Source organism: Corythoichthys intestinalis, chromosome 12 (genome assembly GCF_030265065.1).
Source record: "Corythoichthys intestinalis isolate RoL2023-P3 chromosome 12, ASM3026506v1, whole genome shotgun sequence".
NCBI classification, from domain to species: Eukaryota; Metazoa; Chordata; class Actinopteri; order Syngnathiformes; family Syngnathidae; genus Corythoichthys; species Corythoichthys intestinalis.
This window is the reverse complement of record NC_080406.1, coordinates 25,311,363-25,423,347: the sequence shown is the minus strand read 5'-3', so window position 1 is coordinate 25,423,347 and position 111,985 is coordinate 25,311,363. Positions and strand designations below refer to the sequence as shown.

Here is a 111,985-nt window from a genome sequence, read left to right as displayed (position 1 = left end):
TTCATTTTGAATCCTACGTCTTATTTGTTGATTTATTAGGATAATAGGTAAGACTTTATTTGACATCGTCGTCATAAGACCGTCATAATGATGACATGACAGTATCATGGGTAGGGGTGTGACAAAATATTGAAATGGTGATATATCATGATACTTTGTATCCCAAAAGGTTATCGATATGTTCCTGTCAAGAATCGAGATTTCGTTTTAAAAGGTGTCAATAAAAAAATTTTTTTTTTTTAAATTTAAGGCTGCCAGTGACAGTGCTGGACGCCCAATCCATTTAAACTGGGAACGTTCGATCATTCAAAACCAGAGCATTCATAGTCATTCGGTTCGATTTTCGGGGCATTTACAGGTCACTTGCTTTTCATTTTAGGGCATTTACAGGTCATTTCCTGTTGAGTTTGAGTCACTGCCTATTCATATGGGTGATTCCCAGGTCACTTCCTGTTCTGTCACGCAAAATAAACAGCAAGTGACCCATAAAATATCCCAAAATCAACAGGAAGTAACTGAAAATCAACAGGTAAATGACCTTAAATGACTCAAAATTACTCATTGCGTGGCATTGGCTGCCACTGACAGCCATAGACGTTCAATCCGTTTGAAGTGGGAGGGACGTCTACTAGTGATAAACTCGTTCCAATTCACAGCAGAAACTTGTTTTTCTGTTTATTAGTTTTTTGTACAATATCCTAGAATGATTTCCTGACCAATGTATCGAAAATCGTTGTATCGCTATGTCGTCAGATCATCCAAATCGTATCGTATCGTGAGGTACCAAGAGGTTCCCACTCCTAATCATGGGCATTACTGAATGCCCATGACAGATATCATCACGTGTCATCTGGCAAATTATGTCACTAACTCCATTTATGTCCAGCTCGGATATTTTACATCCATTCAAAAGTGAGATAATTTGCCAGATAACACTAAATGACATCTGTTATAAGCATTCATTAATGCTCATGACAGTGTCATGTCATAATTATGATTGTCTAATTACAGTCTTATGGCGCCAATGTCAAATAAAGTGTTACCAAATGCCATAACTTGCAATTAATGAAACAACTGGAGCAGAAACTGTCAAGTTAAAAACAGACCCTTAGGTAGACATTCGTAAAATTACCCAAAAATAAGGAGAGAAGACACTCAGTTTTCTTGGCCAAGGAGAGCAAGGAGGGACTAGACAGTGAAATGCTAGATTATGCTGTCTAGTCACCAAAATTGATCTGAAACTAAACTCCTTGCTCTTTCTTTTATTAGGGGCTTGTCCTAACACAGACAGGTGCCACCCTAAAGGGAGGGGGGAAGCAAGCTGGAGACACCAATGTGATTTTGATTGGCTATGTGTGAGCATGTAGGCGGAACTAACTAAATACACGTGTGTAAGCAAAGGCACTTAGATAATGTGGTCAGAATGACCCAGACACTTCAGTTATGCAATGCTGCGGCCATGGAAGACGTCCTCGAATGGAAGATGTCCTCGAGAGTCTAGACGAAAGTCTAGACGTCAGATGCTGAAGATGTCCCAGAAGGTCTAGTTACGCAATGTTGCAGCCATGAAGTAAGGCAGTTGTCATCCCGACCCTCTTCACTCTTTATAACACTTAAACATTATACTACAACCTAGTATAGCAAGCAATAATCATTTGCTGGTTATATCAATAAGAAAAAATATGGCAATATGTATTATGTATGTATTAGGTATGTATGAGCACAAGCAAATATTCAGTCAATCAAGCAAATATTCAATCAACCCCCGATAATTAACTCAACAGAAACTAAAGAAATGATTAGCAAAGAACATGAATTTTGATTGTTATTTACATCTGTAGCGCTGAAATGCATGCTAGGAAGCATGTTGGATGAGAATAGTGTTGACAGCAGGTGGCAGCAGAGGTTGACTGTCTCCCCCAAGAGAAAAGTGGTGGTCAAATTGAAGCTTCTTGAAGCAATGAAGCTTTGCAGCCAATAGCGTACCGCACGCAGGCTTTTTTTAGACCGTGACGTCGCATTGTAAAGCGGAAGTAGGACATTATATACACGCCCTCGCATGCAAACCATTATATTTCGGCCTTCTTTCTCCGGTAATCTTTCAAAAAATGACATGCCGATTATTCACTGCTACTATGGAACTTGAAGAAAAGACTAGACATTACGACGTATAAAGGATGTTTTCTTCATACTCTCCCGGACTCGGAGGAAAAAATGTGAAAAATAGAGCTACTATGCTACTATGGCGCAGACGTCTAAAAGACCAGTTTAACGCCAGCAAAAAGAAGCCGTTCACATTTCATATGCAGTAAACATTTTGTTTGGGCCAAGAGGTAAGCCATTTGGATATTTTGACTTATTGGTTTAGCGTGGCGTTTTGCTGTGCTGCTTCTGTCTGACAATGAATGACCTGGAAAAAAAACAAAGTGGTATCTGACTGCCACCGTTGTTACCTTTTTTGTTGTAAAGAAAAAACTTTAGTAAGGGGGAAGTGTAAATAAATTAATAGAATTAAGATTATTTATTAATGAAAAAATGAAGTGTTCTTTGGCTGTCAACGAGTAGCATTTGCAATCACTACACAAAAACGGCAATGTCCCCCAAAAGAACGGTCAGAGACATAAGACAACCAGAGGATATAATATATAAGAAAGATGGGGCTTATGGTGGTAAAGGATAGATGGTTGAAACAGGAGAATGTCACTGACAGTGGCGTAAGAAAAAGGTGTCGATAAAAAAGCTAAGGGTAAGCTTAGGTCGGCTCGTTTTTTTCCGCATTTTTCAGCCGTCGACACTCAAGCCATCTCTTTTTTAACTGAACATTTGTATGTTCTTCCACATCATTACCAGTGAATTTGGCATCAGGGACATCATTTTTGGACAGAATTGGTTGGTTTAGCGTTGTAAACATCTGCTTCGTACACTATTCCCATTCATTTCCTATTGGGGACAAACAAGAGCTTGTCCCCCCTTAGCTAACAGCAGAGCCACAGAAGCTAACGTCATAAATATTAATGAGCGGAAGACCCATTGGTTCAAAGCTTCATGGTGGTTCATTTAGTCTTATGACAGTCATATGCAGGGCCGTCACAGGCCATTTGGGGGCCCTAAGCAAAATAATGCAAAGGGGCCCATATTTTTGGCCCACCATTTCGTCACAGTGTACTGTGAAACCCATACATGCAATCCAAGCCATACGTCCATATTTTGCATATTAATCAGATTGTGTTGCACTGCATACTTCAAACTTCTCACCCCAAATGATTGTCAGTACTTACAGTAGATAGCGCCAAACCTTTTTCTAAAAGAGGAAAGAAAGAAGTTAAGGACAAACTTATATTTTTTAAGCTTGTAATCAAGTATCAAAACTCACAACAGTCAAATAAAGCAAACTGTAGTAAACAAAATAGAATATAAATTAAACAATTGCCAGATTGGGGGCCCCCTAGTGGTCAGGGGCCCTAAGCAGCTGCACAGTCTGCGTATAGGCTGGGCTGGCCCTGGTCATATGATGCCGCTGTCAAACCAAGTGTTACCGAATAATATCTTTTGGTGTAAATATCCCATAATACAGTGAGGACAGCTATGGCTTATAGTCCAGCGAAGATTATCTATAAAAAATGTCTTTTTCAAGTCAAATTTGGTGGGTGGCGACTTTTAGTCAGGTGTGCCTTATAGTCCAAAAATTACAGTAATCAATTATTCTACTAGCCGGAAACATCTTATTTCCCTACATTCTAATTGAAATAAGCCAAATCATATGTATGATGTGGTTCGTGTGTGTCGCTATTGGTGGCAGGGTGACCTTGAGAAAAGCGCTGTTGGTCCTTAGTTATGCATAATTATTGCCAATGACAGGTTGTCCCTAAAAGCATGACATCACGTGACTGCCTACACTCCCCCATCAACACATCACTTACAGTAATTCAGTGTGAGAGTAAAACCAACCAACATCACTAGAATGCACGCAAGCAGTTTAAACAAGGAGTAATGCTGCTAATCAAGCGTTAATTGTCACATACATATTACTATTTAAATACCAGGTTTAGAAATAATATGTTTGTATCCATGTTTTACTTTATTAATCCCATTAATACACATTGTGTTCAAATAGTCACCTGTCAAAAATCGTTTCGATACTTGCATGAAACAAAGAATTACAATATTTATATATTTTTTTTAAAAAATCACTTAGCTTTGAGTTAACTAATAGTGGAATGCTTACATTAACTAATACCAGAGTAGAAACTAATTAATCGTAACGCTTACTGAGGGTGATGTACGTTTTCAAAAATATGTTTTTGAAATTTTAAATGATTTATTTATTAATAATCACATCAGAACTTGACTTTAAAGGTGTGCATACTTAAGTTGTGTTTCAGCTTACCTTTGTATCGATACCAATCACAAGCACTGAGAAAACAGCTTAGTACCCCAAAGTTGTGGCTTTCCCCGTGTTTACAGATATCAGCTAATAGCTGCAATACTCTGGTTGGCAGGGTGTGTGGTGCCAATTTTCCCTAATGGTCAAAGTGAGGAACAGATGCCTTTTTATTTGAATAAAGGACGGTTGCTAAGGACTAATGATAGGCAAGCATGCCTTGTGGCTTTTTTGGCCATTTTCTCATATTTTATGATGTTGCATTACCTCAAATTTGAAGGAGGAAAATTATCAGATTACTTGGCCAATTCTAATCAGATTTCAAATATCCTGGCCGCTTTGGAAAGCTGGTTAAAAGCACAATAAGGACAGTCAAACATAATATTTTTCAATTTTTTCACCCAAACATCTGATGCCAGTGGAATAGGTCAAATTTGTCAAGGCACCACAATAGACATCTACAGCAGTGAAAATAGAATACACCAAGGGAATATGTACAAATTGGGCCGATTTAGCTGTTTTCCGATCCATGTTCATGTATTCTGTTGTTATGACCCTCACATTCTAATTTGTGGCAACTTTAAAGGTGCCCTTAACTTATACACACTTACATACCTGTACATGTGTTTCACATAATACTGGGTACCACACCTCACATTGCTGATTTGTGTAAGCTCCACCCTTCATAATCACGTCTCCTTTTGACTCACCTCATGTCCTCTTTCTCCTCGGTTATCAGGGCCCCTATATGGTGTCCACGGGTAAGTATAATTAGCTAACGATAGTACTACTATGTTCGTAGGCATGTAATGTATTTCTTGTTCTTCTCTTCTGTCTGCCTCCTTCCTTTCTGTTCCCCCATAACTCCTTCTTGCTTACTGCCTTCTCCTAATAAATAAAATACAATAAACAGCCACAATGGAAGTATATCAAACTCCCATGTGACACAATAAAACTGTTCAGACCGTAAGGACACTCCACTTCCTATTCTCCGTGTCCAAGCAGCTGAACAGAACAGGTTAAAAAAAAAGGGAAAAAAAGTGCCATTAACTTTAATTTTTTGACATTTTTATGACCTTGGAGGCCGTTTTACCAGGTTTGCATGACAATTTGCAATGAAAGTGCCTTAAGCCAATTTTAGTTGGTCCGTTTTGGATTTATTAATATGCAGTTGACTGGAGCGAATTTGCACACTCTTTGCTCTGATTGGCCATTGGTGGAGAAGGTGTGTCGGTCGGAAGCTCATGGGTGTTGTCAGGCTGAGATAACGAGGCGGACTCAGCTGCGGAATTCTGGCAACAAAAACTTTATTAAGAAAACCAAGGTTCTTCCACTGGCATGCGGGAATGAGGAAAAGTACAAACATAAAACGCTCCAAACGGAGGAATAAGTCAGGACAACTATGATCAAAAATTCAAACACAAAGCTCTCCAAAAAGGAGGAAAAGTACAACATAAAACGCTCCAAACGGAGGAAAAAGCCAAGATCACTAGGATCAAAAGTTCAAACACAAAGCACTCCAAATAGAGGATAATATCTAGACAACTAGGATTGCTATGAAACAAGGCTGACATGAACAACATGGGTAGTAAGACACTTCTGCGCAAGACAAGGGACACTCAGGCAATATATACACACGAGGTAATGGGGAACAGATTGAAACAAGAGGCGATTAGGTGACAAGAGGCAGGGCAAGTAAACAGACACGAGGAGGGTGCAGCCTTCAAAATAAAACAGGAAACGACATGACATGACAGGTGTTGGCAATGTGTGACTACTTGACACATCACAGAGACGTGGACTACAGTCTTCTTAAAAGCCAAGCTTCGCTATTTCACAATTATACAAAATTAAAATAGTTATACACTCTCGAATTCAACGAGGTTCTGAACACGCATGTGTGCAGAGTGGTGTTTCAGTCTGGAGGCAAGCTTTCACCTATGGCTTCCTGGTTACAAAATTCTCATTTCTACTTAAAGGGAACCTCAGACTTAAAGACTTGTAAGCTCTAATAAGCCACAATTGTTCTTTTGCTAAAATATGTTATTAGAAAAGCAAAATAGTGCCATTGATTTAAAAATCTATAATATTTAGTACATGTTTAAACCTACGGAGGGCGACATGTTTTAAGCGCGCAATGGACGCTCGGGGTGATAACGTAGATTGTCACTGTCACTCGACGAATACAACCGGGTTACTGCAATTCCTTCTACGCGGCGAGACGTCCAACACATGCGCTCATCGGTTAAAAGTGGCAAGTACTTAGTATTTGTGTTTTTATTGAGTCTTTTATTACCTTTTCATTGCCTAAAAATGCTTTTTGCATGTGTTTCCCCTCTCATACTTTTAAGCATTGTGTTTTCTTGTGGTAGCTTTAAAGCAGATTATTGATCTGTTGACCACATTTGTTAAGTAGCATATTTAAACCACCTTTATTTGATATGACTACGTTTAAGTATTTTCTTTAGGCATCTTTAGTATGTTCTGTCTGTATGCATCTAAACAAAACAAGCTGAAAGCACATGGTAGTACTTTGTGTGCCAAATTCACCTCTTGTAGGACATTTCACCGGTGTAACACATTTTGGCAGAACACCGTTTTTTCCCCCCTACTCTCGTCTCGTCTCATCACGTCTTTCCTGTTCATTTTGCCTTTGCTGCTCATTTTGTTAAATATCAACAGCACTGTCATACTCTGGAAGCCCGGCAGCGTAACCATGTGACGTCACCGTCCTTCGACGTCACCAACAATGGCGACCTACTAGTTAAACTAATCTTACAAATTGTATAAAAATGAAAACATCGAGAGGGGTTTCAATATCAAATTATTGTAACTCATAATGCCATTTATCTTTTAAGAACTACAAGTCTTTCTATCCTTAGATCCCTTTAAATAAAAGATTCACTAATTTTACGCCAACACACTCAAACAGCGTGTACTTCACCGTTGTCTTGCAAGTGTCAGAAGGTGATTCACAGGAGATGGGGTGGGTTCAAGTCGATCACGGACCATACGAGGAGGCCGACTTTTGGCGGTGAGCAAGCCAGCAGAAGTGCCTCTCAGCCAGGTAAAAGTAGGTGTGGAGCTCGCGGGGAAACAAATTCCACAAAGACAAAAAAAACGGTTGTGTGACAAAAATAATGTACTCAACCACAGCTAATGCCCATGTACTGTATATATTCAAGTAATGCTTTGTTTATATACCATATGCTTAACACGGCACATTTCAGATCCAGGAAGTGGCAACCTCCAGGTGTTTTTTTCTCAGTGTTTAGCACTCCCGATAATAGTGGGTGTGAAGTAAGAACAAAGAGGGCATGTACAGTGTATCACAAAACTGAGTACACCCCTCGCATTTCTGCAGATATTTAAGTATATCTTATCATGGGACAACACTGACAAAATGACAAGAAAGTCCGCCCGTCTCATCAGACCATAGGACATGGTTCCAGTAATCTATGTGCTTTGTTGAGGGGTGTACTCACTTTTGTGTCCAGGGGTTTAGATATTAATAACTATATTTTGAGGGGGAAAATAAATGAAGTCTTATACAAGCTGCACACAGACTACTTTTCATTGTGTCATAGTGTGATTATGTCAGTGTTGTCCCATGAAAAGATATACTTAAATATCAGCAGAAATGCGAGGGGTGTACTTACTTTTGTGTTACACTGTACTTGCATATTTGTGCATGGTGTAAGGTCACACCGTGCACAATTTCAAATCCTATCATCTGCAGGAGGATTTAACTTCAACGATAGCAATCAAAATTTAAAAAAAAAACTACTTGGATAACACACTTTAACCAGGGCACACTCACATTTCAACCTACAGTATCATATGCATGAAACAGTTCAAAATACAGTGAGCCCTTGTTTTTCGCGGTTAATAGAGACCAAAGTAAGTAAAAAAGTGCAAATTAGCGCCCCCCCCCCCCAAAAAAAAATTGTGTGTGTGTTCAATATACTTATTCAGGTTTAGCATTGGAGAGAGTATTTATTTTAAAAAATGGTTTTTAAGCACTTCAAATGTTATAACTATGATAAGTTTTAAACATGTTACGGTCCCAGTAGAAAAATATTGTCTTTATTGTATGTCTTCATTTAATGCTTCATTGAGCTCCAGCTGCCCACACACAATGAGTTGCCACAGCAACTGTTTAACAAGTTAAAGGATGATTGACACCTGCAGCGCTTTGACATTTTGGCTTCAAGGCATCTGTGGCAAGATCAAACCTTAACGTCTGTCAATCATTGATAACTTTAATAAGCAACTCCATGCACTGCCTGACCAACAAGAGCAGCCCACAGCAAAAGTGAGACTATGTGATCGGCTCGGGACAGCTGTTTTGTATTTATTTATTTATTCATTTATGTTATTGAAAAAAACATCCGCGATATACTGAGAGCGTGAAGTTTGAAGCACGAAGTAGCGAGGGATCATTATATTGGAAAATGAGTAGAGGGAGAAGTGCTAAATAAATTAGCCGCTTGCCCTATTCAGGGATTTAATTGTTGTCTTCCCTTCACCTCTTACAAACACCATCTTCTGATATTTGATCTCACAAAGCAACGCAATCAGTGCTCAACATCCAATCAGTCTTCTGTCGGGTCCAGACGTCACATTCGGTTAATGTGAGCTGAAACCACGCTTGGCGATTGTGTGGCGGATAAATTGGATTTTCATCCAAGCGTTTAGCGACATCTACGCCCCGCCATCAAGCTTGTAGATGCTGGGATAAGCTGGCGCTAGGCTGCTGCGTTGTCTACGCAGGATGTGCCCCATTGTCATTAATGAGAGTTCGTTTCAAGAGCTGTGATCCATGAGATAAGTGACCTTTGTCAGTTGTGTCGCCCCACTGCACGAGGCTGTACTGAATATATTTATATATGCTGTTTATTCTGTTTCTGTGTTGCTCACATTTGCATTGCTCGTACACATAATCCTGTTGTTGCTCACTGAGGCAAATATGTTTAGTAGTCTTATGTTGTCCTCTTGTATTGTACAGATGACACCTCACATTCAGTCAAATTCAGTGAGTCGCTGCAGATGTTTAAACAGAAAATCCTCATGTTTATCCTTGGATTTAGTAAACCCGTTTCCATTTTGGCCCCACACCCCTAGATTTTTAGTTCTGGGTGTGTAATTTTGTCAGAATTTTTCATTCTCAACCTCATCTCTTCACTTCACTTTTTTTTTTTTTTTCTTTACATCACACTGCCTTTTCTATCGTCACTTCTTTTACCCAGTTCAACCATTAAATGTTTTTTTTAATTGTTTGTTTGCTAGATTGTATCATACAGATTGGGTCTAATGAGTTTATTTGCAAACTCAACATTTTAAAATGTTAATAATCAGTGATGAGTATATGGACACTGTTGCAGTTTCCTCCATCATTCTTTGTTTCTGAAAAGGGAATTTATTTATTTTAATTTATTTTTTCTTTTAACCCAGAAAATGTACCCAGAAAATGGGTACATGCAGGTTATGCTGTTACATCGTCTTTACCAATATTGAGACTTAACCTACGGCCTTGGTTTTGGGAGACTAAAATATAAAGAGACGCATACTTGTTTTCATCTGACTAGATGAGAACAAGACGAAATGTGCAGTAGTTTCTGTCACATATTCACAATGTGTGACATTTTATGTGCAGTTAGCCTGCATCGCAGCAGTGTCTGCTTGAGACGTGCTACACCCATGGAACCTCAAAAGGGTCAATATTAAATGAATAAAAACAACATTTTTAAAATAAATACCCTTTGATAAATAACAGACAAATTGTGTTATATGGCCCTTGAATTTTAAAACGTAATATTATTATAAAAAAAGATTTTACAAGATAAAAAGCCTTTTTCACAAAGTGTTTTTTTTTTTTTAATTTCATAATGCCTTTTTCCACAATAGCCTTTTTATTTCATAATGTTGTTTTTCGGCACAATGAGATTTCACAAGATAAAAAGCGCTTTTCACAAAGTATTTTTTAAATAATGTCTTTTTCCACAATGGCCTTTTTATTTCATGTCATTTTCCAGCACAGTAAGGCATGCGCTGTCATTCAGATAAATAAGGCGGAGTCCATTAAGTGATTAACTGGATGGAACGTGGAGTCTGTCTAGCTGCGCTAGCAATTTGTAGCGTCACTTTCAGCGTAACTCAGATGTTGCGAACCGACTGGATAATAATGAACGGCTTTTACCTCAGCCTGAGTGAGGATTTCAGCAGCAGTGTGTTTTTGATTAGATGCTTTCTGAAAGTTTACGTAACACTTCATAGTCGCTACCAAATGCTAGCGCAGCTAGCCAGACACCACTTAAAGCAGAAATTCAGAATTTTAGCATTAGGCTTAATCTTCGAGTGAGCAGGGGCTAGCTAGCATAGCCACTCCGGAATCCTGAAACTAACAAATAATTTGCAAACGAAATGGAATTTGTTGAAATCAACTCCACCATCTAACTAAACCCCTGCTAACTCGAAGATTGAGCCTAATGTAAAAAATCCTTAACTTCCGCTTTAACGATCCAGCCAATCACGTAAATGACTCCGCCTTATGTATTTGATTGACAGCACATGCTTCATTGTGCTAAAAAACGACATTATGAAATCAAAAAGTTATTGTGGGAAAATACATTATGAAAAAAAATTCTTTGTGAAAAACGCTTTTTATCTTGTAAAATCTCATTGTGGTGAAAAATGCTATTTTGAAATAAAAAGGCTATTGTGGAAAAAAAAGTTTTATGAAAAAAAATTCTTTGTGAAAAATGCTTTTTATCTTGTAACATCTTTTCCATTGTTTTCATTTATTCAATTTCAACCCTTTTGGGGTTCCATAGTGAGCTGATTCAATGGTGGCTTGTCAGTGTCACATGGAAGACTTGGAAATGATGGTGAAAATTTGGCAAGAATGAGGGAAGGGGTGTGTGGTTGCAGCAAATCGCTCTTAATTCAGATGTTGCCAAAATGGTGATTTGACCCTAAGTGAGATGAATGAGGCGAGTTGTTGAGCGAGCAGCTGATTGAATGCATGGTGGTTTGAAGGATATTGAGTTGACTGACCCGTCACAGGGGCGCCAAGCACAGGAGACGTGACTCCAACAATCAAAAGGGTCAATTTTGTATTGCTTTGCTCTCAAAATAACAAAGCTTAAAAGGAGTCATGAATTTGGAGAAAATATTTTTTATATTTGAGAGCTATTTCACCTAAACTAGCTGATTCTTGCACGTTGTCAAAACTGAATATCTAGATATCTAGATTCAATGTACCAGTACGTAATGTGTCCAAAAAAATCTAAATTATTATTAAATAATGCTCACCTAGAAACTTTCACTTCAAGGTTTGCATCTTCAGCTTGTACTTTTACATCCATTTAAAAGGAGACCCATCATATGCCATAGACTTCATAATGATATTGACGGGACACGGGGCGCAGGACCGATTAACAAGGGGCTTGCATTGTTGCCGTGGCCGTCAAAGCTGACTGAGTGGAATACCAGAGAAAGAGCTTTTTTCATTGAAAATTCTTGTGAATAAATGCTTAAATCCCTGAATTCTTTACAGATGTGTACGTAAAACAGTCTCGATTCTTGGTTGAAAGCAAAAAAACGGGCAGTCAGCTTTTTTTCTACGTAAATACGTCGAATGTGCTACTAGTCTTTAAGCCACTGTGATCGCCACCTTATAACCACAAAGAGTTTTTACGTTGAAATCTCTTGTAAATAAATGCTTAAATCCCTGAATTCTTTATAGATATGGACGTAAAACAGTCTTGATTCTTGGTTAAAAGCAAAAAAAAAAAAAAAAAAACTGGGCAGTTAGCATTTATTTTACGTAAATATGCCGAATGTGCTGCTAGTCTTTAAGCCACTGTGGCGCCGCCTTATCCAGAAAGAGCTTTTTACATTGAAAATTCTTGTGAATAAATGCTTAAATCCCTGAATTCTTTATAGATATGGACGTAAAACAGTCTTCTTGGTTAAAAGCGGAAAAAAACTGGGCCGTTAGCATTTATTTTACGTAAATATGTCGAAGTACGATGCTAGTCTGTCAGTCAATGTGGCGGCAGCCATATGTAAACTGAGCTTTTCAGGTGAAAATTCTTGTAAATAAATGCTTAAATCCCTTATTTTTTATAGATATGGACATAAAACAGTCTCGATTCTTGATTAAAAGCAAAAAATAAAAAATAAAAAAAAAATAAAGTGCAGTTAGTATTTATACATCGTAAATATGTCGAAGTACGATGCTAGTCTGTAAGTCAATGTGGCAATCCCCATACGTAAACAGAGCTTTTCCAGTGAATTTTTTTGTGAATAAATGCTTAAATTCCTGATTTTTTTAAACAGATATGGCTGTAAAACAGTCTCGATTCTTGGTTAAAAGCAAAAAAAAACAAAAAAACTGTGGTTTGTATTTATTTTTTGTAAATACTGTATGTTGAAGTACGATGCTAGTCTGTTAGTGAATGTACGTAGCTAACGGCCACCTTACGTAAACAGAGCTTTTTGGGTGAAAATTGTGAATAAATGCTTAAAAGCCTGAATTCTTTATAGATTTGGACGTAAAAACAGTCTCAATTCTTGGTTAAAAGCAAAAAAAAAAAAAGTGCAGTTAGCATTTATTTTACGTAAATATGTGGTAGAATGATGCTGTCTGTTAAACAATGTGGTGGCAGCCTTACAACAAAGAGCTTTTTACTTTGGAAATTCATGTGAAAAAATGAAAATATAATAATTACGTTGAATCCTCTAATAAATCACTTCTGAGACAATCCTTCCTGTTTGTATCGCTGTATGTGTCGCTGCGACCGACTGCGAATAACTGAAGCGGATTTTGAGTTGGCTCCCTACTTGAAGGCGTGGCGCAGTGAAGGTCGAATCTGACCTGTCAATATCATTATGAAGACTATGCATAAGCATAGAGAAATAGCCCCCCCAAAAAATCCCCCGAAAGCCCTAATTCACTTTTCACCTTGTTTAGAAATGTCAACTGCTAGATTTAATAAATTATAAAAATGAGGGTCATAAGTCATTTATTTAATAAAGAAACATGCTTCATGGCTTTTATTTTTGTTATTGTCTCACATTTTAGGTTATTGAATTTCTTTAAATTGTATGGATGTGTTGCTTGAAACAGTTTTTTTCCCCCCATATTGATGGTTTCTGCAATGGAAACATGATATGGTAATATTAAAAGGTGAGTTAGCACTCGAATATCAAATCAAAGATTAAAAAATATATATATTAAAAAAAGTCTCAAAACTGTCCCATAACAAAAAACTATTTGTGTTTCAGTGGCCTGAGTCTTTTCATTATGGTCATTTACCATCTCATTGAGGTTGTACGCCGGCCGTCAAGATCACCGTGGTGTATTTTGGTGACGGATTAGCTTGGCATGTTGATCTCACAAGGCGCGACGCAGAATGCGTCCCTCTCGAGTAACGTGGGGTTGGCAGTCATTCACTCAGCCATCAGCTGTGGGACAATAACAACACGACTACTGCCAAGAGGGAGCCAGCAGGAGGACTAAGTCATTTGCCGGTGGTGAAAGAATGTTTTAGGGACTCCAGAGAGGTCAAACCTTGGCAATTTTCAGGTGTTGGAGAGGCGACTTGCTGAAGTTGGAGAAGACTTTTGGAAGACTGGATCAGTTGACGATGAATGTGCAGTCCTACATTTTTCATCTAATCATCCTGACAGGTAAGAGCCCCTTGAAAAGTGAATGGGATGCATATTTTGTTTTTTATACTCATTTCAAAAACACATCACATTTTAAATACATATTCAAGAGACTGCCAGGAGATTGCAACCTGATCCAAATCAAACTTAATGAGTGATGTTGATATTTGAGTGACAAGGGCACGTGTGCTCGTCCTCATTTGGCTTTTCCATCTTTTTTCCCCATCTGTCAGCACGCCTCGGTCCCTGCGTGATTACCAGGACCAGACCGTTCTGTAATAGTTTTTCCAATTGAACCATTCAACCGTTCACACGTCTTTGGAAAATGACCTTGGAGCCAAGGTCAAATGAGAAGAAGAAATTGGTCCTTCTTTTGACATGGGCATTGAGGAGTGTATTTGGAATATAGTACATTCATGTTTTTTTTTTCATTATTTGATGCCGAACACAGATTCCAATTATTCCAACCTCGAAATTTCCACCTTGTTCAGAGGTTACCACAATACTTGGCTACATTTTCAACATTTGCTAAATATGAGTAATTTGCCTGTAATTCCATATTTTCAATGACAAAATCATTGAAGACATGTTCAATTTCTTTTGTCCCAGTGACCTGTTACTTTTTAACACAGAATAACACCTTATTCTTAATTGAAATTTTAGTTTTTCAGTGGTTCGCGTGATTTCACAACAAATGCCACCTAGTAAGACACACTTTGTCTCCGACTGGTTGTTTTTCTTTGAATCATGGGCATCGTGTCGAGCTCTTGTTTTTTCTCTCTATCAACCATATTTTGCAGTTGAATCACACCAATGGTACTAACTCATTCGCTGCTATTAAAGTGCCTATGACAGCAAAAAGCAGGTTTATTTCATATTTCACGCTGTATTTTATACTTCTGAATGAAATGTGTGGAAGGATATGTGTGGAAGCGATCGTTTTATTTATTTAATTTTTTTAATCCCGTGCCGTGAAAATGAGTGTCTTCTCGCTCCAGTTCCGGGTTGAGGAAGAATGCGAATGTGATTTCACCCGAGTCAGCATCTCACAAGACAGCCATTGCTTTATAGCATGCAGATGGACTGCGGATTCAGCTGATTTTGCGGATTAATTTGTTTATTTTTCGCATCATGCCAGCCCAATGTGCTGCAGGCTTTGTTGCTGCACCAGGGAGAGTGTGAGGCTTTTTGGTATTTCCAAAAGATTCTTGCTCACCGCGATGGGCAAAATAAGTCTGACAATCAAGAGACTAGTGGACAGATGACTAAGTGAGTAAGCTTCGTATTTTATATTATGTCAAATACTGGGATCATGGCAAACATTTTAATAAGGAGGTGGCTTGCATTTTGTGGGTGATATAATACTACTCCTGTATTGTTTACATTTTGGGCGTTTCCCGTTCTCTCCCCAGTGACGAGCACTGCCTGCCCGCTGCCGTGGGCTGGCCGATCAATAAAAACAATCACCCACCGCCGTGTGTGACATGAGTTGAGGTAGTTTTGTGTGATTTGTCATTTCCGGCGTTTCCCTTTCTCTCCCCGGCGACGAGCACTGCCTGCCCACCGCAGAAAAAATTTGGAAACGCCGCCTGTTTCGGGTTAGCATGTCGGCTAGCTGTCACGCCTCCTGCTTTGTTTACACTCTTTCCTCTGTCTCTGAAGCAGTGAAATGACAAAAGCCTAACTCCAGTGGCATAAAATACCGTTCGGGTGATGCAAGAAGTCGACAGTTTTGACCATTATGCAGTAATTTTGCCCTATCGTACTGAATAAATGCATTTTTTAATATTTCATATTCCACTTAGCACAATACTGTTATTTGTCATGACCATACCATTTATTTAGCAATTGGGGAAAAATACTTAGATAACAATAATATCCTGTTAAAATATTGCAGTAGAGAGATTGAAACAATGAAATTTTGCTGCTCTCTGTCGCAATTTTCCTCGTTCTTAATCGTCCCCCTCAATGGGCTAAATTCTAAATCAGCTGAAATCGTGACCCTGCCGACGTTATCATCCAGCTGGGGACGCTAGAATGTTATAATGACAGGTGGGGCTAAACGGCAGATTTAAAGATTAATTTCTTGTCATCTACACTTTTCCAAATTGTTGTATATACTAGTAATTAAATCGACTCAAAATATGATTCTAATTCACATAATAAAGATTTTTTTTATGCTGTCACAGGCGCCTTAATGTCCTGGGGAATGAGTAATTAAATAAAAAAGATGACTAATTCTACATTTTTGACTAAATAAACCTTTCCTACTTCTCCTGCTTATATTTCAACAATTCATTCCACAGTATTTCAGTTAAGTGTCAGATTTACAGCATTCATGCACAATTTCTACAAAAATACAATTTCTATTTACTAATTTTACTGACTTTATTGTCACAATGTCAATGTGATTTAATATAACATTTCCTTCTTATTTTTTTAAATTTCTTTTTACTATAGGCACATGTAGTAAAAGTGCCTGCCTGACACGTCACGTCTATTTTTATCACGTTCGTAAGACAACATAATCGCTTCCCAACACAAATACAAGCAACCACCACACAAGAGTCATTACTCTGTTAAACATGATTGGTGCAAATCTCTTTGTAAACAAGCCGGTTTGAGCTTCCAGTTTTTTTTTTTTTTTTTTGCTTCTTCTGGAGCTGCCACCTGGGCTTCTGAAGATGAAACTCGACTTGTCAAAACCCTATTCACCGGTTACAACAAGGTGGTCAGGCCCGTCAGTCACTTCAAGGACCCTGTGGTTGTCACTGTCGGCCTGCAGCTGATCCAGCTCATCAGCGTGGTATGATTTCAGATCACAAAAAAAGAGTGTTTGCTGAGATTTAACATCTTATCATCCGTCTAACTATATTTGCTCTATCCATAGGATGAAGTCAACCAGATTGTCAGCAGCAACGTGCGACTCAAACAGGTTACAGAAAACTCAACTCGTTGGCTGCCATTGATGAAGCAAAACTGACAACATGCTCAAGCTTCCATTCTCTATTTGTGCTTTTCCAGCAATGGAAAGATGTCAACTTGCAGTGGAACCCAGAGGATTATGGCGGCATCAGAAAGATCAGAATTCCCTCCACTGACATTTGGCGGCCGGATCTGGTGCTCTACAACAAGTATGTCATGATGCCTCTTTGATTCTTGCTATTTGGGATCTACAGTGAGCTGAAAACAAGCAAAACACCTGTCAGTAGTGTTATCATTTCTACAGTACACTTGTGAAAGCTCGGCTAAGGTTTCATCAGGCTAAATATAGCCTTCCATATGTTACATGTGACACGTAGCACTGTTTCTGCCCCATGGATAACCCGCCGGGCTGCCACAACAGCGAACGCTGAGCCCAGGGTCGTCCTCGGGCACCGGTGTCGCCTTGTGTTATCATTTAAATAACAATGTGTGTTTTTTGTCTACCCACAGCGCCGATGGTGACTTTGCCATTGTGCACGAGACCAAAGTGCTGCTGGAGTACACAGGGTTGATCACGTGGAACCCTCCCGCCATTTTCAAAAGCTACTGTGAGATCATTGTGCTTCATTTTCCCTTTGACCTGCAGAATTGCAGCATGAAACTGGGTACCTGGACCTATGACGGAAACTTGGTCGTCGTCAATCCTGTAATTATGCTCAGTACTTTGTCTTTAACTCATTCGTTGTGTGTGATGGTGTTAGAAATTCCAACTAATGAGTTAGAGCAGGGGTCTCCAACGTATTCCACAACGGCTCGCTGTGGGTGCAAGATTTCATCCCAACCAAACAAGATGACACCTTTTCACTAATCTGTGGCCTATACCATGAAGCCGGTTTTCTGGCTTAGCAGGGTAACTTTGAGAGTAACTTCATCACGTGCGACCTAAGTTCGCAGCTAAGCGAGACTACGAAAGGTGGATATGTTGGAACCGAGAAGTGTTGCCATGGCAACACACGCCACACGACAAACCTGGTTGTCTCAGAGTTAGATCTTGCTTTACCCCAAGATTCCAATTAACCACGCTCTATTTAAACAGCACTCCTCCGTGGCCGTGTCCTCCTGACAATGACAGCATACCTGGACGACCCATGCGACATTGGCGCGCGGATTGTGTGGGGCTCTCTTTGGAGGGCACGGGTTTTTGGAGACCGCCAGAATCCGCTGGCGTACCCGGAAGATGTTCTCCATGAAAGATAGATTTTCAGCTGAGGGAATTCATTACCTGTGCCAGGTGATCGAGGCGGACGTCACTAATGTAACCCGCCGAAGTCAGGCCCTCACAACCGCGCAGATTGTGTGCCTGTCCGTGCGGTCTTTCGCCAGGGACAATATATGCATTCCATCGGTGATGCTGAGTATCTGCATAAGAACACTGTATGCCGTGATATTCGGCGTGGGGTATGGAAACGCTTCAAATTGAATGTTGAAATCCCTGAATGTAAACGAATGCGTAGCTTTGCTCTCATACAAGAAATTTATTTAACAAACTTTTCCAGCGTTATTTCGTTGTGTAAATGCATTTATAGTAATCATAGAAATATGTAGACTATTTAAACATTGAAAACTCGAAGGGATCAAAATAAATGTCAAATCCACTGATAGGACAGACGCACAAATGTAAAAGATATCAGTGATTATAGAATATGCATCTTACAGTCTTGTTTAACTGTGAAAATTCGTTACAAAAGACGGGCTTTAATTTACCCACAAAGAATGGCATCCCCGCATTTCCTTCTTCTCCTGAGTCCACACAAATATAACATCAAATTTTGGGGGAAGGGGTTCGGGTTTGGGCCTGCAAATCAAGTTAATTGATCGGGCTTGGGCTGGTTCGGGCTGGATTTTTTAGGCCCAAACTAAAAAGAAAGGACATACGTATTCATACAGTCAGTGGGACTAAACATACAATCATCCTGCTTCATGTGGTGATGCGCGATAAAGTATTTCTTACAGTTAACGTACCAAATCTAATTTTATTGTCCTAACAGCAGGCTTTATTTCTTTTCATGGACATAAGTAAACTGGCATATTGACGCATTCACAAATCACACGATCTGTAAATTCGCTGCCAACAGACCCGTCGTGCTCTACTCGCCGAAGCGGTGTTGGATTTCGCTGTGAGGGTGGATTTTAATTCCTCATAACTCCACATGATTATCGCGCATTCCTCCTCCGTGAAGTAAGGTGCCCGTGCCATCGTCACAAGTAGTGTTTGACTCTGGTCTCCACCCCCTTTTATGTGAACGCGCAGTAACTCTGACTGGGTTGACAAAGGTTCGACTAATCAACCTCATAATCAGCGCCGTAGCACTGATTGACCACAAACTAGACAACCAGGTTTTGTCAACTCCGCTTACCCACTGGTAAACTGGATTACTTCTGGTGAGGTTGAACTCCGTTCGTAGTATAGGCCACTGGTTTTTTACAAGTGCAATCAGTTGATGGCAGTCAGGTGCTGCTTGTTTTGGCAAACACCTTAATGATTCAACTGTCTGTGCTGGATCGGTTGGGAAAAAAACCAGGACCCACAGTGGGCCTTGAGGACCGGTTTGGAGACCCCTGGGTTAGAGAACAATGGGTTATTTTGGGGGTCTCAACATATTCTTGGAATTTTTAAAAAATTATTTTAATTTTGATCTTTTTTGGGGTTAACCAACTTGTGTAAACTTTGTAGTCCTACTCCTCCATCATTTGTAAACTGAAGGTCTTAAAGGGATACACGGATAGAAAGGCTTATAGTACTTGAAAGATAGACATTATTATGAGTTAAAAAATAATTTGATATTGAAACCCCTAATCATGTTTTTGTTTTTATACAATTTGTAAAATTAGTTTAACTAGTAGGTCGCCGTTGTTGGTGACGTCGAAGGGCGGTGACGTCACATGGTTACACTGCCAGGCTCCCACAGTTTGACTCTAGCGACATAAACATGTCATTTGTTCAACGCTTTCAATTTGAAGAAGAACATTAATGAAGAACATTCATGAACATGACAGCACTGTCGATAATTCACAAAACGAGCAGCAAAGCAAAATGAAAAGGAAAGACGGGATGAGACGAGACAAGAGTAGGAAAAAAAACGGTGTTCTGCCAAAATGTGCTACACCGGCGAAACGTCTACAAGAGGCAAATTTGACAACCAAAGTACTACCGTGCATTTTCAGCTTCTTTGTTTAGATGCATACAGACAGAACACACTAAAGATGACTTAAGAAAATGTACCGTATTGGCCTGAATATAAGACGGTGTTTTTTTGCATTGAAATAAGACTGAGAAAGTGGGGGTCTTCATATATTCACGGTCTAGAAGTTATACCCACTCACGACGCTAGATGGCGCCAGATATCATTGAAGCAATGTTCTGTCATGACAGATCTCAGCTACTCTCAAGTTTAACCAGTTTGCATGATTATATTCCAATGTTTTTCCTTATTCAGATTTGTTTCAAGACTACAGTTACAGTTAGACTTCACTTTGATGGTTATTGCAGTTATTGCAATGTTGTTGTTTTATCACAATAGATTGGTTTATTTACATTTCAAAAACCAGAAGCCATTCATTTACGAATGTGATTGCACTTTAGTTTATATATTTAAATTTTCAGATCTTAAGATTTGAATGAGGCAAAATTACATGCTTTTTCTCTCAAACATATTGTTATATTCATTTGTTTCAGATGTACTGTAATTATTTTCTGCATAAAAATTAGTTTGGTGTTCAAAAAGTCTTTTTTCAAACTTGAGTCTTGAAAAAGAGTGGGTCGTCTTATAATCAGGCCCGTCTTATATTCGGGCCAGTACGGTAATATCAAATAAGGGTGGTTTAAATATGCTACGTGACTCTGTGGTCAACAGATCAACAATCTGCTTTAAAGTTACGAAAGAAATCACAAGTATTTTGAGGCAATGAAAAGGTAATAAAAGACTCAACAAAAACACAAATAGTAAGTAGTCGCCGCTTTTAACTGATGTGCACATGTGTTCGACGTCTCGCAGCGTAGAAGGAATTGGAGGTATTTCATCTAGTGACAGTGACAATCTACGTCATCACCCCGAGCCTCTATTGCGCGCATAAAACATGGCGCCCTCCGTAGGTCAAAACATGTACAAAATATTATAGATTTTTAAATCAATCACAACATTGTATTTGTTTCTAATAACACATTTTAGTAAAAGATTATGGCTTATTAGAGCCTATAAGCCTTTCAGTCCAAGGTTCCCTTAAGACACTCTTTCCGAATGATTGTTTTCCCCATAAAATGAATGAATAATACAGTATATACTAGTAATATAAATATATCTATAATGCAGCCATAACAATAGACATGAAGACAGGAGAAACACACGTACTCAGTAGGCACAATAATACAATATATATACACTTGTGCCTAAATATAGCTTGTTTAGATTGTTTAAATGTGGGTGGAAGAATTGTTTGCTATCTGCTAAATACAGCTTGCTATGAGATGAGATTAGTTCACTGGAACCATACAGTGCTCATATTTCAATTTTTGCGTGAAAATCAAAGCAAAAAATAAAAAACAAAAAATCTGTCCCACACATCATATATCTAAAAAACAAACACACGCCCAAGTCTTGTAATGTGTATCTCTAGCACTGCTGTTGATAGCTTTTTCCACATTTACTTGGCTTTGGCTATCAAAAATTACCTTTGTCTGTCTTTGGAGATCACTGGTTAAACCTATACAGTGATGAGCAGAAGTATTTGCACGCCTTGTGATTTTGCCATTTTTCACCCACTTAGAAAATAGGTGGAGGTCTGAAATTTCAATCATAGATGCATTTCCACTTATAGAGACATAATTTTTTTTAAAAATCCAGAAATAACGTTGTATGATTTTTCATATAATTTATATGAATTTACAGGGGTTATTAAGTATTTTGACCCCTGAGAAAATCTGCTAATATTCAATACAGAAGCCTTTGTTTGCAATTACAGTGGTCAGACGCTTTATGTAATTCTTCACCAGGTTTTCACATATTAAAACCAGTATTTTGGCCCATTCCGCCACACAAATCTTCTCTAGATCTGTCAGGTTTCAGGCCTGTCATTAAGAAACAGTAAGTTTCAGCTCCATCCAAAGATTTTCTATTGGCTTGAGATCTGGAGACTGGCTAGGCCACTCCAGAACCTTGATATGCTTTTTACACAGTGCAACGCGTCGCAGGGCAGGATGAGTGCATATAAGTAAAAAAGGGAGCAGACTTCCACTCATGCACTTTTAATACACAAAAAATAAATAAATCCAGCTCAACTACTCGTCACTCGGGAATGCAACGGACCACGTACACATGATCACACTTTACTCCCCAAAAAGTATGTAGCAACTGAAGAAGAAAGTGAACATACAACATAAAGAGGCACCACCGTGTGGTGGATGTCCTAAGGAACAAAGAGGATCACAGAAGTGACCGTTACATAGTCCCCCCTGATGAGAAAAATGGGTGGTTACTCATGAGGTAAAGGTGGACTTTTTTTTTTAAAGGTAGATTGACAACTATTTAAGAGTCATAATTATTGCTGATTCTCAAGCATACAAGTACTTAAGTTAGTAAATTACAAAGAAATTATTTTAAAGAATCATTTTTTTTCATTATTATGTCTCTATGAGTGGAAATGCATCTATGATTGAAATTTCAGACCTCTATTTTCTAACCCCTTAGGTATAAAAAAGAATCTGAAGCATTGACATGTCAGATGTCCACATCTAAGTTAGAATAGCAGCTGAATAAACCAAAGCCTACCGTAATTGAAATGCTACAGCTGTTGACAGAGGAACACATTTGTAGTATGAATCCACTAATAGTAGTCATCAGTCATTTGCGTGCTTTACAAAGCATGTGAAAGATTTTGAGGCTGATGTTCAAACATAGTACTCTATATAGTTGGAGCTTTTATTATGTTATCTCATTTCTCAAGTCACCACTAAGTACTGTAAAACTCCAGATATAATCTTGCTTTGTTGCTTTGCTTCCCCAGGATAGCGATCGTCCCGACTTGAGTAACTTCATGGAAAGCGGCGAGTGGGTGATGAAAGACTTCCGCAGCTGGAAGCACTGGGTGTACTACGCCTGCTGCCCAGAAACTCCCTACCTAGACATCACCTACCACTTCCTCATGCTGCGTCTCCCCCTCTACTTCATCGTCAATGTCATCATCCCGTGCATGCTCTTCTCCTTCCTGACCGGACTTGTCTTCTATCTGCCTACAGATTCTGGTAAACTGCTTTGTTCCAACAGCATTTTAAAGTCATCTAAATATGTGCAACATGTACCAAAGGTTGGGTATCTGTTGAGTTTTATCTGATACCAGTTTTACTCTGTATAACCGCAGCCAAAGGTTTTGAGACACTTTGTCATCATACTGAAGGGTCTCAAAACTTTTGACCGAGGGCTTGATGTTGAACCGTTCCTGTGCTTGAACGGTTCTTTTAGTAGTTATTATAAAAAATAAAAAATTAAAAATTAAAAAAAAGAAAGAAAGAAAGAAAGAAAGAAAGAAAGGAAGAAAGAAAGAAAGAAAGAAAGAAAGAAAGAAAGAAAGAAAGAAAGAAAGAAAGAAAGAAAGAAAGAAAGAAAGAAAGAAAGAAAGAAAGAAAGAAAGAAAGAAAGAAAGAAAGAAAGAAAGAAAGAAAGAAAAAGAGCCAACTATACAGTGGGGCAAATAACTATTTAGTCAATCACTAATTGTGCAAGTTCTCCCACTTGAAAATATTAGAGAGGCCTGTAATTGTCAACATGGATAGACCTCAACCATGAGAGACAGAATGTGGGAAAAAACAAACAAACAGAAAATCACATTGTTTGATTTTTATTTTTTTTTTAATTGCAAATCATGGTGAAAAATAAGCATTTGGTCGATACCAAAAGTTCAACTCAATACTTTGTTATGTACCCTTTGTTGGCAATAACGGAGGCCAAATGTTTTCTGTAACTCTTCACAAGCTTTTCACACACTGTTGCTGGTAGTTTGGCCCATTCCTCCATGCAGATCTCCTCTAGAGCAGTGATGTTTTGGGGCTGTCGTTGGGCAACACGGACTTTCAACTCTCTACACAGATTTTCTATGGGGTTGAGATCTGGCTAGGCCACTCCAGGACCTTGAAATGATTCTTACGAAGCCACTCCTTTGTCGTCCTGGCTGTGTGTTTGGGATCATTGTCATGCTGAAAGACCCAGCCATGTCTCATCTTCAATGCCCTTGCTGATGGAAGGCGATTTTCACTCGAAATCTCTCAATAAATGGCCCCATTCATTCCTTCCTTTATACAGATCAGTCGTCCTGGTCCCTTTGCAGAAAAACAGCCCCAAAGCATGATGTTTCCACCCCCATGCTTCACAGTGGGTATGGTGTTCTTCGGATGTAATTCAGTATTCTTTCTCCTCCAAACACGAGAACCTGTGTTTCTACCAAAAAGTTCTATTTTGGATTCATCTGACCATAACACATTCTCCCAGTCCTCTTCTGGATCATCCAAATGCTTTCTAGCGAACCGCAGACGGGCCTGGACCTGTACTGGCTTCAGCAGGGGGACACGTCTGGCAGTGCAGGATTTGAGTCCCTGGCGGTGCATTGTGTTACTGATAGTAGCCTTTGTTACTGTGATCCCAGCTCTCTGTAGGTCATTCACTAGGTCCCCCCGTGTGGTTCTGGGATTTTTGCTCACCGTTCTTGTTATCATTTTGACTCCAAGGGGTGAGATATTGCATGGAGCCCCAGATCGAGGGAGATTATCAGTAGTCTTGTATGTCTTCCATTTTCTAATAATTGCTCCCACAGTTGATTTCTTTACACCAAGCGAAGAGTGAAGAGTTACAGAAAACGGTTGGCCTCCGTTATTGCCAACAAAGGGTACATAACAAAGTATTAAGATGAACTTTTGGTAATGACCGAATACTTATTTTCCACCATGATTTGCAAATAAATTCTTTAAAATTCAAACAATGTAATTTTCGGGGGGGGGGTGACATATGTTGACAATCACAGGCCTCTCTAATCTTTTCAAGTAGAAGAACTTGCACAATTGGTGGTTGACTAAATACTTATTTGCCCCACTGTATATAAATTGTTTAGGACAAACCCTTAACTCATCAGGTTGTTATTAGTATCTTATTCTGTTCAATGTTAAGTCTTCGCATATCATGACTTTTAAGTGAAGCACAGAAATTTCTGACACTGAGAAAAAACATTTAGCACACAGTAGCCCATAGGTTAATCCCAATTTTAACCATGCTACAGGTTGCAAGTCGATGTAATTTGGTTTGACTCGAAATGTTTCTAGTTTAAGTGTCTTAGTATGCAAGATTTGTGGTTGGCACTAGGTTATTTACCTAAAGAGGAAAGACTAATGTCATTGTCCTCATCAGTAAACCTAACTTTTAATCACCTCGCCTTGTGCAGCTAGTGGGTAGCGTCACTGACGTCATGCTTGTTTCTATCGGAACAAGAAAAAAAGCACAGAAAAGAGGTGCTAAATGTTTGTTTTTAATTGCTAATTGGTGTGTAGTGATACCTTGTTGGTAAAATCTCAGTTGTGTATGAGAATGCATCAGCCTGAGGTCTTCCTGACTCCTTCACAAACAGCTCTTCTCCTGTGCACATCTGGCCCTCTTCCCACTGTGTGCGTTTGCCTCATTACACAGCGTCCCCCTGTGCTGTCATGTCTGAAAGCAAGCCCCCTCTTTCATGTATAATACATCACTTGAGCCCTGTTTCTAACACCGCTGCTGCCAAAATACACTCTGTCATAACTGCCAAGCAATGGGAAATGGCATGCTTTGCATTTTATCAGTAATACATTTGATTAAATCTAACAATGTTTGATTTTTGCAGGCCATAATTGATGAGAGGATCAGCTGGAGGCCTCACATATATTGAGCATGTTTAATTTAGAGTTGCGGAACACATAGTTAACGTAGGCAAATATGAAAGTATTTTAGATGGACCAGTGACTGCGATGTATTCGAACTTCCATCGCTGTCAATGGCAGCCACCGAGCTACATACAGTACATCCCATGTTTTGCCACCTGCTGCACTTTTCCTTGTGGTTCAGGTGAGAAGATGACTCTGAGCATCTCCGTCCTACTATCTCTAACTGTCTTCCTGCTGGTCATCGTGGAGCTGATCCCGTCCACCTCCAGCGCCGTGCCGCTCATCGGGAAGTACATGCTCTTCACCATGGTCTTCGTCATTGCCTCCATCATTATCACCGTCATCGTCATCAATACTCACCACCGCTCCCCGAGCACCCACACCATGCCCGAATGGGTGAGAAAGGTTAGTAGATGACTCAATGTTATATCCAAAAAGTAATGTGCCAAAATCATCACGCATTTATTCATTTTAAAATAATTGAAATAGACTGACTTATTAATTACGAATTAATTAATTAATTAGTTAGTTAAAATTGATTAATTATTAATTTAACAAGAATCAAAATAAGACTTAAAAGTCTTTTTAACAAGTAAGTAATTTTAACAAATTAAAAGTCATATCGGCTTGATGTTGTCTGTGCCGCTGGTGGTGGTCACATTAAGCAATTGTAAAGAATGAAATAAAAGCTTGAAGTTATATACAATATTTGTATCCAGCTAATTATTAATTTTTTGTGTGTGTGTGTTTTTTTGTTTGTTTGTTTGTTTTTTTTTTTTTTAAGATACCGCAATGGTTTTGACACATTCTTTTTTAATCACCCTGTATACTAGCAATAAGTACTACAGTATTATGTATGAGCCGATTGCTACAGGGATAAACTTGTCTTTTTGTTATATTGCCATCTAGTGGACATTGTTGAATTTTACTAGGGAACAGAATATTATTTGAGTTATTTACATCTGACAGCTGTTTTTAAATGATTTTGGAGGGCAGAATCTAAAACTGATCTCAGTTTTTCTCCATCACGTACAGTTTTTAAACAATAGGATCGCTATTTTCTTAAGAATAAAATAAAATATTGTACTTGACTTGACAACCGTTTGCTTAATAGAGATTTTCAAATATTGACATACAATGAAGTATGAAAGACTATTAAACATTATTACCGGTTTATTTCCACAAGGAATATAGCTCCTTTAATTATAATTGCAAGTAGTCTCAACAAAGTAAGTACACGTAGGTACACTGCCGGCCAAAAGTATTGGCACCCCTACAATTCTGTCAGATAATGCTCACTTTCTCCCAGAAAATGATTGCAATTACAATGCTTTGGTAGTAATATCTTCATTTATTTTGCTTGCAATGAAAAAACACAAAAGAGAATGAAAAAAAAAAAAAAAAATCATTATCATTTTACACAAAACTCCTAATACGCCTAACACTTGGTAGCACAACCTTTAGACGAAATAAGCTTCCGGTATCCATCTATGAATTCCTTACAATGCTCTGCTGGAATTTTAAAACATTCTTCTTTGGTCAGCTGCTCCAGGTCTGTGAGATTTGCAGAGTGCCTTCTCCAAACTGCCATTTTCAGATCTCTCCACAAGTGTTCTATGGGATTCAGGGCTGGACTCATTGCTGGCCACTTTAGAAGTCTCCAGTGCTTTCTCTCAAACCATTTTCTAGTGCTTTTTAATGTGTGTTTTGGGTCATTGTTGTGTTGGAAGACCCATGACCTCTGAGGGAGACCCAGCTTTCTCACACTGGGCCCTACATTATGCTGCAAAATTTGTTGGTTGTCTTTAGACTTCATAATGCCATGCACACGGTCAAGCAGTCCAAAGCCAGAGACAGCAAAGCAACCACAAAACGTCAGTGTACCTCTGCCATGTTTGACTGTGGGGACCGCGTTCTTTTCTTTGAAGGCCTCGTTTTTTTCCCCCTGTAAACTCTGTGTTGCCTTTTCCCAAAAAGCTCTACTTTTGTCTCATCTGACCAGAGAACATTCTTCAAAAACGTTTTTGGCTTTCTTAGGTACGTTTTGGCAAACTCCAGCCTGGATTTTTTATGTTTCTGGGTCAGAAGTGGGGTCTTCCTAGGTATCCTACCATAGAGTCCCTTTTAATTCAGACGCCGACAGAGAGTATGGGTTGACACTGTTGTACCCTCGGATTGCAGGACGGCTTGAATTTGTTTGGATATTAGTCGAGGTTCTTTATCCACCATCCACACAATCTTTTGTTGAAATCTCTCGTCAATTTTTCTTTTCGGTCCACATCTTGCGAGGTTAGCAACAGTGCCGTAAACTGCGCACGGTAGACACAGGAACATTCAGGTCTTTGGAGATGGACTTGTAGCTTTGAGATTGCCCATCTCAAGTCCTTAGAGAGTTCTTTGGTCTTCTTTCTTTTCTCCATGCTCAATGTGGTACACACAAGGACACCTAACAAAAGTTGAGTCAACTTAAATCCATTTTAACTAGCTGCAAGTGTGATTTAGTTATTGCCACCGCCTGTTATCTGCCACAGGTAAGTAACAGGTGCTGTTAATTACACAAATTAGAGAAGCATCACATGATTTTTCAAAGGATGCCAATACTTTTGTCCGGTGCATTTTTGGAGTTTTGTGTAAAAAGATAATGATTTTTTTTGTTTTTCCCTTTTTTTTTTTGTGTTTTATCATTGAAGGCAAAATAAATGAAGATATTACTACCAAAACATTTGTAATTGCAATCATTTTTTGGGAGAAGTTGAGCATTATTTACCATAATTGGAGGGGTACCATACTTTTGGCCAGCAGTGTATGCTTTGTGGAGAAAAAAAACTTGATGTGCCAGGAAAAAAATGACAGCAATTTTGGAATCAACATGCTTAGTTTGGATCAACATAAAACATTTACTCACCCGATTTAAAAAAAAAAGTATTCCCCTGTGTAGTAGTTGAGATAAAAGATGAAAAAGCAAGACATTCATTATTTTTTTAAAAATTTTGTGCCTGTGTTCTTTTTCTGGTGGAGAGCAGCTTTTCATTGAAACCATCCCAAACATCATGTTCTTCTCAACGATGAAGCGTCCTGGAAAGGAAAAGCCGGTGAAGAACATCTACGGGGGCGACTTTGACATCTCAGACATTTCAGGCAACCAGGCTTCTACCGTGCCCTACCAGTCACCGATAACCAAAAACCCTGATGTTCGCAGTGCCATTGAAGGAGTCAAGTACATTGCGGAGACCATGAAATCAGACGAAGAATCCAATAATGTAATTAAAAACTGCGCTGTTTTAACTCTTTGGCTGCCACTGACGGTGATAAAAGTCCAATCCATTTTGCCTTTGGTCATGGTCAAGTGGCAGTAAATGAGTTAACATCAATCTTCACTGTGGCTTATTTTGTGTATCTTGCACTTTTTTCAGGCTGCTGAGGAGTGGAAATTTGTGGCTATGGTACTGGATCACATCCTGCTATGCGTCTTCATGGCTGTGTGTCTTATTGGCACATTGGGAGTGTTTGCTGGACGTCTCATTGAGCTGAGCATGCTCTAGATTAGTCATTTGCAAACTTTTTTTTAACACCTAAAAATGAAAAAAAAAAAAGTAGAATTTGCTGCCATTGACGGCAATAGATGTCCAACATATTTTAACTGGGAGTGTTGACAGTAATCATTTTTACTGCTATCAAATTCTGAGTCTTTATGCTCTTTGTGAAATTTAACAATGTGACATGTTGATTTCTTTATTTGTTTTTACCCTTATGGATTGTGGCGAATCCATATTTGCTCTTTTGGTGCTCTCAAATGACTTTTTTATGCTTTACATAATCATTTCCGATGCCTGTATCATATGCAGTATAATGATGGAGTAGTTTCATATTTTTGGTACTTTTTGAAACTGATGTAATGTAATACATGTTAATGTAACTACTGTAATACATCCTGTGAGAATTATGATGTTAGTTTTTTTGCAGTTTATATGTGTGACTTGAATGTTATATATTGTTTTAAATCTATTGGCTCTAAAAAAAAAAAAAAAAAAAAAAAAAAAAAAAAAAAAAAGGCTTGTTGTGAGAAGTATGTCGGGAATTCATCATAAGAATGATCATAACACAATGATTAACCCTGGTAATTAAAAAAAAAAACAATAAAAAAGATAACAATGTTTAAGTTTTTAAAATGGCCAAAAATAGTCACTCGCCCTATAAAGAGTCCAGGTCGTGTCAAAGAAAAAAAATAAGTTTTTATTATTATTATTATTATTTTTAATTTCTATAAATAGTAACTTGCTCTATAAAAGGGTGAATGTCAACTTTTTAAAAGCTGTCCAATGTGACCACTGTCCCTGAAATTATTAATATTGTGTATTACCCAACATGTGGGCGTTAAGTTCTTTTTAAGTTTGCAAAAATAGTCACTTGCCCAATGAACTTTTTCGGACAAGTAACATAAAGGCTTACGAGTGTTCATTGTGTTGTGGATAGCGTGTGTTCACTTTTGTGTTCACTCAACTGATGCAGGCCACATTAAGTCCCGCCCTTTCCGTCCTACTTCGCTTGTGATTGGTCGAATCTGTGCAGGCGCTTCTTATATTACGAAAGTAAACTGTGAGGGAAGTATAGCACATTCGTCTTTTTTGGTTCAACCTCTACAGTCACACAGTCGTTGGCATCGTTGCGTAAGTGTGTCGCCATCGCTAATTCGCCGTTTGTCATCATTTTGCATTTTGTTGAGGAGTCGGTGTCATTTGTTTCTCAAGCTAACAGGAGCTAGCGGGTTTAAAAACATGGCTACTCCCACCGGGACATTGGCTGACACATGAGGGCACACAGAGGAGTGGTGAGTTTAATATTATTCCCCGGACATTTTTAAAACAGAGCGACTAAATGTTGTAACCACCAATGTGCATGAAACACAGTGTTTCCTCACCTTACTGAGCCATGTCATAGCACTTGGTCTGCCTGTCGCTACACGTCGCTGGCATAGATAGTTGAAAACTTACTCATAATGTTCTGCTGCGCAATGGTTGCTAATCACTGCTATAAAATAATGAATGAATACATACTCAGTACATATGTAAACATACTGATTGTTTAGAGTGTTTCTTGATGTTATCAGTCACCTTTGCTCATTAACAGTTGAGATTCAACGCAAACAAGATGAGGACATCACCTTATACCTACAAAAATAATCTATACCTAAATGTGTTCTATTTTCAAGCAAGGCTGTTTAATGATTCTGTAAGAAATAAAAAAAAAAAAAAGTTCGCTACGGGTAATATTTTTCAAATTTGGCGCATTTGCTATTTGCCTAGGAAGAAAATAATATAAAATGTAACAAAAGTAGGCCTATGTTCACCAGTGTTGTTAATCTTACTGAAAAAAAGTAATTAATTATAGTTACAAATTACTTCTCCCAAAAAGTAATTGCATTAGTAACTCAATTACCCGAATGTAAGAGTAATTAGTTACTTGGCAAAGTAATTGGTGATAATTACTTTTTTTTTTCCTCAAAAAAAAAAAAAACATTGGCCACACTATGTGAAGTTTTTTTGTGAAGGTTTTTGGTACAATTGGCCCGAGCCCAATTCTTTACCCTAATTTACCCTTCACCCTGAATCAACTGTTAAAAATTGCTCCCATTATTGCATTAGTTCCCTTCTCTCTACTTTCGACAAATGAAAGTTATAAAACTATTTCATCATTTAAAGATAGATTCAAGTCAAGATTTTGCCGATTTAGAAGTATTTTAGATAAAAAGTTACTTAGGTTCGTTAGGAAGGTTCTCTACAAAAGAACCGTAATAAAAGGTCTACTGCTTTAAGATGGCGGCTGTTTACTAATGCATCTAGTGCCGTGTCTGTCATTTTGCATCTAGTTATATCTATATACAGTATATGCAGTGTTATTTTTACTTTAAAATAGTAATTAATTACAGTTACAAATTACTTCTCCCAAAAAGTAATTGCGTTAGTAACTCAGTTACCTGAATGTAAGAGTAATTAGTTACTTGGCAAAGTAACTAGTGATAATTTTTTTTTTTTTCCTCAAAAAAAAAAAACAAGAAACCAAAAAAAAAACAGGTCACACAATGTGAAGTTTAAAGGATTTGGGGGACAATTGGCCCTAGCCCAATTCTTTACCCTCCACTTAACTAGACACAAGGGTATTGCGATAACTAGCTAGTAACCTTTGCTATGTGTGGAAGTCATTTAAAGTTGTGAATCAACCGTTAAAGTTGTTAAAATTGCTCCCGTTATTGCATTAGTTCCCTTCTGTCTACTTTAAACATGTGTAAGTTTTAAAACTGTTTCATCATTTAAAGATAGATTTAAGTTAAGATTTTGCCGATTTAGAAGCATTTTAGATTTAAAAAAAAAAAAAAAAGTTACTTAGGTTCGCTAGGAAGGATCTCTACATCAGGGCCTTCCTGAGAGGTCTACTGCTTTAAGATGGCGGCTGTTTACTAACGCATGTAGTCCTTAAAACATGTTGGCAATGCAGCTGTGTCAGTTTTTGCATCTAGTTCTATAATATGATATCTACCGTGTCATGTGGGCGTAGTTTGTCGATTATGGCTACAGTCAGGTATTATTGGAGCCACCTAGCATCGCGGTTGCAACGGCGTCTTCCCCACTGCTGCTCTGCTCTCGTCCCCGTGAGTCCGTTTCTCTCAGACTTTTTTTATTCAACCAACTTAGTAACGCATAGTAACGCACGCCTTTCCCGCCTCAGTAACGGTAACGGCGTTGCCAAGATGAGAAAAGTAATTAATTAGATTACTCATTGCTGAAAAAAATAACGCCGTTAGTAACGCCGTTATATTGTAACGCCGTTATTAACAACACTGATGTTCACTAAAGCTGTTTTGTTACGTTACATTTAACTAGGGCTGCAGCTATCGATTATTTTAATCGTCGGTTAATTGATGAACTACTTAGTCCGACTTATCGAGTAATCGGATAAGGTACATGAAAAATTAAAATACCTGAGCTCAGCCTCAAGCGGTATAAAAAAATAAATAAATGAAGATCTATGAACAACAAAAGAATAATTGACTAACTTACATAGCTAAAGTCCGCTAGCTTAAATGCTATATAATGCTAACTTTTTTTTTTTTAACAATGCTCTTAACAAATGGTTCATACACATATTCCCGGCTAAATATACCTATAAACTAAATTACAAATACATTAAAAAATATTAGCTCAAACAAAAACTTAAGTTGGTCTTAACGGGTAGCAGCTGGATTCAGCCATGTTAAATGAGTTATGTCATATTCACTGTTGCCATTAGACAGCAGTTTATCCATACAAATCAATTGAGCTAAATGCAAACACTTCCAAAGCCAACCATTACAATGCTACTCTAATCAACGAATACCCGAAGCAAGAAAATTTGATTCGAAGCTTTTTTCTAATCAAATTACTCGAGGTGATTAATCATTGCTGTACTAGTTACTACCCACCTCTGATGGTAACTGAGAGATGGCAGGATTCAAGTAAAATACAGTATAAACTGTACTACCATGTGAAATGGGTTATATATTCACTGCTGCCACTAGAGGGCAGTGTATCCACCCAAATCAATAAAAGTAAATGCAAACACTTTCAAAATAAACCATTACCAAGCCACTTAAATTAAACGAATACTCGAAGCAGCAAAATTTAATTCAAATCTTTTTTTGTAAGCGAATTCTCGAGTCAATCGATTAATCGTTGCAGCACTTCACCAAATAAAATTGATGGTCCAAATTTTATTCTGAACCATCTTCAAAAGGTTAAAATAAAATAAAATACTCATCGACACGTTTGACAATTGGATTTTTTTTTTTTAACTTTGTGTGAATAAGCTGCAATATTATATAAAACAACTCAAATTAAATGTCATGCCTTTTTCCCAGTCCAATAAAATTCTCTTGGCAGATATTATTTTTTATCTTGTTCTGTCTGTGTTGCAAGTGTTTTATTTATTACAAATCCCGTCTGTGTTACCTGACAGGCATGACATCAGTAGTACGACCTTAACCCATGCGGGACTCCTGACACTGGTGGGAAAATAACATCGGCATAATGGAGATCAACACCACCAATGCCAGCCTCTTTCCACATGGTGATGGAAACCCTTTGGATCCCACCGCTCCATCATCTCGAATATCCATCGACAAGTTACTCCCGGCTCTCTTGAAGTGCTTTGGCATCATCCTGTGTGGCTACGTAGCCGGCCGAGCCCGCATCATCACATCTAGTCAGGCCAAAGGGTTAGGCAACTTTGTGTCCAAGTTTGCTCTACCAGCTCTCCTGTTTAAAAATATGGTGGTGCTAGACTTTAGTAACGTCATCTGGCCCTTCATTTGGAGCATCCTCATAGCCAAAGCATCGGTGTTTGCCATCGTTTGTCTCCTGACACTGATTGTTTCCAGTCCTGAAAGTCGCTACAGCAAAGCTGGACTCTACTCTATATTTGCCACCCAAAGCAATGACTTTGCTCTGGGCTATCCAATTGGTATGTATGTTACTTTTAAGTATGACAGTAGCTATTATTTAGAATACAATAGAAACCTTTATTGTCATTGTAAAGAGTGCAAAAAGATTTAAAGCTTCGCCATAACGTGCGCCACATTAAATACAAGTACAATAAGTCTAATAGAAAAACACAGGTTACCGTGTACACAGATTGGGAGTAAAGTGAATAAATGACTAGCAGTAAATGGTGATGTAGTGGTAACATAACAGTGCATATATGACTGTTTACAATACTCATACTAGGAGGCAGATGGCTGACTTGAAATGCTGTAATCTAACTGCGCAAATATTGGATATGCAGGATCATAGACTTCATAATGATATTGATGGGACACAGGGCCCTGGGCCTATTAATAGGGGGCCTAACTCCGTCAAAGCTGACCGAGTGGAAACACGACAAAGAGCTTTTAATGTTGAAAATTCTTGTGAATAAAAGCTTAAATCCCTGATTTCTTTATCCATATGGACATAAAACTGTCTCGATTCTTGGTTAAAAGCAAAAAAAATGGGCAGTTAGCATTTATTTTACGTAAATATGTTGAATGTACTGCTAGTCTTTAAGCCACTGTGGCGCCGCCTTATCACCACAAAAAGCTTTTTACGTTGAAAATTCTTGTGAATAAATGCCTAAAAACCTGAATTATTTATAGATATGAACACAAAACAGTCTTGATTCTTGGTTAGAAGCAAAAAAAAAAAAAAACCCAAAAAACGGGCAGTTAACATTTATTTTACGTAAGTATTGCGAATTATGACGCCAATGCCATAGCAGTTAATTTTTCCCATTGATTTTTTTCACAACGCTTCAAAATGCATGCATGCCTGCATGGTACTAAAAATATAATACTTACCTTGAATCCTCGAGCAAATCACTCCTGAGACAATCCTTCCTGCTTGTATGCGGTATAGCTTTCAGACTTTTTCAACCTAAATGAGGCGTTGGATTGCTGCATGTGTTGAATAACTGCGACCGACTGCGAATAAACGATGCAGACTGTGGGACGGCCCCCTACTTGAAGGCGTGGCGCAGTGTCTGTGGAATGTGTCCCGTCAATATCATTATGAAGTTTATGGCAGGACCCAGACAAATGTTTGAGAACATATTACATATGCGATGAATGCATTAGCACTGCAATGACTGTGACATTTCAGTGCAAACCTGAGTAAGATGACAGCTCTGGGAATGAAACTTTCTTTCAGTCTGTTTGTATACATGCATACATGTAAACATTTAGATGTGTTATGTAGTATTCCACCACTGAATGAGTATTTTGGATGAAAATTGATTTTGAAAGTGTTTCTTGTTTCCATGACTTTTTCCCCAGTGGTAATAACTGTCTGTCAGTCAGCCTGCATGTTTGCCCAGTCGTGACCGATAAAAGGAAAAGAAAAGTTGACCGAATGTTTTTAACGTTTGACCTCTTATGTCTTTCTCTAGTGAAAGCCCTATATGAACGCACGCATCCAGAGTATCTCCAATACATCTACCTGGTGGCACCTGTGTCGCTGATGCTGCTCAATCCAATTGGCTTTGCCCTTTGTGAGGTCCAGAAATGGAAGGATCAGAGAGACCACCAGCAGGGCAAATTTCTTGTTGCGTTACACGTGGTCCTCCACGTCTTCAAGAATCCTATTGTTTTCATGGTCATCATTGGCATCACAGCCAATTTCATCCTGTGTCAGAAGATACCTTCTTTCATGGAAGACTTTGTGGATGGTTTGGCCAACTCTTTTGGAGGAGCCGCTTTGTTTTATTTGGGTCTTTCCATGGTGGGACAACTGAATAAATTAACCAGGGCCACAGTTGTGACACTGATAATACTCTTGACTGCAAAATTGTAAGTAACAAACACAATGAGATGTGAGCCATGTATTTTTGTGTTAATCTTTTAAATGATTTAGACTTCTCTGCTCACATTTGACTTCAATAATGAAGCACAATTGCATTCTCAGGTTTCTAATGCCTCTGATTTGTAAAGACATGGTGGATGTTTTGGACAAGGCCAGCTTTTCGAACCACTCGAGCCTCTCCAACTATGCCTTTCTATATGGAGTTTTCCCAACGGCACCCAGTGTCGCTATTTACGCCGCATTTTACAACGCACAGCTGGAAGTGGTGAGTCATAACTATTGTTAAGCTGTGAATAATTGAACAAAAAGTACCATGTTTTAGATTGTCTTTGCAAATAATGTACTTGATTTATTCTTCTTTAATGTTGAGCAAGTTGGTATAGACCAGTGCTTCTCAATTATTTTCTGTTACGCCCCCCCAAGGAAGACGTAAATGTTTCGCGCCCCCCCCAAACTCTCTGCCACCACTGTAAATAGTATCATTTGTCTATAAAATTACTATTATAAATACGCATCTGCCTAACATTGTGTCCTTTTTTTTCCTAATAACGAAAAAAAGTAACAGATCAACTTATAATAAAGTAGAACTTTATTAACATTGTTTTGTTTGTAACAGAGAAGACGACGCGCATCAATTTGCCTGAATTTAAAAAAAAAGTCCCATCCAAACTAAAAAATACACTCAAGTTACATTTTTGACCATTTGATAAAGAAAAATAAAATGTAATAAAATCAGTAAATAATAACAAATTAAAATTGATTAGAAACATTCACTCATGAGGACAATATGCCAAAAAATTTGATCGGAAAAACAAAACTGAATAAAAGAAAAAGAAAAAAAAAAAGTGTCCTTGGACAGAAGGACAGTTTTTATTTTTGTACCTCCTTTGCAATGGTGTGGAGTTATCTTGCAATGAGCATGCTAACAATGCTAATTGGTTTACTGATATTACACTGACAAAACAGGACGATTGTTGGAAATATTCGGCCGTTTTTGCTGAAAAACAATCAAGCTTATCAATGAGATTGGGGTCTAATGTCTTTAAGTGGCGTCTTAATTGTTTTGGCTTCTGGCTGTCCGCTATAATTATTTTTAGACACAGTAAACAGTGGTCTTTCCTCATTACCCACTGTATTAAAAGTCAAAGCTAAAAGGCAAACGGCACGAAAAAAGCGCATTCCCGGCGGCCGAGGTAGAACCGTAGGTGAGGGCGGTCGTCGTGACGATCCCAAGCCAAAAATGGCACTTCTCGGGCGGCGACGTGAGAACCGGCCGGACAAGACAGTGGGTCGCTGCGTGAGTCCGGTCGGAAAACGGCGGCGGCGCACTGCTCTTCATATCTGTTTTCTGTGTGTTCTGAGTGCTCTTCCTTAGTTCAAAAATACTGCGCGCACTCTGAAAATGAGAGCGCCACTGCCACCCACTGAGTGGATGTGCAAGTACACTTTATTCCAGTACGGCAAAAAAAAAAAAAAAAATAAAGCATGTTCCCCGAGGTCACATGCGCCCCCCCTGGCATCGCTCTGCGCCCCCCCAGGGGGGCGCGCCCCACTATTTGAGAAGTACTGGTATAGACTAATCTGAGATAAACGACCGGAAGTACCCCGTCTGCCATTGCTGGGGTGTACCGCCTGCAGCACACACAGCTAGCAGATGCCAGAGTTGCCAACCGTCCATTGAAAAATGAGATCGTACCTTGTCCAGAAACAAAAGTACGCGTCCCGTATTAAGCTTTAAGGGACACGCTCTGTCCTGTATTGTCATACGAATCAAAAATAGTGTTTTATTTGTAGAACGAACGAATACTATGATGCAAGAATATGCAGGGAAATGCATTCCCCCGCCTCTCCAGTTTTCTGACCAATGAGCTGATAGAACAATGACAATCCCGCTCATTTCATTGGTGGAACTACTGTGGGTTGTCATTATAGTACTAGAAGACAACATAGAGTGTGGGAGGTTTGAGTGAAGCTTGAGTGAAAAGCATGTTCAAAATGATGATCATTTCTTTTCTTGTTTTTCTCTGTGTACTTTATTTTCATTATTTGTATTATATTTTTGTGTTTTGTCAATGTCGCTTGCATTTTCACATCATATTTGGAGTGATCATTTGCAAAAATGTTATTGTGAGGGGACTTTGAACACACCTCAGTTCATATTTGCAGTTTTAAAAAAGCATTAAAAATACATTGCCAGTAATTATTGTTTTATGATGTGATTATATCACTCACATATGTACCTAATTCAGGTTTAAGTAAAATCATTATATTACAATTACTGTATTAATAATAATTGGGAAAAAAAAAAAAAACTTTTCACATACAAAAAAAAAAAAAAAAAAAATCAAAAGGTGACAGTTATCAGGCCGGCCAATTCTACCAATGAAGTGTCTCTGTTTTTTATATTCAGGGAGTTGGCAACCATACCAGTTTACGTTACTGTTTACATTGACTGACACTGGGCTGCTACTGAACTGTGCTAACACCCCAGTAATGGCAGCCACCACGAGAGAGTGACGTCCACAAATCTCTACTCAGAATAGTCTATAGCATGTTTTGCATAACCTCATGTTATGTCTCTCACACAACATAATTACCTATGTACATTTAAAAAAAAAATTTTTTTTTTAATGCCATGGGCTAGTGTTGCGATCTACTGGTCAATTGGGCACCCCTGCTATATAGTGTAATCATGTTTTAACCAGTTCGAATGGTGCAAAAGTTCCTTTTCTTCCACCTGTCAGTGTTACCATTGCAGAATGATTTTTGTATGTACATTTCGCTTTTTTTCCCAGGTTATTTCTGGAATGGTGATCAGCACTTTGCTCTCAGCTCCAATCATGTTCACCTCCGCTTGGCTGCTCACCCTGCGCCGGATGGATCCTCGGCTTCTGATGAACGCGTTGCAGGGTGTCAGCTTTGATATAAGCATTGTCAGTTTAGTAGCAGTGGTGAGTTGTTAGCAAGACACCTGTGTAATCCCACTTTCACTACTTTTGAATAACTCTTCATAGCTGATGTGGCCATGAGTTAACATGTTAAAGTGGCTTAGTTCTACATTAGCAAGTTATTTGCAGCATGTTTGAGGTAACAACTGGCTTACATGATAAAAAGCTCATTTCCTCATTTAGTGTCACTTTTAGCCTCATTACAAGTGGGTGTGCATTCATGATTGCCTCATTTTTCTTGCACAACTACAAGGTAGTTCAAAGAGGTTGATTAACCCTTGAGGGCATTAAAGCGATGATAATTTAGCATTTTAGGAATAATTACACTAATCATGCTGGTAAAAAAATAAAATTTCAACTAGGATACGAATGTGCAAGTAATCAAAGGAAATAGTTTCGTATTGATTTGAGATCTGCAGTCCTCATACTAACCTCAACGGGAAATCACTTCAATTTATAAAACTTAATACTGTATTTTCCTGACAGTTGTGGACCATTGCAGTCATGTTTTTTAGTAAAAAGTTCAAGAGGCTGCCTCACATGTTTTCAACCAACCTTTTCTTTGCACAGGTGAGCACAGCGTCTGCAAATACACTTCAAAGGTTTTAACCGTATCAGAAAAGTTTTCTACTTCCCTATCAAACAATGTCACTGTCAATATTTGTTTTAGCTCCTTACTTGTTTTGGAATGATCCTGTGGAAATTTGTGGCTAGAAGGGACAACTTTATTGTTCAGATCTTGTGTTTTGCAATACTTTGCACATCACTCTACTGCACTTACATCTGGCCAGGTATGTTGTAGATTCACATGGCAACCACTTCATGACCATGTTGTGTTTCTAAACACTTAAGTTTCTCATTGCAGGCTTAATTGCACTCGCTCTTGTTCTACTGAGAAGGTTTGACCATCTGATGGCATCTTCTGGCATGTTTGTCATTGCAGGCTGGGGGTAAGTCCCCAACAGGAGGTGCCTGTAAAGTAATTGTTTAATAGGAATCTGTTAGTAGTCGTAATAGTGGTTGGGTTTTTCTCTATGAACAGGATCCCAGCATTCATAACTGCAGTGTTGCTTATATGTGGGGAAAAACTACCTGACACCATAGACTCGTCACTATTTTACAGCAAACCGCAGGTACCTAGTACAAATCCATTTGGCTGTTTAGTTCTCCGTTATGTTAAATTTCCTCTGTATGTTTGCTTTGACAGATCATCTGCAGCACATTTGTGTTGGGCTTAAGTGTATTACTATTAGGGGGTTCCCTGGTGATTCTCAGTCGAGGAAGCTGGACCCAAAAAGAAAGAAGTAGGGGGGGAAACACCTCTGTGGAAGACCTTGAAACTGAACAAGATGATGACCCTTTGTTGGTACCGGAAGTGCATTTGCCAGATGTCAAAAGAGGTACCGTATTTTCTGTAATAAAAGGCACACCTGATATAGATCAGTATTTGCTAATCATTGCTTGACATTCTTTTTGGCGCAGCTCCATCTAGTGGATGCATAACGCAACCCCACCCACTACTACTACTGCCCCTTAATAATGCGGTGCACCCTTTACAGGGGTTGGACAAAATAATGGAAACACCTAACATTTTGGCATCATAATCATTGAACATAGTTGTTAAAGAATGGCATGAGGAACATTCTAATGAAGTTGAGCATCTCGTATGGCCGGCACAAACTCCAGACCTCAACATAATAGAGCATTCATGGCAAGTTTTAGATATTCAATTAAGATGTTGATTTCCACCACCGTCTTTAAAAGAGTATTCCTACCAAGGAATGGTTTAAAATTCCTTTGGAAACAATTCACAAGTTGTATGAATCAATACCTCGGAGAATTGAGGCTGTAACTGCCACAAAAGGCGGACCTACACCATAATAAATTGGTTTTTATTGAATTTTTTTTAAGGTGTTTCCATTTTTTGTCCAACCCCTGTATATGAAAACTGTTTTAAAATAGGCCATTAATTGAAGGTGCACCTTATAATATGGAAAATACAGTATTTATAGAAGTTACAAATATGGGATTCGTTTTCCAACACTTGTGTTGTTATAGAATTCAAAGATATGTGGTTATTTCATTCTTTAGCGTGTGATTACTCCTAAATGAATTTCCCTATGATTTATCCTTTCCAGCCAAGTCTGTTTTTGCTACTGGGATACCCTACACTAGTTAACTGACAAAGAATTGTCCCTTTTCCTTCTTGTTATCAGGGTGTCTCAGGTCTGATTGTGCACCAACCCAGTCCATGCCTGACATGATCATCAGCACTAATATGGTCCACACAGCAACCACACCGACAGGTATGGCGATAAGCTAGGGCATACAAGATTTTCTGCTAAAGAATTCTAAAGCTGAAGAAAGTGCCTACACAGAAAGAGGAGCGCTTATTTATTCAAGAACCTTGTTGTTGTTATTTTTCTTCTGCCCTCTTTAGGTCAAAATGAGAATGTCAGTGATTCGACAATTTGCCTTGTGTTCAGAGTTGAGGAGCTCCATCAGGATGAAGATAGACACGTGGCCCGTCATGTGCTCTTTTGTCTGCTTCTGACTGTCTGCTTGCTGGCCGTGAGTAAAAACCATCATCTTGTCATTCACTTGGCGTTCTCACAAGAACTGCACTATTATAGATAGTGCATTGAAGCCATATCTTTGGCTGCGCCCATACACACACAGGCTGTTTCAACTGTATTTTAGATAATTGAAAACTGACTTTGTGTCTCCTGTCCTTGTGATAGAATTTGTCCAGCTGCCTGTGGCTGCTCTTTTACCGAGATCCGGGTACACTTTACGTGGAGCTGCAGTTCTTTTGTGCAGTTGCCAACTATGGACAGGTTGGTGTTCTAATCAGACTGTAAAAACACACTGTCACAAAGTGCATAATGGTGTTTCATGATGTGATTGCAGGGTCTTATCTCCTTTGTGCTGTTTGGCCTGGACAAACATTCGGTTATATTACCGATTTGGAAGAGGTATAAAAGATACTATAATGAAGATTCAGTGTCAATGTAAGAATTTGTGACACGATTACATAGTTTAAAATGGGGAACCCAACACTCCCCCCTAAAAATAAATTAATTACAGTCAAATGTGAGAAAACCAGTAAAGGTGCCCAGTCTTTGGGGGAATATTTTTCACAACACGAGCTTTGATTGAGTTTAATCATAGTGCAATTGATCCAGTCAGCTTTAAGTTTTTGGTCAGTTCTCTATTGTCTGCTGAAGTTGTGACTTTGAATTAGGCTACACAGACTGTGGTATGGAAAGAAGGAAGAAGAGCAACCGCAAAGTAATATCACTGAGGACATCAGAATGACCTGCGCAAACTTCATCGAACACCATAGAGATCAGTGTTTCAACGACATTGTCAAGAAGAGAAGGTGAGAGAAAATTTTATGCTCACTGCTACACCTGTAAATGGATATATGCAAATATTTGTAAGACACTTTAGTTCTAGTGTTTCGTTTTTTCGCCCCACCCTCCTTATAAAAAGGGACATTGTTCTAAAAAGAAATAAGTAAATGTGCGTTTAAGTTAATAACATTCCATGGAAATGGTTATTAACAATTTTGAGAAATATATTTGGAATTTATTGAATTAAAGGTCAAGTTTAATGGCGTACCACACGCTGGCTATTTTTAGACCGTGACGTCGCATCGTAAAGCGGAAGTAAAGCGGAAGTGGGACATTATAGACCCGCCCTCGCATAGACCCAACGTAAAAAGTGCTACTTGTCGCCGGTAATCTTTCAAAAACGAACATGCCGATCACGCATTGCTTTTTTGGAACTTGTAGAATAGACTCTAGACATTACGAGCATGAAGGATGTTTTCTTCATACGTTCCCGGAAACCAAAAACTTGGGAGGAAAAAATGTGAAAACCGAATCAACTTGCGCGGACTTTAACACCAGCTCGGCGAATCCATTCACGTTTCATATGCAGTAAACTAGGGCTGTCCCAAACGACTAATTTTCTCCCGATTAGTCAGCCGACTATTTTTACGATTAGTCGACTAATCTAATAATAATAAAAAACATTTATATATATATATATATATATAGAAGATCTACTTTGACTTACTGACTTATTGCATTTCTAGTTTATTAAGTTTGTTTTCAGAGCATGCGTCATTGTGTGGTCGCTTATTGAAGAAAAAAAATTGTTTTTGTTTTATGTTGTTCCCTGTGACTGGCTGGCAACCAGTTCATATTGTACCCTGCCTCCTTCCCGTTGTTAGTTGAGATAGGCTTCAGCACACCCACGAGGCCATGACCCTCGCAAGAATAAGCGGTTCAAAAGATGAATGAATATTGTAAACCATAATTTCAGTTCCAGGCAAGTTTTGGATATCATGTTGCTTGACTGAACCCTTAATTCCCATTAAAAAAAAATCCAATTTCCAATATTCCCTAGCCTAAGTTCCCATGAAAATTGGAAACTTCCCACCTCTACATGCAACATCATGACTTCTTTTTTTATTTAAAGTGTGTGGGAGGGATGAAATTACAAATGAGTTTTTTAATTGCATAATTTCTGTGTGACTGGCAGATGTGGAATGAGAACAATGGTCGACTGCTTCCTTGGCTGTGAACTTGTGGAGTGGCTGCAGCAGGTGGGCTTGGCTGAAGATCAATGTGCGGCCATACACTATGGCACGTGCCTGCAGCGGGGCGGCGTACTTCAGCACATTGAGCAGGAATGTGTCTTTCAAGATGCAATGATTTATTACTCCTTTGTAACCTAAGCCATCACCCAGTGAGCACTTTAACTTAAGGAATATATGACGATGGTTAATGCCAATGCTTCATATCATGCATGAAACTGCTTAACCAAAGGCTCATTTTCAAGGTTTCAACAGAGCTACATTAACTATAGTTGTTTAGCACTGGGAGGGGCTAAATCTGACTCCATTTGTGGGACAATGCAACATTAAAGCTGTGTCACATGTGAATGTAGCCACAACAACTGTTTTTACACAAAGAATTCCGCCCGAAAGGCCCAACATCACAACAGTCTAGAGAAGCACCTTCCTCAAATTAGATGTGAGTTGTCATCGGCTTGTCTCTGTTTTTGTCAATGATGCAATCGAGCTAAAAGCCATTGGTTAAGGTAGTCATGTCGGAGACAGTTATGTGATTGCAGTTTAAGATTTGACTACTAATTGGTTGGAAGAAAGGTCACAGACAAGGTATTTTATTTCCTACCATATGTATTGAAAATGAACCAGCCATCTAACGCCAATTGAAGCAATGTTCAAAATCAAAAAATGAACCTACAAGTATTTTTATAGATTGTACTTTCACCCTTTTCACTTTAATGCAAGTCAGTACAAGTGTTTCATATCTGTATTGTTTGCTGCCAGTATTTGAGAAAATATGCAAATAGAGGTTTTCTATTTCTATACCTCGCCACCAAAGGGAAGATGGAGTTGTTAAACTTGTTTGTAGCGCAAATGCTATTGCCATTGTGGAGAATATTCTTAATAATACTTAAAATAAAAAGGACAGGGAAATAAAAAGGACAGGGAAATGTATATGTGAAATGTATTTTCGCTCAGGTAAATCTGCAAGCTTAGTATTGTTTGGACTTTAAATGTTAACTGAAGGGTTTATGAATATTATGTACATTTTGTTTATGAAATGTGTTGAATAAAGCTCCAAAGACTTCATATTTTGTATCCTGTTTCCAATGTATTTATTCAATGTTTTGTTAGCCGTTGATGATCCAGTGAGGCGCTTTCCACTGTTGCTACATGAAAAACCTCTTCTTCATGTTGAATGATTACTTGACTTTGCTGTACAACTGCAACTCATCTTGAACAGAGCCGGAGAACAGATCAAGCAAAGTATCAGGCTGCTTGACTCCATGACCAAGAATCTCCTCCATCTGTCTCATTCTCTCGTTTTCTAACTTCCTCATGGAGAGAATGATCTGCTCTCCTCGCTCCTACAGAGAATAAAATCGCATTGTTAAAAGTATTCCATATGCTGATGTGATTAAGAAGGAAAAATGACTCCACATGGATTTGTGTTACCTTGTTCATCTCAATAATAGCAGCCACCACCTCGTGTTTGGTGAACAGGCAGTGCTTTCTGTCAGGCTTGGTCTGGAAGCGAGGCTTCTTTTTTACTGGGTCATCTCGGCCGTAACTTGGAGAAGTGGTGTCCTTCAGTTCCACTATCATGGTTTCCAAAAAGACAAAGGGTTTGAACACTGACCTGTTGTACAAAAAAAGGATTTGGTTACAATGGGTCACACCAATGTCGACTTGAAAATGATAAATTACTATATGCTACACCTTTCAGGATATGGCGTAGCGGTAAAATAGTGAACCCCGGGCAGAGCTGGATCCACGGGTACCACTGAAACCATACTGCCCGTTGTCATGAACATGCCCTCCATATTGATGCCACTGTCTTTATCCCTTAGGATGTCCATCATCGTCTGAGCAGTGATGTGCCCTGTAAAATATTAAAATAATCCATAAACTGCTTTTGTTACCATGCTTGAAACACATTACTATTCACAAAAAGTGAGTTGAACCTTAAATGCACTAAAACCTTTAGATTTAAACTTAAGTTTGACATTTGAACTTTGGAAAGTGTTTCAGTACTTTTTACACAACTATCCTTTCCTTAAAAAAATGTATATGAACTAACCATCGTGCTTTCGCAACATCATCTTGCCTTCACAGTATCTACTCCCAGATGCTTCAATTCTGGCGGTGTTCATGTAGGAGTAGACTGCAGCAAAGTTAAACTGAGCCCTTCCATCCCACCAGCCTTTACTTTGAGCATATTTGTGCAGGTCAGGGTGTTCTTTGTCAACCTTAGTTGTGATGCTGTACTCGTTTGAGATATTGCGAAATCCACCTAGGAAATAAGACATTTCAAAATGCCCTAGGCTATAAACATACAATAGATAAATCATATTCCTGAGTTTTTCTTTCTTTCTGAAAGCACCCTCTAGTGGACAAAAAAGTACAATAAATAGTGACGGCGTGTTTTCAAGGTAAGGCAATAAACACCCTGTTTATTTTATGAGAAATGGCAAATAGGCTATAGTATTAGTAAATTGTTTCTCATTACCTTCCACTTTTTCTGCAGCCCAATACTTCCCGGCGGTCTCCATCACCCAAGCCTCCTTCCGGTCAGAGATCAAGAAGCTGTTGTGGTATGTAAAGTCGCATTGTTCTTCTAAGCAAGCTCCTCCTTGGCCGTGTTTCTGCAAGAGCTCGGCTATGATGCTTACACATTTCTCAGCAGTGTCTGCCCTCTCAAGTGCAAGCCTGGAAAACAGTTTTGGTTCCTGGTCCATGTGATATAATATGTATGTAATATATGCATGTGTTATGTTTTATTATGATAAAAAAAATGCTGAGTAGTCTTACCTGACAAGATCCATGCCGAGAAGAGCCTCCTCACCATCGGCACTCTCTCTTCCCCACACAGCCTCATTTCCAATACAAACTTGGTGCTCGTTTGCACCCATTTCTGCACCCCATAGCCATGCCGGTCTGCTCAAAACTACTGCATAAGTGTGAGCAACTTGATCTATCTCGATGTAAGTACACTATCGCCAGGAAGAAAGATATTAGGGAAAATACTGTTATTATACAAACATACAGTACAAAGTAGGCGCAAGTAGCACATGCACCCACCTCGACCTTCGACCCCGGCTCATAGTCTGCAGCAGGGAAATGAACCACCTCTTGGACTTCATCACAAGGCCGGTCGGAGTTCTTTCCAAAAATGATCCGGTGTCCTTCGGTGGATGGGGGAAGAGCCACAAAAGTGTCACATGAACATGGATACATGATGTTGGCTGGATCACAAGCAGGCCAAGTCAAAAGACGCCACAGATGACCTCTCAAGTAACACTGCACCAATAAAGTTAAAAAAAAAAAAAAAAAATTGACAGCAAATTAAAGAAAAATAACACACACACAATATAATATCGTTGTTACCTCTTACTCATTTACCTTTTTATGGTCTGACAATTGCTCAAATCTCGATGGCTCACTTTGGACAGCTACATCCGTCCAGTTCTTTTTCACGACACTGCGATTGACCCATTTGACAAGTCGACACAATTTATGTTGCTGCTTTTAATATTCTCTCACCTAAGATATATATATATATATAATAAATACTGTACTGCTAAACTGTGTATAGTCTTATTTTACCGAAGAATCATGCAGTGTTGTGTGATTTACGACACTTTTCGCAGTTTGACATTAGTGGTGCGTTCCATGTACATCGGATTTTAGCGATTTAACAGCAAAGCTATCACTAGCACTACAATGAAGAGCAGTACCACTCCTGTACTACTGTACTTAATACATGTAGATGCATTAAATGTATTCTTTGGTAAAAATAATGGTGACTGTGATTGAGGTACATCACGAAGATGAGTGTAAAAGATACGTTCAAACTGCACTTTTATTTTGTAGCATTAAAAGGTGTATATATTTACGAACGTTTTGTTTTTCCAAGTGACTGATTTATACAACACCCATTGAACGCATCAAAGATTTCCTTTCCGTGTGTTTACTTCCGGTGAAGGCGAGGCTAAAGAGTGTTAGCCGAAATTTCGTTTTACCTTCATTTAACGTTTTTGATAATCAGCCATGGGGAAGTCTTTTGCCAACTTCATGTGCAAAAAGGATTTTCATCCAGCGTCGAAGTCCAATATTAAAAAGGTAAGTACACGTTACCGTTTCGGGAACATAGTTTAGGTAATCCGTTCAGTTTGCGTTGGAGCTAGCATTTGGCAGTATAACATTTTATATTTAAAAGAAGTCCCAAATGGATTTATAATATAGAATATTTCACTATACTTCGTGTGCTTTAATCCAATCTTCCCAACATTTTCTTTAAAAAATATTTTTATCTAAGGCACAGAAAAATATCAGTGTTCGCCACCAAACAAACATTTCACAAAAGGACGTACACAAAACTGATCATAATCATGTTGTAAGCTACTTACAAATTCACTCATTCAATTTGGAATCTGTTCCTGCATAGCTCATCTTAAAGCTGTAATCCTGTTATAGGAATTGTATTTTATGTAGGTCATCTGTGCCTTCTGCCGTCAAATCTCAGCTCCTTTTTCCCCCGTGTAAAGTGTTTGAGTTATTTTTTACATACATTTTAATACCAAAAAAAAAGCTACAAAGTGTGTCCTTCCTTATCCTTGTTTAGGTATGGATAGCAGAGCAGAAACTAACTTTCGAGAAGAGAAAGCAGGAGGACCTGATGCAGGCCTACCTGAAGGAACAGGACACCTACAACAACAGGTACATGTGTACTTTACATATAAAGATCTGATTGTACACAACTAAAAGTGTCTATCGATGTGCTGGTCTCAACTCTCATTCTACTCATAAATTTACTTACTTAGTGGGCCCGTTCAGTTAAACACAATTTTTTTATTCTTGCAGGAACTGGAGAAAAACCATTTTCTCACAACTTAACTCACATTTATGTACATGGAATTTCACAACAGATAGTGATGCAGTACAGTATAATGCTATACACAAGACAGATTTATATTAATATGCTTACTAACCAGATGAAGTAAAAAATGGATAAGTTCCAAATATGGTGCTGTAGTTTAAATGTTGAATTTAAACCTACCTAACCCAATATTATTTGACAATTCATTGTACTTTCCACATTTGTAGGGTGTTGATGGGGGATGATCGTGTTAAAAATGGCCTCAATTTCATGTATGAAGCTCCGCCAGGAGCATCAAAAGGTAATTCATCTTTTCTGGCTAAATCTTCCAATACATTTTGTGAACAGAAGTAAAAATAAAACACTTCTTTTTGTTCTGGATATTTGTAAGAATTTGCCTTTTATGAGCATTCTTAATACTTGTTATCTTCTGCCCCTCAATCCTTGTTCCTGCTGCAGAGGAAAAGGCAGAGGTAAATGTCACAGACTTTTAAGTGCTTTCTTCCATTTCTCTAGTTAATATATAATTTACATGCTGAACTCATTGATTTGTATCCCATCTTTCTTTCAGGAGGGAGAAGAGGAGTACAAATTTGAATGGCAGAAGGGCGCTCCAAGAGAAAAGTAAAAACTTTTTTTGTTGCACAGTTTGTGACAGTCTTCATTTTTATTTCACAAGTATTTTTATTGTTTTCGCAGATATGCTAAAGATGACATGAATATCAGAGATCAGCCTTTTGGAATTCAGGTAATTTGTTAATTTTTGGTTAAATTTATGTTCTGTTTCCAAATGGAAAAAAAACCCCAAACATTTATTGTGAACAAGAATAGGACATTAATCCTTTGATTAGGGATATCCCGATTGCATATTTTTTGCACCCGAGTCCGAGTCACCTGATTTTAAGAATCTGCCGATACTGAGTCCTGATCCGATATTGAAAAATATTGTCTTTGAACTAAAGTTCCAAACATTTCCCAGTACTGTACCGTTCACAATACTTCCTCTTACGCTTTTTCTTTGAGTGTTGCAGAGTATAAAACATATGTTTGTTTCCCTTGACAATGGCATTGTATTTCTTGATTATTTTGTTGCTTTTTAGCCCTTAAAAAAAGAAATTTATATATATATATGTACACTACCGTTCAAAAGTTTGAGGTCAAAGCGACCCCAAACTTTTGAACCATAGTGTATCATATGGGATTTTTATTATGTACACTACGGTTCAAAATTTTAGGGTCGCTTAGACCCCAAACTTTTGACCGTTAGTGTATACCGGTATGTATATACATACGCAGTGGTACTTCGACATAAATCGCTGTGACATATGAGTCTTTTGACATCCGATGTAAAATTTGACTCGTCATTTTTCTCTACATATGATGACATGCTCGAAATATGACGATTTATGACAGCGTCACAAGTTCATTGTTTTCCTGCTAGACGGACGCACAGAGATTTTCTTGTGAAAGAAATCAACATAGGTCTCAAGAAACGTAGTGCTGCTGCATCGTGCAGGTGGTGAAAAAAGAAAAAAGGTGACGCTTACCATTGAAATTAAGAAGGAAATTATCGAAACATATGAGTGTGTTGTGTCGTGGGTGAACTGGCTAGACGTGTCTCATCGGTCCCCACCTACCTTCCTACACACCCGCTGTCTCCACCCTCTGTTCTCCAGTAAGTTAAGGAGACAATAAAAACGCTTTTGTTATTATCTTTTCTTAATTTATTTGTTTTACATGTGTCTTATTTAATGCATTTGTAAATTAGAACACGGCTCACCGTATCCACAAACACCCGCCGTCTCATCCCACCTCTGTTCGCCAGTCCCTATAAGTTAAGGTGACTATAAAAACACTTTTTTAAAATTTCTATTTATGATCATTTTTCCAATTTATATTTATAAAGGATTTAGCGAAGGTTTTGGGCTGTGAAACGAATTAATCAAATTATCATGTACAGTGGTACGTTTACATACGAAGTTAATTCGTTCGAGGACTTTGTTTGTCAATCAAAATGGTAGCATGTCGAGCAGAATTTTCCCATAAGAATACATTATACCGTATTGGCCCGGATATAAGACGGCCCTGATTATAAGACGACCCCCTCTTTTTCAAGACTCAAGTTTGAAAAAAGACTTTTTGAACACCAAATTAATTTTTTACAATATATTTGAGAGAAAAACCATGTTATTTTGCCTCATTCAAATCTTAATATCTGAACATTTAAATATGTAAACTGTGCAATCACATTCGTAAATGAATGGCTTCTGGTTATTGAAATGTAAATAAACCAATCTATTGTGATAAAACAACAAAATTGGAATAACTGCATTAACCATCAAAGTGAAGTCTAACTAACTGTAGTCTTGAAACAAATCTGAATAAGGAAAAATATTGCAATAAAATAATGCAAACTGGTTAAACTAGTAGCTGAGATCTGTCATGACAGAACATCGCTTCAATGATATCTGGCGCCATCTAGAGTCGTGAATGGGGAGAGTAGCTGAGATCTGTCATAACAGAACATCGCTTCAATGATATCTGGCGTCATCTAGCGTCGTGAATGGGTATAACGTCTAGACCGCGAATATAAAACGACCCCCTCTTTTTCAATCTTATTTCAATGCGTCTTATATTCGGGCCAATACGGTAATTCCATTAATTTGTTCCACATCCCGAAAACCTACACTAAAACCTTAATAAATGCTGCTGGTACTAAATAGGAATTACACAGAGCAGAACAAAAAAATTATGAATAAAAATCAGAATAATAATGTAATAATGATAATACCTTCAACAATGTAACGAATCGGATTCTAATTTGGAACGGATGTGTTTTTGCATGGTGTACCTGAACGCACCGCGTGGCTGACTTGACAGAGTGAGAGAGGACTTTTTACTTTTCATGTTCAGCTGCAGCGGACAGTTGGCATGTTGTTGAAGTTTTTGAATAAATGATTAAAAACCTGACGAAGCTGGCGATATTTTGGCGACGTTACAACAATAATAATTGTCACCTTAACTTACAAGGACTGGTGAACAGAGGTCGGAGGAGGACCGTTGAGAATGTAGAGATTCTACAGCCGTATTGTCGAGCCAGTTCACGGATGCACACACCACGCTCATATTTTTCTATCATTTCCATCTTCATTTCAATGGTAAGCCTCACCGATTTCCTTTTTTTCACCACCTACACCAACAGTCTTGGAACCCCTGTTGATTTCGCTCACAAGAAAATATGCCATGCGTCTGTCATGCGGGAAAAAAAAGAAACTGCGGCACTGCCATAAATCGTTGTATTTCGAGCATCTCGTGAGATGTAGAAACAAATGGCGAGTCAAATTTTTCGTCAGATGTCAAAAAGATTGTGTGTCGAAGCGATCGTATGTCGAGGTACCACTGCATTCTTATGGGGAAATCCTGCTTGACATACGACCATTTGGACTTTCGAACTATGTCCTGGAACGAATTAAATTCGTGTGTAGAGTAGGGTTGGGCATAGAGCATGGATGGGAACCAGTTCTAACACTCTGATACTCCCGGAATTGTTCGAATTTTTAAATTTCGATTCCTTGTTTCGATGCCCTGACCACCGAGCGGAAAAAATTGCTCGAGTTTAAAGACTGATATTTATATACAAGTTATAATTAGCCCTGTGAGATGTTCATTTAATTTAAAAAAACGTTGAGAAGTTAAGACTTTAATATAAACGATGCAATTTTTTTGGACCCTGAGTCTTAAAAGAATCGGAATCGGGAATCATTCGGAACTGGAATCGAAACTTGTAATGGGAACCGGAATTGTTCAATTTCAGTCGATGCCCAACCCTAGTGTAGAGGTACAACTGTGTATTTATATAGTTTTTTTTTTTTTTAGATTCATAACCCGATCCTTTTCACTCGATTCCGATCCTCTGAAAAGTGGCCCAATAGGCCCGATCATGTGATCAGATTGGGGAAAACACTACATTTGATATATATTCCTAAATTCTCTATTTACTTAAGTGTGTTGTTTTTTGTAAGTAGAATTAATTGAATAAATTTCAACTTGTGTTCCATATCAAGGTGCGAAATGTGCGCTGCATCAAATGCCACAAATGGGGTCATGTGAACACGGACAGAGAATGCCCTCTATTTGGACTGTCGGGCATCAACGCCAGTGCTGTGGTTTCAGAGGAAACAGGAGGTATACTTGGACTATGTTTGTTTACTGCTCTTTGCTGCTTTTTATTCACTTTACATAATAATATTGTCAGACAACATTTCGGTGAGTGGAGCTTAGGTCCAGCACAAAAGATTCACGATTTAAAGTTGTCACCTTTTACCACCTCCGGCACATTTGTTGTTGAGCAGTCAGTGACTGAGAATGTGTCACCTTGGGAGAATTTGGACAACGGCTCAGTTTTGCCGTATTCTAATGGAAGAAGGGAAAAAAAAGCAATTGTGTTTTGCGTTTCCCTTTAACCGCCGCTTTGCAGGAGCATATTGTATGATTTGCTCAGTCAGAAGTGGAGGAAATTGATTTGACGTGTCGTCCCGTTAACAAAGCCGCCCCCGAAATTTCCACCCCGGTGACGGCGGCTGGCAAGGTTTCGCCTTGAATAGTGCTGTGATGCTGTGATTTGCACTAACAGGTCCCTCCATGCACCCCTCTGAGCTAATGGCCGAAATGCGTAACAGTGGCTTTGCCCTGAAGAAATGTGTCCTTGATCGCAGCGCCACCATTTGTGATACAGCGCAGGTAATTTTCTCTCTTGTGCACACACACATCGTTGGAATATTCTAATTCTAATTGTTCCAAGCGGAATTGAAAACATTTACCTGTAAGTGGATATGAGGCATGTGTATTTATTTAGATGAGATTCTGTGATTCTTTGTTGTACCACCAGAGGGAGACGATGGACCACTAGTGGTACTGCTGCCACAATTGAGAATTACTGCACTAAATGACAATACAGTGTATTTGGAATTTAGGAGGTATACTGCTGGCAATCAAATTAATAAAACATACAAAAATATTTCCTCAAACTTGGTAATATGGCAAAGTAAGATAAGATATATTTTTTTAATTCAAAGAAAGTGATTGTTTGGCCGGTCCCAATTTTAGTTCTATGCTTTTGTTCTTCTATATTTTTCTGACTAAATTCAAAACGTGTATTTTCTTTTTCCCATTCTTTTTTTTTTTTTTTTTTTTTTTTAAGGAATTTGTTGCAAGTGACCAAGAGGAAGATCCAGAGGTGGAGTTTTTGAAATCTTTAACAACGAAGCAGAAACAGAAGCTCCTCAGGTAAAAATTATATATTCTATTCAGTTGTGATTTTCTTATTATCTAGGTAGTGCTGTATTTTTCAATGGTTTATATACATTTTTAACATTGGTTGGGCAAGTTGACGGGAAAGTAGATTTGGGATAAATTTAATATTGACATTTCTCTTCATTTATAAAGCATTGCTAAAAATACAGCGATCCCTCGCACTTTTGCACCCTCAGTGCATCGCAGATTTGAGTTACGTATCTCGTTATAAGTATAAAACAGTTCTAAAAACATATGTACACTTTATTTACATCTATCTATGTATGTACACTTACACCCCCCACACGCACACATATATCATATGAGTGAGCGAAATTACAGTATGTATTATTTATACATTATTTTATGTACGCTATTTATATTTTTACACGTTTCAAACTATTCTTCCATTTTGTAATAACATGCTTTTATATGGTTTTATATACACACTAATAGATATTACATATATTTACACTAAAGTATGTTAAAAATAGGGGGGTGACACTACTTATCGTTTTTAACTTTACGTGGTCAGTTCTGATCCCCACTAAGAGCGATAACTGAGAGATCACTGTGCAATAATATTTTTTAAAATGTCCCTATATTTTTAGATGGAACAAATCCTCCAGAGAGGTTTGTGATCAATGTTTTGCTTTCCATATGACTTACAAATAAAGTGTAGTTCCTCACCACCGCAAAAAAAATCCACAATTATAATAAGCATATCATTTGAATTAATACCTCTCACCATGTCACACAGAAGCCAAATTCTGATACGATTTACACAGATATGCCTAATTTGGTGGTCTTGTCAACATATGTGATTGATCAACAGAAAACTGGATCGTCTGGAAAAGCAGAACTCTAAGAAGAAGAAGAGCAAAAAGGAAAAGAAAAAGAGCAAAAGAAAGCACAAGAAAAAGCGGGAGAGCAGCGACAGTTCAAGCAGCGGCAGCAGCGACGACGACTCTACCAGCAGCTCCAGCGACTCCGACGACAACTTGAAGAGACAGAAGAGCAAGAAGAAGAAGAAGAAGGCATCCTGCCGGGATAACAGCCCGGAGGAGGAGAGGACCAAGAAGAAGGAGAACCCGGAGGGAGGTCGAGAGAGGCGACCAGAGCGAAGCCGCAGCGGCGAGAGAGCCAGACAACGCCATCACAGAGAAGACGCTGAGAGGAAGAGGAAGGAACGAAGTCGAAGCAGAAGTCGTGTTGGAAGCCGGAGAACACGCTGACAAAAATACAGTTTTCTTTGGCGAGTCTAAACAAGCATGTTTTTCCTTTCCCCACCAGTAGAGAGAGACAATGCACAAAATATCATCTATTGAGTGCCCGTCCGCTACACGTTACAGGTGACAAAATCATACACACTTTATGTATTACATGGTCTCTAGAAATTATGTCATAGGCTACTATAGGTTTTCAGTTTTTTTTTTTTTTTTTTTGCAAACGATAATAGAGATTTTAATCCGTCAAAAACACAAACTAGAATTTAGGATAAATTGTGTTCCCTGTGTTAAACGACGGGTATATTGTGTCTGTATGATATTCTCATTACCTTGGTCTTTCCAAAGGAAAGAACAAGGTAATGATATTCTACAACTTTATTGTACTTATTAAATAAATATTCTTCAAACTCATCATTGGAATTGATTCCCTTTTTACCCCCAGTTGAGAAACATGGATTAAAAAAAAAAAAAAAAATTAAACACAATGGAAGAAACACTTGCGCAGAAAAATGCTGCAAATGGAATTAGAATGGTTTGATTTTTTTTTTATTTTTTTTTTTACCTTCATTAAGCTCGAGGAGATTGGAATATTTACTTCAATTCGAATTTTTGACACCTGTTAAATCCCGAATTGTACAACTGTAAAATATTTTAGTCATTTTAATTGCAATTGAGTATAAAATCGCTCAGAATTTAGTTGTGGTCTGTTTTTCTTGTTGTATTTGACCACTAGCTTTTAATCTGCTTCCGCACACTGGTTTTGGTTAAATAGGCCCTTTCCTAAAACGCTTTGCTGACAAACGAGCCTTGAAAATTTCTGCGGGAAAAAAATTGAATTTGTTTATTTCGTTTTATTTTGGTGGTAGAAAGTTGTTTTTAATCAATAAAAATTGATTATATTATTAGGATAATTCGTCAATCCCCCCTGGATAACGAATAATCAACAAAAGCTCTGCAATGAATTAGAAAGTGAACGCACGAACCCTTAATCCCCAATACAAAACACAAGGGGCTGTCATAATTGATAGCGTTTAACAGCATTTGCATTTGGCCATGAAATGCCTTTTTTACGCCACATTAGGCAATGATTTATTCTGCTGGGAAAAATAGTCTCCCCAAAAATAAACGTCCAAATATCGATGTCAAATTCTATGTCACACAATAAAAGCCTTTTAATGTGTTTTTAATTACTTTTAAAATGAAAGTCTTATACGTGAGAATTTATACAGGTAAACATTTATATATAGATTTTTTTAGCTTCAACAAAATAGAATTAAAAAAAAAATCAAACGAAACTTTGAAGAAAGCTTTGCACGTATACATAGAATATCCACAAAGTGCATCGAAAAGTAAACTCCCTGACGTTCAGGATAGAAGCAACACGAATGAAAACGATCCAAGCTTAATAACAGTAGAACATGAAATGAACACGTGTTCGTTAGTCATATACAAGATGCAACTCACATTGTCCAAATTCAACAGGTTCCTCCTCACAATTAAATACTGCTGAAGCGTCTGGAGGTGAGATTAGTTTGTTTTTTCGTGAAATATTCCCTTATTAAATAAGACCCGTGTGATGCAGTTCGGAATCGAGGGTGCTTGTTTTCCCCCATCAGGGCTCGTCGTGAGGGGACTGTTCCTTAACCGTGATCCTGGGGTTGACCCCTTCCAAAATAAGGTCCGGGGACTCGGACCTCGGCGTCTCCAGATTGCTGGTGTCAGTGTCGCTGTCGCTGCCCTTCTTACCGCCACCTCCGGCCGTGTGCGTCTTGATGTGCTTGCTCAGGTGGTCGCTACGCATGAAGCGCTTGTTGCACACCGGGCACGCGAAGCGCTTCTCGCCGGTGTGGGTCCTCAGGTGTCTCTGGAGCTCGTCGGAGCGCGTGAAGCGCTTGCCGCAGAAGAGCCAGTTGCACACGAATGGCCTTTCGCCGGTGTGCCATCTCAGGTGCGCCTTAAGGTGCGACGTCTTGCCGTACACTTTGCCGCAGCCCGGGATGTGGCAGCTGTGCAGTCCCTTCCTCCGGAGGCTGGCCCCGGCCGGTCCGAGTCGCTCGGCCTCCTGGCAGTTCGGGCAGTCGCACGTCGCCCGGCCGGAGTACCGCCGCGACGACCGCGAAGAGCCGCTGATCCCCGAGCCGCCCCCGGAGATCATGGCGTTGGCCGCCGCTGCAGCTGCCGCGGAGGTGTCCGTGTACGCGGGCAGCACCGTTTTGAAGCCGTCCTGGGCCAACAGGTGCTGGCCGGTGGTGAGCAGGTGGGATGCGGTGGGGCTGATCCCCGTGGAGCTGAAGGCCGAGTGGGTGAGCGAGGAGAAATCCGCGTTATACCCGCTCAGCTGTGAGTGGATGGCCTGCGGGGTGCTGGAGTGCAGAGAGCCCTGCAGCGGGCCCGCAGGGTTCTGGACGTCGAGCCACGAGCCAGGATTGGTATGCACGTCCCACCAGGAGGATGCGCCGTTGGCCACCTCGCCGGAGATGGTGGAGTGGAAGCCGGACTTGTACCACGACTCGTACGGGTGCGCCATGCCCACCCTCGGATACAGGCTCTCGGCGGCGGAGGTGTGCACCTTGGAGATGAAGGCCGACTGGCCGGACTCCTGGCTTGACACGCTGCCGCCGTTGGTGAACAAGCCGCTGTACTCGCTGGAGAATGCGGCCGACGTCGGGGAGGCGCTGGAGGCCAGGCAGAAGGCGCTGTTGCCGGCGCCGCTCGTCGGCGCTAGTCCCGTGGGAGCGCGGCTGGTCGCCACCGTGAAGCCGGGGAGAGCCGAACCAGAGTTGCAACTTGACGTGGATCTCTTCCACGGGTGAAATCCCCCTTTGGAGAAGGCGCTGGAGTCGGGCAAAGTAGTGAGGGGGCTCGTGTTTCCAATCTTGTTGCAGGTTGCGGCCAGCATAGCTAAAGGTGTCGTTCCAAACCGAGGCTCTTCCTAATAGGGACGAAACAAAAAAGCGCCATGACTTAAACATCCGATAATATTCACTTCTCCCACAGTCCCATAATAACTACAGCGCAAAAGTTGTCTCAAGTGCCACTCTGAAAACAACTCACCCCAAGAATGGAGGTAGCCATATCCAAGTTGAATCCTGTAGGTGGGGAAAATGGGAGGCGATCTCAGACTTGCTCGGAACCGGAGTGATCCAGAGCCTCCGTGTTGTGACTCGGGTCAACACGGATTCTGTTCTGGCCCCAGTCTCCCGGCACTACTTTTAGTCGAAGCGAGCGTCTTGTTTTGAAGTGGAACTCGCCGAGCGCACGGGGCCAATCGGGAAGCGATTTTGGGGAAAGCGGAAGCTTTCGGCCAATGGGAAAGGCGAGCGCGTGTTGAGGCGACTCTGAGCCACGCCCATAAAGCAGCCGCTTCTTTGCCTCGGCTGGTGCTCACTTATACTCAACCAAACTGGATTTGGCTTTTTTTAAAATGCCACCATTTATTTTTGATGAATTCTCCTCGAATGCCCAACATTTGGAGGCGACTCGTTCACAAGGTAAGCTTTTATCTCTCTTTTTCCGTTTACATCTCCATCAAACACATAAGACAGTGTGGGCAGTGGATGACTTCATCACAAATTGAATGGATAATTATATATAAATATGTATGCATATCTCTATTTATATATATATATATATATATATATATATATATATATATATATATATATATTTTTTTTTTTTTTTTTTTTTTTTTAAATCCACATTAGGCCCGGTTACGTTTATTTTAACGTGTCAATCGCTTGCACGCAAGAGCGCAAAAAATTTAAGAGAATTCAGAACAGCACAATTATGAGCATTGTAAATGTACGAGTGACATTGATTGATTTGCTGGTATAGATGAACTTCCTATAAATGCTTCATTTATGAGTAACCGCTTCATTTCCATATACTCGCGGCCTCGCATAACACTGCCACGTGCAGTTCAACACCTGCGTATTATTGTTTTGCTCAACTGAAGTAATTTCATTACAGTATTTAAATCGGGCGTCACTATATGGAGCTTGAATGGTGCCGGCAGGTAGTGTAAATAATATTTAAAACGCACTGCATTACTGCAGTGGAGCAAAACAAAAGTTCGCGCTGCCAAGCAAATGAAATCGTTGTGCAATAATGACAACAAGCGAACGATGTTTGATATGAATTTATTAAGATTATTAGGCGTGTGAAAATGGACATTTAAAAGATAGGATTCATACTTTTTTTTAAATTGAGAGTGAGACAATAAGATATTTGTTATTCTTTACAGTACATTTTTATTTGAAATACATGCAGGCATAACATCGTTCGTCTTACTAAATTAAGTACATTTGAATGTAAATTATTAATTTTGCACTGAAGAAAACGCTTCAGTACAAATAAAGGCCTCTTAGATTATGTTTTAGTGCAGTGATGATTTAGGAGTTGGCCGCGTCTGCATGCTGCCCATTTATGAGCAATCCCGCTTGCCAATTAGGAGCCCATTACACGCGATTAGATTGATCAATGTACCTTAAACAAAGGCGATGATTTATTTGTTTGAACGAAATGCTCTACTTCCATTGTGAGGAGTCCAAGCGGGGGTGCATGCCTCCACCCACGAAAAGAAGGGGAAGAGATGATGAATTGAGATCTCCTTCTGTAGCATGCACTTGCCTCAATCACATTCGCCTTATGACTGCCTCACTTTCTGCGTGTTCAACTAAACAGGCCGCATGATTACAAACCAGAGTTTGTGTGTGCGTGAAATTGTCCCCCGTGTGCTTTAATGTGTGTGTCGACGGAGCTGAAGTTGCAGCGAGGACATCGAACTAATATTTGCGTCCCTGCAGTCTTAAAAACTGCCAAAGTGATGCCGTTTGTGCTCCGCTGCCAATGTGTTGAATATAGACGTTGCTTCCATGCAGGTATTGTGAACAATTTTCAGACATTTTTACATTAGAATAATTGACCTGGATTTTGATACTATTGATGATTAATTAGATTTTTGATATTTCTACTCCGGTTACAATTTAAAAAGAAAGTGCAGGTATGTGAATTTCAACGGAGGGTCACGCATATGAAGTAATATTAGTAGGGCACACAGCATGAAGCTTCTTCATGAGGTTTCTTTGAGAAAAAAAAAATCACAATTATTAATGACACTTGTGTTGTGCAAAACTGCTCTGCACAACACAGCACCTAACCTGTAATATACTGTAACTGCCCTTCAATGTGCATGAATAACAATGTTGGCTATACCAAACTGACTGTACAGTGTCTTACGTCTCTTTTGAAATCAACAAAAGCAGAAAATATACATGCATTTGACTGAATACATCTACACTGTCTTGACAGGGGAAAGGGGAAGATGAAGCTCAACGTCTACTTCTGGTTAGGTGACTAAAAATGGGAACTCCGTGCCAGCCCAATGTTGGGTAAGTGGATGATTATGACAACACAACCATACTGCAGCCCTCTCTAATGTAATGCGTGAGCATGTGTAGTATATGCAGGTGCATTATACAGCTGCACGATAAGTGGCAAGGCAGGGCATGAAATGCGTGGGGACATAAATATTAGTTCTGAATATAGAAATGCAACTATAGCATGTTGGTCGACATTAAACGCATAAGGTCAAAGTAGAAGAAAGTCAACATTGAAGAGTCGTGACAGTTTGACTGCAATAAATGTATTTTATATACTGTACTCTACATATTAGGTCAACCACGAAATCAGATTGCTGTCTTTTTAAAAGATACATTTTGGATACATCTGTTATTGGATCACATTTTATTGTCACATTAGATTATCACATCCAAAAGAGCGTTACATATATATACACACACACAATCACACATGCTGACACGCGTGCAAACAGACACAGTAGGTCAAAGCAATTTCATGATGTCACCGGAAAGGTGCACCTACCCGACAAGGTTTTGTGCTGCTGTCATGTTGTGGTATCAGGGAGAGTGTGAGAATGGTCAACACACACATGCACATGTGGCTGCGTCTGTACATGACATGCACAGACAAGATCTGGTGAAACATCCGTGACACATTGTAGTCACAGGTCAGATTCCACTTCCATGCAGCCTTAAAGCTCGTTTAAGACATATAAACATTTGATTGAACTTTTAATGTGTATAACTTCTTTTCTGCCTTAAGTTCAGATGACCGTTAAAATATTCGATTCCACTCAATACCTGCAGTTCTAGCGGATTGTATTATCAATTCACACCTGTTTAAAATTCCTCCACACAATCACCTTGAAGATTTATTGGATAAAGAAAATAAGCTCTTACTCTATTCCGATGTCCACTTGTGCACCTGATGGTGCTTATTGTTTTCATGTGGATTGTTCCTTTGTTTTCCTTTCCCCAAGGTGACCCAAGTGTAGCTCCAACCTCACATGCACTTTAGCAATCTTCAGCAATTTGACGCCTATAGGACTTGGTAAACTGCCATTACACTGTGAAGCACTAGGTGAAGGGATTGCCCAAGATTATAGTTAATAATCATGTGTCATTATAAAGGCTCGGCAGTTGTTATTGTCTGTATATTTGGAGGACTACTTCAGTTTGTTGCTGTCGAACAAGTCTTGTTGGACTTTTCTTACTCTTATACATGTTCTCTTATGGATTTATTGCTGATTTACAGTATCTAATATTGAAAGACCGGTCCACATTTTAAAGTTCTTGGTCTTGTCTTGGTTTCAGACTGGCCAAGGACAGCACTTAGACTTCATTAATGGCATTTCAAAGGAAAATACTTGGTTAAAAAAAAGAAAGAAAAAAAAGAAAAGAAAATATGCATTCATTTTTTGTGTTACTAAAATTCCACCTCTTCTATAAGTGACCTTATAGACCGACGAGAAAAATAGCAGTGTTACCCTACATCGATCTGGATCAATCTGTTAAGAAATGATCCAGTCAAATCTATCAACATGCACTTTTGCTGAAAGGAAAAACTTTCATTCAAATTGCTGAAATGTTTATGCAACAAAACTGTTCAAAAACATCTAAATCGCTTTGTATTTTTAATTTCTTTAAGTGAAACTTTACTTATTGTGTCAAATGTGTACAAAACATATATAAATCAATCGGAGGCCCTTGAATTGATCAAAACTGAATCACGTCAGACTTTGCAACATTGGCAAATATAACGTGTTCAAAGTGAATTGCCACGAAATTGGGTTTTACACCACTAATTTAAAAAAAACAAAAAAATATATTTTTCAAATCTGAGTTTATGGTTTTGTTCCCATCTCGGTCTCTACCCCCTAAATTTTTTGTCCTGGCTAGGTCTAGATGAGTCTTGACCTCAGTTTAGTCTTGGTTAGTGTGGTCTTGAGCACAACACTATCAGTATTTGTCCACTTTCATTAGGCACTGAGCTTTTTCTGGGCGTATTATACTGTCAACCCAACAAAACCCTTTCACCACTGTTTGCATTTTCAGGAACCTTTTTCAACATGCTGACAAAAAGTCAGCTTGCTGCTGAAAATGTCCCCTTCTGCACCATTGACCCAAATGAAAGCAGAGTGCCCATTCCGGCCCGGCGCTATGATTTCCTCTGCCAATTCCACAAAGCAGCCAGGTAGGATGTGTTCCGTATTTGACATCTGCTCACAGTTGTCTTGCTCTATCGCTCAAACCAAACTGCTGCTGTTGATATGTCCTTCCTTGCTCTAGTCTACGATGCATGATTGCCTCCACACTCGAATCACTTTTTTTACTTAAAGAAAAGAAGCATTTGAGCCGTGAATCATTCATATTCATACAGGGTTCTCCAAATATAGAGATTCGCACGTTGCATGGTGTAATGTTTTTTAGTACTCGACCTTGAATCTTACCTGCTACAAGATAATGTCAATCAAAATGGCATTGTCTTAGTAAAAAGAGAATACTTGTATCTGATAGAGCACTTGTATAGAAGGTCAAGGAGATCATCAAATTGTGCAGAGAAGCACAGTAGTTTTGCGGTTGTTAGGTCTGTCTCAGTTATGACATTTCAGGTTCGATCTCAACCTTTTAGTGGAAAAAACTATACACTGGTTTCTTCCCACATTCCCCCCAAAAAAAGACATGTTACACTGCTGGCCAAAAGTATTGGCACCCCTCCAATTATGTCAGATAATGCTCAATTTCTCCCAGAAAATTATTGCAATTACAAATGCTTTGGTCGTAATGTCTTCATTTATATTGTTTGCAATGAAAAAACACAAAAGAGAATGGAATTTTTTTTTTTTAAATCATTATCATTTTACACAAAACTCCAAAAATGGGCCGGACAAAAGTATTGGCACCCTTTGAGAAATCATGTGATGCTTCCCTAATTTGTGTAATAACCAGCACCTGTTACTTGCCTGTGGCAGATAACAGGTGGTGGCAATAACTAAATCACACTTACAGCCAGTTAAAACCGGATTAAAGTTGACTCAACCTCTGTCCTGTGTCATTGTGTTTACCACATTGAGCATGGAGAAAAGAAAGAAGACCAAAGAATTGTCTGAGGACTTGCGAAGCAAAATTGTGAGGAAGCATGTGCAATCTCAAGGCTACAAGTACATCTCCAAAGACATGAATGTTCTTGTGTCTACCGTGCGCAGTGTCATCCATAAGTGTAAAGCCCATGGCACTGTAGCTAACTTCCCTAGAGGTGGACGGAAAAGAACAATTGATTAGAGATTTCAACGAAAGATTGTGCGGATGGTGGATAAAGAACCTCGACTAACATCCAAACAAGTTCAAACTGTCCTGCAGTCCGATGGTACAACAGTGTCAACACGTACTATCCGTCGGCGTCTGAATGAAAAGGGACTCATGGTAGGATACCCAGGAAGACCCCTCTTCTGACCTAGAGACATAAAAGCTAGCCTGGAGTTTGCCAAAACTTACTTGAGAAAGCCAAAACGTTTTGGAAGAATGTTCTCTGGTCAGATGAGACAGAACTAGAGCTCTTTGGGAAAAGGCAACAACACAGAGTTAACAGGGGAAAAAACAAGGCCTTCAAAGAAAAGAACACGGTCCCCACAGTCAAACATGGTGTTGGTTGCTTTGTTTCCACTGGCACTGGACTGCTTGACCGTGTGCATAGCATTATGAAGTCTGAAGTCTACCAACAAATTTTGCAGCATAATGTAGGGCCCAGTGAAAGAAAGCTGGGTCTCCCTCAGAGGATATGGGTCTTCCAGCAGGACAATGACCCAATACACACTTCAAAAAGCACTAGAAAATCGTTTGAGAGAAACCACTGGAGACTTCTAAAGTGGCCAGCAATAAGTCCAGACCTGAATCCCATAGAACACCTTTGGAGAGATCTGGAAATGGCAGTTTGGAGAACGCACCCTTCAAATCTCAGAGACCTGGCGCAGTTAGCCAAAGAAGAATGGTCTAAAATTCCAGCAGAGCATTGTAAGAAACTCATTGATGGATACCCGAAGTGGTTGTTCACTGTTATATTGTCTAAAGGTTTTGCTCCCAAGTATTAGGCTGAGGGTGTAAATACTTTTGTCTGGCCCATTTTTGGAGTTTTGTGTAAAATTTTATTGATTTTTTTCCCCCCTTCTCTTTTGTGTAAGCAAAATAAATGAAGCTATTACTACCAAAGCATTTGTAATTGCAATCATTTTCTGGAAGAAATTTAACATTATCTGACAGAATTGCAGGGGTGCCAGCAGTTCAAGTCAATCACGTCCATTGACAACAATTGATGCCCAGTCCATTTGAATTGGAAACTCCCATTTCAAATGGAATGGACATCTATTGTCGTCAAAGGCATGGAAAAAACTTCCACTTGATACATGAGTAAAAAGGCTGCGTTTAATCCCCCATGCAGTATTCCTCGTGTGCAACTCCACATGGTCTAACAGTGCCTTGTGAACATTATGACTCAACTCAAAGGCTAGCAGCCTTTTCAAAGTGCACACCTTAGTTGTGCACAACTTCTTGTTCGCAAGCCGTTTTGTAAGTTAGGTGCGGAGATCAACATAAAAGTCACAATTCATTAAGTCGCAGCAAAAGCTCACACAGCCTCTGGAAAGGCTTCCTCAAAGAAAGTGACAGATGTACAGAGGGTTCTTGTCTGTGTTAAGTTTCAGAAGCTATGCAGCATGGTTTGAATTATGCGAGCGTCGCATGCTAGTTTTGATCTTGCACTGTATATGTGCCATCAAGATTCATGTCTGCTTTTCGAGGCCTTAAAAGTTATCAATAGACATTTTGTAAGTGTGAAAACTTCCTTTTTCTTCTGCCATGCTTTTTGCAGAGTCCTTTCAATATGAGTGTTAACAGAGGAGGCTGAATGTTAGATAATACTTCTGCTAAGGCCACACGCACACTTTAGTTCTGTGAGATCATGCTTCAAATTACAAGAAAAGTCATTTTTTAAAAACTATATTAAAGAATTATCAAAGCAGTCATGCTCAGGGGCTCTAGTTGAGGGGGACTTGTTGCCTCTTCACTCCAATCCTCCCATGAGCATGTTATAACACGTTTTTCCAAGTTGCCCAGGAACGCATCATGAACAGTTGCCACGCAGATGACCAATCACAAAGACAGCAGATGAGACAGACTGACGTATGCTGAAAAAATGTAGCGCAAACCAGCCTATAAAAGACTTGCTTGGATTTCCCCAAACAAGCGCTGTAATTAAATGATCTCATTTTAAATGTTAACCCCTTAGTTGCCCTTGACAGCAATAGATGTCAAATCCATTTTAGGGGTTGATATGGAGTGGTGCAGATCTTAAATGTGTGCTTAATCACATTTTATTTTGGAAAATCAATCCTAGGGGATGATTACTGCCAGATCACCCATTTAAAATGGATTTGATTTACAGTGTTATCACTGCCAATGGCAATAAATAAGTTGATTAAGACTCAGCCAGCATGATGAATTAAAGAAATATAGTAGAATAAAGAATAAAAGTTGCATATGTTCCGTTATCCATCTGCCAGTTAAAAAGAGCTCACAGAACAGATGAAAATGGCTTGAATTCACCACAGAAAAAAAAAAAGGATCAACTGTTGGGTTGACGTTCCTTCTTCAAACTGCACATTAAAAACGTTGAATAGTTCAGTTGTTTACCTTGTCTTTACATACTGTTGCAAGACTTGACTCTGATTACACGTTCTCTCTTTAGTTATATGTTTAACAGAACATTTAGCATTTCAGATTGGTGTCGCCTGCATTTATCCTCCTATCACCTAACCCCACCCACGTTTAACTCGGTCGCAATTCTTGAAAATTTGTGCAAAAATACATCTTTCTGCACAATGTCAACACCAACCTTTGAAGATGCGGCTGGAAACGGCGTCCTTTTAATTGCTGTTCAGTATCAAAACAACTTGTGCAACGGAATGCTGAACCATCTGGTTGATTATGGTAAAAGTGTCACTGGAGGTACTGACATGTGCGTCTGTTGTGCAACAAACCTGGCAACATGACATGTCTTTGTGTCAATTGGTCGGCGACCAATCTGATTATACCCTGTTTTTCGCTCGAAGTCAAATGGCATATGCCCCATCTTACCCGTGATCTCTATGAGGATGAGTTGTATAGAAGATAAATGGCTAAATTAATGCATGACTATGAATCCAACTCACACAATACCATGCAGTGTTGTGAATGTTGTTCATTCCTAAGGTAGTAAGTGTGACTGACTGGTTTAACAGTATTTACAGGAAATCTTTGATTGCCTCTTCTTTTTATTGTCGTGTGTGTACTTACTGATTGACACTTGTGGTTGCTCATTAATTTCACACTACTGGCAACTTAATGAAGCTTTGTACTTTTTTTGTTTTTCACGAAATCCAAATTATAAAAACCACCTAAACACCAGCACTTAAGAAGATACCATTATAATGATGCTGTGGAATTTTAAATGGCAAACAAAGGGAACTTAATACAGGTAGTCCCTGGGTTATGACTAGGAGTGGGAACCTCAGGGCACCTCACTATAAGATACGATTCGCGATACAAGGCTCAATATAACGATTATCTCACGATATCACGATGCAGCGATTATCGATATATTGGTCAGAAATTTGATACATGATATTCTACAATACAACTGTTGAAATGAAAAAAAAAAAAGATTTCAAAATAGAAAAAAATACTGTTTAAGTCATTTATTAAACAGTGACACCTTTTCTGTGCAACATTGCTGTAAAATATGAATCTAATACTGCAAACTGTTTACCTGCACATACTATAGAGGAAATAAACCACAACCACTGATCTCTCTTGGAGAGATCATGATGAATGGCACCATTAATTTCTTTAAAGTTTTAAATCTTCTGAAAAAAATTAACAGCGCTGTAGGTGTCAGTCAGCAGTTGAGCTTGGAGTGGGGAAATGATAAAATTGGTGGGTCTTTTCTTCGTATATGACCTTTGTTGCCAAAAAGCATTGGTTTGAGCACTTCCACCATCTGCTTCAGCATTTGAGATGTCGGACTCAGTCAGTCACATTCTTCCTCACCTTAAAAACAACAAAATAAAACAAAAAATATTAGCTACTTAATAGCTTTTGAGTTGAAATCCTGATTTTTTTTGTGTGTGTGTGTTTGAAGTATTGAGTGATTTAAAAAAAAATGAATTGAATGTATAGAAATAAAAAATAATTACCTATTTTTAATATGTAGGCTACATTAATTATCATGCGCGTCACCTTATATATCTTGGAAGCTATTCAAACCATTTTTATAGCTTATTGTATAAAAATGTCAGTAATAACAGTTTGTGTAGTAAACTAGATGGAAAGTGGTTCTCAAATAATATCAAATAAATCAGTAAATTCATGTAGGCTTGTTCGATATTCATTTTCATCCAGTTTGGGGTCCTGGTTGATTTTATATCACTCAACACCAAATGTCATCAAAATAATACATGTACATTAAAAAATCAATTACCGCACATTGCAAAACTTTCTTACCTCAAGTGATGGAAGCGAAGCAGTGAAGAAATCCGTTTCCACTTCTTCACCAGCTGCCAGTGAACCTTATTTTTGTTGAACAATTCCTGCATACAGCAAAGTCCTTGTTCACCTTACTTCCTTTCTTGTTGGTGTAAAATCTAAAGTGTGTCCACATGTGTGATTTGTAGCAATATTTTTTTCACTTTTTCCTCCACCGTCCCCACAAAGCTTTTTTATTTTTTTCAACCCACTTGGAGCTTCCTCTCTTCTTCTCTAGACGACTTGTACGCACTTTACCTTCACCGCCACTCTTGAGCGCCCCTAGTGGACCGCCAAGGAATTGCTCAACAAACATTGAGCAGTTTACAGCATCCAATGGCCAATATGTCAAATAAAAGTATCGATATTTGGCGGGAGCATATCGATAACCAATCTGGTTGCAAAATATCGCGATACATCGCTGTATCGAGATATTGTCACACTCTTAGTTATGACATACACGACTTACATGATTTCTATTTTACAACGCCGGAGTCTCGTCCGCCATTTTAACCCGGGTCGAATGCTACAAAGATGACACTGATATTAATCGGTTCGCGTTCTAGTCTAATGTGTGGGACTTAATCGGGACGCGGCATGTATGAAAGCAGCCGGTTAATTCCCGGGTCACAGTAAGAAGGCTGATGACGTAAATATCATAGCGGGGCGATCGTCATTTCCTCGTTCTTCGCAATAAGACGAAAAGCTGTAAACAAACATCACAATTATAAACATGGAAAACTGGGAAAGTAGCAAAATTAGCCTGCAAACATAACAAAATTAAATTGCTACTGGATCTTAGATTTGAAAAGCTGACAGTCCATCTTTGGAAATATGTATATTAATAATATATTTTGTTGCCGATGAAGACCAAAAATGAGGTAATGTCTGAGTTATAAAATCCCATTCCCCGCCCTCCCTGCACAGAGCGCACCAAGTCACCAACATGTGACAAGTCTGAAAGTGTCCAACCTGGGTAATTACTGGTACATCTCCCCATGCCTGAAAGCAATGACACAGGTAAATCACGCGTCACATTACACGGGAATTAAGAGGGATTCAAGTCCGAAAGGGGCTTTAGTCTCCAGTCATCTTTTTTTTAAGTCGTGTGACAGTAACAACTCTCAGAATTGATAGCAAGTACAGTATCTTAGTTCAACGTAATTTTATTAATATGATGTATAATACATGTTTTTGGATAGTTATTTTGAGATTTTGGATTTTTATTGGGGTACTTAAAGGGTCAATTCTGATTTACGCAAAAGTTCGGGTTACGTCACCGGCGTAGGAACAGAACTCGTTCGTAACCTGGTACCTACCTGTATTATTTGTACTTTTATGCATTAAAATTCTTATTAGGCCATTGAGGGTATAAATTTCCATTATCGAATATTTTCCCATTTAAGAAAAAACTGAAAGCAGTTCATTCATTAAAAAAATATTATTTTGGTTTTGTAGGGTTTTTTTTTTTTTTTTTAAATACAAACATTGCTTAACCAAATAAGGACTTCTATTGCAAAATAAAGTAGTGTTCACATTCATTATCTTTCCTCTTGGTTGTGTTGTTAGGACCAGTGATAATAGACTCATTGGAAAAGTTAAAAATAAATAAATAAATAAATGAGTAAAAAATAATAATAAATGAATACTCAATAGCACATAGAGTTATACTATTGAGCCATTTATGTGAACTGTACATGTATAGCGAATGTACAGTACCATAGTTACAGTGATCAGTTTAATAGTTGTACTCTGGACCTCAATGAGCTGTAAAGTATTTATTATAGTGATTTTTTTTTTTTTTTTTTTTTGCTGCAGTGCTACAGTGGCTCCAATACTGGAGACATATTAAATGTGTGTTTTAGACCAGTAAAGATGCAGTGCTGCAGTAAAGTGAGTTGAATAGGAACAGTATCTCTGTGTAACTAGCCATACACTGTTTATATTGCATGAAGTATTCGGCCACCATGGGTGAGTGATGTGATGGTCACTTACATGCTAATATTTTTGAGAAAAAAGCGTTTATCCATCCACGCAGCTGTTTTCCATGTGAGAATGAGCTGGCAATTGGTCTGGAGTCTTTTAAATTTAATAGACCAAACCTCCATTTGTTCTCGTCTGAGTAAGTAATGAAGCTGCTCATTTTATAAAAGTTGACTTCATTTGTGGTATATGCTACCACTTGGGTATCTTTGAAAAACACTTCTTTTAAATGCTAAAATCTATGAAGTTGTGTGTATTTCAGGAATCCTATCATAAGATGCACTAACTTGAGATATTACAGACTAGTGTTGTTTTTGGCAGCCCTTTTAATTTATGGCCGAAAATTCATATCTTTTTTTTTTTTTTTTTTTTTTTTTTTTTTTTGGCGTGCACGTTCAGACTACCTTTGTCTATTGAGCCCGTTTAAGTAATACGCATGCACACGAACTCAGAGTAACACAAACACTGAGCAAACTGACCCGCATGTACAGTGGAATCAAAACAAATGACTACATATGTTGGCAGTACTTCATTCCAGGGTAATCATATCATATTTACGAAAAGAGGACACAAATAACAGACATTATTCATTCCCGTTTAGTCTTATATTCAAAGTTAATATGGATTGATAAAACGCATGCACTTGCTGTGCGTGCATGACGCACACACATCAGGCTGATGTGTGTGCGCCAGTTTGCCCCGACTCGGACATGTAAGCAATACTGAAGTATTGCTTATTTGTTGCACAGAGAGAAAACCGGACACTATCAGGCTTATCCTTTTCTTCATTTTTTTTTTTTTTTTTTTTTTTTTTTAATTTTTTTTATGTCTGTGGTCAAGCCCTCCTTCTGCGTAGTTCAAGCGGGGCGCTAATGCACAGCTACATCGCTGCCGTCCTGCCTGCCGCTCTCGCTCTTTGCTGATGTAATTGCTGCATGAATTCCGATTTGGGATACTTGACAGTTCAAACCGCCACTACATTCTGGAAAAATATCTCCCAGATCGGATTTAAACCACATACGAAAGTGACCCAGACCGGATTTTAAATGTTCCACTTCAATGCGACTTCTCACGGTCAGACCGTCAAGTTAATGCCTCACTGGAGTCGGAAAAACATGGAAAAATCGCATTCGTGCATTAAGACCTGCAGTATGAAGCCTTAGTTATATTAGTCATACTTATACCGATTATAGTCATATTTCAGTCAGTTTTAGTCAAAGAAAACTCGACGAAAGTTTTAGTCGACAATTACTCAAAGCGTTTTCCTCTATAAACTTCAAACGTTTGTGTTCATGAATAAATAAATAAATAAATAAAAGGTTCCAAACTATTTTGAATGAACATTGACGGACGAGCATACAATTGTAGTCTACTATTATATATTTATATTTGTATACTACTATTGTAATCTTCGTGATAATACACACACAACAGGAAAACAGCAGACTATTTTCAATTAATTAAACTCATTTGGACAGCACAAACTGTACATAAAAAGTTTCCAAGAGTTTAAGACGACAATCACCACGCTAAATGCTAATGCTAACGCAAACACTATGCTAACGCTACAAGTTATGTAATGTGTGTGATGCTCACTCAGCTCAGACCTTTAAAGGCTAAAGCAACATGATACAGTGGGGAGAACAAGTATTTGATACACTGACAATGGGAAAATCCATTGGCAGTGTATCAAATACTTGTTCTCCCCACTGTATATCTAGCCAAGACAAGAAAACAAAACTAACCATGCAGCACCTGACACGTGTTTCACAAAAGGAGCCTGGAGTGGGCACAAGCTTACTCACCAGCTGGTGAGTAAGGGTGTATGTGGGGCGGGCGCAGCAAGTCACATGAGTGACACGACCAAACATTGCTACGATGCGTGTTAACTACACATATGGTGAGAAAATGAAACACTTTGATAACTTATGATGGAAATCATGGCAAATTTTCATCTCGTTCTCGTCTAGTCAGACAACAACTGGCATTTGGCCATCTCATTTTAGTCTCCCAAGACACGTTTTTATCTCATCGCCAAGTCATCGTCATGAAAAAATTGGTCGTTGACGAAATATTTTAGTTATCGTCATCACTGAAGAAAAACAACACTGATACAATGTTTTGGGAATCACCTCTTAATTAGAGAACAATGTGAACTTGCTTGATGAGACTGGCGTAAGAGAATTTCCAGTAAGAGCCACCCCTTCACACACCTTTGGAATGAAGTACAAATGCGCGTCGGGACTCCTTGCAGATATTTTGTAATTATAAAGCTCGCCATAGACAAAAATCCCCATCTGAAGGAATAAAATGTCCACATGTTATTCAGTTGAAATTTTAATAAATAACATTTTCATTCTAATTTTGTGATGTAAGCTTTGGTTTAAAACACAAAGGAAACATTGCTGTCCAGTTATGTCCATCATTTTTTTAATACGTTTAATATTTTCTGTCAATGATTTCTGAAAGTAAAATTCATTTAAAAGGCCTTTGTTTTTATTATTATTATTATTATTTTAATTCAATAGTTATGACTCACAGTTAAAGGTTAAGTGTGCCTAATTACAGTATATTTTGAATGACTATAGTATGGCTTTACTACATGTTTTACTTGAATCCAGTATGTTGTTCTTTTAAAACAAACACTAAATTTTGTGCTGTAGCTCTTAATAGTTTTGTCAAACACTTTCAAGAAAATTAATGCATTACCTGCTGACTTTTTTCCTTTGTTTACATCACTTAAATGCACCACTTGACATTACATTATGATAATGTCATATTTAGTGTATAATTAAAATTTGTGTGAACTTTAACTTTGTTCGATCTTTGCAACTTGAAGCATTGTAAAATACTGTATCATCTATCTATCTATCTATCTATCTATCTATCTATCTATCTATCTATCTATCTATCTATCTATCTATCTATCTATCTACCTACCTACCTACCTACCTACCTACCTACCTACCTACCTACCTATCTATCTATCTATCTATCTATCTATCTATCTATCTATCTATCTATCTATCTATCTATCTATCTATCTATCTATCTATCTATCTATCTATCTATCTATCTATCTATCTATCTATCTATCTATCTATCTATCTATCTATCTATCTATCTATCTATCTATCTATCTATACATACATACATACATACATACATACATACATACATACTGTACATACATACATACATACATACATACATACATACACACACACACACACACACACATATACGTACATATATATACTTACACACACACACTGCTGGACCAAAAACAAAACATCAGGAAACCTCCGCCATGTTTGACTGTGGGGACCGTGCTCTTTTCTTCGAAGGCCTCGTTTTTTTCCTGTAAACTCTATGTTGATGCGTTTTCCCAAAAAGCTCTACTAATGTCTCATCTGACCAGAGAACATTCGTTTTTGGCTTTCTCAGGTAGGTTTTAGCAAATGTCTCTGGGTCAGACGGCAACGGATAGTATGGGTTGACACTGTTGTACGCTCGAACTGCAGGAAAGCTTATTTGGATGTTAGTCGAGGTTCTTTATCCACCATCTGCACAATCTTTCGTTGAAATCTCTCGTCAATTTTTCTTTTCCGTCCACATCTAGGGAGGCTAGCAACAGTACCATGTGCTTTACACTTAATGATGACACTGCACACGGTTGACACAGGAACATTCAGGTCTCTGGAGATGGACTTGTAGCCTTGAGATTGCCCATGCTTTCTCACAGTTTTGCTTCTCAAGTCCTCAGACAGTTCTTTGGTCTTCTTTTTTTCTTTTCTCCGTGCTCAATGTGGTACACACAAGGACACAGGATGGAGGTTGAGTCAACTTTAATCCATTTTAATTGGCTGCAAGTGTGATTTAGTTATTGCCACCACCTGTTATGTGCCACAGGTAAGTAACAGGAGCTGTTAATTACACAAATTAGAGAAGCATCACATGATTTTTCAAAGGGTGCCAATACTTTTGTCGGGCCCATTTTTGGATTTTTGCGTAAAATGATAATGATTTCATTCCCCCCCCCCATTTTCTTTGTGGTGTTTCATATCAAGCAAAATAAATGAAGATATTACTACCAATGCATTTCTAATTGCAATTGCAAGGGTGCCAATACTTTTGGCCAGCAGTGTATATATGTATATAGCGGAAAACACAGACAAGACTGAAAAAACTGCTCTTGCACTCCTCTTTAAAAGAAACTGCTGTATTTTAAGCCAAAACAACTGTTGTGTTTGATAGAACAATATGTCTGTATGCTGCCATAGCAGATTCATGGTGCATTAAGCCTCCGAACTGTTATTAATATGCCCTTTTTACCCTGGAAACCCCCGTTTACAAACGTCGCACAACCGCTTTTGTTTCAACCCAGCCATAAAACAAAGGAAAGTAATTATATTTATTATTCAAAATGTCTGTCATTTAGAATCATTAATTAATGTCTAATATTTCGTTTTTTTTTTTTTTTTTTTTTAAAACGACTTTAAAAAGTTATTCACTGGCATATTTTAAACTTTCAAACAAATGACGTCACAATGAAAATAATGGCGTCTGTAAAAAAGTCACAAATATCTACCTCATAACTATCGCTTAATTGTATTTTTTTTTTGTTACTGTCGCATTTTCTCCGGTATTTTAAATGATAAATAATTGATCCAAACAAAGAAAAATTGAAGAAGAAAAAAATGCTTAAAAGGCTAAATATATGAAAAAGAAAATCTTGACCACGCCTTGATGTCTGCAATTTCTGCATCACCGCCCTTGTTATATTGCCATGTTTCACCCATAAAATCCCCCCAAAAGCCAGCTGTGGCTATTCACAGCTGTGTCTTGACACTCAGTGATACATGCTACATGGAGTTTTTGGATCGAAACAAGGTAAGTGCGCAATAATATCTCGTTAAAGTCATGGCGTCTGTAATTCTGCTCTCCTGTGCTTTCACCACCAGATAGGGTTTTGCTGTTTAAAAAGCATTAAAAAAAAAAAAAAATGCCCTCCTGTTCAATTTCCCCCCCCCAGAAAATGGAGATTTTCAGCTTTCAAATGATGTATCACACATGCATATCGGACAATTTCAAATTTGGCCAAATTGGGGGTCTCAGAGCGGAACTTCAAGTCACCTGAGTGTTTTCCGCCATATACCGGTATATTTCAATTGTGTGATTATTCAATTTTCTTGAATTATGAAATTAAACCGATACTTTAGAAGTGATGAAGATTTTGACCATACAGTATACAAGTACATGGTTCACATACAAAGCATGACCCATAAGGTCAGGTGATGGGTAGAAAGTGTGGGGGAGGGCAGGATTGGGCAGGCCATGTGTGGCCTGGATGGTTGAAGGACTCCCGGCCTGAAACATTGATGATGAAACTTTTTTTTTTTTTTTTTCCGAGCATGCACACACAAAAGAAACAAACAAAAACAAACAAAAAAAGAAACATTGTTCCAGTATAGCCCTGGTGAGAAACAACATCAGAGGTTTCTGACCTGGGTTATGGAGAATGAGAACTACACTTTTGCTCAAATGACGGTAAAATTGAATTTCATTTGGAGATCAAGGTCTGGATGATGAATGGAGAAGCACACAATCCACTTGAGTGAAGTTTCCACAGCTCGCGATCGTTTGTTGTGGCATGTCATCTGCTGGTGTTGGTCCACTGTGTTTTCTGGAGTCCATAGCCAATGCAGCCATCTCTCAGGAATTTCTGAAACACTCCATGCTTCCCTCTGCTGATAAGATGTATAGAGATGCTGGTTTTATTTTTCAATAGGGTTTCACCAGCTACGTGCAACGTGGGTTTCCGTTAATTCTGTTTTTTTTTTAAGCAAAATGAGCCACAACCAGTTATTGAGTCCATAGAAATGAACATACTTTTCGGAAGCCTGACATTTTTTTGGTTGCAAAAACATCCTTTTTTGATTGGCTTTATGTAATATACTAATTTTCAGAGGCACTGAATGTTAGGTTTTCATTATCTTCAAGCCATTCTTGTTTTTAATTACTAGAAATAATGGTTTGAAACATTTCAGTCCACGTGTTGTGAATATTAAATGGTTTCACTTTCTGAAATAAGTGCCAAAAGAACGTTAAACTCTTTGTATTGTTTATTTATTCCTTTACTTGCACGCATTTGTGTCTTTGAGGAAGAACCAAACGTGTTCGACCTCATCTACTTTTGTGTTTCTTGCTGCGGTGACGCTGCCAGTTTACCTGGCTGTATTCCCAGATGTTTGTTTTCAGCAATTAGTCATTTGAATGCTAACAAGGTGCGTCAACTTGACAAAAGCTCAAATTGTTCCGCGACTAATCTGCAGTTTTTTGTCACGTATTTGCGTTGGGGCATTTGAACCTCATTCCAGGCACCTCTCTTCCTGGAACCTTTTTATTTCTGTTCCAGGCTTTTCTCACATTCGCTTTTGAAACCGTCGGGTTTCATTGGATAATGCAGTTAATTGATGATTCTGGTAGCATGGCAAAACCTTTGAATTTTTATTGTCCACTATCAGGTTGATAAATCTGTTAGGACGGCGTAATCTGGTTTTGTATATTTGCTGTAACTTTACCAAAATTCACTTATGTATTGAGTTGAGTGTTTAAGTTTACAATTTACTAGACTCAAGTGCAGACGATTGTAATTCAATGCCAAGAATTTTCTGTAAGTGACACTTCATGTTGATGATAATGATACTCATCGCTGCCTACGTTTCTGTCTGTGTCTGGTCTATAAGTTTATTTAGGGTCATCCAAAACTTTTGATTTGAATGATCTTGATTTCGGGAAAATACAAAAGATTAAAGGTCCAACTTGAAATCCTTTCACTTTAAGTTGTTAAACAGAGAATAGGAATCAGGTTTAAAAAAAAAAAAAAGATTGGGTTTTAAAATGTACTTTTAAGGAGGGAACACTCACAACTCGTTGGCTGCCATTGACGGCGATACACGTCTAATCCAATTTGACTTTTGCCACGTGCCAAGCAGCACAGCATGGACCTGCCTCACAGCATATCTCCTCCCTGTTATGAACAGTAGTTGTGGTGCATGCGAAAATTATATTCTAAATCGGGGGAAAAAACATTTTAACGATCTAAATGGAAAACTTTATAAATACATACCAAATGACAAAAATATATATGTACTACATATTATAATCATTTTTAAAAAAAATTTTATGATTGACTGTTGAGGCTCGACCTCCCCTGAATGCACATTACTGGTATATCATTCCTCTCACCCATCGTGGGACGGTATCTGTGTCATCCTCAAGCTCGGGTCCTCAACCAGGGGCCTGGGATCTTGAGGGTTCTTCTCTGTACATTTTTTTAGATGACTACTTTTACTTGAGTAATATTATTTTGAAGTAACGCTGTTCTTATTTGAGTAAAATAATTGGCTACTCTACCCACCTCTGCTGAAATTAAGCTTCTTCCGCGGGCAATATTCAATGATATTTTCATAATTTGCTGTGGGTCAATAAAAAACTTGGCAGTGGGCCATAGTTGACCCGTGAGCCATAGTTTAGAAACCCCTGTTTTTTGCCTTCCTGTCGGAATTTTTTTGTGTTTTTATTTTTTTATTAAGGTGTTCGTGTAATGTGTTCATTCATAGTTATTAAATGTTTATCTAGGGATGAGATGTGTTGGGAAATAAAGTGCAAATACTTTGTTAGTCAGTACTTGATTTAAGAATATTTTTTATGACTACATTCACACCCCATTGAGTCAATGCAAGCAAACCCAGCTTTTTTTTTTTTTTTTCAATGCTTTGTCTGTCAGTAAAACAACTGCCCTGTGTCATGACTCGTGTACATTTTGTTTTTAAGTTCCTATTAGTCATTGTTTTAAGCGATACAGGCAAATAACATATCTGGATCATTTAACAGCGGCGGGATCATCCTCCTTTTGTGCACTCTGTTTGAGGTGCTGTCACAGCATTTAAATGAGCATTTTGCTTGAACCAGAATGAAGAGTTTTTTTTGTCAGCCTCCACTCGTGGCAGATGATTAGAGCAAAATGCCTTCCCTTCTTAAGTGGAGATCGCCACAGCTCCAAATAAAATCCCCCGTGATTGAAGGTCGCAATATTTTGAATTCTAATGGGTCTGCGAGATGAATTGCCTGAAATAGACTAGCAACACTTCCTGCTTCCTCCTCCTACTTCTACTTAGCCCACCGCCTGTCCTTGCAACCACCCCCCCACGCCTTCCCCCGTCCACTGTGAAAAGAACCACTGGGAACGGCAGGGCCCGGTGATCATAGAATTATTGGATGGTGATTCTAAACCCCTCAAAGAGGAGTTGCTATGGAGATCTCGTTCCAAACTGTGAAATGATTCTGCTTTGAAAGGCCGAAGGGGTCTGAAAGGCGAACACATCATTGTTCAGGTGGCGGTTGGTTAGGAAATTGCTGGTGCCTGTGCAATCAGCGCCACTATGGCAGTGAAGGACCTGAAAAGGTTTGTTCCCTGATGTGGGACAACACTTGTGTGTACGAGAAGCTTTCTCCCAATCCAGGCACTCTTCTGCTCTGTGCTTTAGCAAAACAAATGGAATGTCAATGATGACAGGCTGAAGCCATTTATTTGTTTGGTCAACTTCAACAAATCGGCTCTTTTGACAACTTCTACAGTTCCTACATAAATCAGCGTATAATTTGCGTCCTAAATATTTATAGAGACTAGATAATTTCTAATTCATTTAATAATGGAGTGAGAAATATATATTTTTATTCTCTAAATAAATAAATAAATAAATAAATAAATATATATATTAGGGCTGTCAAAATTATCGCGTTAACGGGCAGCAATTAGTTTTTTAAAATTAATCACGTTCAAATATTTGACACAATTAATGCACATGTCCCGCTCAGACAGTATTCTGCCTTTTGGTAAGTTTTACAGCAGACATTTCCAAAGTGCGGCCCGGGGGCCAAATGCGACCCGTGGTCAAATTTAATCCGGCCCCCAGCCTCTGTCATAAGATCAATAACGTCTGGCCCGCACACAGACTTAATAAATTGGTCAGCAGTACTGCTACCAGCATATAAAGTAGCTTACACACTAAATGCTACTCCTCATTTACCCACTGAAAGGCAGCAGCACTCTAAGCAACATTACCCCGTGTGATCCTTGATTTCCAATTTTCTAAAATGGCGACAATCAACAACAAAAAAAGTTGGCTGCGACGGCTGACGCTTCAAGGATAGGTGGAAATTGGACTATTTCTTCAATAAAATATGCAACAACTGTGTCTGCCTCATTTGCAAAGAGACAGTCGCTGTTTTTAAAGAATTCAATGTGAGGCGGTGTTACCAAACAAGACACGCTGACATGTACGACAAGATTACGGGGAAGATACGCGGCGAGAAATTGAAGCAACTTTTGAAGCTAGTTTAATTTCACAGCAGCAGTATTTCGCAAGAGCCCGAGAGTCGAAAGAGAACGCTAGTTGCGAGATTGTTGAAATTATTAATTAAAAAAAATAATAATAAAGCAAATGTGATACACAGAATAGCTTGCTAAAATTTGCTTAAATATATTGTTCTGCGTAAAGGACGTCAGCCAAGGTTGGCCCCCCACATTTTTACCACACCAAATCTGGCCCCCTTTGCAAAAAGTTTGGACACCCCTGTTTTACAGCAAGGCTTTTTGTGCTGTCTAACAGCGAACTCTTGTGGTCGCTTCGCGACATGGTTTATTGTTTTCTTGCCAGTTCAGTATGGCTGCACGACGTCTCGGGCTGACGCCTACATTGTAATGTTGTGCTTATATGATCCTTGAACAAGATTTGTCCGTAAGTATGGTTGTTGTAAAGAATGTAAATATTATGTAAGTAAGCGAAATGTTATATTTTTTGGATGAGACGCTTTTTGTTTATGTTTAGTGAACCTGTATAGCGTGCTAAGCTAACATTGTTGCTAATGCAATGCTTGTGTACTTTTTTTTGTAGTTTTACGACGGTCTAAAGAGGACAATGGTTTGAGGCCATTTAATTAATAAATCAGATGAAAAAGGAAGAAGTCTGATTATTAAGGCGTCGTTCACTAGCTGTCTAGCTTTGGAAAAAGTAGACACTTCGGAGTGAGGACAGCATAGACAGATTTAAATGACAGTAGAGTGAAATGCCCACTACAATCCTTATGTACCGTATGTTGAATGTATATATCCATCTTGTGTCTTATCTTTCCATTCCAACAATTTATTTTACAGAATATATATATAATTTACAGAAAAATATGGCATATTTTATAGATGGTTTGAATTGCGATTAATTGCGATTAATTACGATTAATTAATTTTTAAGCTGTAATTAACTCGATTAAAAATTTTGATTGTTTAACAATGATATATATATATTAGGGCTGTCAAAATTATCGCGTTAATGGGCGGTAATTAATTTTTTAAATTAATCACGTTAAAATATTTGACGCAATTAACGCACTTGCCCAGCTCAGACAAATTTAAATGACAGTAGAGTGAAAGGCCCACTTGTTAATTGTGTTTTGCGGAGTTTTGCTGCCCTCTGCTGGCGCTTGGGTGCGACTGATTTTATAGGCTTCAGCACCCAGGAGCATTTTGTAAGTAATTATTGACATCAACAATGGCGGGCTACTAGTTTATTTTTTGATTGAAAATTTTACAAGTTTTATAAAAACGAAAACATTAAGAGGGGTTTTACTTTTAATATAAAATTTCTATAACTTGTACTAACATTTTTCTTTTAAGAACTACAAATCTTTCTAGCTATGCATCGCTTTAACAGAATGTTAATAATGTTAATGCCATCTTGTTGATTTATTGTTATATTAAACAAATACAGTCCTTATGTACCGCATGTTAAATATATATATCCATCATGTGTCTTATTCTTCCATTCCAACAATAATTTACAGAAAAAATGGCATATTATATAGATGGTTTGAACTGCGATTAATTGCGATTAATTACGATTAATTAATTTTTAAGCTGTAATTAACTCGATTAAAAATTTTAATCGTTTGACAGCCCTTTTATATATATATATATATATATATATATATATATATATATATATATATATATATATATATATATATATATATTGTATAAACTAATGGCCGAAAATCATATTAACATAAAAATGGAAACAAACAAACAAACAAAATACAACAAAAATTGAAAAAAAAAATAGGTTGAAAAATAAAACCGGAACAAATATTATTAAAAGAAATTTTTTGAGGAAAAAAAATACACTAAAGGGAAAAAAAAGTCAAAACATTTGTAAAAAGTATAGAAGTGTTCGACCAAAGGACAAAATATTACACACGAAATATTGTGAAAAAACACATTTGACAACGACAACAAAAATGCACTATATTTGTAAAATCTCACACCCAACCAAAATGGAGAAAAATGGGGCAAGTTTAAAAATTTAACCAGGATTAAGATTTTATTTGAAAAAAAAAAAAAAGATTTAATTTAAAAAAATAATAAATCACTGGTAAATAATAAGAATCCTCAAAAGGAAATTGAGCAAAAAAGTTGCCAAAACATTTCTAAAACAATATAAACATTAAAATAGAATGCAATAAAATTAAATATCTGAAAAAAAAAACACAGTTTCAACATACAAAAAAAATGTTTTTATATGTATTAGTATACAAAATCCAAAATATTATCCCAACAATAACAGGAAGTCCCCGGGTTACAATGTACCCGACTTGTTGCAATTTTGACTTTACGACGCAGAAGTCTCGTCCGCCATTTTGTCTTAAGTCTTTTTTTGTTTGTTTGTTTGTTTGTTTTTGTCGCATTAGCAGTACCTTTTTGTACATCAAAGTATCTTATTTTTTTACTTAATTTATTAATATGACGTGTTCTGTTTTTCAGCTTTATAGACAGCAAACGGAGCAATTGTGCTTTTTGAACCTTTTTACCTCCTTCACTTTTGACAATTTGTAAAGCTGTAACACAGCTGTATAAGTATACAGTTATGTTCAAAACGACACGCATTTTAACAATAAAACACTTGACACAAAACATTTGGTGTTCAGACGTCAATATACTCTGATCAATATGTAAATTTAGTCAATAAATTAGCCTAATTTACCTAACAAACGTCTGCTAGCTTAAATGCTTTGAATGCTAACGTATTTACAGTTCTCATTAGGGGTGGGAACCTCACGATACGATACGATTTGCGATACAAAGCTTACGATAACGATGATCTCACGATATGGCGATGCAACAATTATCGATACATTGGTCAGGAAATCAACCTAAGATATTCTACAAAACGACTAATAAACAGAAAAACAACTTTCTGTTGTGAATTGGAATGAGTTTACCACTAGTAGACATCCAATCCATTTTCATTTGCTGCCATCCCTCCCACTTCAAACGGATTGAACGTCTATGGCCATCAGTGGCAGCCAATGCTAGGCAACGAGGTAATTTTGGGGCATTTCAGATCATTATTGATTTCTAGTCACTTCCTGTTGATTTCGGGGCATTTTATGAGTCACTTCCTGTTGAATTTGGGTTACGGAACAGGAAGTTGCCCAGGAATCTCCCAAATAAATAGGCAGTGACTCAAACGCGACAGGAAGCGACCTGTAAATGCACTAAAATGAACAGAAATTAACATGTAAATGGCCTGAAAATCAGAAAGAGTGACTGTGAATGCCCTGGTTTCGAATGAATGAACGTTCATTTAATCTTCCCAGTCTAAATGGACTGGACGTCGAGCACCATCAATGGCAGCCATAGAGTTAACTGAGACACTATTATAGTTGAAGATTTTGATCGCAACTTGTTGGTTCCTTTTTTTTTTTAAAAAATACTGACACCTTTTTAAAACGATATCTCGATTCTTGGTAGGTGCATATCGTTAACCTTTTGGGATACAAAGTATCACGACATATCACCATTTCGATATTTTGTCACACCCCTAATTCTCATAGCAAATAGCTCACAAGTAACTCAACAAACTGTAGCTGTAAACTTAATTACAAATGCATGCACAAACGAATTTTAGCTGAAAAAACTTACAGCCTGATGCAAGCCAAACCAGAGCGCAGAGTATATCCTCCATCAATAAACAAAATACATACTTTTGGACTTTTTAATAGTTATTTTTAGGGCTGTCAAAAGATTAAAATTTTTAATCGAGTTAATTACAGCTTAAAAATTAATTAATCGTAATTAATCGCAATTCCAACCATCTATAAAATATGCCATATTTTTCTGTAAATTATTGTTGGAATGGAAAGATAAGACATAAGACGTATATATACATTCGACATACTATACATAAGTACTGTATTTGTTTATTATAACAATAAATCAACAAGATGGCATTAACATTAATAACATTCTGTTAAAGCGATCCATGGATAGAAAGACTTGTAGTTCTTAAAAGGTAAATGTTAGTACAAGTTATAGAAATTTTATATTAAAACCCCTCTTAATGTTTTTGTTTTAATAAAGTTTGTAAAATTTTCAATCAAAAAAATAAAGTAGTAGCTTGCCATTGTTGATGTCAATAATAATTATGGTGCTGAAACCCATAAAATCAGTCGCACCCAACCGCCAGCAGAGGGCGACAAAAAAAAACAAAAAACACAAGTAACAAGTGGAAATGACACTTTGCTGTCATTTTAATCTGTTTAAGCGGGGCATGTGCGTTAAATATTTTAACATGATTAATTTTAAAAAATAATTACCGCCCGTTAACGCGATAATTTTGACAGTCCTAAACAAAATACAATACTTTTGGACTTTTTAATAGTTATTTTGAGATTTACTTAAAGGGTTGATTCCGACTTACTTGGAAATTCAGGTTAAGTTGCCAGTGTAGGAACAGAACTCGTTCGTAACCCGGGGACTACCTGTACATTCCAAAAATCTAGAAATACCAATTATCTATCCATTTTCAACACGGCTTATCCTGTTCAAGGTTGCTGTGTGCTGAAGCCTGTCGCAGCTGACTTAGGGTGACCTTGAACTGGTCACCAATAAGCCACAAGGCAAATATGGAGCCGCAATGGTGGTGTTACATCTACTGATGCTTTTTAAAGGCCAAATAATTCCTTAGTCTTGCTTAGAAATTTACACATTTTTCCTTATTACGATTATTATTATTCTCAAATAAGGTTATATGTTGTCTCAGATGGTGTCAAAGGCTTCAGTTTTTCAAGCTGCCCGTAAGTTGCCAATGTTTTTATGATAATTGCTATGTCAGTATGCAAAGGAAGGACTTCTGAAGATGTCATCATATAGCTGTCAGATTCCTGAATCCTATAAAAACACATTTCTGAATAACTCTCATGTGCATCTGTAGTGTTTCAATACTGGTGAGACACCCATCATGTGCTTCCCCCTTGACAGAGCCATAAAATAGCTTTTACTGCTCTGAATACCAGCAGAATTGCGGCGCTGACTTTGCGTGAACATTTTTAAAGGCGGCGCGAGGAATGCGAGTTCTTCAGATGTGCTCTCAGCCGTCTTGCATGTGAAAACACGCGCAGGAAGTTGAAGGCGAATGAATACTGTAATTTAACAGAATTATGTTGACCACGTATCCTCCCAGGTAGCGACATCACACAAGGCGGCAGCTCAATCAGTATCAGTATTGATCTTTGACTTGACACAGATTGCAGACTTGTCTGTCTGTCAGTCAGAACTGATGATAGCTAAAGCTTCTTTTGGGGCGGGGGGTTGATGTTCACTGAAAAACTCAAACTGAAGGAGTAACTTTGGTCTTTCCTAAAATAATTTCCAAGAGTCACATTATGCTGTAGTTTTCGTCAGGCGCCACCAGCTTGGAGTGCCACTGTAAATCCAAAAATTGGATCTCTTTGTCAGGCCCCCTAATCAGGCCATTCAAAGCCACTCCCTCTAATCAGTTTGTTCTACTTGGAAGAGCACCATAAGATGCCTTTGACATTTTTTACCTGGAAAATAAGGGGTTTTCCAAGGAAAAATCTTGTAACTCATTGGCTGCCTTTGACGATAGGCGTGGTATTGTTTGACAAGCTTTACAGTTTTCAGCAGTTACAACAATAGAACGTTTGTTGATCTGTTTCTTTAATTTCAGTGTTGTAAGTGGTAATATATCAAAGTTACTTAGTGGTCAATGTAAAAACAGTAAATTTTTTGGAGCAGATCTGGTTCATCTATAACCTTTCATGGCAGCCAAAAGGTTTTGAGACATATTTTTATACTGGTATTTATGGAAATGTTTGGCATATTATAAGACATCAGATTTTCTATAGACAAGTTTCGCGACTTTGGTTTTACACTTTCTCTAACCAAAACAACAGTGGAGCTAGAGTGGCATCACTCATCAAGTTCCCTCAAAAAAGACAATTTGGAAATACCGCATCCATCTGCCATCATCACGACATGAGAGGACAACATGTTCATGAACGCAGATGTGCAACCAAGCCAGTGCCACCACAAAGACACAAAGACCTGTTTATGTAGCCATGTTGCTGGTGTGTTATGGAAGGTATGTTCTTCCTATCCCAGCATTTTCATGTGTCCAATGGTCCAAAAATACTAAAGCTAAAATTTTGCGCATGAAACAACTTGTTGTCTTTGATATTGTTATTACGCTGATGATTGTAATTATGATGATGTTTAATATTATTTACTACAACTACTGTACTGCTGTGGCTGCAACACATGTTATCTGCTGCTCGCCTGTTGCTAATCATTACATGTAGGATGGCACAATTATGTTCAGTTTGACTAGAATTCTGTGTTTTGCGCCACAGCTGGGACATCATTACTTTTGCTAATTCTAGTTATACAACGATAAAGAAATGGAAAACAAACACTAATCTACTACAAGTCATACATAGGCTTCTTATCCTAAATGCGTAAATGCAAGTTCTTGTTCGTTTGTTTACAGGTGGAAAACCCTGTTAGGCAAGTGAAGACAACTTGATGTGCCTCACAACAACACTTACTGTACGTTGATGGACATATATCGAAATTACTTGCATTCTAGTTAGATGATGGAAGGCTCGACTTACAATTGTATGAAAAAGTATCTGAACCTTTTGGAATTTCTCACATTTTTGCATAAAATCACCATCAAATGTGAGCTGATCTTTGTCAAAATCACACAGATGTAAAAACAGTGTCTGCTTTAACTAAAACCACCCAAACATTTATAGCTTTTCATATTTTAAAGAGGATAGCATGCAAACGATGACGGAAGGGGGAAATAATAAGTACCGTATTTTTCGGACTGTAAATTGCACCTGAGTATAAGTCGCACCAGCCATAAAATGTGCCATGGGGGTTACTGTGCAAACTTCCGAATTACCTCACATCTCTCCTGTCATTCAAACCCAGTAACTGCAAAACACGATCATCCAACTACTTAACCCTAAACATTCCATCCACTCTCACTAATGTTGGCAGAATTGGCTTTAGCTACTATGCTCCTCTTAAATGGAACGAATTGCAAACCACTCTTAAACTACAGTCAATCATTCATCTTGGTGATTTTAAATCTCTTTTGTCTGATGTTTTTACTGATTTTTGTAACTTTTTCCGTTAGTGTATTTTATGTTGTTTGATATTTGTGAATGTTTCTTTGTGCTCAGGCCTCTCTTGTAAAAGAGATATTAATCTCAATGAGACTGCCTGATAAAATAAAATGAAATAAAATAAAATGCCCAACGAAGAGGAAAAAAAACATATATAAACCACACCGGAGTATAAGTCACATTTTCAGGGGAAATTTACTTGATAAAATCTAACACATAGAATAGATATGTCATCTTGAAAGGCAATTTAGGATAAAAATACAATAGAAAACAACATGCTGAATAAACGTACAGTATGATAATGTTACATGACGCATGAACAACGAAATGCGAACGTGGCCGGTATGTTAACATAACATAGCTATTAAGAGTTATTTAGATAACTATAGCATAAAGAACATGCTAGCAAGTTTACCAAACCATCAGTGCCACTCCAAAACACCAAAATAACATGTGAAATGATATAATAATGTGTTAATAATTTCACACATAAGTCGCTCCTGAGTGTAAGTCGCACCCCCAGCCAAACTATGAAAAAAACTGCGACCTATAGTCCGAAAAATACGGTAAGTGAACCCTCTGCCTGAGGAGACTTAAAGAGCAATTGAAAGCAATTCAATCAAAAGCTTCAGATGCGTTTTCATACCACTGTGTAATCCACTTTCATTAATATTTTTGTAATAATTTTATAATCACATCATATAATCGTATCAGTGTACACCTCATGTTAACACAGGCTGCACAGTTTGTTAGAATTTCATCCACGAACGATCAACAAAGTGATAAGAACAAAAGCACCATACAGAAAGTCTTGGAGCTTCATCTACGTTGTTGAATCCATTTTGGAGATTCTGTGGGTTCCTCTGGTTTGATTTTGCAGTTTAAAACTTTTTCTACTTCAACCGCTACTACTTCCTGTCTAAACCGGAAGTCCGTAGCAGAAAATGTCAAAGATGGCGCCGCCCATGTTTCGCTCATGAAACTTGTGTATATTCAGCTTCATTTGCATGCTGATAACACCAAATCCATTTTATTGTGACGTTGACTATTTTAATGTGTCATGATGAGTTGTCAGAAATTTTTTTTTTTTTTTTTTTTGAGTGGGCAGGGTATGTCTTCATTGCAACACTTTCCAACAATACATTTAATGACTAATTGTAACAAGGGTCCCCTCACATGTCCTATTTTTTTCTCTTTCACCTCCCACATTTGTTCCTTGTTCCTTGGCTCTCAGCTGTGAATTGGGCGACCGTAAAGTAAAAGTGAATGTTAAATTAGGCGGAATTAATTGAAGGGAATTACTGCAGAATAGGCGGTAGCCGGAGAAGAATGTCAAATGATGACTAAATAGTGTACGATCAGCTGCTCACGCACTTCCAACGCCTTTGTATTATTGAATTATCTGCTTCTCATGTAACAGATGTAAGATAATATCACATTGTCATAGAGGGGAAAAAAGGGCTTCTTTTTCAAATATTTTCAGCACTTGCTCATCTTCATTTGCAATGATTGAAATCAACCGTGACAGATTTATGACTCATCCAAACACTTTTGAAACCTGTTGTGCAAAAACGGCTTGAATGATTTTCACCGCTGAGTATCCAAACTGTACATTGGGACTGCTACTCGTGTATGTATATTCTTGCAGCAAACAAAATGATTACGTTGCAGTATATTTTCCAAGTTGGTGCATGGAGACAATGGCAAATTTTCATTGCAATCAGTGCTAAACAGGGAGCTGGTAAATTGGAGCAGCAAAACAATAATTCCACTGATTAGCCCCCTTTCTGTGGAGCCCAAGTGAACTGTTTATACTGTGGAGTACCTCAGCAAGAGGAGATCAACCAAAACAGGCTGATTAAGCAAAGAGTAATTGAATAAGTTCATTTCAGCATGGGGACAACGCAAAGGATGACAGCTTGTGTAGAAATCTATTACTTAAGTCATACGTGGATCGGCCGTGTGAAGCTGAAACAACCTTATTGTTCACGTCAAAGTAAAAAAAGCAAATGAATCAAGAAGAACCACCTCGTGCGTGCGGATTATTTTTATATCAGCTATGACGTGCGAGAACTTCTGTTTATTATTGATGTTAGATAATTGCTCATGTTGGCATTCTAACATGCTTTCGGGAGCAAACTGCTACACGCCACAATCAGAAGTGGCAGAAGCATAGGTGGAGTTTGACTTTTGGGGGGCACAACATGTTGATGACCTCGAAACGGAGTGTCAGCAAAAAAATGAACTTACAAGAATATTTATGATAATAAGTTCACAATGAGCGTTTTTTGTTTCCCATAATTATTGAGGGGAATTCTAAATCAGGCTGCTTAGGCAATACTTTTTGCCAAGATCGTCATCCACTGAATGTCGTCCCAGTTACCCCAGTCAAAATTTGTATCCCCTGGGCGGAGCCACATGGAGGTAGATTTGTGTCTTTATTATTCAATCCAAAAAAAGTTGCTTCAATTAAAAAGAAATATGTGTTTGAATGCAAAAATAATTTTGAAACTAAAAAAAAAAAATGCATGTGAAAGCTATTTTTCTATGATTGATTTTTTTTTTTTTTGGATTAGAGTCAAGTTTTTTTCGATTGAATCAACTTTTTTGATTGAAGTAATGTTGATTTGTGTTTGGGCCAAATTTTGGCTACCCGGCAATCAAATGTGTGCGTTTATATATGCTTTGTCCCGGGAAAGTCCCGGACATAATACTAAGACGCAACCCGTTAAATGTCTGCGTAATGTCCGTGTCAGTCGACCCGGGAAATTGCTTTCTCACACAAGGGCTACCCGTTCAAATCCCGGGATTTTAACGGTGTTCAGTTATATGTGAAAGAGTCTTATTTCACATGATGTCGTGTCGTCATCAATGAAGGTTAATAAAAGTAACCATGCAATTTTGCCAAAGTAAGGAGTCGAATGTACAGATGTCTGTCGATAAATAGGGAGAGTAACAGTCACCTATATAATAAATATTCCAGGTCAAACCACTTCAAAACGAACTATGACTGGGTCCGTCTACTGGCTGGCACAGAATCTATAGGCAACCATAAATCTGTAATAAGCCCCTTACACACACACCGAAATATCGTGAAAATTGCAGGATTTAAATGGGTAGCCCTTATGTGTGAAAACAATTTGCTGGGTCAACTGACACGGAGATTACGGGGACATTCCACGGGTCACGTCTTAGTATAATGTCCGGGACCGTGTGCGTGAAAGCAGGCGTTAAATTCCCGGGTCTCAGCACGATTGCTGATGACGTAAATATCATGGCAGGCCGATCGTCACTTCCTCTTTCTTCGCAGTAAGACGAAAAGCGGTAAACAAACATCGCAATTATCAACACAGCTAGCTGAAAATAGCTAAATTAAGCTGAAAACATGACGTAATTAAATTGCTATGGGATCGTAGAGCCGAGGAAGAGAGTCCATCGTCCAGCTTTGGAAATGTGTGGTTTGTTTTGTTGCTGATGTTAGCATCCGCGACTGCGGAAACAAGGTTGTACTTCAAAGCAAAAAACCACAGAGGGAGGCGTTCAAAGGTTTATTAAATTCAAATAAAAATACACGCGATCATGGAAAAGCGGGAATAACACAATGGGTCTGTCACAGTAGGTCAACGGGTATCAATAATACTAACCTAAGGGGCAGGCGGAGAGCCTATAAAACAACAAAACAAATACACTCAAATACCAGCACAACGTAGGGGATTTCAAAACAAGGGCGCCCGCGTCATTCTCTGGACATCTCTACATGCGTGAAAGCACTGACGCGAGTAAATACCGCGTCACCCTACACGGGAATTTCCCTGGATATGTGTGTGAAAAAGGGTTAATTAATTGATGTAGTTAATCAGCTCTGAGAGAGAAAATATAAAATCGTGCTCCGAGGATCAATGCATATATATTCCTAGAATATAACTACAACATTTCATTCTGATCTGTCCACGAACAACGGAGAAGTAGCAATTTTAGTTGAAGAACAAAGTATGTGAGAACTTCCCTCTGGGCATTCTAACAAATGGAAAATCTGCGGCAAAAACTAAAATCTAAATTTCTTACTCTTTCAAGAATCTGTTGTATGTGCTCTCACAGGTCAGAACACTGCATTTCGATTTATATTGCGTTCATGGAACTACAAATGAACAGAAATTGTTATGAGAGTATATTTCAATTGCATTCATATTAGAGAGTACCTGCTATCAGGGCATATAAATGTCACATGACAAAACTGCAAACTTGATGTATGTACACTGTGTATACTGTGTGTTTGGTAACTACAGTATAGATTGAACAAAATTAGCCTGATTGGTTTCAAAATGTCATGCCATCAACAGAGTTATGTCTGTTTTAGCCGATGCCCAGTAAATCTGTTTTTTAGGTTTAGTCACGAGATTTACTAATCTGTATCAGAGACACCATGATGTTTATATCGGTCAACATCAAAGAGCGGTTTTACAAAAATGGCGGCCCACTGAGATGTATGAACGTTGGAGAATTTATCTGTTTATTTACTCCACTAAACCAATACCTAATAGTCTTTAAGAGAATGTGTCTTGTTTGCAAAGACCCTGAAAATGCCTGCAGCATCTGAGATCTATGAAGTGCTCAGTTGTGAAGAAATAGCAGTAAAATGTTTTACACTATTTCCTTTTTCCTGTTTTTTTCCCCCCCATGGCTAAAAAAAAAATCTAACTATACACTAGTTTAGCTCAGCATGGCCACTGTAGAGTGAATGAGAAAGACCCTCAACAATACAATGCGATATATTCTTGCCACATGAGGTTGTATGCAGGCATTAGATTTTTAGTGATCTTTGATTGACAGTTTACAGTTGACTGGGCTGTGTTTTCGCGCCATAGTAGTACGTGCCCACGTTGTTGGAGACCAGAGAGAACAGCTTGATTTTTAAGCCTCATTTTTATATCTTCTTTGTATTCATTGTCACACTCTGTGATGTGTCAAATTTAGAAGACTTCAATTTTAACTTTTGTTTTGTTTTTGCTTTGTTACTTCTCTCATCTGAAAGTCACCACGCAGGAAGAAATTAATCATAAAATGAGCACGCACAACACTTATTAAAAACATGAAATCAAATGGAATGTTATATGTAATGATGATGACAGTCATTTTATATGGTATGAATTAGACTTGCTTTGACACACCTGTGACTCATCAATATTCCAAGTGTGCATCAGTGTTACAGCATGTTCGCCGATGGTGTGACAGCTTTTTAATGGGCCACTCATAAAGGTGATCTTATTGTCTGTCAAGACCTTACCTGTCTTTCAACACCAATTTTACACACAGCATTAACCGATGCCATAGTGTGGGCTCCGAACATACCAGACACGCTTCATTGAACACTTTACTGGCATGTACTTCCTTGAGGATGGCGTTCTCTCGATGACACTAGTTGTGGATTGATCTACAGTATAAAAATGTATTTACAAGTGTTGCGTGGTACACAAGTGATTTTGCATGTCTGCAACTGCAGAATCATGCTACAGCAATACATGACCATGACTATGATCATGGCCCATCTTGTCATTTTGTGTAGCCCTCAAGAGGAAATCATGTGTATTTTTTTTTTTTTTTTTTAATGTTTACTATTATATCCAGAGAATATTTAGTTTTCCCTGCTCCCCCCCCCCCAAAAAAAAAACAAAACAAATAAAAACATTTGAAAATTTTAAAATAAAAATGTACAGATTTCCCCCCTTTTTTTGTAACTGAAAACAAAATATAAATAAAAAAGACTTTTCAGTTTTCAGCTATTTTGGTCTTAGTTATGAAAATGCAAATAAATAAACATGAAAAAGAATAAACAATCTGAAAAGCAAAGAAAAAGACGAAAAGTAAAAAATCATGTCAAATTTTATCTATAGCTCGAGATCGGATGTCAGCTCTAGAGCCACATGCGGCTCTTTAGCACTGCTCTAGTGGCTCCCTGGAGCTTTGTCAAAAATGTTTGAAAATGGAAAAAGATGGCGGACTGAAAAATATATATATATTTTTGTTTAATATCGCTTCTGTAGGAGGACAAACATGACACGAACATTCTTCTATTTAATTAATATCGTAATGAACTTAAACTTAAGGCGGCATCGTACAACAGAGTAGTAACGTAATGCATCATTCGCAATAAAGATGCACTGCCGGGAAAATAAACATTTACCGTATTTTCCACACTATAATATACAATGCCTTGCAAAAGTATTCGGCCCCCTTGAACCTTGCAACCTTTCGCCACATTTCAGGCTTCAAACATAAAGATATAAAATTTTAATTTTTTGTCAAGAATCAACAACAAGTGGGACACAATCGTGAAGTGGAACAAAATTTATTGGATAATTTAAACTTTTTTAACAAATAAAAAACTGAAAAGTGGGGCGTGCAATATTATTCGGCCCCCTTGCGTTAATACTTTGTAGCGCCACCTTTTGCTCCAATTACAGCTGCAAGTCGCTTGGGGTATGTTTCTATCAGTTTTGCACATCGAGAGACTGACATTCTTGCCCATTCTTCCTTGCAAAACAGCTCGAGCTCAGTGAGGTTGGATGGAGAGTGTTTGTGAACAGCAGTCTTCAGCTCTTTCCACAGATTCTCGATTGGATTCAGGTCTGGACTTTGACTTGGCCATTCTAACACCTGGATACGTTTATTTTTTAACCATTCCATTGTAGATTTGGCTTTATGTTTTGGATCATTGTCCTGTTGGAAGATAAATCTCCGTCCCAGTCTCAGGTCTTGTGCAGGTGCCAACAGGTTTTCTTCCAGACTGTTCCTGTATTTGGCTGCATCCATCTTCCCGTCAATTTTAACCATCTTCCTTGTCCCTGCTGAAGAAAAGCAGTCCCAAACCATGATGCTGCCACCACCATGTTTGACAGTGTATATATATATATATATATATATATATATATATATATATATATATATATATATATATATATATATATATATATATATATATATATATATATATTGTTTTTTTTTTTTTTTTTTTTTTTTTTTTTTGTCTAATAAGGCTCTTTCAACATTTTGGGTTGCCGACGCCTGCCCTAAATCATCAAAAAAAGATCCCAAAGAGCTTCATAGATGAATATCTATGAGCAAACAGTAAACATTTATTAATTAAAAGTATTAAAGCAATAATAAGCAGTAAGAGTAACATATAAGTTACCGTAACATAGCAGAAACATATAAGATAAATAAATATAAATGTACTTTTCCATCTATCTCTCAAGAACATCTGACTGTGAGTACTGAGACATACAGAAAGTGCACATATTATTATTTTTTGCTGTTAAAGTGAAACGGTCACCAAGTTTTTGACCTCAACGTTCAAAAGCGTCGACTCAAGCCTGCAACGTTTTTTTTTTTTTTTTTTGGGGGGGGGGAGTTTTTTTATCCTTTATACATTATTTGATTTCCTGTGTTTATATGTGAGTGAATGAAGTATTTCTGTTGTGTGAGTATAAAGGAAAATACACATTTTTAATTTAATGAAGGACTGAAATCTTTTTATTATTTCTTGGTAGGGTTAAATATATATATATATTCTACTAAGTGGAGGCACCAAACCATTTAAGTTTTTTCGTACTTTATTCAAATTCTAGAAACGGCACCACTTACACTAAAAATTCAAACCCAGAGCCCACCCAGCGTGTCACGTGGGTAGGGGCCACATAAAGATAGATAAAACCTACAATCAAAAGCATTTTATCCATTAAAAAACCTAAAGAAGGGGCCTAAGAAGGAAAGGGAATCTCCCTTCCAGGATTGATCAGTGTAGTTTTCTTTTTACAGTCCATCATTCTCAATGTCAGTTTATGTAATTGTCACACAAAAATTTGGGTGGTGAACTCATGAAAAAAACAACAAGACTTATTGATTCCTTTTTTACCGATTTCATACCCTCCTGCTGGTACAGGGTGGAAGGTAGGGGAAAAAAATCGATACTGATGTGCTTTTGTGTGTCCTCACGCTGCAGGTGCATTTGCCGATGAGGATATCATCCATGTTGAGGAGAGCGCGAACCCCGTGAGGGACATGGAGATCATCTAGGAGAAACTGAGGCTGAAGGACGAGGAGATGAGCTTTCCTATTATTGGCAAACTGGAGAAGATGGCCATTAGAGGCAGCGACAAGAAACTCAAACCAGAAGACGTGAGTCAGTCTCAGCAGGATCTTTGCACCCCCCGACCAGTCCGCCCCCCCTCGCCCTCACTTCCAGCAGCGCAGCACAAATAATCACCCTCCCACACACATGGCAAAAGCAGAAAAAGTGTGTTTTTCTTAATCTCCACACCATAAATCTCCCCCCTCCTGCATCCCCCCTCGCCATTTTCCACCTTTCTGAGATTGAAAGTGATCAGGGGTCAGGAGTGTGCCGCTGTAGAAATCATTAATAGAGAGTTACTTATTCAGTGGCCGACCCCCGGGTCAGTGCTGTGGCCTAATGAAAGTGTTTCCACACAGCTCTTTTTCATCCAAAGTAATACTCAAATCATTGAACATGCAGCCGCTTAAGGGAGGATAGCAGCTGATGCGTCTGTCTACATCACACTGAAATTGTTTACAATACAGTAGAATCTGAAAAGTCCTTGTAAAGTGAAAACAATTGGCTTTGAAATTTGATACACTTTAGAGAATTGTGTTCATCTGTACCGCTTATCCTCCCAAATTTGAGGGATTAAAAAAATTACCTGTATATTACAATGAGCGCAAAGCTCTGTTATTTACGTTGCTTTAAATAAAAATAAATCCCCCCCTATTTGCTCTTGTGCGTTTTTTCACATAGTTTGCGTGTACTCACAGCAGACAACAAGGCACTTTAAAGCAATCACGCTAGCATGAAGCCATTGTTCAATTGGATGTCACATCAGACTTCTTTTTTAATTTCTTACTCTAGTGTTCTCTCTATGACAAAGGTGCCAGATCTGGCCCACCATTTCATTTTTTTTTTTTTGACCTGCGAAAGTAAATCATGTGCATTGATTTCATGTTTCTAGCAAAAATGATTAAAATACAATTTATGTAGTCCTCAATTAAAGATTTAGATTAAAAATACATATATTCTAAAATAAAATCAGAGAATATTTTCATCTTCCCTTTCTTGTGATTTAAAAATCTACATAAATACTGCGCAAACTCAAAATTAAACAATGAATAACAATAATTTACAATTCTTTTAAAGCAACACTAGGTAAATTTTCAACCTTTATAAAATATTGTCATAACATTTGTGATAATATGTCGACTGACAACAGTGTTGTCACAGATTACTTAAAAAAGTAATTTAATTAATGATTACTGATTACACCGCAAAAAAGTAATCTAGTTACTTCACCGATTACTTTATTGTCAAAGTAACTAAGTTACTTTAAAAGTAACTTGTCAGTTACTTTTTAAACAATTTTTCTCCTTTTGCTGCCTCAACATAAAAATGACAACAAAAACATGTCATCGCATTAAATTGAATTTTTCACATAAGGCTTAATCTTTGAGTTAGCGAGGTTAATTAGTCGATGGAGTTGATTTCAACCACCATTGACTTGCGCTAGCCTAGCCACCTCGGAGCCCTGAAACTAACAAATAACTGACAAACTGCACGGAATTTGTTCAAATCAACTCCAACGACTAAATAAACCCCCGCTAACTCCAAGATAAAGCATAATGTCATAAATTCTGAACTTCTCCTTTAAAATAAAGACCTAGCTGTTAAAATATTGTCTATAAAAGTTATAAAGCAACAAAACAAACAACATAAATTAATGAAACGAGCAAGAATCCTACAACGTATATTTCGTGGGTCAAATCATTTTTCGAGCAGATCATGTGACTAGCACCTAAGACACTAGCTTTTGCTTTGCTAAGCCAAAACTGCACCTGTTGGAGGCAAGATGGGTATTTAGAATATCTGTAAACCTAAGCTTTCAAATGCAACCAACAACAACTGAGCTTGAACAGTTTTATATATATACATTATTGGCCAAAAGTTTGGCGACACCTCAAAGGTGGATATTTTGAAGAATTTACAATATAAAACCCGTTTTCAGTTATTTCACTTTTTTTTTGCCATTCCACATGTTCGTTCATAGTTTTGATGTATTCAGAGAGGATTTAAAATAGTAGTGAAAATATATAAAACGTAAAAATGTTTAGGTGTGTCCAAACTTTTGACTTTTGTTTCAGTCATCAACATGCTTTGCTCCCAGCCCCACAAAAGTAAAACTCCGCCTATGGTTACAAACACTGACAATAAAATTTGCATAAAGGCTGGTTACAAACTTTGTTTCGAGTTTTGTCGCGTTGTCCTGTAATTCCGCGTTGTCCTGTAATTCCAAGTACTTCCTTGTTGAATTGAATGTAGAGTTTTTAGCGGCCGATAGTCTTTTACAGCCAGCGCAAAGTTTGCAACGCACGGAGATATTTTTGTCATCTTTACTGGACAGAAATGTGAAGTAATGGCTGTATTTACAGTGAGCAAAGGCATCCATTTGCGGTATATATCCTGCCTTTCACTGTTAGGCTAACAGTGTTAGCCTCGCTGCTTCGTCAGAATGCTATGTTGTTGACCGCCGTGGCAGACAGCCTCAAACAGCATCGTAACACACGTGACCCGTTTCCCCCCCCCCCCCCCCCGATGAGAAATGCTCTTCGTAAATGACTACAGTATTCTTCATTCTACATACATTATGAGGCAAAAACAAAATAGTAAAGCACAGGCACTAGAGAAACTAACTTTAATCGGATTACTGGCTTGGAAAAATGAACGTGTTAGATTACTCGTTACTGAAGAAAGTAATCAGATTACACTGACTGACAACTAGTTGAGTAACGCCTCTTTTTTTATCTTGCGGTGGTCTGTATCACTTTCACCGGCACTAATTAACATTGAGGAAGAGGGTTGGGCATCGAGCATCAATGGGACCCGGTTCTAACACTCCGATGCTCCCGGAACCGTTCGAATTTTTAAATTTTGATTCCATTTTTGTATTGCCTGACTGCCGAGTGGAGAAAAACTGCTGCCGAAAACCACGAAAAAGAAGCCACAAGAAGCGTGTGTTTGTGCATTGCAACTTCATGTGTGGCGACGCTCTAAAATTTGGATCAACTTTACCCCCCCCAAAAAAAGACCAGTCAGCTCAGTGCAACATTTGCAACACAACTTTATCATGCAAAGGTGGCTGCACGACCAATATGATTAAACACCTCCGGGTTCATAAATACAAGTGCCAAGTGCATAGCTGAGTATCTGACACGCTGCGCCGTCAGAACCAGGTAAGTAAAAGAATAAATTACGCCTGTCTTCTGCTGTCCTCGTGACCTGACCCCAGATTAAGCAGTAGATGATGGATGGATGGATGGATGGATGGATGGATGGATGGATGGATGGATGGATGGATGGATGGATGGATGGATGGATGGATGGATGGATGGATGGATGGATGGATGGATGGATGGATGGATGGATGGATGGATGGATGGATGGATGGATGGATGGATGGATGGATGGATGGATGGATGGATGGATGGAATAGTACGAGAATAAGTCATATTATTACGTCGGGCTGCGGTAGAGATCACATGTATATAGAACTAGATGCAAAATGACCGACTCGGAGGCGTTAGCACATGTATAGACCCTACCCACCGACGTCACAAAATCACGTGCTCGCTGTATGGTTCCGCCCACTTGTCCGTCATTTTGTGTCTGTATTATCAATGGTCTCAATTGATCGAGCAATTTATAATGCATTTCATGGAAGACCCGGTGCTTTCGGATGCCGTAAACTCACTTGATGCGTTGCATAAAAGGCGTTATGTGGAAAAGCTTCAGTTTATCCATTCGCCAGATCCATATTTGATGCCTAAATCGATGTTTTTCGACCCGCTGTCTCCGCCATATTTGCCTGACATCTGCTAGCTACCCTGAACTGTACAACTATCTTGTCCACACAAAATCAGCCTATTCTCACGAAAGTTTGAAAAACTTTAAGAGCTTGGAGGCTTATAAATACTTCGTTGCTGGTTGGGTGAAACAGGTCCTCGTCCACGAAAATTCGGCAGGAATCTATCTTGTGCTTGGAAAGGTGAGTTACGAAATGTTCAATTCAAAATCTTTTGTTATTGCTAACATCCACTGTCAAGTCTAATGTATTTCATGTCGTTTGTCAATGGAGTTAGGGCTTTTAATGTTTATATGGTTTAGCGATAGCACTCTCACTACATACATACGTGTATGTTGTCGGCGATTAGCCTAGCAATAATCTTAATTGTGGTTGTCAGCCCAAAACCCTCTAAATATATATCAAATGCATCTTACCAGATATAAAATGACTACTACATAATCTGTGGTAATCATTTGGAGCCCAGTTTTCTCGTCGAATTGCAGCAGCCCATCTCGCTCTCTTCTCTCCGGGTCTCTCGGAATCCGGTAGAACTTCAAGTCTCTTCGTCTATCTTCTCTGTTATTGCAACCGACCGCCACACACGCCTTCACCATTTTGATTATTAATGTTAACGAGCAGAAAAACACGTCGTAAATAGGAGGAATGTACGTAGCCGTAACAGGGAAACATGATGTGTTGACGGACAATTGGGCAGCACCAGTCAGGAGGAAGGAGTTGTGACGTCACGTGGGTAGGGTCTATTGAGAACTAGATGCGAAATGACAGGCTCGCTGGCGTTAGTAAACAGCAGCCATCTTAAAGCAGTAGACTTCTTAGTCTTTATAGCCTATATAAGCAGCTTTGTACTTTACGTAGCACATTGCCGCCTCCGTTAAAATTAACAGTATTAAAAGATCTTCAAATTATAATCAATAGAAAAATGTATAATAATGCTTCGTCGTAGCTCCCAGGTAAGGTACATGTATGGCAAAAGAATATGTGTACGGTAAATGTTTTCTCAATGAGCTTTTGAAAAATAAACATCAATGTGAAAGTCCACTCCTGTGGAAAGAAACTTCATCACATTCATGTTCAAAAACTGATATTTATGTACAAGTTAAAAAAAGCCCAGTGAGAAGTTCATATAATTTTAAAAATCATCGACAAGTTGAGACATTAAAATAAACTATGCAACTTTTTGTACCTGCCTCTTTTTTTTTTTTAACCTGCTTCTTAAAAGGATCGGAATTGAGGATTGTTCGGAACCGTAATCGAAACGTGGAATCAGAACCGTAATCGTTCAACTTCAAACGATGCCCAAGCCTGTTGAGGAGGGTAGCAGGAACCCTGCCAAGACAAAAAAAACTACAAATGTGCTGACTACTTTACGGCATACGTCACTTACCCCTTTCCCCGTTCATTATAAAGTTGATGTAAATGCGTTCACGCGAATTCTGCAAAGATGGCAGAGGAGCCAAAGAGACAAAAAGTTTTTTCTGTGGGAGAAAAAAAGGGAGGAAACCAGGATATACAGAATAAACATTGGCCCTGCTTTCACCTGCTGGCGTGACGCCCAAAACTGAATTCTTCATCGCTGATGAGTTCGGGTGGGGTGCGGGGATTTGCCACACTAAGCCACACAGTTGCTAATCGTAATAAGCTATTGTTTAGCCACACCTGGATTCATTACCTTATTACTATTCATCCTTCACACAGCCGCTGGAAACAGAAATGTTGTTTATTCCATCTGCAGGTGATCGGGTGATTGATTTTCGATTGATTGATGATTTTACAACACTGTGCGGGTGTGCGCTGGTCCTCATGGGAAACGCAGCGCTGGTCCTCATGGGAAATGTCTCCCTTAAAGTGATCCTCTACCTTAAGTACATGTAGGCTCTACTAAACCACAATTGTTCTCTTGTACTTAAATATGCTGTTAGAAACACATAAAATGTTAAATCAATGGCAATATTTTATAATATTTAGAACACATTTTGACACGAAAGTTGGCGCCATGTTTTGCGGGCTCGCAGTGATGACGTAAATGGGACGTTTCCAAAAGTGTAGCGTATACAACAATTGCTAATTGCTGCCTAAACTCGTGAAATAAAATGCCACGATGTGCTGCTTTTGGATGCAATTTCCAGTCAAATGGTAACAAGAGGAGTGACGTGAGTGGTCAAGGTGGAACTATGATTTTTTGTGAATAAATGTGCATAAGTGGAAGCTTCTCCCCTTTTTGGTATCCTACCTACCACACGTTACAACTGGCACCCGGACATTTTTCCTGGATCCTCAGTCCGGTAAGGGATCCGTCTAATTTCTGGATCCTGCGATCCCACCGCAGTGACAATATTGGTTTCGGATCTGTCTAATTTCTGGATTTGTCGGTCCCACAGCGGCTTTTTGGATCAGTCAATTTATTGGATTCGACGGCCTGATCGCGGTTGCAACATTGCAGTGAGATTGGTCTAATTCCTGAATCTTCAAGTGAGTGAAAAAACGCGGATTTGGATAACTATTACTATCTTTTTTGTCGACTATTCTTCGTGGGAGTTTTCCCCAAATCATACCAAATAATTAAAGCACTATGGCACGCTACAGTGACGACAGTGACTCTGACATGGACCCAGGGGTCGCGTTAACCGAATATTTTCCGTCGTTGACTGGTTTTTTAAAACGGTGACGGAAAAAACTGAAGTCCATCTGTCATTTTGACAGGTTGCAATTCACACCCCAGACCACAGGGTGGCGAGTGAGCATATTAATTAGCAATTGTCTCTCTTGATGCATGACGTCGTTGGCCTTACTCGGAAAAATGTCAAGGCATTGACTGAGTGTTTGCCTGGCACGGCCAGACTGTTCTCCCTGTATTTTTCAAACACTGAGAGAAAAGTCTGGGACACAGCCTCTCGAGTAGGTACAAAATCAATCGACATATCAAATTTTTTTATTTGCGTGACGTGTTCTTCACGAGCAACGTCACTCTTGCGCGCCGAAAGTCGTCTCTACAACAACACGGATGGCGAACGGGAGAGCCGAGAATATGTTCCAATCCGCGGTAAATTCAGTTTTAAATGAGCTAAAACACATCGACACGAGTCATTGACAACAGTCTGTCTCGCGCTAGCCATATTGAATAAACTCCGTTCTCCTCGTATGTTTACTTCCGCGCGCAAGTCCCTCGTCGCTTTGCTAACGGCACGTCTGCCCATCGCTGATTGGTGCACTCCGCTGTCTGTTTGCCTCGTGTTAAGCTTGTTCAGACAGAATATTAATTAAAAATGAATGAAAACTAAATACTATTGAATGTGTCATTATTATCATTTTAAAAATGTAAGTGACGGGTAAAAATAGATTATGACCGGATTTTTATGACACTGGATTTTTATGACACTGTCAGTCAAAATGACAGACAACGAAAAAGTCTAGCGCAACCTCTGCATGGACCTTACTTTTATGTTGGAGTTCATCTGGGAACGCGTGTGTGCGTACCGTTGAGCTCCCGAGTGACGAGTGGTCAAGGTGAAACTGATATTTTTTTGTGAATAAATGTGCATAAGTGGAAGCCTCTCCCCTTTTTGGTACTTTTATGCACGTATCCTACCTACCACGCGTTACAATGTACAAGACATGGATTACACTCGATTCCAGGATTTGTTCCCGTCAAACTGTTGGCTTGCACTGTATGTAAAGCATACGACAGCTCTGGACACTAACAATCTACATAATTATACTGGGATAAGTTTGAAAACGCAATATCTTACCTTGAATATCTGCCAACAAAAACCGGAGTTCTCAACAGCATACACTCTCTCGCTCCGTTGTCAATGAGACGCACTTGCAGCGAGTACATCACCAGTTTTGCCCAATTTTTCTCTTATAAGGTACTGTATTTCCTGTTCTCATTTTGCCTTTGATGCTCGTCTTGGGAACGACCGACAGTGCTGTCCTGCTCTTCACTTTTCCGATATGGTTCAAATTGGAAGGGCAGAACCGACGACATGTTGGGGTAGCTAAGAGTGACACGCCGGAAGTTAGGCCCGGTGACGTCACGCACTGCGATGTAACAAGAATGGCGAAATATCACTTAAAATGATTTTAGAAATTTTTTTAAAACAAAAACATTAAGAGGGGTTTTAATATCAAATTATTATAACTCATACTAATATTTATCTTTTAAGAATTACTTTTCATAAAGATCGAGGATCACTTTAGGGCAGTACTTCTCAAATGGTGGGGCGAGGGGGGCGCAGAGCGATGCCAGGGGTGGCGCGAGTGACCTCGGGGAACAAGCTTTTTTTTTTTTTTTTTTTGGCGTACTAGAATAAAGTGTACTTGCACATCCACTCCGTGGGTGGCAGTGGGGCTCTCATTTTCAAAGTGCGTGCAGTATTTTTGAAATAAGCAAGAGCACACGGAAGAGACTCATGCAGAGCTGGACTCACGCAGCGACCCACTGTCTTCTCCGTTTCTCACGTGTCCGGCCGAGAAGTGCCGTTTTCGGCTTGGGATCGTCACGACCACCGCCCTCACTTACGGTTCTTCCTCGGCCGCCGAGAATGCGCTTTTTTCGGGCCGTTTGCCTTTTGGCTTTGACTTTTAATATAATGGGAAATGAGGAAAGACCACTGTTTACTGAGTCTAAAAATGATTATAGCGGAGAGTCTGAAGCCAAATCAGTTAAGACGCCACTTAAAGACATTAGACCTCAATCTCACTGATAAGCTGCTTGATTGTTTTTCAGCGAAAACGTGCTGAATATTGCCAATTATCACAATCGTCCCGCTTTGTCAGTGTTATGTCAGTAAACCAGTGAGCACTGTGGTGAATCAGCGAAAATAAAAACTTTCCTTCTGTCCAAAGACACTTTTTCCCCCCTTCTATTCAGTTTTGGTTTTTTCGGTCAAATTTTTTGGCATGTTGTCCTGAAGAGTAAATGTTTCTAATCAATTTGAATTTGTTATTATTTACTGATTTTATTACATTTTATTTTTCAGTATCAAATGGTCAAAATGTACCTTGAGTGTATTTTTACAGTTTGGATGTGACTTTTTTTTTTTTTTTTTTTTTACTTCAGGCAAATTGATGCGCGTTAAGTCTTTTCTGTTACAAGCAAAACAATGTTAATAAAGTTATACTTTATTATAAGTTGATCTATGTTACTTTTTTTCTTTAATAGAAAAAAAGGACACAATGTTAGGCTGAGGCGTACTTATAATAGTAATATTATAGACAAATGATACTATTTACAGTGGCAGCAGAGAGTTGGGGGGGGCGCGAAACATTTACGTCTTCCTTGGGGGGGCGTAACAGAAAATAATTGAGAAGCACTGCTTTAGGGCAAAGCACTACCACTTTTGTCCACCGGCTGAAAAGTTACCAAGTGTTGCTTTCAATAAAAATGTAACTAAAAAAAAAAAAAAAATTATAAAATATAATTTGCTTAAAAAATGCTCAAAAAACATGACTTTAAAAAAAAAAAGATTGATTTATTATCGTAATAGATTCATTTGCTAATCCATTAGTTGTCGATTAGTCGAATAATTGTTGCAGCCCTAGCTGGCAAGCAGAATGGCCCTCCAAATGAAAACATAACCACAATGAGTCTGAGATCCCTGCTGAAATACGTGCACTCAAAGCCAGCAAAAGGGTGCTCCTTGTTCATACATAACTCAGATTTTTAAAAGAATAACTTTTTTTTCTTGTCTTTTCTCGGAGCTGGAATGGATGAATGGTATTTCAGTTCATTTTAGTAAGGAAAACGGATTCCATATACCGTAAGAGTCAAATAAACTACAATTATTTAGAAAGGAGAGCTTGTATGCAGCAAAAATTTAAGTAAGGGTATAAAAGGTGCAATGTCGGGTAAAGATGTGAAAACGCGGCCACATTATAAAGAGTGAATAGGCAGCTTGAGCTGTGATTTGACTGTAAATGTCCCATGATGCATTTAAGGAGGGGGAAGTGGCATTTCACTCGGAGCAATGTGCCCCAGCCACTATAAGGCTCGGACCACTCATTACACTAACGAGAGGGGCTATTTCACCTGCTACAAAGCCCACCCCCACCACGGCCGCCACTTCCTCCCCCTCACTACACCTCCCCACAGCCCATGCAGCCCCACTAACAGGAGCCATTCAGCCTAGGCAGGTGGCCGCTTTGCGCACATAATTGCTGACAATTTTTGGCAATGAATAAAAATGATCTACATTACTCGTCAAAGGTTGTGCGAGGCAAGTCGAATCTATGGAAGACCTCTTTAGATGGCAAGAAAGAATGGTGCTTATCAAAGGCTGCGCCAAGCTTTTAAGGCAGAGGAGGGGGGTCTGTGATTGTCTGTGTGGGCCTCGCTCAGCTGCCACCAGTCACATATTTGCATGTTTATGTCGCCATTAAATGCTCGTTTGTGCCACATCTTTAAATGCACAGTGAGAAAGAAGGAACGTCTTAGTTTTGCCTACATTTGAGCTAAACCAATTTAAGTTCTATGTAAAAAAATAAATAAAAAATGTAAAAAAAACTTTTAACATTACCAAACAATCTAAAACGTTGATCTTATGTGTTATGTTTGCGCACATTTGCATGTAGACAAAATTGTTCTGTCAATGAAAGAATAAAACCACAACATTGACTAAAATCAATTGAAACTTACCTAAATCAATTTATAAAATAACAATAAGAAGAAGAGATTCTAAAAAATGACACTATCAAAATCAGCCATTACTTTTGAATTTTCTTTTAACATAATAATACAAAAAAAAAATACAGACAAAAACGATGGTACCCATATTGTGACTTAATATTTTTTTGCACAACCTTTTAAGGCAATCACTGCAAACAAATAATTTCTGTAAGTGTCAATGAGACCTCTGCACCTGTCAACAGCTATTTTGGCCCACGCCTCTTCAGCAAATTGCTCCAGTTGTCTCAAGTTTGTTACGTGCGCACTCAAAATGTCATGTTTCAGCTCCTTCAATAGATTTTCAATGGGATTTATTTCTTGGCTCAGAGAAAGCCACTGCAAAATAGTCCTTTGGTGTCTTATTAGTTGAGACACATGACCTGCGACCAGTGTTGTCACAGATTACTTGAAAAATGACTTTAATTACTGATTCCTGATTACGCCTCAAAAAAATAATCTAGTCACTTGACTGATTACTTTAGAATGCCACTCTGATGAGGGCGGAAGTAGTCGCCGAAACATGTCAGGTAAATAAAACAACCTAAAACACATTGTCTGGGATAAAAGAAAAAAAATCAACAAATCTACAGTGTATCACAAAAGTGAGTACACCCCTCGCATTTCTGCAGATATTTAAGTATATCTTTTCATGGGAAAACACTGACAAAATGACACTTTGACACAATGAAGAGTAGTCTGTGTGCAGCTTATATAACAGAGTTGATTTATTTTCCCCTCAAAATAACTCAAAATATAGCCATTTATATATAAACCCCTGGCAACAAAAGTGAGCTCACCCTTTAGTAAAGGTTGTCAATATTAACATACAACATGTCAACTGTCAATATGTTGTGTGGCCACCACTATTATCCAGAACTGGAATGGATAGAGTTGACCAGAGCTTCACAGGTTGCCACTGGAATGCTCTTCCACTCCTCCATGACGACGTTGCGGAGCTGCTGGATATTTGAGACTGCGCACCTCCACCCTCCGCTTGAGGATCCCTCAAAGATGTTCTATTGGGTTCAAGTCTGGAGGCATGCTTGGCTAGTAGGGATGGGAATCGAAATCCGATTCCAATTCGGAACCGGTTCCGAGTGTTTCGAGGCCTCGACACCACAATGAAAAAGCCTTAACAATCCCTTTAACGATTCCTAAAGACGCGTATTGCGTCGTGACGTGTGTTGTTGTCCAGACGCATCAAACTAGCATGGCGCCAAGAACCACTCGCTCCAAAGTTTGACTACACTTCACCAGGAAAGAGTGTGAAAATGAAATGTTACGACGGGTAAGCACGAGCATTGCAGCCATAAACATAACAATGACAGCACGTAGGTTCAAACACTCGAAAGTGTGTCTTCACTTCACGAGGAAAAATTACAACAAAGCGACTTGCAGTCATTGCAAGGTGGAGATAACTGCATCGGGAGGATATACGACTGCGCTGTCCTCACAGAATGGCTAAGGCTCAGTCCTGGCTATACAGCTAGCTAAACTCCCAAATGACGATGCAGAAGACGTTGGTATAATTTGCTGACTTTATTCAACCATCACTTAAAGAGTGAAACTAAGAATAGAAATGAAACAAATCAATTTCGTCCCCAAAAACAAACAGGTTTGCATCAACGTAAATCAGCGATGATTAGCTGCTAATAACAGTATGGTTAGCATTCGTTCGCTAGCATTAGCACATCGTTCAAACCACTACACAACTGGATTTAAGTGTCCGATCGCGAGTGGAAACACAACAACAACAACACAAAAGATGATACATACAGGCGTTGCCTCTGTAGATATTAACATTAACAAAGAACGTAGGCTCGTAGAAGTGTTTCCCTCTCTCACTAACTCGCTCACTCACTTGGATGCGGCTTTTCTCCTTTGGGTGTAAGCGCGCTCTTCTTCACGTGAGCGCGTTCTTCTTCGCGTGAGGAAGCGCAAGGGCGCCCCCACTTGAGCGTGTAAGCGCCACAAAAACCAAAAGGCATGCAATTCAATGCAATGGTAAAATAATACATGTTAACCCAGCAGTCCCCAAACTGCGGCCCGCGGCCCAAATACGGCCCGCCTCCACATTTGGTCCAGCCATTTTGATTTTTTTTTTTTCTCAATCGTGTTATTTATTTACTGGCCTTTTCCTTGAAGAATTCAGAGAGGGTTATTTGGTTATTATCTATTTCATTAATAGTGTTTTTATTATTAATTATTATTATTATTATTATAAAGAATCCAGAAAGGGTTATTTGATTGTGGCTTTCTGAAAAACAATAAGTTTTTTACATTTATGCACTTCTGCAATCGTCACACTTTTTCTGTTACAAACTGACCCCGGCCCCTCATCAGAGAAGGGAAAAGTTATGTGGCCCTCACAGGAAAAAGTTTGGGGACCCCTGCTTTAACACATATTGCCAAAGGCAGAACAAAAACCTATCTGCCAATATATACCAATATTTTTTATTTCTATGAGATAAATGTTTCAGTAAAATGTTACACATTCTTGTGTATTTGCCACTTATTGCCACAGCTAACATTGAGGCTTTGGGCCTCTTTTGATCTCGTTGTGAGTTTGTAAGGTTGTGACTTCTGATTAAACAAACTCGATGCTAATCAAAACGTTTCTTCTTCTTTTCCCCCAAATTAGAATCGATAAGAGAATCGATAAAGAATCGAATCGTTAAGCAATATCGATAATGGAATCGGAATCGTAAAAATCCTATCAATTCCCGTCCCTATTGGCCAGTCCATCAACTTTACCCTCAGCCTCTTCAGTAAAGCAGTGGTCATCTTGGAGGTGTGTTTGGGGTCATTGTCATGCTGGAATACTGCCCTGCGACCCAGTATCCGGAGGGAGGAGATCATGCTCTGCTGCAGTATTTCACAGTACATGTTGGAGTTCCTGTTTCCTTCAATGGAATGTAACTCTCCAACACCTGCAGCACTCATGCAGCCCCAGACCATGACATTCCCACCACCATGCTTGACTGTAGGTATGACACACTTATCTTTCTACTCCTCACCTGGTCGCCTCCACACATGCTTGAGACCATCAGAACCAAACAAATTAATCTTCGTCTCATCAGACCATAGGATATGGTTCCAGTAATCCATGTGCTTTGTTGACATGTCTTCAGCAAACTGTTTGCAGGCTTTCTTGTGTACCGTCTTCAGAAGAGGTTTCCTCCTGGGGTGACAGCCATGCGCACCAATTTGATGTAGAGTGTGGCGTATGGTCTGAGCACTAACAGGCTGACACCCCCACCTCTTCAATCTCTGCAGCAATGCTGACAGCACTCTTGCGACGACCTTTCAAAGAAAGCATTTGGATGTGACGCTCAGCACGTGAGCTCAACTTCTTTGGACGACCAACCCGAGGCTTGTTCTGAGTGGACCCTGCTCTTTTAAAACGCTGGATGATCTTAGCGACTGTGCTGCAGCTCAGTTTCAGGGTGTTGGGAATCTTCTTGTAGCCTTGGCCATCTTCATGTAGCGCAACAATACGTCTTTTAAGATGCTCAGAGAGTTCTTTGCCATGTAGTGCCATGTTGGAACTTTCAGTGACCGGTATGAGAGAGGGTGAGAGCTGCACTACAAATTTGAACACACCTGCTACCTATGCACACCTGGACCTAGTAACACTAACTAGTCACATGACATTTTGGAGGGAAAATGGCAAGCAGTATTCAATTTGGACATTTAGGGATGTAGTTTCTAAGGGATGTACTCACTTTTGTTGCCAGGGGATTAGATATCAATGTCTATATTTGGAGTTATTTTGAGGGGAAAATAGATTAACTCTATTATATAACCTGCCCATTCCATTGTGTCATAGTGTCATTTTGTCAGTGTTGTCCAATGAAAAGATATACTTAAATATCTGCAGAAATGCGAGGGGTGTACTCACTTTTGTAATGCACTGTATAAGTGTAGACAAAATCGACTTAATACAAACACAAATGACTTGCACAGTGCAATAAACACAAAGAGGATGCTGCACACACGCTGTCTATTTGGCCACAAAACGTGGCAGCAACTAAGCACTTTACACTCAATTAGACTTACAACACATCCCAAAGATGTTAAACGAACACGTCACCTCACGGCTTAAATGAAAAACATGAAAATGATGTAAACGATGCTTGCCGACTACCCGCCGTTGCAACGGCAAAGCTACGAATCGGCCCCGCATGTGGCGGCTTAAGCCTATAGCTGGAACCCTCTAGAATGAAGGAAAAATACTCACTTTCATTCATGGACGCACACAGCTCAACATTTCCTCACATATCTCAACAGGTGGCTGCACTCAGCTCGAATGTGCACCCTCGCTCCACACATCTTTCTCAGTCCAAAAACACTTACCACGTGTGACCCGGGACCAAAGAAGAGGTAACAATAATTGGTTACCATGGAAGAGAACGCATAGTGGGAACCTTTCTAACATTTTCTATTCAAAATACTCTTTGTACATGAATACAATATTCTTCATGAGGCAATAACAAAATAGTAACGCACAGACACTGAGGAAACTAACTTTAATCCCGATTACTGGTTTGGAAAAATGAACAGGTTAGATTGCTCATCACTGAAAGAAAGTAATCACATTACAATAACACATTTCTTAGTGACAACACTGAGACCGTGCTTTCTGACAATAGGCAGCACAAGGCAGATTGTCTTGATAGTCTTTAGAATTCATTAGAACTGTAATATATTTCATATATAAATATTTACTAGAGATGTCCCTATCTATCGGGATGCCGATCGATCGGGTCCGATCACGTCATTTTCAAAGTATTGGAATCGGCTAAAAAATATCGGCCATGCCTTTTTTAAATATATATATATATATATATATATATATATTTTTTTTCTTTTTTTAATTAAATCGTTTTCTAATTGTATTTAACGTTACAGACATAACATGTTACACTCATCCAGAGTCTTTAGTTTAGGCTTAAGGTAGGGTTATCAAATTTATCCCGATAACGGCGGTAATATATATATATTTTTTTTAAATGTATCACGTTAAAATATTTAACGCGATTAATGCATGCACTTCACGATCCACTCACGCATTGTCGCGCTCAATCTGTAATGGCGCCGTTTTACCTATATAGAGAGATAAAAGGCAGCGTAAAATGAGTAGAGTGAATTTTGGCAGCCTTTGGAGCCTTTTTTATTTGGCTAAAGCCTTACAATCCCTCTCCCTACGATTAGAAATATCATGGGAAGCAATGTGGGAAAGCAAGGTAGCAATTGATCTTTTTCTTAACACCTTATGTTATTTCCCAACGCAGAGAAGATAAATCAATTGGTAGCACTACGCACAGTCATGGTTCCACTTCCCATCATGCATTTGGGCATGGCTACAGTATCATTTACTGAAAGTTCAACAAATACACTAGATGGCAATATTTAGTCACAATATACAAAGTCACAAGTCTTTCTATCCGTGGATCCCTCTCACATAAAGAATGTTAATAATGTAAATGCCATCTTGAGGATTTATTGTCATAATAAACAAATACAGTACTCATGTACTGTATGTTGAATGTACATATTCGTCTGAGTTTTATTCATTTTTTTTCTTAATGCATTGCCAAAATGTATATGATCGGGAAAAATGATCAGGAATGACTGGAATTGAATCGGGAGCAAAAAAAAGCAATCGGATCGGGAAATATCGGGATCGGCAGATACTCAAACTAAAACGATCGGGAGCAAAAAAACATGATTGGAACAACCCTAATATTTAATATATAAATATTTACATATTCAATAAATCATGGGCAAGATGTAGCAAAGCAGCCCCAAAATGTAGCCGAGCCTCCTCTATGTTTCACACAAGGGCATAAGTTTGCATCGGGACGGTAGGGACATAACACTACCAACTTTTCAGGATGCTCAAATTGTCCCCACCAACTTTTAATTAAGCAATGTTATTTGCATTATAAAATGAGTTCAGTTATACAGGTAATTCAGATTGTCTTCCCATATGTTGTAAGGATAGAAATGACTTGACCATTATTGAGTGAATTACTTTCATTATGTCCAGACTTACTTTTATCCCTTATCACTTGCTGAATGTCTATTTTCCCCCTCAAACGCAAATTTTTGTTGGCTGATGACTAGATCCCCCTCATTCACACAATCCCGACAGAAATGCATGTCAACATGCCGCCTTCTCCTCCCCCTTTAAAGAGGAAGGATATTAGAAGTTTTTTCAGCCAGCAGCAGCCACTGTAAGTAATGTAAAAAGACGTCAATGTTGTGGAGGTGGGGAACACACCACTAATTTTGCTACTGAAAGTCTGACCTGCATCAAAGTTAGCATAACATTAAACTGTGTGAACTTTCTAACCCGTAAAACTCGAGTAGAAAGCTGCTTAGAGAGGTGTCTTCTTGTATGTTTTTTACTGTTAACGTTAAGTCAACTGTGCATTTTGTGCATTCATTCATGAATTCATTAATGTATTTTCTACATCATTTAATAAATATATATTTGTATTTGTAGCTTATGCTTTTTTTCTAACCCCCCCAAAAAACCACAAAAACACAACCACTGTAAATTTCCTCTATATGAAGCAAGCATTTTGAAAAATGACTTTTCCCCATGAAAATAATTTTCTTTTTTTCATTTTTACGAATCAGCTATTTTTGAGGAATGTACCCAATCTCTTTGTTCTTATTAATGTCCCGTCTCCAGCAAATATTGTACATG

The 111,985-nt window shown here is 38.6% G+C and overlaps 5 protein-coding genes and 1 long non-coding RNA gene across 8 annotated transcripts; 4 read left to right on the top strand and 2 right to left on the bottom strand.

Moving 5' to 3' along the window:
* The first annotated feature begins 13,853 nt into the window (after positions 1–13,853).
* LOC130926507 (acetylcholine receptor subunit alpha) lies at positions 13,854–29,936 on the top strand. Its single transcript, XM_057851429.1, has 9 exons — positions 13,854–14,077; positions 16,720–16,862; positions 16,947–16,991; positions 17,081–17,190; positions 17,492–17,687; positions 23,042–23,279; positions 26,116–26,339; positions 28,958–29,194; positions 29,348–29,936. Exons 1-9 carry the CDS (start codon positions 14,035–14,037, stop codon positions 29,474–29,476), a joined length of 1,365 nt encoding a protein of 454 aa, XP_057707412.1. The 5' UTR covers positions 13,854–14,034; the 3' UTR covers positions 29,477–29,936.
* Positions 29,937–30,477: 541 nt separating this feature from the next.
* gpr155a (G protein-coupled receptor 155a) lies at positions 30,478–44,917 on the top strand. Its single transcript, XM_057851422.1, has 17 exons — positions 30,478–30,601; positions 30,683–30,762; positions 33,924–34,427; positions 35,886–36,285; positions 36,401–36,563; positions 39,094–39,249; positions 39,733–39,816; positions 39,917–40,037; positions 40,112–40,196; positions 40,289–40,379; positions 40,454–40,646; positions 41,463–41,552; positions 41,687–41,817; positions 41,988–42,083; positions 42,157–42,221; positions 42,491–42,628; positions 43,798–44,917. Exons 3-17 carry the CDS (start codon positions 33,995–33,997, stop codon positions 43,991–43,993), a joined length of 2,442 nt encoding a protein of 813 aa, XP_057707405.1. The 5' UTR covers positions 30,478–30,601; positions 30,683–30,762; positions 33,924–33,994; the 3' UTR covers positions 43,994–44,917.
* On the bottom strand, positions 44,907–47,462 carry scrn3 (secernin 3). 2 transcript variants are annotated; one of them, XM_057851431.1, is made up of 8 exons: positions 47,231–47,460; positions 46,910–47,128; positions 46,640–46,821; positions 46,338–46,537; positions 45,909–46,121; positions 45,548–45,710; positions 45,284–45,467; positions 44,908–45,195 (listed from the first exon to the last, which is right to left on the bottom strand). In XM_057851431.1, exons 2-8 carry the CDS (start codon positions 47,063–47,065, stop codon positions 45,031–45,033), a joined length of 1,263 nt encoding a protein of 420 aa, XP_057707414.1. In that variant the 5' UTR covers positions 47,066–47,128; positions 47,231–47,460; the 3' UTR covers positions 44,908–45,030. The 2 variants fall into 2 exon arrangements, with proteins under 2 accessions (XP_057707415.1, XP_057707414.1); XM_057851432.1 differs by lacking the exon at positions 45,909–46,121 and having other exon boundaries at positions 44,907–45,195; positions 47,231–47,462.
* Positions 47,463–47,661: 199 nt separating this feature from the next.
* Positions 47,662–55,639, top strand: cir1 (corepressor interacting with RBPJ, CIR1). Of its 2 annotated transcripts, XR_009066232.1 has the most exons (11): positions 47,662–47,950; positions 48,453–48,547; positions 48,935–49,008; positions 49,167–49,180; positions 49,279–49,331; positions 49,407–49,455; positions 52,772–52,892; positions 53,341–53,447; positions 53,908–53,993; positions 54,835–55,539; positions 55,585–55,639. XR_009066232.1 is itself a non-coding variant. In XM_057851433.1 (10 exons), the coding sequence occupies exons 1-10, from the start codon at positions 47,879–47,881 to the stop codon at positions 55,232–55,234; spliced, it is 1,071 nt and encodes a 356-aa protein (XP_057707416.1). In that variant the 5' UTR covers positions 47,662–47,878; the 3' UTR covers positions 55,235–55,639. The 2 variants fall into 2 exon arrangements, 1 of the variants encoding a protein (XP_057707416.1); XM_057851433.1 differs by having other exon boundaries at positions 54,835–55,639.
* An 859-nt stretch (positions 55,640–56,498) lies between these two features.
* Positions 56,499–58,444, bottom strand: sp9 (sp9 transcription factor). Its single transcript, XM_057851430.1, has 2 exons — positions 58,283–58,444; positions 56,499–58,160 (listed from the first exon to the last, which is right to left on the bottom strand). The coding sequence occupies exons 1-2, from the start codon at positions 58,301–58,303 to the stop codon at positions 56,841–56,843; spliced, it is 1,341 nt and encodes a 446-aa protein (XP_057707413.1). The 5' UTR covers positions 58,304–58,444; the 3' UTR covers positions 56,499–56,840.
* On the top strand, positions 57,704–95,436 carry LOC130926514 (uncharacterized). The gene is made up of 4 exons (XR_009066233.1): positions 57,704–58,719; positions 60,539–60,618; positions 62,644–62,782; positions 94,679–95,436. It is a non-coding gene; the product is annotated as an uncharacterized LOC130926514 (long non-coding RNA).
* The last annotated feature ends 16,549 nt before the right edge of the window (positions 95,437–111,985 follow it).

Bases quoted from the DNA above. Each gene is read 5' to 3' on its own strand.
- LOC130926507 (XM_057851429.1), top strand. From the start codon at position 14,035: ATGAATGTGCAGTCCTACATTTTTCATCTAATCATCCTGACAG. The intron at 16,863-16,946 runs GTATGATTTCAG...CTCTATCCATAG, and splicing joins TGATCCAGCTCATCAGCGTG to GATGAAGTCAACCAGATTGT. The intron at 26,340-28,957 runs GTTAGTAGATGA...GGTGGAGAGCAG, and splicing joins TGCCCGAATGGGTGAGAAAG to CTTTTCATTGAAACCATCCC.
- gpr155a (XM_057851422.1), top strand. From the start codon at position 33,995: ATGGAGATCAACACCACCAATGCCAGCCTCTTTCCACATGGTGATGGA. The intron at 39,250-39,732 runs GTGAGTTGTTAG...TTTTCCTGACAG, and splicing joins TTGTCAGTTTAGTAGCAGTG to TTGTGGACCATTGCAGTCAT. The intron at 40,380-40,453 runs GTACCTAGTACA...TTGCTTTGACAG, and splicing joins TATTTTACAGCAAACCGCAG to ATCATCTGCAGCACATTTGT.
- scrn3 (XM_057851431.1), bottom strand. From the start codon at position 47,065: ATGTATCCATGTTCATGTGACACTTTTGTGGCTCTTCCCCCATCCACC. The intron at 46,122-46,337 runs GTAATGAGAAAC...CTTATTTCCTAG, and splicing joins GGCTGCAGAAAAAGTGGAAG to GTGGATTTCGCAATATCTCA. The intron at 45,468-45,547 runs GTGTAGCATATA...TTTGTACAACAG, and splicing joins GCTACGCCATATCCTGAAAG to GTCAGTGTTCAAACCCTTTG.
- cir1 (XM_057851433.1), top strand. From the start codon at position 47,879: ATGGGGAAGTCTTTTGCCAACTTCATGTGCAAAAAGGATTTTCATCCA. The intron at 49,456-52,771 runs GTAATTTGTTAA...TTCCATATCAAG, and splicing joins ATCAGCCTTTTGGAATTCAG to GTGCGAAATGTGCGCTGCAT. The intron at 52,893-53,340 runs GTATACTTGGAC...TTGCACTAACAG, and splicing joins GGTTTCAGAGGAAACAGGAG to GTCCCTCCATGCACCCCTCT.
- sp9 (XM_057851430.1), bottom strand. From the start codon at position 58,303: ATGGCTACCTCCATTCTTGGG. The intron at 58,161-58,282 runs GTGAGTTGTTTT...CGTCCCTATTAG, and splicing joins TGGCTACCTCCATTCTTGGG to GAAGAGCCTCGGTTTGGAAC.